Source organism: Malus domestica, chromosome 03 (genome assembly GCF_042453785.1).
Source record: "Malus domestica chromosome 03, GDT2T_hap1".
Classification (NCBI taxonomy): domain Eukaryota; kingdom Viridiplantae; phylum Streptophyta; class Magnoliopsida; order Rosales; family Rosaceae; genus Malus; species Malus domestica.
Window position 1 is genome coordinate 37,193,793 of NC_091663.1, and position 138,687 is coordinate 37,332,479.

The 138,687-nt window shown below is 38.3% G+C and overlaps 18 protein-coding genes, 1 long non-coding RNA gene, 1 other non-coding gene and 2 pseudogenes across 26 annotated transcripts; 12 read left to right on the forward strand and 10 right to left on the reverse strand.

Moving 5' to 3' along the window:
* The first annotated feature begins 892 nt into the window (after positions 1-892).
* Positions 893-3,772, forward strand: LOC103432611 (endoglucanase 17-like). The gene is made up of 8 exons (XM_008370807.4): positions 893-1,367; positions 1,495-1,701; positions 1,801-2,001; positions 2,110-2,202; positions 2,297-2,458; positions 2,586-2,697; positions 2,791-2,954; positions 3,138-3,772. Exons 1-8 carry the CDS (start codon positions 1,110-1,112, stop codon positions 3,468-3,470), a joined length of 1,530 nt encoding a protein of 509 aa, XP_008369029.3. The 5' UTR covers positions 893-1,109; the 3' UTR covers positions 3,471-3,772.
* A 1,935-nt stretch (positions 3,773-5,707) lies between these two features.
* Positions 5,708-8,267, reverse strand: LOC103455722 (sucrose synthase 2-like; annotated as a pseudogene).
* Positions 8,268-9,812: 1,545 nt separating this feature from the next.
* On the forward strand, positions 9,813-12,037 carry LOC103408162 (exopolygalacturonase-like). Of its 2 annotated transcripts, none has more exons than XM_029100440.2 (5): positions 9,813-10,217; positions 10,318-10,635; positions 10,734-11,387; positions 11,485-11,523; positions 11,654-12,037. In XM_029100440.2, the coding sequence occupies exons 1-5, from the start codon at positions 9,870-9,872 to the stop codon at positions 11,912-11,914; spliced, it is 1,620 nt and encodes a 539-aa protein (XP_028956273.2). In that variant the 5' UTR covers positions 9,813-9,869; the 3' UTR covers positions 11,915-12,037. The 2 variants fall into 2 exon arrangements, with proteins under 2 accessions (XP_028956273.2, XP_028956274.2); XM_029100441.2 differs by having other exon boundaries at positions 11,485-11,511.
* Positions 12,038-25,629: 13,592 nt separating this feature from the next.
* LOC103432613 (putative GTP diphosphokinase RSH1, chloroplastic) lies at positions 25,630-33,161 on the forward strand. Its single transcript, XM_008370810.4, has 24 exons — positions 25,630-26,035; positions 26,350-26,540; positions 27,038-27,217; positions 27,328-27,393; positions 27,491-27,583; positions 27,667-27,798; positions 27,930-28,031; positions 28,114-28,191; positions 28,273-28,344; positions 28,772-28,879; positions 29,049-29,146; positions 29,489-29,549; positions 29,658-29,720; positions 29,819-29,875; positions 29,968-30,069; positions 30,209-30,367; positions 30,488-30,619; positions 30,721-30,807; positions 30,908-30,979; positions 31,204-31,290; positions 31,381-31,837; positions 32,398-32,459; positions 32,546-32,614; positions 32,727-33,161. The coding sequence occupies exons 1-24, from the start codon at positions 26,011-26,013 to the stop codon at positions 32,829-32,831; spliced, it is 2,658 nt and encodes an 885-aa protein (XP_008369032.3). The 5' UTR covers positions 25,630-26,010; the 3' UTR covers positions 32,832-33,161.
* Positions 33,162-33,703: 542 nt separating this feature from the next.
* On the reverse strand, positions 33,704-34,696 carry LOC103432675 (protein SEED AND ROOT HAIR PROTECTIVE PROTEIN-like). The gene is made up of 2 exons (XM_008370879.4): positions 34,339-34,696; positions 33,704-34,241 (listed from the first exon to the last, which is right to left on the reverse strand). Exons 1-2 carry the CDS (start codon positions 34,565-34,567, stop codon positions 33,895-33,897), a joined length of 576 nt encoding a protein of 191 aa, XP_008369101.3. The 5' UTR covers positions 34,568-34,696; the 3' UTR covers positions 33,704-33,894.
* Positions 34,697-36,199: 1,503 nt separating this feature from the next.
* LOC103432614 (protein SEED AND ROOT HAIR PROTECTIVE PROTEIN-like) lies at positions 36,200-37,434 on the reverse strand. Its single transcript, XM_008370811.4, has 2 exons — positions 37,100-37,434; positions 36,200-36,811 (listed from the first exon to the last, which is right to left on the reverse strand). The coding sequence occupies exons 1-2, from the start codon at positions 37,365-37,367 to the stop codon at positions 36,474-36,476; spliced, it is 606 nt and encodes a 201-aa protein (XP_008369033.3). The 5' UTR covers positions 37,368-37,434; the 3' UTR covers positions 36,200-36,473.
* A 7,122-nt stretch (positions 37,435-44,556) lies between these two features.
* LOC103408131 (ethylene-responsive transcription factor ERF073-like) lies at positions 44,557-45,843 on the forward strand. The gene is made up of 2 exons (NM_001328756.1): positions 44,557-44,844; positions 44,937-45,843. Exons 1-2 carry the CDS (start codon positions 44,661-44,663, stop codon positions 45,689-45,691), a joined length of 939 nt encoding a protein of 312 aa, NP_001315685.1. The 5' UTR covers positions 44,557-44,660; the 3' UTR covers positions 45,692-45,843.
* A 1,590-nt stretch (positions 45,844-47,433) lies between these two features.
* LOC103408164 (dirigent protein 8-like) lies at positions 47,434-48,124 on the reverse strand (annotated as a pseudogene).
* Positions 48,125-49,526: 1,402 nt separating this feature from the next.
* On the forward strand, positions 49,527-51,466 carry LOC103408132 (large ribosomal subunit protein eL19y). Of its 2 annotated transcripts, XM_008346998.4 has the most exons (5): positions 49,527-49,766; positions 50,412-50,534; positions 50,628-50,941; positions 51,023-51,084; positions 51,191-51,466. In XM_008346998.4, the coding sequence occupies exons 1-5, from the start codon at positions 49,655-49,657 to the stop codon at positions 51,213-51,215; spliced, it is 636 nt and encodes a 211-aa protein (XP_008345220.3). In that variant the 5' UTR covers positions 49,527-49,654; the 3' UTR covers positions 51,216-51,466. The 2 variants fall into 2 exon arrangements, with proteins under 2 accessions (XP_008345220.3, XP_070674640.1); XM_070818539.1 differs by having other exon boundaries at positions 49,555-49,766; positions 50,412-50,941.
* A 216-nt stretch (positions 51,467-51,682) lies between these two features.
* LOC103408133 (probable ethylene response sensor 1) lies at positions 51,683-54,914 on the reverse strand. 2 transcript variants are annotated; one of them, XM_070817969.1, is made up of 6 exons: positions 54,648-54,914; positions 53,485-54,565; positions 52,846-53,214; positions 52,491-52,757; positions 52,251-52,378; positions 51,683-52,124 (listed from the first exon to the last, which is right to left on the reverse strand). In XM_070817969.1, exons 2-6 carry the CDS (start codon positions 54,430-54,432, stop codon positions 51,878-51,880), a joined length of 1,959 nt encoding a protein of 652 aa, XP_070674070.1. In that variant the 5' UTR covers positions 54,433-54,565; positions 54,648-54,914; the 3' UTR covers positions 51,683-51,877.
* Positions 54,915-56,547: 1,633 nt separating this feature from the next.
* Positions 56,548-60,590, reverse strand: LOC103408134 (fumarate hydratase 1, mitochondrial). The gene is made up of 17 exons (XM_008347000.3): positions 60,353-60,590; positions 60,144-60,261; positions 59,920-60,069; positions 59,696-59,806; positions 59,533-59,616; positions 59,330-59,428; positions 59,145-59,195; positions 59,005-59,054; positions 58,575-58,656; positions 58,344-58,438; positions 58,194-58,260; positions 58,018-58,068; positions 57,781-57,876; positions 57,362-57,460; positions 57,237-57,266; positions 57,091-57,156; positions 56,548-56,923 (listed from the first exon to the last, which is right to left on the reverse strand). The coding sequence occupies exons 1-17, from the start codon at positions 60,502-60,504 to the stop codon at positions 56,837-56,839; spliced, it is 1,488 nt and encodes a 495-aa protein (XP_008345222.3). The 5' UTR covers positions 60,505-60,590; the 3' UTR covers positions 56,548-56,836.
* A 4,094-nt stretch (positions 60,591-64,684) lies between these two features.
* LOC103408135 (probable polygalacturonase) lies at positions 64,685-68,444 on the forward strand. Of its 2 annotated transcripts, XM_029100442.2 has the most exons (8): positions 64,685-64,946; positions 65,128-65,210; positions 65,564-65,648; positions 66,110-66,424; positions 66,651-66,771; positions 66,868-67,042; positions 67,155-67,225; positions 67,313-68,444. In XM_029100442.2, exons 3-8 carry the CDS (start codon positions 65,637-65,639, stop codon positions 67,978-67,980), a joined length of 1,362 nt encoding a protein of 453 aa, XP_028956275.2. In that variant the 5' UTR covers positions 64,685-64,946; positions 65,128-65,210; positions 65,564-65,636; the 3' UTR covers positions 67,981-68,444. The 2 variants fall into 2 exon arrangements, with proteins under 2 accessions (XP_028956275.2, XP_008345223.3); XM_008347001.4 differs by lacking the exon at positions 65,564-65,648.
* A 133-nt stretch (positions 68,445-68,577) lies between these two features.
* Positions 68,578-70,831, reverse strand: LOC103408136 (major allergen Pru ar 1-like). Its single transcript, XM_008347003.4, has 2 exons — positions 70,459-70,831; positions 68,578-69,142 (listed from the first exon to the last, which is right to left on the reverse strand). The coding sequence occupies exons 1-2, from the start codon at positions 70,640-70,642 to the stop codon at positions 68,844-68,846; spliced, it is 483 nt and encodes a 160-aa protein (XP_008345225.1). The 5' UTR covers positions 70,643-70,831; the 3' UTR covers positions 68,578-68,843.
* A 1,085-nt stretch (positions 70,832-71,916) lies between these two features.
* On the reverse strand, positions 71,917-78,136 carry LOC103408138 (kinesin-like protein KIN-14I). The gene is made up of 19 exons (XM_008347004.4): positions 77,486-78,136; positions 77,075-77,241; positions 76,827-76,970; positions 76,406-76,648; positions 76,235-76,306; positions 75,902-75,970; positions 75,671-75,748; positions 75,455-75,562; positions 75,290-75,371; positions 75,089-75,184; positions 74,814-74,987; positions 74,595-74,701; positions 74,312-74,490; positions 73,999-74,160; positions 73,622-73,875; positions 73,364-73,527; positions 73,101-73,292; positions 72,424-72,911; positions 71,917-72,330 (listed from the first exon to the last, which is right to left on the reverse strand). The coding sequence occupies exons 1-19, from the start codon at positions 77,610-77,612 to the stop codon at positions 72,213-72,215; spliced, it is 3,024 nt and encodes a 1,007-aa protein (XP_008345226.3). The 5' UTR covers positions 77,613-78,136; the 3' UTR covers positions 71,917-72,212.
* Positions 78,137-100,321: 22,185 nt separating this feature from the next.
* Positions 100,322-104,546, forward strand: LOC103432618 (uncharacterized). 2 transcript variants are annotated; one of them, XM_070818540.1, is made up of 7 exons: positions 100,322-100,933; positions 101,639-102,402; positions 102,819-103,455; positions 103,542-103,642; positions 103,755-103,844; positions 103,942-104,069; positions 104,153-104,546. In XM_070818540.1, exons 2-7 carry the CDS (start codon positions 101,743-101,745, stop codon positions 104,295-104,297), a joined length of 1,761 nt encoding a protein of 586 aa, XP_070674641.1. In that variant the 5' UTR covers positions 100,322-100,933; positions 101,639-101,742; the 3' UTR covers positions 104,298-104,546. The 2 variants fall into 2 exon arrangements, with proteins under 2 accessions (XP_070674641.1, XP_070674642.1); XM_070818541.1 differs by having other exon boundaries at positions 102,822-103,455.
* A 985-nt stretch (positions 104,547-105,531) lies between these two features.
* On the forward strand, positions 105,532-108,605 carry LOC103432617 (ATP-dependent Clp protease proteolytic subunit 5, chloroplastic-like). The gene is made up of 9 exons (XM_008370814.4): positions 105,532-105,852; positions 106,244-106,360; positions 106,466-106,580; positions 106,686-106,778; positions 106,969-107,014; positions 107,116-107,188; positions 107,587-107,621; positions 107,721-107,809; positions 108,152-108,605. The coding sequence occupies exons 1-9, from the start codon at positions 105,719-105,721 to the stop codon at positions 108,389-108,391; spliced, it is 942 nt and encodes a 313-aa protein (XP_008369036.1). The 5' UTR covers positions 105,532-105,718; the 3' UTR covers positions 108,392-108,605.
* Positions 108,606-113,708: 5,103 nt separating this feature from the next.
* LOC103432616 (probable WRKY transcription factor 65) lies at positions 113,709-115,478 on the reverse strand. Its single transcript, XM_029100444.2, has 4 exons — positions 115,443-115,478; positions 115,100-115,256; positions 114,785-114,925; positions 113,709-114,393 (listed from the first exon to the last, which is right to left on the reverse strand). The coding sequence occupies exons 2-4, from the start codon at positions 115,177-115,179 to the stop codon at positions 113,802-113,804; spliced, it is 813 nt and encodes a 270-aa protein (XP_028956277.2). The 5' UTR covers positions 115,180-115,256; positions 115,443-115,478; the 3' UTR covers positions 113,709-113,801.
* Positions 115,479-118,319: 2,841 nt separating this feature from the next.
* On the forward strand, positions 118,320-118,391 carry TRNAD-GUC (transfer RNA aspartic acid (anticodon GUC)). The gene has a single exon. It is a non-coding gene; the product is annotated as a tRNA-Asp (tRNA).
* A 2,849-nt stretch (positions 118,392-121,240) lies between these two features.
* LOC139194862 (uncharacterized) lies at positions 121,241-122,190 on the forward strand. The gene is made up of 2 exons (XM_070819792.1): positions 121,241-121,438; positions 121,513-122,190. Exons 1-2 carry the CDS (start codon positions 121,241-121,243, stop codon positions 122,188-122,190), a joined length of 876 nt encoding a protein of 291 aa, XP_070675893.1.
* Positions 122,191-122,280: 90 nt separating this feature from the next.
* On the forward strand, positions 122,281-122,751 carry LOC139194863 (DELLA protein 1-like). Its single transcript, XM_070819793.1, has one exon. It carries the CDS (start codon positions 122,281-122,283, stop codon positions 122,749-122,751), a length of 471 nt encoding a protein of 156 aa, XP_070675894.1.
* Positions 122,752-130,179: 7,428 nt separating this feature from the next.
* LOC139194598 (uncharacterized) lies at positions 130,180-133,168 on the reverse strand. Its single transcript, XR_011579592.1, has 2 exons — positions 132,859-133,168; positions 130,180-131,621 (listed from the first exon to the last, which is right to left on the reverse strand). It is a non-coding gene; the product is annotated as an uncharacterized lncRNA (long non-coding RNA).
* Positions 133,169-134,225: 1,057 nt separating this feature from the next.
* Positions 134,226-136,456, forward strand: LOC103408139 (uncharacterized). 2 transcript variants are annotated; one of them, XR_011578922.1, is made up of 2 exons: positions 134,226-135,484; positions 135,636-135,756. XR_011578922.1 is itself a non-coding variant. In XM_070818542.1 (2 exons), exon 1 carries the CDS (start codon positions 134,409-134,411, stop codon positions 135,309-135,311), a length of 903 nt encoding a protein of 300 aa, XP_070674643.1. In that variant the 5' UTR covers positions 134,276-134,408; the 3' UTR covers positions 135,312-135,357; positions 136,106-136,456. The 2 variants fall into 2 exon arrangements, 1 of the variants encoding a protein (XP_070674643.1); XM_070818542.1 differs by lacking the exon at positions 135,636-135,756 and adding an exon at positions 136,106-136,456 and having other exon boundaries at positions 134,276-135,357.
* The last annotated feature ends 2,231 nt before the right edge of the window (positions 136,457-138,687 follow it).

The window sequence follows — 138,687 nt, forward strand, 5'->3', positions numbered from 1 at the left end:
GATAGCCACAAGATCCAAATCGGCTTCACCGACCCCTACAACTATATATAATACAAATACATATATATAATACAAATACAATAGCAATTGGACGAGGGGTGAGGCTAAAGGGGTATGTGAAATGCCCTTACTTTGGCTAAAACAGCAGATCTATTGGCCTCGAAGAAGGACTAGAGTCGCAGTGGATGCCGCCAAAACCAAGCAAGAACAAAGGGGGCGGCGGCTGTTGTGCTCTCTAATCTAGGGTTGAAGGGGTGGCGACTTTCATTTTTTTGAGAGAGAAAATGAGTAAAGCGATGAGTTTTCGTACCTAACTGCTGTTTACAGAAGAGACTCCTCACCAAAAAAATTATATGAGCATCAGTGAAAATAAAACCCCACGTGAACATTCTTGTTAATGAATATAAGAAAATCCACAAAATATAAATGAACTTATATATAAAGACTCAAATGATCAGACATTGTTATGTGTTTTAACGTTTTCACATATTAGTGTATAATTGGTTTGTGTGTGCAATTGACGTTGTATTTCAAACTAATAATGCAATATTGTGGAGGAAAGTCAAACCACATGCCATTGCATTATTTGTTTGAGATACATATACAATGGCGTACCTGGTGTAGATAAAATGTTCTTCATGTGACTAATTTTGTTAATAAATATATTGCGTACCCCAAAAAGAGAGAAAAACTTATGGTATAATGTAATGAGTTTGTGACAGTAGTCAATATTGTGCCAAACGTTTTACTTTTTTAACATGACAATGTATTACTAGTTTGTAATACAGTTACGATGACATTTCATTGTACAGAGAAAGGGCACGTTGCACAATGAACCAACACAGTGACAAAAGTGCCTCATTACAAGATAATCCAAGTTAATTAACTCAAAGCAAAAGCCGTTATTGGAGGATGTAGAGCTAGCTATGATTAAGACCTAGCACGGTTAAACAGATGAGGGCAGCAGCTTGCAGCCTTTGCAGTTTATAAATACAAGGGAAGGAGAGAAGGGAGAGGTGTCTGCTTCTTCTCCCTGCGGCTTTTCAGTTTAGCAGTTGGCTTGTTAGTTGGCCTGCATTATTATTTCTTTTACTTTTACTCCTCCCTAAATGGCTTTCTCTTCCACACTTGGGCTCCTCCTCCTCTCTTGCTCCACCACTCTCCTCCTCCTCTGCAATGCCAACCCCATTCCCGGCCGCCACCGCAGCCCAATCAACCGCCACCCTCGCTCCGCCAGCCACAACTACAGAGATGCCCTCACCAAGTCCATCCTCTTTTTCGAAGGCCAGAGGTCCGGAAAGCTCCCTCCTAACCAGAGGGTTTCCTGGAGGAGAGACTCTGGCCTCTCCGACGGTGCCGCCGCACACGTATGTAAAACCTACATATTCTTTCCATTTTTTTTGTCCTTTCCCCTTCTGGGTTTCGAACTTTACCTCAAAATATGCAGTGGGTTTTTACCATTTTGTGATTTCTATGTGATTTTTCGAAATGCAGGTTGATTTGGTTGGAGGGTACTATGATGCAGGGGACAATGTGAAGTTTGGGTTTCCCATGGCTTTCACCACCACCATGCTTTCATGGAGTGTGATTGAGTTCGGCGGGTTGATGAAAGGTGAGCTGCAGAATGCCCGGCAGGCCATCCGGTGGGCCACCGACTACCTCCTTAAAGCTACTGCGCACCCAGGCACCATTTATGTTCAGGTAAATTTACTCTGCCCACCCAAAGCATTCTTCAAATTTCTCTGCCTTTTTCTATAAAAAAAAAAAAAATCTGAGCCATTATTGTGGTGCTTTTGGAAGGTTGGTGATGCTACAAAGGACCATGCTTGTTGGGAGAGACCAGAAGACATGGACACCCCAAGAACTGTGTTGAAGATAGACCAAAACACCCCTGGTTCAGAAGTTGCAGCTGAAACTGCTGCTGCTCTTGCTTCTGCCTCTTTGGTCTTCAGGAGATGTGATCCCACTTACTCCAAGCTTCTGGTCAGGAGGGCCATGAGCGTAAGTTCAAAAAACCGAACTTCAAATTCCAACCAAAGAAAAAAAACAGCAGCGGTTTTTTTTCTAATTTCCTTACAAATTGAGACAATGTTTTGCTTCGGGGTGTAGGTGTTCGCGTTTGCCGATAAGCACAGAGGACCTTACAGCATCGGATTGAAGAAATTTGTGTGCCCCTACTATTGTGATTACTCTGGCTTTCAGGTAAAAGAATTTCACTTCTTTCAAATTTGCCAACTTTTTATTGCTTATTTCTGCAAAATGTGGCTGAAGGTGTTATCTTTTTTAACAATGGCAGGATGAGCTGCTGTGGGGTGCTGCTTGGCTGCACAAGGCCACCAAGAATCCGATGTATCTCAGTTACATTCAGGTTAACGGTCAGATTCTCGGGGCTGCGGAGTTTGACAACACATTCGGATGGGATAACAAGCACGTCGGAGCAAGAATTCTTCTCTCCAAGGTCCCTATTTTCTCAAAATTTTGTATTCGGTATCAGTTTTTGGTATATTCTTGAGGATCCGATTTTATAGTAAATTAGAAGGAAAAAAACTCCCCGACAACTATAACTTGGGGTTTTGCTTTTACAGGCATTCCTCGTCCAAAGGGTGAAATCCCTCCATGACTACAAAGGGCATGCAGATAGTTTCATCTGTTCAATCATTCCAGGAGCCTCTTACTCTTCAGCCCAATACACCCCAGGTACTCTCTCTCTCTCTCTCTCTCTCTCTCTCTAAAAATCAAAAGCAGAGTGATCCTGTTCATAACGGCTAGTTTTGGTGTTTTTGGATGCAGGTGGTCTTCTGTTCAAAATGAATGACAGCAACATGCAGTACGTGACATCCACCTCGTTTCTGATCTTGAGCTATGCCAAGTACTTAACCAGTTCCCGCCAGGTGGTTAACTGCGGCGGCACCGCCATCACCCCGAAGCGGCTCCGAGCAATTGCCAAGAGACAGGTACGTTAATGTCATGATCGAGTTCGGATTGAACAAGGTTACTCGTGTTTTAATCGTGTGTCACGTATTGGCCCTCCCAAATGCCATGATAAAGACATTAATTCCTCTTGTTATAAATTAATGAGAAAAATAGAGCTTAATTAATCTCTTTTTAATCGTGTTTATGTTAATGGCTTCTATCAGGTGGATTATCTACTAGGAGACAACCCAATGAAGATGTCCTACATGGTGGGGTACGGCCCAAGGTACCCGCAGAGGATCCACCACAGGGGCTCATCGCTGCCGTGCATCGCCGCACACCCAACAAAGATCCAATGCTCGTCCGGCTTCAGCGTGATGAGCTCCCAATCCCCTAACCCCAACATCCTGGTGGGGGCAGTTATCGGTGGGCCCGACAAGAACGACAAGTTCCCAGATCAACGGTCAGATTACGAGCAGTCGGAGCCAGCCACTTACATCAACGCACCCCTCGTAGGATCACTGGCTTATCTTGCCCACTCATTTGGCCAGCTTTAAGCTAAAAGCTAAAAGCTGAAAGCTGCTTCTGAGATTCTCCTCCAAGTTATTAGGTGTTTTTAATTTGAATTAATTATTATTAAGCACTGCTTTTTAGTAGTAACTGGATGGAAAGTGCACGTGGTGATAGGGTCGAGAGCAAAGAGCCCCAAACTACGAAGCACAAATGTCAAGGTGTAGTTGGTGTTGTTGGTTCATATGTTAGCGTTCATAATTATAGTATCGATGTCGTAATTTCGTGCCAGAAACAGTGTTTATATGTGAGAGTTTTATGGGCTCTAAGATTGGCCTTTGGGGGGTTACTTGTTGACTCTTACCACCATTCTAATTTGGTAGTTTTGTTTGAGTGATTTTCCTCTAGTAAACAACTAGCAATAGTTTAGCGTGATTTGAAAAGAATTTTTTTAACATATATGATAAAATATTAGAAGATATTGAAAATATGGAAAATAAGTATAAATAAGTGTTCATCTAAATATTCAATAAGTCTATTTATTGAAAAAATAACATAAAAAAAATTATTTATTTTTTGTCTAAGTGAAAGTTGAGACGCATGCGAGCGTTTAGCGGTCTAGGTAAGTCTAGGCGCTCTTTTTTAATTTTCAAACATCTAGGATGAAATCGAAACAATGGTTAGCCACCACTTAGGTGGAGGTCTAGACCACACTGGATGGAGATTTTTTTTTTTTAATAAAAGATTAGATATTATTAAGAATAAGAAATCATGACAAGAGGATAACAGAATAAAAGAGAGTGATCCTTGAAAAGGCCTTGCTGGGTCTACCAATCCGGAATCAAGGAAAGAAGGGGTCACCAAATACATCAAATACTCGAAAGAAAGCTATGTAACACTATCCTCTATCAAGGCATCTACAACTAAATCCCGAAGTTCCTCAAACCAAATCACCTTCTATTGCGATCCAATTCCAGCTCGTGCAATGACTAAAGCAGAAAAGATTAGGGTGTAACCAACTTTCAAAGGATCTCATGTTTTTGTGAGTTACTTTATAGATGGTCAGAAACTCAAGTGCCTTGCTCACATGGTCGAACACCAAAGCTTTTTTACTTTGGCTTCCGATTAACTAAGCTGGAGATCGATGGATCTGTAACTATCAGTGGTATAGTCTAGTGTCATTCTTGTTGTTAAGTAAGATATGTTTAGTCGAGTCATTTTATTAAAATACATATAGGTCCATCAAATGATATATTTTTTTAAAGGAAAACTAATGAAAAAGGCTTGAAAACTTTGAGTTTTAATTATAAGGACAAAATAAAGGGTAAAATGAATAGTACCAGGATTGACTTTTTAGTGTAAAAATATGATTTTTCGTTAAAGTGAAAAGTACCGGGTACTTTTCGTTAAAGTTCCCTTTTTTTAAAGTAATATAGTCGGATGGGATTTTCTACCCAAGGAACTATATAAAAATAAGAATCCAAAGACAAACATTTTGGATTAGATAATTAAAAATTATTATCAAGGATGGTCCCCAAAACAACACAAGAATAAGGCTTCTTTAGATTCAAGGCACATGACTTAACAATTATACCTTATAGTTTAATAAGAAAAAACACAATCAAGAACAAAGAAAACGGGTGAGTGACAGTGGATAATGAAATGGGATATGAATTTTCTCCCCTCTCATTTTCCCTTCTCCTCTCTCTCTTTTTATTTGAACGCTCAAGATTAAGCAACATCATCATTTTGTTCTACTTTTTCAGTAGAGAGATAAAAATGAAAACTGATAAAGAGGAGGAGAAGGAGTGAGAATCCAAATAATGCCTAACCAGGAAGTTATTAAATAAATTATTGTTGGGGAAGTAGTTTAGTGGTTAACGAGTAAATATTTGACCGTTGAAAAAATGAGTGTGGAAAAAGAAAGTGGAAGGAAGATCAAGAAACAAGATTTTGGGCAAAAGCATGTGAAAGTTTGGCGGGAAGGAGTGTGTGGATCGTTTGGTCAAAAAAGCTGCTTGTATATAAGTATGCAGGCTTGTCAGATATGGTCAAGTGTCAGTAAGGGTGTAAAACGCGAGAAAGTGGCTACGGGAAGGACTACTAGTCCTTCTGACAAAGTACACGAGATATGTCACATGCTCTGCAATGCGGACAGCGATCATCTTCGAATCCCTTCAATCAAATCTATCAAATCAAAAAATTTGAATTCTTGAAATTTAATTTAACGATTAAAGTTATTATAATTTTTAAAAAAATTATTTGTTTGTAGTTGGATCAAATTTCAAGGACCCGAATCTCTTGATTTGATAGATTTGGTGAAAGGGATATAGAGATGATCATTTCCCTTGCAATGCTGAGCTTGAGCGGCCAGGTCGAGGTTGAGAAGGACTTTCATGCCACATGACAGTAATACTGTTATCGTGAAGAGATTTTCAGTGTGATCAGCACACGCAGTGATATGTCACGTGTCACTTAATAAACGGTGGGTTAGAAAGTTAATAACTTAAAAAATAAAATTATCCACCATTTACATAAAAACACGTGATATACCACTCGTGTTCACGTCATAATGAAAAATTTCTCGTTATCGTGATGTTTTGAAATTAATAATACAATATTATGTGTAAGTTTTAATTTATATGACAATGCTATTGGTCAAAGTACAAGCTTCTTCACATGACAATGCTCGACTGATTTGAAACGTTAAAGGTATGTACTCGATATAAGTTGATAACTTGTTATTGTCAAGTTGAGAATAGCAGTTAGCAAGTTAGTTGAAAGTCAAAAGGGACTCCCAAGGGACCCAAAAACATTCCAAATGTGGCGTCAGATTGGATTCTAACACGGAAGTATCTGAACTATATAGATCGACTGTGGAGAGAGGATATAGGGATATTATTAACTATTTTGATTAATGGAAAGCAGATCTGAATTCAAGTACAAGAGCACAGCCGCACTGTCCTAACTAATTTTTTTTTTTTTTTTTTTGAAAGGACACTGTCCTAACTAATTAATCCTACACACTTTACTGTGAAATGATTTTTAGAGGGAAGAGCATCATTTCCTAATCTTCTTTGTGGGAATCCTAATGATCCTCACATCTTAATCGTTCATCATACATCATGCGGTCAGTTTTTGTTAAGTACTATGTGTGTTTAATTTTAAATAATAAAATTCAAATAATTTCTAACCGTATGATGTACGATGAATAACTCAAATATGAGAATCCCTAAGATTTTCATAATTTAGATTCGAATGGGATCCAAATTCTTTTTAGAGTATTAAGTACAAAACCCACAGATGACGACCCATGAGATAGTGCATTGGACCAATTAGATGGTGTAGTAAACCGTTGAAATGGTATTACACCGCTCAATCACCATGACGGCCCAACAAGTGGTATTTACAAATAATATGTACTGAGTATGTGTTCGTAATGTAGCCGGCCCAACAAGTGGTATTTACAGATATCGTCGGGTCTCATGCCTTTCAAGCTTTTTGACGCATACTTCCAGAAACCATAAACACCAGCTAATGTCATTAGCCTTTCAGAATAAATCTTCCATGTGTACCTGCAATGTTACAAAAACCCCTCACTTGAGTGACGCATGGCTAATACGAATTATTATTATACAACTGTAGAAGGATACTAACTTTTCATAAATTATTTGGAGGCCTCCATCTGAGATTGTATTCCAGTAGCTAGGATCCTCCTTGCAACGTTGAAAGAAATCTGCCAAAAGTGCAGCAGCCTTCTCGGGATGATAAGGATCGATATGAAATCCTGATACACCGGGAGACTTGTGTTCCTGCAATCTCTTGGTATGTGCTGGTGATTATGAAATCTGCATTATTCATGGCTATAAGATCAGCCGTGAACTGAGTTGAGAAATGGTATTTCTCCTCAAATTTCTTCCAATATATATTGGAATCCGGATATTTTGTTTTCTCCAACGCAAGCGCAATAGTACACTGAACAGATTAGAACTTCTGATAACATTCTCGTTAGATAATATGATGAAATTTACAGCTGCAAAAATATCGAACCTGTGTAACTCCCATTTTATAAGCCAACAAAGATGCAACAAGATTCCCATCACTGTAATTCCCAATAATAAAGTCTGGATATCCCTGTAACTCAGCAGTAACTTCACCTGCAACATCCTGATCACATGAGAAACAATGACTATATCAGATGGCAAAGGCTGAAAGGCATGTAAGGATTAGTTAATCGGAAGAGAATACAATTCTATAGTATTCTGAATATGCAATTAGTGAACAAAGTCATGTGCTACTTTCAAAGTAAAGGGAGGCAGTTGTGGTCATGGCAGCAGTGACATCAGATGGGTAGCAGGCTATGATGGGAATGCACATGGACAGACAAAATCATCCACTTAAGATGGTGAAAGCACAGAAGGCACGAATTGGCAGATTTAGTAGCTGTAGATAATTAGAGTTTACATGTTATCAAAATTTACCTCAACAAAGGTCTCCAAATAAGGCCATACGTCAAACCTTGAATCCACTTACGAAGAATCCCTTTTTCTGATCTAAAAGGAACTCTTAAAATATGGGTGTACTCGGTTCCAGTTATTTTTTCCAGCCTCTGGTTGCATGTAGTTCCTTTCGCATCAGGTATTAGCCTGGTCACCTTGAACCCACCAATGAAAAAATGCATGAACTTTTACATACCAAAAAGCTACCGTAAGGATTCCTACTATAAAGATAAAGACAATTACAATAAGAATTCTTTGAGTGAAATCTAATCCTTGCCTGCGAATTCTTTCGAGCATTTCATTTTCGAGGGCACACATTTGGTCCAGTATATGGACAATCTGCATATAAGTTATGCAAACTTCTCGTTTGTTATGTTGCAATCACGGCTAAACATATGAAAGCTCATTATAGAAGTTTACAATGTACACAAAGTATAGGTAAAAATTGGTAGTGAAACAAGACAAGGTTAACTGATGAGTATCGTAATAATTCAAATTTTTAAACCAAATATGTGGTTGTTTATAATTGGATTATTACTTAAGTGTTGATTACGTGTTTATGTTCTATTTGTGACACGTGATTTGATTTGTAAATTTGGTTTATAAATATGGTCTCCCTAGCATTATCTTTAAAATTTGCCTCTCTAGTATACCCTTTTATAATTGGATGGAAATATCATGGTGATAGTGTGCATATTTAATGCAAATCGTTTTTTAAAATGAGATTTCTCTGCAAATTGAGTTTGTGGCTACTGATAAAAGACCATATTAGTTCGGAAAGTTACAATCATTGTGAATTTGTTTCATATAAATACGGTCGAATAGTTGTTCTTATACACGGCCTCCAATTATGTTAAAGTTTCTCATGGTATAGGCTTTTTGATCCTCAAACTCCATTTGATCCCCCGGGACAAACTTCACGTTTGATTTCTTGTATTAGGTTAGTGATGTATATATCTGTGACAATCGTTAAGGGAGTAACTGACCAACTTATTATTGTCTCGTGTGTGTGTGTGTGTTTTTTTTATTTTTTTTTATTTTTTTATAATACAAAACTATATCTTGTGATTGAATCACTTTGAATTCTCACTCCCTCAAATTTAACAAACAAAAAAAAACTTATTTAACCCATAACCATTAAGTATTCCTACAATGACAATAAGAAAATTAAAGAAATAAAATAAATTCAATTTCCTACAGCAAAGAAAATCTTCCTGTCTTAAATACTTTTGCTTTCACAATTTGAATCCGCCAATTATTAGGATTAATTACTACGTCCAATCCAACTCAAGACAAGCATTATGAAAATGATCAAGTCTTCTAATTCCCAAACCACCAACAGCCTTAGGAGAACAAACATTATTCCAGGCAACTGATTCATTTTACTATCATTATTCCATCACATGTCTTATTTTAAGTGTCTTGATAAGATAAATAGTAAAATAAATTAAAAAACGTGTTTCTAATCATAAAACTTATGAACACAAGTATTTAGAAAAATCTTTTCAAACGGGATTTACTTTGTCTACTCCACGTAGCGCAACTTGTAAATCTTCTGATGTTTTGCCAGACAATGCAAAAGATCATCTTAAACCACAATGTCACATAATTTGGGCCTACTGTGGGCCGGGCCGGTTAAAAACAAGAACCGCTTTAATTTGTGCGTCCCGCTTCCGAGTGATTTGCAAACCGGGAGTGTAGGACTTTGGAACAAGCGGTGTGGTGGTGGGGATCACCAAACAACCAAATAGGTCATCGTTTACTATTTTTGCATGAGTAAACATAGTTCATCGATGAAAACACTAAAATCGCAAATATTTTTTTAGATAATTTTAGGATTGGAGCTTCTTAAAATAGATAGAGATTGATATATAGAGATGCATGCAGCATTGCCCATTCTTGCAATAAATCAAATAAAAAAAAATCTGTACACATAGAAAGACGTCTATGGGATTGAGGTCACCAAATATGGGGGGCGTTGCAAGAAGAACATCAGCCATGGCTGTGTTTCTTCTCGGCTTCGCTTTGCTCTCTTGCGTGGCCCAAGCTGCATCCCGTGGACATCTTTTCAGGGCTGGTGCCCGTCGTAGCGAGACTACCAAGAGGAAAGTGTTTGATGTCACAGCCTTCGGTGCTAAGACCGAAGACCAGATGAATAGAGGAAGCAAGAAGCCTAATGTTGTTGGCAAGTTGAGTACTGGGGAACTGCCCGGTGGAGGTATACCTGGCCTCCCTGGTGGTACTGAGGAGGAGAGTTATGATGATGGCGAGAAAATTGATGATCCTAATGGATTGGTGAGATTACAGAAATCGATAACACAATTTCATTTCAATGCATAACTCGTTCAATAATTTGAATTCACGGTTTGATAACATAAGATTATGTTGTATGCAGGCATTCATCCGGACATGGGTAGCCGCATGCAGAGGAAACTACAAGGGTCCAACTAAGGTTGTGATCCCCAAAGGAACATTCTTGACAGGACCTGTGGTGTTCCAAGGGCCATGCAACAGCTCAACTGAGCCCATCGTCGTTGAAGTTCAAGGATATGTCAAAGCCAGCACCGATCTCAGTCAATACTCCTCGCCCGAGTGGTTTTCATTTGAGTTGGTTGACGGCTTGATCGTCACGGGTGACGGCACTTTTGACGGGCAAGGTACATGGACAACCAGTGGCAGCAAGGACTCCAACAAAGCTGCTCAAGCCCCATCCGTAAGCTCTCTAGCGTAACATCTCCAATTATTCTCCATTTTCGAGTTAAATTTTAAGTGACATACCATTTATTTGATTCAATTGTTGCATGAATGCAGTCATTTAAATTCAACAAAGTGAACAACAGCCTGATCGAAAGGATCACATCCTTAAATAGCAAACTCTTCCACACACACATGTTCGGCTGCAACAACATGACAATGAGGAATGTCCACCTCACTGCTCCTGGAGATAGCCCTAACACAGATGGCGTGTACATCAGCGCTTCGAACCACATCAAGGTGCTTAACAGTGTTATCGCAACCGGGGGTGACTGCGTTTCCATCGGGCAAGGCGCTTACGATGTCACCGTTAAAAACATCACGTGTGGTCCAGGGTATGGCATCAGTATCGGGAGCCTCGGAAAGGACCCTGACGAACTGAGCGTCAGTGAGATTCACGTCAGCAATTGCACATTGAGAAACACCACCTATGGTGCCAGAATCAAGACTTCGGCTGGCAAAAGTGCAGGAGAAGTGACCGGAATCGTCTTCGAAGACATTATCATGGACCAAGTTCAAAACCCTATTATTATAGATCAGTACTACGGTAACACGAAGGTGGTAAAAAAAATCATCGATGGAAATAAAAAGATGGCAGTCCCCGGAAATAAAAAGAGCGTAGGAGCTGGATTAAAAAAGAAGGTAGGAGCTGGATTAAAAAAGAAGGTAGGAGCTGGATCAAAAAAGAAGGTTGGAGTAGGAAAACAGATGGTACGTATGCATGCACTCGTAAATAATTTAATTTATTAATTCTAATTAATTCATTATAGATTATTAATTCATTTTGAAATTTGTTTAATTTATTCAGGAACTGCAAGGTGGAAAGAAAAAGAGCGTAAGTAAGAACGTAAGTATTCAAAGTCATGCAGCTCATGCATATAATTAGTGATTCGATTAATTAATTTTGCACCATTTATAAGTTAATTAATTGTTATCTATTGTAAGTAATTTATAATTTGGGTACTGCATGCATGCAGGATGGAGCTGGGGTACCTTCTAGGCCAGTATCAAAGTGGAAGATCAGTGACGTTCACTTCAGAAACATTAGGGGCACCTCAGCCGGAAAGGTTGCCGTTTCGTTAGCTTGCAGCTCTGTAAACCCATGCGAGGGTGTTAAGTTCACCGACATTAACCTTTCCTACAAGGGCACCAGTAAGAAAAATACGGCGCTTAAATCTGAATGTTTCAACGCCCAGATTACACCAAAGGGCGTACAAAACCCACCACTCTGCCGTTAAATTAGTTTTCGATAAACTCGAGCATCTTTGTGTACAAGATTTTGATTAATTTTGACTCAATGTTAAGAAAACATGTTAGCTGAACATCTGTGTACTTAATGATATCGATTGATTTTTGTTCTTCTTCTCTGTCCTCTACGATTTCTCTCGACCTATGTATATATTATATAGTACTTCATGTAGTAACAATACAAAAAAATTATTTTACCACATATTTGTACCATCATTGTATCATCTTTCTAATAGAGATGAGACTCATATGTGTTGACAGGTTCTATCTCTGTTCTAGAAATGATATAAATGATGATACAAATTAATGTGTTAAGTGTAGCATTACTAGTAATAATACGAATCTGACATCTATATATATGTGTGTGTATGATATTTCCCAATTTTGCTAAAAAAAATTCTGATATTGCCTATAATAGTCTGTAAATTTTTTATGGTCTAGCCTATTTATGTTGGTTCTCGCTATTTAGTTAAAAGATATTGAAAGATGAAAGTCAACCAAAGCAATTAAGGCTAGTAGTGCAAAGTGTAGTGCAGTTGTCTCCTCTAGGGTAGCTGGTTGCATTAGTCAAGGAGTTTATTCTTCATGTCTTGTCATGTCTCCTTATTGACAAGGAATTTAAGGAAGACAAGACTTTTGTGTCTTCAACCTTGCCTTTATATTGTAACCCGATCTCTTGTTCTTCACACAGAAAAATATATACAAAACCTTCAAATTACAACAAAATCAACATGGTATCAGAGCATGAACCATAATCGACCTACTTCTGCATTTTTTGTTGTTTGTGTTGCTTTCTTATCCTGCTAGGGTTTCCAATACATTCTTGATAAAATGGCAGAAGAAAATCCTTCAGTTTTAGATGGAGAAAGCTCATCAGTTCTTTCACCTCCAAACTTATCTGAGGTTGATGTTAATCCCAACCAACGCTTCAGTTTAGTACTACTAAATGAATTCAACTATTTACCTTGGTCAAGAGCGATCACTCTTGCTCTCAGTGGGCGTTCAAAACTTGGCTATATCAATGACAGCATCAAAGCTCATGATGTCTATTCTCCTAACTATGAAGCTTGGTTGTACAAAGAACAGTGGGTTAAGTCATGGCTTCTCAACTCTATGGAAAGAAAAATTGCTGAAATCTTCAACTTCTCAGAGTCCTCTCAGCTTGGCACCTCTCATCTTGGCAGTCTGTCAAGGAAATGTATAGTAATCAAAATAATGTTACTCAAGTGTTCCAGCTAAAAAAGGATTTTGCTTGTCTTCAACAAGACTTAGGTAGCATGAAGAACATGTGGAATGAACTAGAGGTTTATCGTCTACACACCATTGATGCTGCTGTGTTGCTGAAAATAACTGAGGAAGACAAATCTTCCAGCTCTTGTCGAGTCTCAATTCTAAATATGAAAACCTTCGAAGTCATATTTTCATGAACTCAGAGTTACCCTTATTTGCAGTTGTTTATGCAACAATCCATCTAGAGGAAGTTAGCAGGAAAGTCATGAATATGGAAACTAAGGTCAATATCACTGAGGCTAGGGCATATGTGTCCAATCAAAGACAACATGAAGAGAAAGTGTATAGAGGCAAACGACCAGACTTGAAGTGCCTTCATTGCAATAATTTTGGCCATGTGATTGAAAGGTGTTGGATACTGCATCCAGAACTGAAGCCTAAGTTCATGAAGGAGAATACAAGAAGTTCACAGAGAAAGTTCCAAAGTTCCAACTACAAGGCTAATCGCACTACCTTCACACCTACTGGGGGTCTAGCTAATTTCATGGTAAATCCAACTAATCTCATTAATGAGTTTACTACATTTCTTAAAAAAGGCAAGAAGATGTTGAAAGCAAGGGAGAAACCAATCCTAGGGCTGAAAGTTCAACTACAGTACTTGGGAAGTTTGCTAGATTCCTAGCTGAAACTGAGTATCCCTCACAACATAATGTACCAGGTATTTTAAATGCTTTCTTAACTGCCCCGAATATCAGTTATGTGCATGATCTTTGGGTTTTAGATTCAGGTACCACAGATCATATGACAAACAAAGTTACAAAAAATCACCAAACCTTCCAAAGTCTTTGTTGCAAATGGTAAGGGTGCATCTGTTGAACGGAAAGGGAAAATCAAACTAATCTCTGAAAAAATAAAGTCAATGGCCTTGTATGTCCCTTCCTTTCAATTTCAGTTATTTTCAGTTGGGAAACTCACAAATTCCTCAAACCACCTCACAACGTCATTTTTCAGGATTTAATCACCCAGAAGATGATTGGTGAAGGTTTTTACTTGAATGGGCTATATTAGCTGTCAAAGGACTTTCAAATTCCTAAGGGACTACAAGTAGAGTCAAATATTGTTCAAGATCACCACCTATGGCACCAACAGTTGGCTCATCCTTCTTAGCTTGTTTGTCCAAAATTTTCCCTAGTCTAAGGACAAACATGTCTAAAGTGTGACATTTTCCATTTGTCCAAATGTACTAGGTTACCTTTTAACTCTTCCACAACTAGGACTAGTAAGTCTTTTTGAATTAGTTCACTTTAATGTTTGGGGACCCATCCTTGAATCTTTTGATGGCTATAGGTACCTTGTAACCTTTGTTGATGACTTTACTAGAGTCACTTGATTTTATCTTTTGAAATTTAAAAGTGAAGTTATGGAAATGTTCAAAAACTTTCACAATCTTGTCAAAACTCAATTCTCATCTCAAATTCAAACCTTAAGATTTGATAGTGACACTGGATATATGTCCTATGTTATGACACAATACTTAAGTAATCATGGAATCATTTATCAAACCAGTTGTGTTGGCACTCCTCAATAAAATGAGGTGGTCGAGAGGAAAAATAGAGATTTACTTGAGAAAATAAGGGCATTAATGTTTCAAATGAATGTTCCTAAAAGGTTTTGGTCACAAGGTGTTCTCATTGCTACATACCTTATTAATCGATTGCCAAGCAAAATGTTGAAGCTTAAATCTCCTTTGGTAGTACTAAAAAGAAAGCCACTTGACTTGTCACATTTGAGAGTGTTTGGAGCCATTTGTTTTGCTCATGTTCAGTCTATCCACCGTGACAAACTTAATCCAAGAGCTGAAAAATGCATGTTCATTGGATACTTTTCTACCACCAAAGGGTACAAGTGTTATAACCCTAAGTTTAAGAGGGTTATCATGACAAGGGATGTACACTTTGATGAAAGAACTCCATACTACCAAAAGGTTAGAGATGATTCCAGTCAGGGTGTAACGACCCGCCCCCAAATATTACGAAATTTATAGTTTTAAAATGTGAAATTACAAAAATGCCCTTCGAGGCCAATACGTTGACTTTTGTTAATCGCCTTGTTGTGTCACGTAAGATTCGTTTTCTTGGCATATCATAGTAGTACTCGTCGCTATGAATGCGTGGATGCAAGTGGAACCAAATTTGGAGTTACGATGAGCGTTTTACGGAACTATAAAGTTTAGGGGCATTTTAGTAATTTTACCATTTAAGATATTTCCTTGTCATGGACAATTGGGGAGCAGACATGTGGCAGCTTCTTCCCCAATCTTTTGGAACCATTTCCCTCTCTTTTATCTCCCGGATACATCTATCTCCCTCTCAAGCTCTTTATCTCTCTCCCTATTTTCCCTCATCTCTGCAATCACAGAGAACCACCACCCCCACCACCGTGGCTCACTCTCCGATGACCTTCCCACCAAAAACTCAAACCGGCTGGAACACCTTCTTCTCTCTCTCTTTCTAATGCTCAGTGGCACCATCACTATTCCTGAAATTACTCCGGCGAGTTCTCCATCATCTCGGCCAAGGTAAGCCTTGGGAATACTCTAAATGTTATGCATTTGTCTTTGTGGTTCGATTTTGAGCACGCTTGTGTGTTTTGAACTAGTTTAGGACAGAAATGAACTCGGGAAGAAATTCCCAGTTTTCGACAGGAGAACCTGGTACTTGTCAGTCTTTTTCTGACCATTTTTCGACCACAACTTGTCCTCATGATGGTAAAGTCTTATTCTCCTTCTCCTTAGCTTCATTTTGGCATTAGGATTGTTGAAAATGGCTGAAGATCGAGCTCTATCGGAACTTGGGAATTTTCCGGCCGAAATACAGCCTTCTCTCTCGTTGGTTTCGGCGACTCGCAAACCAATTGGGTCAAGCCCAACTTGCAAACCCAAACGAGCCCAACCCAGTTACTAAACCAGACCTAAAACTCAAACTGAAACCTTAGGCCTCTATGATATAAGCCTTAATCCAAGCCCAAATCTACTTTACCTAAGCCCAATTCGTGCACCAAGAGCCCAGCCCAATCTCATTGGCCTTAACCCAAATCCAACCAATACCCGGCCCAAACCGTTGGGCCATGCAACCCAACTAACTGAGCCGAACCATTATTTTGCCCAAATCTATTAACCCATTTGCTAGGCCCAACCCTTGACCCATGTGACCCAAATCTTTAGGGCCCAACCCGTTAACCATAGCCCATTAATCCAATGACCCAGGCCCAAAACCCTTGGCCATTAACCCTAACCGGATCTGACCTGTTGACTTTCGTTGGTCGTTGACCGGGAATGTTGACTTTTGAGTTGACTTTTTTAGGTTTAAACCGGGACCCTTCATAGGTTCGACGTCCTGATTCCAAATCTGCCGTCCATTTTCCCAAATTTTATCGTTTAAGTATAATATTACTAAATGGTCCCTAATTGTGGTTAAGTGCATCAGTTGGGAATGATACCATTCTCGCTAGTTCGAGCGGTTTACGGGCGATGGAATATTGTGAATGGACCCCTTCTAACTTACATATTTTTATAAAATATTAGCCTAGCATGCATTACATATTTCATGATTTGAGTACGTTTTATATTATGCTTTATGAATTTCTATATTTACTGTTTACAAGATATTTATGTTTTATCGAACTTACTTTTTACGAAAGGTTATGAATTATTAGATTTTCCTATATGAAACTCTATGGATTATGAATATGACTTATATTACAGTTTTCAAATATGAGTTATAAATTATGGGATTTTCGTATATGAAATTCTATGGATTCACGAATATGATTTATTTTACGGATTTTATGAATATGTGCTATCATGGATTGATGAGATAAGGCTTTGAGCTTTTGAGCTCTAGATTTATGATATGAGTTTTTGAGATATGTTTTCAGTACTATCTAGTGGGTTATCATACAACACATCCACGCGACACGGGTTATGACGTCTGTGGCCATAGGACATAGTTGATGAGGAGTAAGATAATATATTATGACATACCCCTAGCTTCACTGCCGAAAGCAGTGTCGGACAACTTCACTAGCCACGACTAGTGTCGGTGTGCAATGCATATATTTTCTTCTCCGGCGTAACCCAGAGTCGTACAGCTTCACCTTCAGGTGATGAGGCCTACCATGTTTCTTCATTGGCGTAACCTAGTATCGTACAGCTTTACCTTCGGGCGACTATGATACCCTTAAAAAGAGTACAATATTGAGGAGATTTATGGAGTTGCCTTCAGGCAACGATAGCATCATTACTAAGCATGGTTTTTACGCATACATGTTTTACGAACGATTTCATGGCATGCTAGAGTTTTTAGAAAACTTATTATGTAGTACTATATATATTTTTTCAAAACAGGGGGTTACTATGTTCATAAATAAAATGGTTTTTGTATTATTAGTATTATTTTAAACTTTGGTCTACTCACCTTTTCTGTTTTTGCGCCCCCTCAGGAGTTAGAGTCGAGGCACACAATCCCAGCATCAAGGCACGTCCACATAGGTATATTCGAGTTCTCAATGTATGAATCTTCCCTTCGTTCATACCTTTTTATTATAATTCTTTCATATTATTCTTAATTAGTTGTATGCTCTGAACACGTTTATGCATTAGCATTTTCATTCTAATTACATATTTTATTCGTAGGCATGTTTAAAATGGCTTTGTCACCCTTAGGTGCTGGCCATCACATGTCTACACTGATATTTAGGGATATCAGGGTCGGGGCGTGTCATAGGGAGAGCTATTTCAAGATTTACTTCCCTTACCAAATCCAACTATAGTTGAAGATGACTCAAATAATATTGGTGTTCCACAAGATGAAACCGACAATATGTCCAATCCTAGTCTTGAGGAATCAGAAGATATCACTCATTCAAGTGAAGAGATCATCATCAGCGAGCCTACTAGTTTAGCCCCAGCATACAGGTATCGTACTCATGAGCGTCATCCTCCAAAAATACTGCAAGAATATGTTACTTACACTGCAAGGCATCCAATCGCCAACTCCATTACTTATCACAGAATGTCACCTTCACATTCTGCGTTCCTCAGCACAATTTCCAATCTTTTTGAACTCCAAAACTTCCAGGAAGCCAATCTTCAAGATGTGTGGAGAAAGGCAATGAAGGAAGAGCTGCAAGCCCTTGATGAAAACCAAACTTAGAGCATTGTTGAATTGCTAAAGGGAAAATGGGCTATCAGTAGTAGATGGATTTATAAAACCAAATGCCATTCAGATGGCTCCATTGAAAGATATAGGGCAAGGTTGGTTGCTCATCGCTTCACTCAAACCTTTGGAGTGGATTACAAAGAAACCTTTGCACTGGTTGCAAAGATGAACACAATTAGAGTTTTATTATCCATCGCAGTCAATTCTGGGTGGTCCCTGTACCAAATGGATGTGAAGAATGCTTTTTGTATAGTGAACTAAAGGAAGAAGTCTACATGAAGTTACCTCTAGGTCACCCTCAAGCCTGTCATCCTAATTTGGTATGTGAACTTCATAAAGCAATATATGGATTGAAACAATCCCCTGATGCATGGTATGCTAAGCTCAGTTATGTGCTTGAAGCTGTTCGATTCAAGAAGGGTAATGATGACTCTTCTCTATTTGTTCATAATGGATCATTTGGAAACTTGTTCTTATATATGTTGATGATCTCATCATCACTGGGGATATATGGATAAGAATGCAAGTCTCAAACGTTCATTTCGACAAAAGTTTACCATCAAAGACCTAGGAGTGTTAAAATATTTTCTAGGTATCGAGGTAGCCACTTCCCAAAAGGGATTGTTTCTCAACCAATGCAAATATGTGCTTGATTTGCTGCAAGAGGCTGAAATGAGTTATTCTAAAACCAGTTGTACTCATTTGGACATCAAGCTAAAACTAGACATAACGGGTGAACCTCTCAGTAACATCACTAACTATAAAAGGCTTATAGGTAAGCTCATCTATCTAACCATCACAAGACTTGACATCACCTAAGCATAGTCAGCCAGTTCAGTTCATGCACACACCTACTTTGGCACATTTGAATGTGGTTAAAATGATCCTACGTTACCTTAAATGGTCCATTGGGCGTGGTATTTTCATGAGCAAAAATGGTCACACGCATATTATGGGATACACTGATGCTAATTGGGCTGGTAGTGTTATTGATCGTCGATTTACCACCTATTATTATACCTTCGTTGGAGGCAATCTCGTCACTTGGAAAAGCAAAAACAAAATGTCATTGCTTGCTCTAGCGCTGAAGCAGAATATAGAGCTATGACACCCACTGCATGTAAGCTCATTTGGTTAAAAGGTTTGCTTTCAAACTTAAGGTTTCCCATTCATCAACCCATGTCTTTATTTTGTGACAATCAAGCTGCCATGCATGTCGCCTCTAATCTTATATTCCATGAGAAGACTAAGTAGTAGGGAAGAGTGTATTGGAAGATGAAAGTCAACCAAGGCAATTAAGGCTAAGTAGTAGGGAAAAGTGTAGTGCAACTGTCTCCTCTAGTGTAGCTAGTTGTATTGGTCAAGGAGTTTATTCTCCATATCTTGTCATGTCATGTCTCCTTATTGTCAAGGAGTTTAAGGAAGGCAAGACTTTTATGTCTTCAAGCTTGCCTTGATATTGTAACCCAGCCTCTTGTAGAAAAATATATACAAACCTTCAAATTACAACAAAAATCAACAAAAGAATAAAAAGGAAGCCTCTAACAACACCACTTTGACCCAATCAAATTTTGTTCATATATACATTTTAACACTTGGAAAACGTCATTATGCATTCCAAAATTTTATAATGATAAAGAAGGTCGGTTGCAAAATAAATAAATAAATGCATGATTCGCGTGCCAATAACAACACCACTTTTTCAAACTATACAAATTTGGTATATGACAGTTACGTAGTGTTTAAAATATTGGTAGGTGAAAATACGATATGCAAATTTGTAGAATTATCAAGTAATTATAATATATCAACATGGTTGTTTTTTATGGAAATGATGAAAATTTGCTAAAAATGTGAAAATTTAAAATGAAACTATCATGTGGAAATTTGTTGATATTTAACTGATATGTCAGAAGTTTCAACGAAATTTGTTGATTTTAGCCAAAATTTAAGAGTTTATCCAACATGAGGTGAACTCTTTTCATATTTTTCTGATATTTCCACAGAAAAACCGACCGTTTCAAGAAAATTTCAAACACTAATGCATGTGTACATGTACCGTGTCCATATATAATATATGATAGGTTAATGAAGTTACATTAATATGAATACGTGGGGAATATTGGTGATCAAATTTAGCCCCGGTTTGGGGTTGAGGTGATTTTAAAAAAAGCTCCTATGAAAAAAAGCTGGAAGTGTTTTTGGTGTTTGGTAAACTTAAAAAAAAGGGCTTATTTTGGAAGCTGCTGTGAGAATAAGCTGAAATCAAAAGAAAAAGCTGAAGCTGCAATTTGTAGCTTTGGAAAACTGGCTTTTTTTCAAAGCACACAGAACTACAGTGCTCCTTTAATGAAAAGACCCATTATCAGACTGCTTTTTTTTCCAAAAGCACTTTTACAAAAAAGTTTACCAAACACTCTGCTGATTTATTTCACAGCCGTTTATTCTCACAGCACAGCCGCTTATTCTCACAGCAGCTTTTTTTCAAAGCACAGCAATACCAAACCAGCCCTTAAAAGCAGCCGGGCGGCAACACTTCGTAATATCAAACAAGCGCGAGACAAACTCCTGCAACCATAGGTCCGATCAAGGAATAGTTAACCACGTCTTTGCTTTTAGTTAGGTGGTAATAACCAAAAATCTAACTTGGTTATGTGAAGAAAATAATTATTGAATTCCTAATTAAAGAGTAGATCAAATGATCATTTCCAACGTACAGAAACTGAACATTGCAGTTCAATATGTGTCTTGTACTGAGTGTCGATGAGGACGCCATTTTTGTAATTACTTTCTTACATGTACCGACGATAAAACTCAATAAAAAAACATCTCCGAATTGAGCTCGGGAAGGGATCGAGATCAACATTACAGGAGGAGTAGGAGACGAAAATTAAATAGATCAATAGGAAAGTATGACGTTGGAGGCACATCAAGAGAGTGATCAAAAGGTTCTAGTTGAGGCTTCTCTGCAGAACTACGTACAATAATTTTTCAAGAAGATTTAGTGATCAGCCTGATTTTGTGCTAGGGCTGCCCTTAAAGGTGAGCTGGGAAATGGTTGAAGAGATGACATTTGGGTTTAGGACTAGGATTCTTGCTGATGTGAAGAGTGGCTGTGCGGTTTATGAGGGATTCTGGGAGCCTGTTTATGGATCACAAGTAATGGTGAAGAGATACAACACGACTACTGGTACTAGTACTTCTCCTGGTAATAGTAGGGGCGTTCTTGAAGCCGAAAAGAAAGCGGCCTTGTCTATATCATTCTGACGATGCTATGATTCTCGTATTTCCCTCTGCGAAAAGAGGCTCGTTAGAGTCAAACCTCTATGGTAATTAAGCTTCATCATGATCATGTCAATAGAGAATTGTTATTAGCGGTCCAAAAATGTGAATGACTAGCATAGAGTGTCAATAACAACTACTTAAATATGTTCATGATTTGCTATGTTGTTTGTGTAATTCTCGTATTTCCCTCTGCGAAAAGAGGCTCGTTAGAGTCAAACCTCTATGGTAATTAAGCTTCATCATGATCATGTCAATAGAGAATTGTTATTAGCGGTCCAAAAGTGTGAATGACTAGCATAGAGTGTCAATAACAACTACTTAAATATGTTCATGATTTGCTATGTTGTTTGCATAATTCTCGTATTTCCCTCTGCGAAAAGAGGCTCGTCAGAGTCAAACCTCTATGGTAATTAAGCTTCATCATGATCATGTCAATAGAGAATTGTTATTAGCGGTCCAAAAGTGTGAATGACTAGCATAGAGTGTCAATAACAACTACTTAAATATGTTCATGATTTGCTATGTTGTTTGCGTAATTCTCGTATTTCCCTCTGCGAAAAGAGGCTCGTTAGAGTCAAACCTCTATGGTAATTAAGCTTCATCATGATCATGTCAATAGAGAATTGTTATTAGCGGTCCAAAAGTGTGAATGACTAGCATAGAGTGTCAATAACAACTACTTAAATATGTTCATGATTTGCCATGTTGTTTGCGTAATCAATATATATATATATATATATATATATATATGTTATATTATTGTGACTGCATGCACAGGTTCTATAGGAGAACACTTTGAAATTAACATTTCAATATGGACTGAAATAGCAATAGAAATTGCCCGAGGGGTTCGATATATGCATGAAAATGTCCTCAAGGTCCTGTCATTCACGGCAAATTACTTATCAGCAATATTTTCTGAGACGCCTAGTGAAATCTTGAAATTAATTAGCCTAAAATTTTCATTTGATCTATTTTAACATCATGTATTGAGGATATTTTGTATAATTCTAATCATTTGTGTGCTTGTAATAGATATCTGGTTTCGGCCAAGCTACATGGCTTAATCTGAAGCAACTAGCAAAGCCAATCCCCAATCAAAAGTATGCATAAACCTATACTTAATAGCTTAATTCCTCATGTATATTTTACTCGTTATATACGATCTAATTAAGCATTTCATTTTGGTCTTTATAAGGATTTCTTTCCGGGATCATATAGACCTGGAATCTAAAATCCGATTTCTTCTATGAAGTCTTGCTTTTGAGACTCTTTTACAAAACATCTGGTGCCACAGGCCAACAGAACTTTAATTGAATGGTTTAGTAAATTAACTACTCTTTCCCATATATATACTCGGTTAGTTGGTTGAGACTCGAGAGAAACTAACCTAGAGGTGCATACTTCTGTGTCGATATTTCAAGTCAATCATGCACATATTGTCATGAGCTTTAACTTTCGAGCATGACAATGTGACTGACTTGAAATATCATCATAGTAGCATCCCATTACTTGAAAATTCTTCTGCACTCGGAGATGACTTTGTTCTTACATGTCAGTGCTTAAAAAGTTAATATATATACACACTTATGTGCAGGCCCGTCGTCCATTGTTGATGAGAAGAGCATTCCACGAATTAGATGAAGTGTGGGAGGACGTACACATGCATGAACTCTCTGCATTTCAGTGCACAAAGACAAGTCCAGAATCGCAATCCTGCATGAGCAAGGTATTTAATTAAAATCTCTACATATTATATACTCTCTCTATCGAGGTAATTAATTACTTGCTGATAATATATTCTTTCTCCGTATATTTCAGATTCTATCATATCTTAAAGGGAAAAGTTTTAAAGTAATGCAATCATCGCCTCCATCATCTTACAACATTCCATGAAAGATGGAGGCAGAAGAGTTCTGTTGCAGTGTTAACCCAATCAAGTTGGTTGGCATGTTATTCATGCAATACCTTGACGATGGATGCTATCAAACATCAATAATGCCATTTGTACCATATTTACAATTACCTTTCTAATATAAGTGAATCCTGTATTTGTATTTGAGATTCACCAGTATTAAAGAGGTGATCAACAATGTCGTACAAATATGGGCAAAACATGGAATAAAAAGAGTGGAACTAAAGAGAGTTAGAGAGCTGTATTGCTTATGGCTTGTATTTTCGTCTTTGTATGTCAAAATCGCCTATATACTATCACTTTTTTTTTGTCAAGTTTGTTGAAAGTATGAATTTCACGTCAGGAAAGATGGACTTTGTATGTGCTTATAAGTAAGTGGGTTACTCCTTATATCGCCAATTGGTTTTAGGGTAGAACCCCAACTTTTTTAATATATCAAAACAGGTTAGCATACGTGTGAAATTCAACAGCCACATGTGATCTATGTTACTCGATTTGTGTTGTTCACATGCTAGGCTTGAAATTCATCACACGTAAGGAGACATGTTAAGAGCATGAATCCCATATCAGAAAAAGGAGAGACCTTATATGTGTCTATTAGAAATTGAGCTACTATTTCTCTATCGCTAACTGATTTTATAGCAGAACCCTAACTTTCTTCAAAATTTTCCCGAGCTGTGGCTTCCACACATATATTCAATTTCACTAGGCAACTTAAAGCGCAGTATTGGTTTATTCTTTTGGGGAAAATGGTGGCTTAGTTTCAACACAAACATTATATAATATTTTCCAACATCCATTGGACCAGATATTCCATATTATTCAGCACAAAACAAAAGACATGCAGCAGATGCTAAATCTGGGCAATGGTATATGCTTTCTCTAAAGCAGCCAAATCAACAAAGTTGAAAAAAAAAGATGGAATCATCGAATCTTCTTGTTTTATCTTTGAAAACTTGAACCAGTCAAATGGCTGGTCTTTTTCTTCCATTTCTTAATTTCATCTGCTTGATTATTATATGTGTATACAAAAAACATAGTTAAGCATGCAGCAGAAATTGCGAAGTTTCTCATCTTATAGGACAATTTAAAGTACAAACAACGACATCAAAAGAAATCAGATAGCAGCAAACTTCCCCAGAAGATAATACAAAAATAACGAGCAGAAAAAGTCCTCTTCTGGGTAGCTAGATATCTGCAGTACGCCTGCTAGCTTCCCTCAGGCAGGCCAGCCCTCACTACCATCCAGAGCCAAAAACAAAATAAGTGATATTAGTATATATAGCCCAAGTGCAGATGGGCACTCTAGTTCACGAGAGACTTTTTAGTGTGTCCGAACACGGAGTAGCACCCTACATGTTAGTAAAAATAACTAATCATTCAATTTGAAAAAAAAAACGAAAGAAAGAAAGTAAAACACAAAGTGTAGCATGTTGAAGTAGAAAATCAAATAAATAATTGTAGAGATAAAGACGCATCGAAAGTAAATAACTCTAAAATAAGATTCATCAAAACTTCTCGAAACAGTAAAAAACAACACGAATTCACAAAACATCACAACAAAATTTGTTTCACACAGACAATATGACCAATGACACAATATTTTAGGCGAAAAATAGGTGAGAAAGGGAGGTTTTCCGAATCGAGATTTTTTCTGAATCTTGCAGTGCAGAGCCGACAAATCGAGAAATCCAGACCATTCAATTTAAATTCTACAGCTCCCTTTAGTCGATCCTACTGACACATCTCACACGAATCACAAGTCCAAATCTCCCTCTTCCTCACTTGAATAATCTAAATTTCTCAATCCATCGATTTCGAAATGCGAGATCCGAAGATAATAGAAATTCAAGTTTTCCTATACTTGGGGAAGGAATAGTAAACCTACAAAAGTCAAAGGGTATTAAAACGTGGAATGACCTTTTAATACAGACAAAAACCGGACTTTTCTCCTATGTGTCCATCATGTTGCCATGCTGGCTTAAAAGTCCAAATCTATTCCCTCCGCACACTATAAATCCCGTCTCAAAATAAAAATAATAATAAAAAAAACTCAAAAAATATCTTTATCGAACGAACGGCATTTGTGTGGCCTTGGCTAAAGATCCTCGCTATCCCTCCCTCTCTCTCTCCTCCCCCTCCGCTCTCTCCCTCTCTAAATTATCTGTTGGCCAAATTCTTGGTTTCAGTCCGTCGCTAATTTGTCCGAGACGAACGTTTTGGGGGCACCGCGTACGGCGCTCCGATTCAACGGAACCTCCCCGATTCTCAGCTGCACAGCCACCGTCTCTGTCTTATTAAACGCGCGCTCTCGATTTTCTGGTGGCCTTAATCAGCTGCTGCCAATCCACTTTCTTCATATTCTGCGTGGCGTGCTTCGTCTGGTGTCGTTTAAATGCTCTGTTCGGTTCAATGAGATTGCTCTCTTCCGTTGCAAATGTCTTCCGCTCCTTCTATGTCAGGTGTGTATCTCTGCTCTGCTACTTCGCTGCTAGCTTAGAAAATGTAGGACACTGATGAACTTTCGAATTTTTATTTGTTAATTTAGACTTGGTTTAAGAAAAACCTAGTTAGCTTAGCTTAACTCAGTGTACGGACACTGCCATGGCGGTCTCACCTTCGTTGAGGAAATTCGATTCACTATTTCCACTGGTTTTGATTTGCAAGAACGGGAACTTGAAATTCTTGAATTTTTGTTTCTTCTGGTTTTCTGAGCATCCAAACAGATAATTAGGGAATCTGATTAACTTTTGATTTTGTGTGTCAATTGCTGTAGTTTCTTTAGAATGCGTGAATGTGTGTAAGCTATCGAAAGGGGACGGAAGTGGGAGAAATGACTGTAGCGTGTTCTCTTGTGCGTGGAAAGCTCCAAGAGTCTTGACGGGGTTTCTTGCGAGCACGGCTCATCATCCTCAATGTTCGTGGTTGCCAGATGCACGAAATGGAAGAAGGAACCGGACTAATCATGTAAGTTCTTTGTGTAATGTGGATTTGCTCTCTGCCACCGATTGAAACCCAAGTTCCTTGATTAGATGTCTTAATTTTGGGTGCAAGTTTACTACTTGTTGGCCAGCCTAGCTATTAGGCAGCACTCAAGTTTATCATGTCTCGAAGTAGATAAATTGGTGCAGCATATCTATGTAGGGATCATAATAAGCGTACCTTCGCAAAGTGGTTAAATTTGTTTTTAAACATCTATTGGGTTTGGGGAATAGGGGGGTAAGAGTACATTTTGTTTGTGAAAGAATGAAGGAAAGAAACAATTTAAGCATGGAGCTGTGATTTAGGAGCAAAATTGTTACTTGGTATAGGTGCTTGCTAGTTTTCTTTTCAAAAACCTTACTTTATGCAATTCTCTTTAAAAAATTTAACTGTCTTCACTAGATGTTAGTGGTCTGTTGCCCAAGCAATTATCTTGCATGGTTATTAATCATAGAACCTGTTCTCTATTGTACTCTCTACAGAGATATCAGTCCTCTAGCGTAGGAGGTTGGAATTCTGCTGAAGCTTCAGATTTTGTAGTTCTTGGAAGACTGCTTAAATCAGGTTTTCTTTGTGTTGGTGGTAAGAGATGGCATCTGCGATGTTCTTCATCTTTGTCTTCAGCTGTCTTGGATGATATTTCTTCTGAAACATTGTGGGAGGTAAGGTTTTGTTATTGCCCAAATATGCATCAACGAAAATAATAGTTATTATCATACAAACAGGGAAATTTAATGTTTAAATTACGTTGTCTGTAATCTGATTGTTGCAGGATCTTAAGCCGTCTATCTCATACCTCTCACCCAAAGAACTGGAACTTGTCCATAATGCTCTTAAGGTTAGATATAACCCTAACAACAAAGTTTAGTTCTTGTCTTCAAAATCCTTTGTATCGAATTGGTGAACATATATAACACTAGTTTTTGGTTATATAGCTGGCTTTTGACGCACATGATGGTCAGAAAAGGCGCAGTGGAGAGCCTTTCATCATTCATCCAGTTGAAGTTGCACGAATTTTAGGAGAACTCGTGAGTCTTGCAACATTAAAAATAGCCTGTATTTTAATTTTAATCACAACATTGAATTGATGTGACATTATCCGTTGTTCTAGGAGTTGGATTGGGAATCCATTGCTTCTGGATTACTACATGATACAGTCGAGGATACCAATGTTGTTACTTTCGAAAGGATAGAGGAGGAGTTTGGCGCTACTGTTCGCCATATTGTAGAAGGAGAAACTAAGGTTCTGTTCCTTTATGTGTCTAGTAATAATAACAATTGTGTTTTTTTTTATGTTTTAAATAGCTTCTGTAATGTTTCACAAACCTCCTAAGTAATTGGGCATGCACTATTTCAATGTATCCTTGTGTTTAGGTGTCAAAGCTGGGAAAATTGAAGTGCAAGAGTGAAGAGGATTCTGTACAAGATGTAAAAGCAGATGACCTTCGCCAGATGCTTCTAGCCATGACAGAGGAGGTAGATCTATTTCTTATCGTTCTTTCAAATTTTATGTGTTATAATTGAAACCATTTAGAAACTAAAATACTTGTTGCCCCAGGTCCGAGTTATCATCGTCAAATTAGCTGACAGACTCCATAACATGCGTACCCTTTCACACATGCCACCGCATAAGCAGGTGTTGTGTTGTCTTTTTAAAGTATATTGATATTTGTATTTAGCTGGTGCCTGATATGGTTTGATATTTTGTTGTGTCCAGTCAAGCATTGCACAGGAGACATTGCAGGTCTTTGCTCCTCTAGCAAAGTTGCTTGGGATGTACCAAATCAAGGTATACCATTTTTTTTACTTTCGTTTACAATTTTATTCCCCGTTTATGCTTTTCTATTATCAATATTCCAGTTCTGCAACTGCCAACTGCTGATTTCACCATTGGAACCTAGATTATCATCTCGTGTAGCATAAACCTGTGGACCTGGTTTGTGATCGCTTGTAGCTTAAATAAGTAGTTATTGATAACTAGTCATCAAACTCTAAAGTTTGAATATTTAGAGTTGTGACTTAAAGTTCTGTCCTTAAAATATAGTTTATGCAATACAAGTTTCTTGTCTTGAAGTGAGGTGAGGGTTTCACAACTGAATTTCAAGTTTATGAGTACTGATATGATTATAATGATAAAGTGTTCTATCTTATTTCATTTTCATATATGATGCTTCTGTTAATTTGTATTCTGAATGCCCGCATATTCCATCTTGCAGTCGGAACTTGAAAACCTTTCCTTCATGTACACAAATGCTGAAGATTATGCTAAGATCAAGAGAAGAGTTGCAGGCCTCTACAAAGAGCATGAGAAAGAACTTGTGGAGGTAATGCATTAATTTGTTGAACAACAGGGTCTACGTAATGCTCAGGGGACATTGTTGATTATATGGTTATTGTTTTGGCATGCAAATATAGTAGAGGCTCTCAGTTTTAATTTCTCAACACTGTGTTATTGGTGATGTTTGCTCATCAAACCTTAGTTATTTGTGCTAGGCAAACAAAATTTTGTTGAAGAGGATTCAGGATGATGAGTTCTTAGAACTTATGGAGGTGAAAACTGAAGTTCGTGCCGTGTGTAAGGAACCATACAGGTCAGATCATAAGTCCTACCACCATTTTCTCCTTCTTTTTTTGTGGCCTGTTTTGTATTTTCTAAACTCATTACAAGCATGATTCTCTTTGACTTTATTATATGATTTAAGTACTGCTGTGTTATCTGGTACATGAAATACAAGGACATTGTCCAAAGAGATCTTAAAGTGGCATGGAACATGACCTATCACTCTTGTAATCCTTGTAATGAGATGTTACATTCAAGCTTAGAGTGTCATTCTTTGTCGGAGAATTTATCATTCTGCTTCATATTTCAGCAGCCAGTTTCTTGAGGACTATTTTTGGGTCTAAAATAGACTGTTCTTGATTTTTGCTTGCAGTATCTACAAGGCCGCGCTCAAATGTAAAAGTTCAATTAACGAGATCAATCAAATTGCACAGGTTTGTTCTGATATTTCCTTCAGCTAACTTGAAACTTTTGTTGAGGACATTTCAGGATAATTATTCATATTTCTTCATTGAGTTATAGCTTATGTTCGTTATTACCAGCTTCGAATTATAATCAAACCAAAGCCATCCCTTGGAGCTGGACCTTTGTGCACCCCACAACAGGTATATCCTTGCTCATGCCAAGATAGGGAATTCTTTACTTACTTTGTAGTCTGTACTTAGTATGTCGTTGAGCTTTCCTTCTATTGTTATCTCATCAGATCTGCTACCATGTTCTTGGGCTGGTTCATGGAATCTGGACCCCTATTCCTCGGATGGTGAGTATGTCTTCAATTACTCTTACAAGATTCAATTTAAGCAGTATAAGTTATTTGTGAATTTAAAAATTCGTGTTTATCTGTTCTGACAGATGAAAGACTATATTGCCACCCCAAAACCTAATGGCTATCAGAGTCTCCATACAACTGTAATTCCTTTCTTGTATGAAAGCATGTTGCGGCTAGAAGTGCAGGTACAATCACATCATTTTTTAGCATGCTCATATTTTCTCAAAGTTTATAATAAGGTTTTTACAGAGTTGAATTCTCTCCTGCATGATTGTTAGGTTTTTAGGAGGTATTCATTACATCACTTGCTTTCTGTTTTGGCAGATAAGAACAGAAGAGATGGATCTGATAGCTCAGAGAGGAATTGCTTCTCATTATAGTGGGAGAGGATTTGTTACTGTTTTAATTGGGCGTAGTCTCCCTAATGGTAGAAGTTCAAGAGGGAAGACTGTTTGCCTTAACAATGCAAACATTGCGCTCAGGGTATTGTACCTGTGTGCATTTGTGATTTATGATTTGTTATAAGTCCTCTTTGTCGGGATTTCATGGTAAACTCCTTTCATGTCTACTAATCTCATGAATGAAGTCTCTTGTTTCTTCCAGATTGGCTGGCTCAATGCAATTAGAGAATGGCAAGAAGAATTTGTTGGCAACATGAGCTCTAGAGAATTTGTTGAAACTATCACTAGAGATCTATTAGGTAGTCGTGTGTTTGTGTTTACTCCCAGGGGAGAGGTAAGAAATTGGATTGCTTCATGACTGAGATTGTTAACATAAATTTTCACACACCAATAATTTTGCTTCATTGTATTGATAGATATCGTTACAATATGCAGATAAAAAATCTTCCTAAAGGAGCAACTGTTATTGACTATGCATACATGATACACACTGAAATTGGCAACAAAATGGTAGCAGCAAAGGTAATTTGCTTACATTTGACCGATTTTATATTATTTTTTTATTTTACATTTGTGGCTTCATGTATGGAATTAAAACTAGGATGACTTTTTTTTGGTGCAGGTCAATGGAAATCTTGTTTCTCCTATGCATGTACTTGTAAATGCAGAAGTTGTGGAGATAATCACTTATAACGTCAGTATTTGTCCACCATCATCTTGTATTTCCTTTCTTTAAATGTGTACAATAAAATGTACAAAATCTTAACAAACACACCAGCACACGCATTACATAGTAAAATTCTAATAGCTTGCTCATTTATATGGACATGTAGAGGAGTTTATATGACATGTTCAGCATTCTGTTATCTTATGCTTGTACATTTAGGGATCATAATTTTCTTTTTCTTGTTTCTCCAGTCACTTACCGGAAAATCAGCTTTTCAGAGGCACAAACAGTGGTTGCAACATGCAAAAACACGTAGTGCCAGGCACAAAATTATGAAAGTATGTTTTGTCGGTTGGATGATGATTTATTTTTGTTTGTCCTATTACTTCTGCCTTGCTCTAATGATAAACATTTCATTGTGATTGTAGTTCTTAAGGGAGCAAGCAGCCCTGTCTGTTGCTGAAATAACAGCCGATAAAGTAAATGACTTCATTGCTGATTCTGAAGAAGAGATTGAAGCAGAAGAGCTCCCAAGTACCTTCAAAGGATACAAACCTATATGGGAAAAAATGATGGGGAATGTTGTAGAAGTTTCATTGCCAGAACGAAGTTCTATAGATCCGTTTCAAATCACAAATGGAAGCGCCTTGGCTCCCAAGGTGAATGGGAAGCACAACAAGAATGTTCAGCATGTAAGTTTAAAGGCTGCGGGGGAGTCCTTGTCGCAAGGGAATGGCATTGCCAAAATGTTGCAAGCTAACATTCCAATGTGCAAGGAAGCCTTGCCCAGTTTAGAAAGTTGGCAGGCCAGCAAGGTTGCATCGTGGCATAGTATTGAAGGGCACTCCATACAATGGTTCTGTGTGGTTTGTGTTGATCGAAAAGGTTAGCTTTTTTTACTAAACCATTGATAGATTCCCTTTAGAGGTCGCACTTGGTGCGTTGGCAAGTGCCTTCGCCCATAAGCGGTAGGTCTCGGGTTCGAGACTTGGGAGCAGCCTCTCCATAAATGGGGGTAAGGCTAGCCGACATTCACCTCTCCCAGACCCTGCGTAAAGCGGGAGCCTTGTGCACTGGGTGCGACCTTTTTTTTATTGATAGATTCCCTTTGTTCTACCTTCAAGGTTAAAAACAGTAGTGACGCATTTGCTGCTAGTTGAGATCCAACTTGTGCAAGTCAGCACTCAGTGGGCACTTCTGATTATTTTTCTTTCTTGAGAAGATCAGTGGAGATATCTTGTTTACTACCCTAAACTCTTTTCAACCTACTTGATTTACTTTAGTAATGATTTACAAGGATTCCCGGGACAAATTTTTTTCTTCTAATTTACCTTCATAGATTGAGTCAATCAGTACCATGTGGTCTTATTAGTTTCAGTTGATGGATGTAGACGTCGTCTGCATATCACTCTAGACCTGTTTTAACTTTAAAACAATAATTTCAGGTATGATGGCTGAGGTTACTACAGCATTGGCAGCTGCAGGCATTACAATTTGTTCTTGTGTGGTGAGTGGTTGGAGCTGGCAGTTATTTGCTTTTTATGTTGATGCACTCTCTTTTATTTCTGTAACACCTCTACCATCAATGACCAGGCTGAGATTGACGGGGAAAGGGGAATGGCGGTCATGTTATTTCACGTCGAAGGAAATGTGGAAAGTTTGGTAATATCTCTGACGTCCATCTCTGAACCCTGTATTTTTATCCCATGGTGATTCTTTTTGTGCTAACATGAGAATTTTTCTCCCCTCTCCCTTCGCCCCTCGCCCCTCTCAGGTTATTGCATGCTCAAGCATCGATATAATTCTAGGCGTATTGGGATGGTCTACGGGTTGCAGCGTACCTAGCTCAATGGATAATCTGCAATATCTTGAATGCTGAGCCATTCATGGAGCCACCAACGCTCAATCCGCTCAGCCGTTGCTGGCGTGGTTATCAAGTTTTGCCTAAAGAAATCTGAAATTCCGTCATGTTTTAGAGTTTTGTTGGAGACTCTTGGCCAAATAAGCCGGCAACATAAGAACGAGGGAGGTCTAAATTCAGGGCGGTGTATATAGGAAAGGGTGTGAATACGTAGGCTTAGTGTAATACACTTTGTAAAGAAAATTGTGAGGAGAGAGGACAATGAGAAAAGCTATACACAGCGACAGAGGGTTGTACCAAATTTGCTATTCATATTCTTTTGTATAATTTGTAGTTGAAAGGGAACTACTCCTCCGGCTCTCTCATAAAACTCACGGGAGAAATTTTACTCTCAAGCAGTGTACGACGACATTTTAGGAGTGTCAATAATAGCTTCGACAATATGCTGGATTAATTTAGGATTGCTTGAATGGTAGAGTACAAATTAAGCTTGTCACATTTGTTTATGAAATGCTAATTAACTCTAGGCTTTTTAGGTAAAATAATCTCTAAGATTGGTAAAACTTCTCACTTTGGTCTCTGACAATAAAAGTTGATAAAGGTGATCCTTGAGTTTATCGAGCGTAAATAATTTTGGTCCTTTTGTAAAAAATTTATCAATATTCTCATTAAATTGTCATGTGTACGACCACATGACTAACATTTTAAGGTTATTTTAGTCAAACCAACCCCTCCACTTGACGAGGATTTGATAGATTTTTTACGGAATGACCAAACTAATTTACGGTGGACAAACTTAAGGATCACTTCTATTGATTTTCAATGTCAACAACCAAAGTGAGAGTTATGCCACTGTTATGGACCATTGTGACTAAAAACTCTTAAAACTCTAGCAACCAGAAAAATTAAAACTGATCAATTACAAAGTAAATCATTTGCCTCCCCACATCTTCTCACATCATTTTTCTCTCTTTGCACGCCTCTGATTATTCTGATCTTTGAATTGAATAAACTAAAAAATAATCGACGGACAAAATTCATTTCTCATTATTATCACTCAAATCGTCGAAAGTAGTCTTATTTAGTAGCCATTATTAGGGACTGAGCTCTGGGTTTGTGGTGATGATGTGAAAGTAAAAGGCCCAACAGTATATAGCTTGATGTTCTTGTCATGGAGGAGGCGATATGAAGCTAGCACAGCACCACTGATTCCGCTGTTCGAGTCCGTCGGAATGTTGCAAGTCTCCGACGAAGAGAGTTCAAGAAAGGCTTTGCACTTAGTGAGCTGCTTCTTGTTTTCAATCTCAGAAGGACTTATTGTTGCAAAGAAATAACCCTTTGCGTCAGTTGCATCACCTAAGATGGTGACTGGTGAAGTTTCCAACCCATATTGGTCTACAGCCTCGCACGTTATCCTGGCTGCCGCTCCTGAAATATTAATTGAATGATATTAAGGTTAGAAACTAAGACCGAGCACAAAACTATATTATAAACTACTCTAATTTACAGAGAGAACCAAACTTGCCTTCGAGTGGAAGGACTTCATGGCCGGATTTGCAATAAACAAGGCCTTGAATGCCCAAAATGGCATTGGTTGATAGTAGGTTGTTCTGTTTTTCTGGTTTGGGCTTCTCATACTGATCAGGATTTGTGTTGCCGTAGCCGCCCGCACCAGCCGCGGAAGCCGTCACTGCCACCAGTACCAAGACTAGCAAAAAGGTTGCATGCAAGAAATGGTGATAAAAAACCGCCATTGCGAAGCTTATTTTTTTCCTTCTCGTTTTGGCAAAATTGTAAAGAAATTATATTGAAGTATGCTTAAATTAGAGAGATGGATGGAAAATGAAACCATGTTCTTTTTATAGAGAGGGATAAATCTGTTATTTTTTGTGACATAAAATATATGAATTACAGGAACCAACTTGGTTGCACGACATATAGATATGAGCAACGTGACTGCCAAACTGCAAATTCTTTCTCCACGTCCTTAATTTTTTTATGCAATGTCTCTTGAGGTTATTTTTTATAGTTATTTGGCATCGAAATCAGATTTTGTTTAGATAATGTCTCAAATGATTAGGATTTGGGATATAAAAAAAATCAGACCAACCAGTTGACCTGTCTGCATGCAATCACGAACCTCCCATCGATTGTAGAAAACATTTATGATTCTAAACGCTAGTTTGGAATTAGTTTTAACTAAAAACTTTTTTTTTTAATTTTTTTTAGGTTTCAAAAACACTTGAAACGTTTTTTTTAAGATTTACTTATATTTTTATTAAGAATTGGTTCAAAAAACGTTTTCAAATATTTTAAAAACACTTTCAATTTTCAAGCGAGCCCTGAATGCATAACTAAAAATAGTACCTAGTTGAAAGCAAACAAAACACAAAAAACTAATCATCGTCAAGATTGCAGAGATACAAATTAACGGCTCATTATTTATCACATTTACATTATCTCAAACTTGCATTTTATTACTTGGACAGCGTGACAAGTATTGGTGTTTTATCAGAAAAAGTAATTGTGCAAATTCTTATTATCGAATTCTTATATTCTTTAACAATCAAGATTCAAATATTGTCCATAAATTTGACGTACAAAATTCGAAGGTTTATTAGTTATATATCGAAGAAGGATCGAAAAGTAGAGGTGCAACTCGATTCGGGTTAAAACAGATACCCCAAATCTAACTCAGTTTTAAGCTCTAATGGTAGGGTTAGAAAGGAAGCTATAAACCTGGCCGAACTTGAACAACCCAACCATTTTTGGAATAGGGTTGGGTTGAGTTGAGTCATTGTCCGCTCGAAGCAACTCGAATATGAATTTCACTATATGTGAAGTAGACTATTTACATTCGTTCTTTGTAAAGGACCAATTAGTATCAAGAATGTTAGATATTTATATTAAGAACGTGTTGGAGAATAGAGTCACATCGGACAGATAACAAAATATAATTAATACAACTTATATATATATGAGATATCTCACCTTTAACATCACCGATGCATTTTATGATAAAACTCACACCTAGCGATAAGTGGTTAAGTAGAGACAATATCAGTTATATTAGTGGTGGACTTGCATAGATCTACAATGTTTATTAGAATGTATGTTGATTTGTATTAATAATTGATAACACGTCGTTAAATTTTACCCTTGACATGTTATCTAGCTACCAATGTTGTCGCTAAATTTTGTTGTTGACATGTTATCTAGCTACAAATGTTATTGACACCATATCGACATTCTGTTTTTGAATAAACACGGACATCTGTAAAGAGAAGAAGTGGCATATACATCACACATGCGTTTTAAAACAACTCTATATATTCTTCAACAACATTCCTCTAGTTAGAAATCTGGAAACTCAAAAGTAGTAGATCTTATGAAATAATAAAGATATTATTGCAATAGCAAAACAAATGGAAAAACATTGCATATGGTCCTCTAATAGAGCAAAGCGCAGCTAATTACAAATAATCCCAAATGGTAGAGCACAAAACCTCTTGACATTAATAATGAAATTAATCAAGCAAAACCAACAACAATGAAGAATCAAAATTCCAGCTCCAAATTAGTAAATGGAGAAAATAAATAAAATCAGGCATAACTATAGCGTGATGGCTGACTGGTCAGGACCCGAGTATTATCCTTTAATTAATAGCCACCATTAGGAACTGGTTTAGGTTTTGAGCTGCAGAAGAAAGGCCCAACAGAGTACAGCTTGATGTTCTTGGCACTGAGGGTACGATAAGAAGAAAGCAGATAACCAGTAATTCCTTGGTTAACGTCAGTAGGGACTTTGCAGGTCTCCAATGGAGAATAATCGAGAAACGCCTTGCACTCTGTGAGCTTCCACTTGTCTCCAAGCTGCGACGGCGACAACGTTGAGATGAAGTAACCCTTTGCATCAGTTGCACCACTCAATATGGAGAAAGGAGCAGTCTCGTAACCTTGTTCATCCTCAGCCAAACATGTAATCCTTACCACAGCTCCTACGTTCCAACCCAATAAAACATTGATTAATTAAAAAAATTTATAAACTAGTTGTAAGCCTGTAAATATGTTCAAACTCATGATATTACGCTAGGTCGTGACATATCAACCATGTCCTCCACCTATACTATAACACATGGATTACACGTGAGAGTGCAAACATACCACAATGTAAACCCTAAATTTTGAAAGTTACGTTAAGAGATTCTTCATGATACATAATGTGCCCTTGATTGTCTAAGAACGTAAGATGCATGAAGATGATTTAACATTGAATTAGAGACTACCTTTAATTGGGAAGCTTTGAAGGCCTGATCTGCACAAAACCAGCCCCTGAATATCAATGGTCTGAGGTTTTAGCTTTGTATATACTTCTGGTTTTGGTTTTCCGACATTCGGTAATTTTGGCATATCAACCTTTGGAAGTTTTGGATGCTCATCAACCTTTGGCTTAGGCGCACCGGAGCTATAATCTGTAGCAGAGGCAATGGCTAGCAATGAGAAGAGAAGCATGGAGGAGGAGGTGGCAAAGAGGAAACGGGAGGTGAGAGCCATTGTTTGTCACTCTTGTTGTAAACAATGTATGCACAAGGTGAACTAAAATTGGATGCTTTGTGAGTTGAAGAGTCACTACCGTATCCTTATATAGCAATGGCTTCAAGTGTTTTATTTTTCTTTACTATTTTTAGAATTGTTGGCAGATCAGAATGGTTCAAGTTTTTGATATCCAGAGTCTGATTAATTAATATTGTGTTCGAGAGAGTTTACATGGAAGCACGTTGGTAAAGATAAATATCATAGGTTTGGGGTCAAACACTTCAATTTTTCTTCAAATAATCCGAACTACTCAATATAATCCAAACTACTCAGTAGCACAGAAAATTAACAATCAAGATTAAATTGTGAAAATAATATTTTTGTTTACTTGTCAATCTAATTGATTTAAAGTCCAAATTTTTGGTGAAAAATGTGCTTACTTAGTACTACGGTCTAGTGATATTCCTCTTCAATTGTAAGTGAGAGGCCTTAGGTTCGATTCTCGTCAAAAACGAATTTGAACCATATTATTGCTAGCCCATCGTGAGACTTATGCTACTCCCCTACCCCCTTAATATAAATAATATTGTTTGTTCCAAAAAAAAAAAAAAAGTCCGAATTTTTTATGACTTACTCCAAACACTTATGTTCAATCGATCATATCGTATATAATTAAGCATATTGTAGGCCTAGCACTGCTGCTTTGTAAACACATATCTCCGAAGTGTTTTGCATGAATTAAAAATGCTTTAGGCGTTACAAAAATGTTTTAGGATGGATTTCGTAGAAATTCATAGAAACTATTAAAAATCGTGAGTACTAGCTCACAATTTTTGGTGAAAAATGTGACTATTAGTTTTGCGAAATTTTTTCTGTATGTCACTAAGAATACTTGTGTTCCTGTTTTGGAAAATAAGTTCATTTTTCCACTTGCAAATAATGTATCTTCATCATAGAAATTTCATGATTGAAACCACTCAATTTTCTTAGTCTTCATTTGAAGATCAACCTTACAAAAAGTCATTCAAACCGGAGTTCGTTTAATCATCTAAATATATCAAATAAATAGACAATTCATCATGAATATATTATTTGGCACCTACATCATTGATTTATTCAATACATTTAGATGACTGACCGAACTCTTATTCGAATTATTTTCCATAAAGATGATCTTCACACAATTAAATTTCCTCGACATTAAGAAATATGGTGCAAGTCATTTGAAAGCGCTTATCATTATTGAGTCATATAATTAGGTATTTTTTTATTGAAACTTAAGCCGAAAAATAAAAAAAAGCTAAAAAAATGTACTGGTGAGTCTCACTGAGATGTCTCCAAAATGATCTGAAAGTAAATTTTAGGGTAAAAGACTGTTTACTACCGTCATGTTTCGTGGTTTTCAACATTTAGTACATCATGTTTTTTTCGTCTCAGAGTCATACCTTCTTCTTCTTCCTCCGAATCTGCCCAGATTCAGTTTTTTTTTTTTTTTTTTTCTTCCTCCTTCTTCTCCTTCTTCCTTCCCCTTCTTCGTTCTTCTTCTTCTTCCTCCGAATTTGGGGGAAGATGAAAGTGTTTTTTTTTTTTTTTTTTTTTGAGGAAGAAGAAGAAGAAGAAGGAGGAAGAAGGGGAAGGAAGAGGAGAAGGAGGAAGAAAAAATTGCAGTCGGAGGAAGAAGAAGAAGAAGAAGGAAGAAGGAGGAAGAAGAAGAAAGAAAGAAAAAAAAACAAACTTCCTCAGATTTCGGAGGAAGAAGAAGGAGAATGAGAAGGAAGAAGAAGGAAGAAGGGGAAGAAAGGGAAAGGAATGAGGAAGGAAGGAAGAAGGAGAAGGAAGAAGAAAAAAAAAAAAAAGAAAGTTGCAGTCGGAGGAAGAAGAAGAAGAAGAAGAAAGAAGAAAAGAAAAGAAAAAAAAAACGTGGATGACACATGGCGCCCAGTCAGTGCGCCACGTCACTGTTAACGAAAAACTTAACAGTTTGATTAACGGATGTATGAGACTGTCCCAAAATTTACACTTTAGGTATGACTCTGAGACGAAAAAAACTTGATGTACTAAATGTTGAAAACTACGAAACATTAGGGTAGTAAACAGTCTTTTATCCTAAATTTTATGACAACTTCAATAGAAAATTCCTCGTTGTTTCACTTCGCATTGTCGACAATAAGCAAACATAAAATATAAAATACAATCCACTTGTACCAGAAGTGACAAAAAGTTACATTAAATTAATGTAAATTTGTAACGTCAAATGAGACTCGACGAACACGAAGTGGTGGGGATCAGGATATTTCAAATTTGGCAGTCAATGACTCAGTCGGTTCAAACACAACAACAACAACAGCAAACAAAAATAGCTTTGAAGTCTTCCCTAGTTAGCTGGCTGTTGTTACTTATCCAAGTCAACATGGATGATGGATGCTGGATTATGCCCACCACTTTGAAATTAGAATACACATACGATGTGCTCAGCGGTTTCTAAACATGCTTTGCTTGCATCCACTCTCTCGAGTCTCTCCTTTCATGTTTAATTATATATATTTACGTACCAACTTGATCAACAACTTGAGTTAAAGCGAATGAGGATCCTCTTTATAAGAATTCCGAAGATCCTCTAATTACATTCGTTCATCATATGTAGTGCGTAATTTTCATCAGGTACTGTTTGTATTTAATTTTAAATAAAAAAATTTACAATGATTTCTAATTGCACGATATATGATGAACAAATGTAATTGAAGGATCCTTGAGATCCTCACAAAGAAAATCCAAACAGGATGCTCATTCAGTTACAGCTACTCCACTTCTTTCACGGTAGAACCTTCAACATACCCATTCAAACTTTTACCAACAATCACTATTTTATTTTGGTTATTTGCCCCACCCGATTGCTTTTTAACTGAGAAACTTCCTACAACTAGGATGTCAAATTAGTTGTATCCCAAGACGCTTATGTAATATCGTATCAAGAAGGAAAAAGGTGGGAATTGTCCCATAAAGAACAAAGAAATGAATAGGGCGGAACTTTGGTCCCTCAGCAACTTGGAAAAATCAAGGCACCTTCTTCAGTAATCCTAGCTCCTCGCTCGGAGACTTGGGAATCTCCTCTTATATGCTATTACATTTCGGCACTCGGAAGATTCGTGATTATTAAGTGAGTTGAATTTTTCAAGTCCACAACCGAGAAGCATTATTCACTTGGGAATTTGGGGGAGCATTGTTTGTACCATACTTCACCAATCCTGAAACTACCAAGTACTTGTCAACTTTATACCTTTGAAGACCTACTGAAGGGTTCATGATGAGGCATCCCTGTCAAAGCACATAAGTTCCTCTCCAATTAAGAGACCAAACATAATGTGACACGTGTCAACATTAGAATAAAACTCCTAGGGTTTCATATTGACCACAAACGAAAACATGGGACTATCCTCAACTATAAAAGGAGATCAATTAATCCCTAATGCTATTATTCTACTTAATTCATTAGTAGTGATATTAGAACTCACTAATAATGATTATGCTTAAACCTTTGTATCATGTAAAATCCACATTATTAATGAGAACTCCTCTACTCTTGTGGACTTAGCCCCAACTTAAGGTGAACCACGTACGTCTTGTGTTTGTGTCCTTATCTCTATCTCTATCTCTTTGCATATTACTTACACTTGGTAACCAAAGCAACCTTGCGAAAGTCACACTTTGATATTTTACGTTGTTTCAAAATCAACCCGATTTTGTTCATCAACAAAATGTATCACGCATATAACTTTCTTTCCACCACTGTAAAATTACTAAAATAGTCATAATTGAACTCACCCATAATAAATTAGAAAATAATTGTATAGGGTATACCACCACCAAGAAGGAAAAAAATCGTATGAATTTCAAGTCAATATTTGCAAAGTCGAGTGAGAAAGCTAAAACAAATACCAGAGTGTAATAGATTTAAATTAGGGTTTTTATCACAAATGGTCCCTGAAATTGACCTACTTCATCAAGATGGTCCCTTAAATTGAAAAGCAATCAATGTAATCCCTGAAAACGGATAGCGCAAATCAATGTGTTCCTTCCGTTAGAATTCCATCAATATTTCTGCTATGTGCTGACGTGGCACATAAATAGGTCCCACAAGTCTAATTAAATTTTACCATGTGGATTAAAAATGTTTAAATAATAATTTTTTAAGTTTTATATAATTAAAAATGAAAAAAAAAACAAGAAGATGAAAAGTTCGTCTTCTTCTTCGCCTCCCACTGGAGCAACCACCCCAATCCTCACCCCACCCCGTCGCACATGTAATCGCAACCAAACAAATGGCCCAATGCCTCAAAGAAACCTCCCTCTTCCAACTCTCTAACATCCCCACCCCCATTTCATGCGTCCAAAACTACCAGTCCAAGCTTTCCTCCCTCTCACTCGTTCCTAATATTGTTAACTACTGCTTTGACCCTCTCCAATTTGTCATCACTACAGTTTCATGTGCGACTGGGTGGGGCGAGCGGTTGAGGTTGCTTGAATGGGAGGGGAAGAAGAAGATGAACAGTTCATCTTCTTCTTATTTTTTTTCCTTTTTTATTTTTAAGACTTGAAAATAAAATAAAATTTAAAAAAAGAAGAAGAAGAATAAGATGCTTCCTTTATATGCCTTGCAATCCCACACTGAGTGACAACAAGACGTCGGTCTTGACCCGCAACATCTCCTCTGGCAACGCGTCGTCGAACATCAAAACCAGGTAGGAGTAGAAGCCACTGATGATTTTGGAATTGTTGTCAGTCGCAAATCTCATCTTGCCCTCCTCATCCATCTCAACCTACAGCCATACCCGGGGCGTGCAACCCATGATGTGACATCACATATCGTCCAGGGGAGTGGATCCTCTAAGCCTTATATGTATATTTCATCTCTACCTAACACGAGGCCTTTTGGGAGTTCACTGGCTTCAGGTTCCATCGGAACTCCGAAGTTAAGCGAGTTCGCGCGAGAGCATTCCCAAGATGGTGATCCACTGGGAGGTTCTCGTGTGAGTTCCCAGAAACAAAACCGTGAGGGCGTGGTCGGGGTCCAAACCGAACAATATCATGCTACGATGGAGTCGAGCTTGGGATGTGACAATTTGGTATCAGAGCCAATCCCTGGCTGGAAGTGTGCTAACAAGAACGTCAGGCCCCTAAGGGGGGTGGATTGTGACATCCCACATCGCCCAGGGGAGTGGATCATCTAAGCCTTATATGTATATCCCATCTCTACCTAGTATGAGGCCTTTTGGGAGTTCACTAGTTTCGGGTTCCATTGGAACTCCGAAGTTAAGCGAGTTTGCACGAGAGCATTCCCAAGATGGGTGATCTACTGGGAAGTTCTCGTGTAAGTTCCCAGAAACAAAACCGTGAGGGCATGGTCGATGCCCAAAGCGGACAATATCGTGTTACGATAGAGTCCAACCCAGGATGTGGTAGGGCCTGGGCCGGGATGTGACACATGACCTGCTTCAAATCAACCAGACTCGAATCATCAAACGGCAGAAGAAGAGTTGCATAGTGCAACAGGCGTTTAACCCTGTTGATTGGCTCGGGGAGTTTAACGCAGCCGCTCGAGCCTTTCTTGCACTCGTCGTCACCGTCGTAAATGTAATCACAGCCAAACACAACCCCACCAGGAAGTGCTGAACTTGAAAGAAGCGGAAGGGGAGGAGGAGAAGACTCTAAGCGCCCTGGTTGTTGCAAAGCAAGCATTTTTTATTTTTTATTTTAGTTTTTTATTCAAAAAATAATATTTTATTAAATTTGTGGGATCCATTTAAGTGCCACAACATCAAACAAAGTTTTTGACGGAATGGTAATGGAAGGACCACATTGATTTGTGACATCCATTTTCAGGGACTACATTGATCGATTTTCAATTTTAGGGACCATCTTGATGAGATGGTCAATTTTAAGGACCATTTGTGATAAAAACCCTTTAAAATATTATACAACAACTTCTACATGTACTGTACATGTAATTTTCTTTCCACCGCCGAACTAATAAAAGTAGATTTTCACATAATAAATTAATGGGGTCTTTTGATATGGGTCCAAAGTAACTAAAAATTAGACCTATTTCAAAAATCAAAAGTCACTAAAAATTAGACCTATTTTAAAAGTAGGCTTATAAAATTGGACCTATTTCAAATTTTCCCTAAATTAATTAGAATAACAATAGATAGTACATCACCGAGATGAACATAATGTCATGATGATCGTATCCCAAGCCGGTTTTACAAAGTTACGTTAAAAAGCTAAAACAAATCTTATAGCATGATAGAGTGTATATACAACTAGTGTAAAAGTTTAGATGTACCATGTAATAAACTCTTTAATACAATATGTTTCACTAACTTCACCACCTATTGCAAGGTGTAGAAATTTTCTCAATAAAAACCCTTGGTAAGGTAATATTAAGGATGAAAACTCGCATATTATAAATTTTAGGTATTTCAGCCAAAATGGACCTTGAGATTGGCATATTACTCACTTTGGTCGCTGAGATTTGTAGTCGATGATAGTGGTCTTTGAGTTTGTTCACCATCAATCATTTTGGTCATTTAGTAAAAAATCTCAACTAAATAAAAATAGAATGACAAAAATACTCTCAATTATAGACAAATCATTCTAGACCATTGTTTATTAAATTAATATTATGATTGATGGTAGACAAATTCAATGACTAAAGTGAGAAGTAATCTCAATCTCAGAAACCATTTTAACTAAAAAACCTGAATTTTATAGTATTTTGTTATATTTTCACTGGAAAAGGAAAACTCCAATCTCTAGAATCATGCAGGTGAATTTCTTTCCGCCGCCAAATAATGTCATAATCTCAGCTTACAAAAGCAGATTTTCAACCTTGTTTTACCAGCGTCACGTTGATCGTCACCACGTCCAAATTGGACGTACGCGACTACGCGTATACGAATATCCATTGCTCCGTCATTAAGTCGAGCTGGCCTACTAGAGACTCGAAAGAAAGTCCGATAAGCTTGCCAGCCACGAAAGGCCCAATAAGATTTTAAGGTAGCAAAATTTAATTAAAAGGTAGGTAAATCCGACGAAAGTTCCACAAAAGGACATGTAATTAATGCTAAATCCCAAATAGTGTGGCTTTCTCCTCGTACAAAAGCCCCCTCCTCCCCTCCTCATTTCTCACTCATCCCTTAAACACTTCTCTCTCCTCTCTCTCTTTCTCTCTCTCTTCACATCTTTCTCCTTCAATTTTCAGTTCATCAAATCTCTGAGAGTTATTTAACACAAGTTTGTTCGACTTCGAGAATGTGCGGTGGTGCTATAATCTCCGATTTCATTCCTCGCGACCGTCGCCGTGGTGTCACCGCTTCTGACATATGGCCGGACTCTCCCTTCGCTAAGTCCAATCCCGACACTTTCTTCGGCTGCAATCCCACCCCAACTACTCACACCGACTCAATTCCGCGTAAAAAATCCCAACCCATTTCAGGTACGCTCTTTCTTCATCCGTATGTTGTTTTCTGCGAGTTTAAAAGATGAGAATTTTCGTTCGGATTGTGACTGGGGATTTTTCACAAATAGGTAATGTGCAAGAAGAGAAGCCGGCTAAGAGGCAGAGGAAGAACGTGTACCGAGGCACCAGGCAGCGTCCGTGGGGCAAATGGGCCGCCGAGATTCGTGATCCCAGAAAAGGGGTTCGAGTTTGGCTTGGTACCTTCAACACCGCCGAAGAGGCCGCCCGAGCTTACGACAGGGAGGCTCGCAAAATCCGCGGCAATAAAGCCAAGGTCAATTTCCCAAACGAAGACGACGACCTCTCCGCCCAGACCTATCTGAAAAAACCAAATCCTCCTCTGTTTCAACCCAAAAGCTTTGAATTGGGATTTGGGTATGATCTGAACCAGTTTGCGGCATTTCCCTCCAATTCCAATTCAGATGGGTTTAACTCCATGGCCATTGCGAACACCGACCCAATTGTTATTTCCGGGGAAGAAAACTCTTGGTCTGGTTCAGATGGCGCTTTCTCCTCGAAGGGGTTGCTGGGTTGCAATCAGAACGGGATGGGCGGTTGTCAAGGCGGATCTGAGCTGACAGAAGTGGAGGAAACACAAGAAGGGGAATTGAGCTTGGAGGCGATTGCAAGAATGGAAGATGACGAAGTGCAGAAGCTTTCTGAGGAGCTAATGGCGTACGAGAACATGATGAAATTCTATCAGATTCCTTATCTGGACGGGCAGTTCACGGCGACTCCCCAGAATCCTCCGCCTCAAGAAAGCACCGTCAGTGATGACCTTTGGAGCTTCGTTGACGACGAGAGCGTTCCTGCTTCCGTGTGATTAATGTTGTCTGCTTTTATTAGTTTGTTTTAATTTAAGCGATCGTAAATTGAGTCAGTCGGGCAAAATTGATGATTTTGATCATTAGTTTCTTCCTGATTAATCTGTATTGGAGGCGTTTAATCTTTGATTAGATTGTTAATTACCCACAATTGCACCCGTGTTTAAATTTTTCTTCAGTTTGGCTTGAGTTATAGCAATCATAATCCTAACAAATCTTCTTTATAATTGAAAAAGAAAAAAAAAACAAAATACAAAAAGAAAGTGCATGTAAATTCCAATTTCAATCACGACAATCACGCAGAATAACTTTGGAGACTTAAAAATGCTTTGCGCATTGTGTTGAGACACGAACATGCAACACGTTAAAACGCATACCAGTACATAGTTGGTCGGTTTAGTTTTCGGTGCAAGTAAGTTTCTCGTGTTTAGTTAGATGAGTGCTGAGTCCGTGAGTGTAATTGTTGAGAATCCCATTCCATTTCTCCCAGTTTCCAATTTCGTTCTCTCCTGAGAATTATTATTAAGTTTTGGGTCAAAATTTCAAAGAATTAATAAGAACCGGTAATGTTAATTGAAACGTGATTTATTTTCAATTAGAAGAAATTTTTTATTGTGATCTGAATACGGATAGTATACTGTAGTAAAAAATTTATTTTTTAAGTTATTAATTTTTTAACACACATATCTCACTATTTATATGATGGTAAATAATCTACCATCACGTATTCCGGTAACACTTTAGGTGTGAGCGGTTTTCCAATTCCCAGTGCGCGCCCACAGTTGCCGCCTTTTGCAAACTTGTACGTTCCTATCTCGTACTTGTCGTTTTCTCTCTTGTACAAGTTGTACTACACAACTAAACACCCGATGGCTTGACAAGTTGCGCCCTTTCCTCTAACCGTTGGGCCTGATATCGGATTGAACTGGGCTGGGCTATCGGAGTTTTATTCAGACTGGGGTATAGGCCCGTTGATTTTTTATTTCTTTTTCACCGAAAACTGTTTCATTTTAAAATTAAACAGCAAAAAAATGCTTAGTAAAAATAAAACTCTCACTACAACCACTAATCTTACATCACCGTTGCCATTACTACCCTCGCCACCTTTGCTATTACAACCACCATCACCACAAAAACCACAACCAAAGGTGCCACCACCATCGAGGTCGCTACCATACAACCGTTGTTACCAATGCACCTCAACCACCACATCGCACTATTGGGCCCACCACCATACTCCCAACATTGCTGCTGCCATCCCCATCACCTCCCCCACCACCACTATCGTCATTGTCACCACCCACGACGCAACCACTAGCCTTATACCACCACCACCACCAGCATAATTCCCACAACTACTACCTCTACACCTTAACCACCACACTCTGTCCTAGCCTCACCCACTTGAGACTAGTTCCACTCTGTGTATTCGATGGGATGGTTATGTAAGTCCACTTGTCTGCACCCTATGCCCTTTGTACCTGAGCTCGAACAATCAAGTATGTGTTTTGGGCATGAAAATTGTTATTTGGAATTCGAGGGAGTAATTATTGTCGAATACTATATTACAATCTCATGATATAATTAGTTTACGTGTTACAATAAACACTTACTGATATAACTATACTTTAAATGTCAAAATTATCTATATCATCCATTCATATTTTAACACTCTACTCTTTTATATAATATTAATAATGCAATGTGTTCAAATAGACACAGTAATCTCTCCATGGTAAGATTTTGCCAATTAGCTTAGGCACACAACATGTATATGTTAGATTTTTGTCCCTCCAGTCAAGAAAGAATTTAACATATTACAAAACAAAACCTGTGCTATGCAACATGAGATTTTCATCCCAGAACAGTCTGAGACTGATTGGGAAATCTAAGCTGCAACTTCACATGATAAGTGGCATAATCCACTACATTCCCCGACGACGATTGCTGATCGACGTGACCGTCCTCATCAGTCGTCTTAGCAAAAACAGAAACTCCTCTCGCAAAAGCAAACGACCCCGTTCCCCCCATCACCGTAAGCTCCTCCGTGTCTTGGCGGGAAACATGCTTGGCCTCCACGCTAAGGCTGCCCGAAAACTGAGGCGTGTAGAAGGTCAGATAGATTATATTGAATCCCGATTTTGCAAAGTGCTCCGCGGGGATTATGAAGCTCTGCGCTTTTCCCACCACCCGTGAAGTGTTCTCGGTCCCTCGGTGAGCATCCGGTGGAAGATGAAAGCTCCTCCGCCGCCATCGGGTTGTGGTTGTGCTACCGCGTTATTGGAGCCTGCAATGTTGTTGTTGTTGTTTGGTTGCTGGATGTACAATGAAAGGTCGAGCCCCGGCGGTGACGGCGAGAACAAGGCCAAGAGGATTACTGCCAGCGTCGCCAACAGGACTGCCGTGCAGAAAATGGTCCTGGACAGCATCATTTCTCATGCATGTGAAATTTTTGTTGGCTACTTTTTACTTGGGCAGTTGAGGTCGGATATGTTGAGTTACGAGGCCGGGTTTAATAATATTGTAGACATTGTATGTTTAGGCCAACTAATCCACATTTCGAGCTCCTTAACTAGGCAAACCAATATCAAACACAAGGGGTTTTATGTAATAAGGCAACCTAGCTAAAACACGTAAGTGATTTTCACACACGTTTTTTCTTCTTCTACCCACCTTATGTAATTCTAACAATTAGGTAGAGCGTTGAATTAAAACAGATATATGTGTTTTTCTCAAATTGATCCTTAAGATGAGGCTTGGACCCAAACAACTTAAACAAGATAAGATTAGTTTTGGATATCTCAAATCAATCTTTCAGAACTCAAATTGTCACAACAAGGAAAAGAGCAATTAAAACACAATTTGTATGGATGTATGCCAAACTATCGGTCACAAAATTCTTTCGTACCTAAACATTTCGTATTTAAAACTATAAATAAAGTTCTTGAAAACAAATTTCGACAGACCGAAACAAGAGAACCCAATGGTTGATTATCCACGACCATACTAAAGAAACAATGAGGGCAGAATCCTGTTCTACTAGTAACTTATTAATTTGTAATCTCCTTACTAGTTGCAAGTTCGAAAAAGTTACGTAATCTCCAAGCTAGTTGCAAGTTCGAAAAAGTTCTCCAAGCCAACCATGACCATACTAAAGAAACAACGAGAATGTCTGTTTATTTCTAAATTGGCATTGTTGATGCACAAAATTAGATTAACTTTGGAACAACGTAAAGTGTCAAGATATGAGATTCGCAAGATATGCCCTTAGAATCTTTTAAATTTAAAAAGAAAGGAAATATTAGAGACATTGTTAGAGAGATACATATATAGAGAAAGAGAGAAACATGAGAGAAACGAGAAATAAATTGGGAAGATAAATCAGAGTCATTTTTTCTCATTAGAGTGCCAATTTCTAAGCTTAGAATTTACATAGAAAAATATCCTAACTAACAACACATTATATAGTAACCCAGAAGTGAACAATCACATAATAAATATAATTTGCAGCAGAAATCAATTTTTGTACACCATCCATTCCCAAATTTGAATTATAGGTTTTTAGATAAGACAATGAAAATTAAACCAGTCAAACATATTTAAGCCTAGTCCAATATATTACTTGCTAAGAAATAACCGAATTTATTATTGGACTTGTGAGCAAGGCCCGGGAACGAATTCGCCGCTGTATAACTGAGCGACAATTACTAGCGATTCCAGCTTCATGTAAGGGAGTTGCAGCCTACAATCCAAACAAGCTGGTCCACCCAACTAAAGAACCCACATAAAACAAATATAGAAGAAACAGGCCCATGAAATTATAAGGCCCAGTCGTATGGTGAAACCCTAGGTCGAAACTCCAAAACCGCAAAAGCGAGCGATATATAAAAGCTTGTCATCCACAGAAGCTCAGCCTCTCTGCCCACAGCAGTTGCCGAAAGGAAGGAGGTAAGACACGGACGATGGTTTCGCTCAAGCTCCAGAAGAGGCTCGCCTCCAGCGTCCTCAAGTGCGGTCGCGGCAAGGTCTGGCTCGACCCCAATGAAGTCAGCGAGATCTCCATGGCCAATTCTCGTACGTTCTTCTTCTCCTTTCCGTTCATTTTCCTCCTTGTTTCCTTCTTTTGATCTGCATATCCTGCGCTGTTTTCTCCACTTAATTAATTTTCAATCCATTTCTTTAATCCCGCGTTAATCCGCTGTTTGGCTATCGTGAAAACTTAAACATGTAATTACTCTGTGTTGTACGGAAGGGATTTGTGTACGGTTGCTGAAGTTTTGAGATGTCTGTTAACTGTTTTGAACTGGGTTTATTGAAAGATTATATATTTGTGTTAGATTTAATCTACGATTTGTTTGAAGTATGTGAGCTGTGGTTAATTGATATCGAATTTTGAGTTGAGTGGTAGCTTTTTATTATCTGCAAATCAGTATCAAGTAATTAACGTTGGTTTAATTGTTATAATCTGGATTATGTTTTAATTGAAGTCATTTTGTAGCTGTAGAGCGAAATGTGATGAGATGTTTTCGTGTTGCGATAATGTATGTTTTACTTGTGTTATATTTGAAATTTCCCCGTATTTTCTACCTGTGAAGTTTCGCCAATAATTTGCAATTGTATAAGTAGATGTTTAGACTGACGGTATTCGGATGCCAATTTTTTTGAGCATTTCTGTCTTTTCGTGTATTGTTTGTTCACGTGTTTGATTCTGAATTGCAGGCCAAAACATAAGGAAGTTGGTCAAGGATGGTTTCATCATCAGGAAGCCGACCAAGATTCACTCTCGCTCTCGTGCACGTCGTATGAAGGAGGCTAAGAGAAAGGGACGTCACTCTGGATATGGTATGTTATTGTATGTGTTATCTCGGCTAGTGTTTGCATTTATTCGGACCAGGAGCAAGTCACATTTTAATGAGTGGTTTCTTAAATTTTTAGGTAAGCGCAAGGGTACCAGGGAGGCAAGGCTTCCTACCAAGATCCTATGGATGAGGAGGATGCGGGTGCTCAGGCGGTTGCTTCGCAAGTACCGTGAATCAAAGAAGATTGATAAGCACATGTACCATGACATGTACATGAAGGTTAAGGGTAATGTTTTCAAGAATAAGAGAGTGCTGATGGAGAGCATTCACAAGTCAAAGGCTGAGAAGGCAAGAGAGAAGACTCTGTCTGATCAGTTCGAGGCTAAGCGGGCAAAGAACAAGGCTAGCAGGGAGAGGAAGCATGCCAGGAGAGAGGAACGCTTGGCTCAGGTATTGTCACCGTAATCTGTTTACTGATTATTATGTAATTCATATGAGATTCTCACGTTGCTGATTATTCTCTGCGTTCAGGGACCTCAAGAGAAAGCACCAGCACCAGCACCCGCTGCCCCAGCTGCAGCTCAACCAACACAGTTAGTACCCTGCCTTGAAACCCTATATATATATATATATATATATATTATCTGCTGACCTTGTTGGTGTTGTTTTTTGCTCATTACTTGTCTCTTTTACTTGCAGGGTATCCAAGAAATCAAAGAAGTGAGTGCTCTACGAGAACTGATGGATTGATGACTACTTGTGGTGGTCCATTTATTTCGACTTACTTTGTTAGATTAGTTTTAACGAGCAAGTTTGTTCGTTTATTTTTGGACGTCAGTACTTTATTTTTTAGTTGAAAGAGATTTCAAAATCGGCATACCTTGTATGAAGTTTAGTTTCTTTTATTCTCGATTAACAATTTCTGTGTTCTCCGATGCATTAAAAGTGAACATTATCGGAAATGTTTCGTTAAAATTCTGTTTTTTGATGATTGAAAGTTGTCTACGATATAGGTTTCTTTCAATCCAGTATTCGAATGATTGAAGATAATGGAGTATCGACGGTATAACATGTTTAATTACCTGATTGGCCTCATCTGGACGAGGATTTAACACTTTCTAATTAAAGAAACAAGGGAGTTTTAACAAAAAAACACACTTCTGATACTGTTTATTTCTAATTAAGAAACAATTGCCATAATAAAGATGATGATTAACAGTTATAAACGGCATCGTTCAGTGTTACATTCCAAGTATGTGATTGTGCTAATTGCTAAACTTTGAAACTTACAGATTTCTTCCAACCTTAACAAGCTAAATCAAAATTCCCAGGTTGAGCTAATGTCTCTGTCAAGCAGCAAACATGGATGACTCTGACCACTGGCATTCAAAGACTTCTTTGATAACGTGCGTTCGATGAACTTGAGCCAAATCGATCCCTAAAGGATGGTTTGCATCCAACGAGATCTCCGCTTCCATAATTTGCTTGTCCTTTAGGTGGCATCTGGACCTGGTGCGTTGTTGTATCACTATGATTGTCGCATATCCCCAGTTTGACGATGAATGCAACGATACTCCCTTTGTCGATACCCTCGCTTTCAATCCAAATATGACCTCCCATGGTGTTTACAAACCTAATCCAAGTCATTTTGGAAAATGTGGTGACCAAGTTGGATGAACAGGCAATAAAAAAAAAGCAGGATGCAAATTTTTCAATGCCCTATGGAACTGGTAAAAAATCAGAAAATATTCAAGTCTACCGTTTGCAAATGGCAAGTCCAAGTCCTGCACCCTCGTTTGTTCGATTGGATCCATTTCGGGGCTGAGAAAACTTGGTGAAAACATGAGGAATATCTTCTGGGAGAACACCACAGCCGGAATCCTTAACCTGCAACATCAGGAGTGCCATTAGATCACGTTGCATCGATGTCAGAGTTACCAAGAGATGTCTCAACCTCAGCATACAAAGAAAAACTAATCAAAGATAAATCGCACAAGACCTGAACTCGTAGGTAGAAGTGGCCCTCAGTTGACGCTGGATAAAACTCCGGTGGTTGCCAGTCTCTTGAAGATTCTGGTTTCGCAAGAGACACTATAATTGAAATATAGCCCTGCTTTGTGAACTTCACTGCATTACTGGCAACATTGAGAATGGTTTGCATAAGCCGGTTCTCATCTCCAACAGCGCACACAGGTAAATCTGGGGCTAGAATCAAAGTCATAGACAACTTCTTCACAGATGCGATGGGCTGTACCAAATTCATTACCTACAGTTTGGAAAAGGCTTGCACGTAAGTTTGCCAAAACCAAATTATTCGAAAGTACACATTCAGGCCCCGGGTCTGGAAAATTTACCTCTCTGAAAACTCCATGGAGGTTAAATATTTCATTGTCTAATTCTAGACTGCCATCATCTAGTCTAGAAAGATCTAAAACATCATTAATAAGTGTTTCCAAAAGGTTACTACTCTTTAGAACTGTCTCTAGCATAAGCCTTTGTTCCGGAGTCAGTTCCGTCTCTAACAGAAGAGAAGACAATGCAATGATTGCCTGCATTGGTGTCCTCATTTCATGGTTCATGACAGCAAGGAAATCATTGCGAGCATGGATTGCCATCTCTGCTTCTCTCCGAGCTAAATCTAAAGCGTTGTTCTGCTCCACGAGCTGAGCACGGGCTCGCATAGACTCTTCCATAATAGCAGCATGTGAAAGAGCAACAGCTACCTGAGCACAGCTACACTTGTTATAACCTTTAGTAAGTATATAGGAATCATAAGGAAGGCAAGTGATATATCAGTTGTTTCGGCAAGATCAGGAAACAAATGTGCATAAGAGCTCCCAATAAATACATTACTCTTTCAATTCATGAACTTAAGATGCAAGCAGTAGTTAAACAGTAAGCAAATAAGCATTGTGAAAACAGAAGAAAACGAGTAATGCATCAGGACAGTGAGTCATGCTGTGAAAAGGAAGCAAGTGAACGTGAAAACAGACCTGATCTGCGACAACATCAACGAGCTCCAATTCATGGTCTCGCCATTTTCTGGTGCTATCAGTGGGTAGAATCAATACCATGATTGCGTAGCTTTTGGCAGAGAAATCCGGCCAGTCATTGATTTCAAAATTCGAAAGATTCAATAAGGGTACCCGTAGAGCAACAACCTCAGGCGGCACATATCTTCCCACAAGCGGTCTGATCCTGGCCAGTGGGCAGGTGTATGGTATACGAATTGCTCGAGAACTATTGAAGACTTCATTGACCACAGGAAGGTTTATTGACACAGTAGACCCAACTTGTATCTGGTAGTTCAGAGTGTGATGAAGCTGTAGGTTCATACCAGTTCTGGACGGCATCCATAACGCGCATTCCTCGAGGCCTAAAGTTCTACCCAACTCAACAAGGGTAGTTTTCAATATAGTGTCCCTATCCAATGTGCTTCGAATTTCATGAGTCAGCATTCTAACATGCCTTCCTGTTTCTTCCTGAGTGAGCATGAGCCCCATCTCCCTGTCAAGCTCTTCAGCTCTGTTCTTCAGACGCAGCTCCCGGCTCTTAACGCTTAGCAAATCAGGGATAATGTGAACGAGCATTAGAGCGGTAGCACACGATACAACGGCACACGAAACCTTGGCAACAGTCATAACTATAGCAACGGTCTTGGTGTGCATAGAGAAAGTCCAGACATTTATGAAATGGGTTGCTCCGCAAAGAATAATGAAAGCACCGAATTGCATAAGCACCCATCTGTACGGAAAGAAAGCGGATTTCTGCACAAAATATACGAGCTCCAAGGGAATGGAGAAATAGGCAAGGGCAATGAACACATCAGATATGTACTGATATTTCACCAGCAACTCATCCGGGGGCCATTGTGCATCTACGCAATCACAGGACTCCATTTTTCCAACTGAAGCTTTCAATGAATCTGTGAAAAAAATCATAAAAAAACAATAAAAAATAGAAAAAAGATTGAAGCTTTGGAACTAATCTTTGTTTTCTGGTGATGATCTTGGCAATGCTTAAAGGGTTCAATGAGATTTTCGCTCCAGTATCCAGATATGCTCAAAAACAAGGCTAATCATAAAATAATAATCTCTAATCAACTGATAAACAAAACAAATATGATATTATAAATTTAGTCAAATTTTAGTATTACCAGGCTTGATGCTCGAACTGAGGGTGAGAGATCAACTGGGGAGCTCAGAAGGAGTGATCTGACTCGTCCATTTTGCAGGGGCTGATCCTCTGAAAGTGTGAAGCGTTTTTTTCACGTGGAGGAAGGAGGATTAAAGATAGTAAAGTGGAGGGCGAAAGACAGAGACTCGGAGGGAGGAGGAGGAGAGCCAAAAAGCATCACGGACAAACGAACAACGCCACGGACGAACGAATCCAAGACAAAGGAATAGGAGGGTCTTGCTCGTGCGGAGAGAAGACCCATCTAGAATTTATATATATTTTTTGGGATCTTTACCGAAAAGCACCCGGTACTGTTTATTTTAACGAAAAATCACATTTTTACACTAAAAAGTCAATCCTATTACTATTCATTTTACCCTTTATTTTGTCCTTATCATTAAAACTCAAAGTTTTCAAGCCATTTTCATTAGTTTTTTTTTTTCCTCAGTGAAATTAGAGAAAAGAAAACAAACTACATGTATGTTAGCTGCGTCCCTAGAATTCGATTTTGATTTTATTTTATTTTTAAAATAAGTCGTCATTTTAATCTTTAAAATACAAAATTAGTTTTACATTGTTTTGTTTTTGTTAAACTCGTTACACATCTGTTAAATTTGCTTATGTGGATTAAAAGATGTGCATACGGCAACATGTGTGAATTCGCCACCGCATAAAACTATGCCACACGTTCAGAACAATTAATTATCAATTATCGATTTTTATTTCTTTTTTACTTGAATCGTTGACTTGTTATACGTGCGAGAGGCTCTTGAATAAGACAACCGTATAACTTATAAGACAACTCTCTCACAAGACAAGACCAATCTGAAGTCGAGTGAAAAAGAGTTTTTATTCTTTTTAAAAATTGGTTAAACATAATATGTCATGAGGTGATTCGATAGAAGATTTTCGATCAAAATTTCTTATTAAAAGCCACATTTGAAATGGATAAATTAAATATGATAAATGGAACCAGATTCCCTTCGGAGCAATATAATCTGAGCCTGCTGAGCAGGACATGCAGCCCGTTGAAATTTGATCAAACAGTTATAAACAGAAAATTACTCAGATTATATTACTCTGGAGGGGATCCGGTTCCATGATAAATGTTTATTGGTTCCTTAAAGACAAGTAGCGATAGATTTAGTAGGCCCATGTCCATGTCCATGTCCATGTCAAGGCCCTTTTTTTTATAAAATGGATAGAATTGAAGGTGCATTGTATCTGAACGACTTTAGAGAGAGACGATGCATTGTATTTGGAAGATGGCGATGTTGCAACTATTAAATGAATCTCGAATAATTCGAAAAGTGATTTTCACGTGTTGTATTTTAGGGTTCGTTTAGATATGTCTTTGAAATGATTAAAAGTACTTTTAAAAAAAATGTTTTTCGATTTCAAAAGCACTTAAGGTGTCTTCTGCAAGAAGCACAAATTATATGTTTATTGCAGGAAACATTTAAGTGTTTTTTGAAGATTTGCTTGCATTTTTACTAAGGATTGATTCTAAAAATATTTTTACCAAAAACACTTTTATTCATTTTAAAAACACATCCAAACAAGCTATTAATCTCTTACACACTCGTGTTTAATCCTGATCGTTGGTTCTATTTGATCTATTAAACTTGAGTACCCCGCGCTTGCTTAATTGCTGCTTAGTTAGGTTTATTTATAAGAAAAATTAATGAAAATTGTTTGAAAACTTTGAGTTTTAACAATAAAGACAAAATAAAAGGTAAAGTGAATAGTACAAGGATTAATTTTTTAGTGTAAAAATATGATTTTTCATTAAAGTGAACAATATTGAGAGCTTTTCGTTAAAGTTCTATTTTTTAAGCAATTTGGCCTTGGCTTGTTTGCTTACTGTCATGGAACCTGCAGAACCAAGTAACTTTCTACATTTTATTCTGCTGGGTGGGCGAGTTTCTGTAAGGCTTGTATTCTTACAAACGTTTGGGAGGTTTTCCCCTCAGCGGCCTAATTGACCCAAAGAACAAGGCCTGCCAGCCAGCCATGGAGAAAACCTCGAGAATATTGTTCCTAAACACATTACATATTGCATACTTATCGCTTCTAATTCTCATTTCACCCGTAGGATTTATGCAGAAACACAACGGCAATTGATTCGGCTGAGACCGGGAAATCAATTTTCAACAGCTTCAAAATCTGTCAGTCAGTTGGGCCAATCATCTTCTCTGGCACCACAATAGTATCAAATTCTTCGCTTGATAGCATTCGAAGTTTCAATGCAGCTTCCTGCAGAATGGTTGCATCTTTGTTAGATTCAAATACTTGAGCCTGTGCTCAAACATAATTTGATAATGCCATGTGTCTAACAAGAACGGAAACAGAATTTTCCACTACTCGAATTTAAGCTGAATTAGACATCTAACGGAATAAATTATCTCGAAAGGAATTAATACCTTCAAAGTGGATCCCTCCTTGTGGGCTGTCTTTGCAACTGCTGCGGCATTATCATAACCAATTTTCTGAAATAGAAGCAGAAATATAAGTCTGACAGACCGAAAGTACACAAGAAAAATATATACATGAATGGGTGGAAACTTACACGATTCAAGGATGTGACCAACATAAGTGACTGCAATACAGAAACAACGTAAAATCAATTAGCTCTTAAATCTAAGATATGGAATGCTTAAAAGGTGTACATTCTTCACCAAGAAATAAACAGACCTCATGAAGAAACTTTGAAATTCTTTCCCTATTAGCTTGAATTCCTCTCACGCAGTTCTTTTCAAAGGAAGCAGATGCATCCCCAAGCAATCTCAGAGACTGTCAGTAAAGAATAAAAAATACCAGCTCCGTGAACAATTGCATGTATGTGGCGCTGCAGCACAACAATAGACTCCAAACACAAATCGAGTACATACAGTAATAAAAGGGCATCTCCTTAGGAAGTTCCATCATATGGAGAACTCAAAATATCATAATGCATCCAAGTATGTGAAAATGCTCTATGACATTATTGTACCCACAACTACATTCAAGAAATGAGGGTACTTGATTTCTACAAGTTTTAGGTCTGAAATTTCACTACATACAACATTTTGATTTTGAACTACAAATCATAACAATACTACAACAGAACTTACTTGTAGGAGACCACTAGCAATCATTGGCTTGAACACATTAAGTTCAAAGTGACCATTTGATCCACCTACTGTAATGGCAACATTGTTACCCATAACCTGCACAATATAAAAATACAAATTGGTTACAAGAAAAACTATATAAAAAAGATCACAGTATCCTAATATTAAACCAACATCTAAATAATGACTTCCCAAATGTTTGTATATCTTAATGAAACAAAAAAGGAGACACCTTACTCGAGCACAGACCATTGTGAGAGCCTCACACTGGGTAGGGTTTACCTTCCCCTGAAACACAAATGAAGTCGATCAAAATGACAAGTTTGGTGGGATTAAAATTTTGCACGGAAAGCTAGTTACAGGTATTGGGCCATTTCTTCATAAACATATGTAGGAAATATATGAGAGTTTACAGGCATAATGCTGCTACCAGGCTCGTTTTCAGGGAGAATGAGTTCACCAAGGCCACAACGTGGACCACTGTACATGAAATTCATAATTACAGAAAGGGCACATGGAAAGGGGATGAAGAAAAGACAAAATGATCCAAATAGTACACAAACCTTCCTAAGAAACGTATGTCATTTGCAATCTTCATCAAAGAGGTAGCAACTGTGTTTAGGGCTCCGCTAGTTTCAACAGCAGCATCATGTGCAGCCTGGAATAAAACAATAATGTATAGTATGCAATATAAGTTTGTTGTATACAACGCAAGAATGTTTACCAACTGTTCGATCAAGTTAAATCTTTCATCCATCAAAAGAAGAAGATGGGCATTTAGTGTAGTGACTCACCAAAGCTTCAAACTTGTTTTCTGCAGTGACAAATGGTAACTTTGTTTCCTCAGCTACTGCTGCAGCTATCTTTACATCAAACCTGGACGGAAGACACGAAATAAATGAAAATCCAAAAGGCATAAGAAATTCACTATGAAAGTTATAATATTTAAAAGTTTAGTAAATGTACAAAACATGCATCTCTATATATAAAACCAAGTGAAGTCTACGAAGTACTAAAATAAATGGTGAATAAATTACTTTTCTTAGAAAAATCTTGAGATTCTTGAAATATAAGGGCAGGAAAAAGAAAAAAATAAGAGTTGAAATGAAACCATGACTCCCCCAATTGAAAATACATCAGGATACCAAGGCAGGCAAATGTAGAGAGAGAAAATCAAGGAAAAAGAACACAAAAATATTCTTCAACCCTAAAAGCTATTCATACCCCTTCTTTGTGTTCAATCCAGTCCCAACAGCAGTACCACCCTGTGCAAGCTGCTCAAACAAATTATCAATCAATCAGAAGGTTTAAAAGAAAAAATAAAAGGGGAGGGAAAGCAACTGACAATCATATGAGTTGCCTACCTGATACATACGAGGTAGAGTATGCAAAACTCGTTCAATTCCATACTTAACCTGCAGCCAAAGAAAGAGGCTTTTGATAAGTAGCTCCTCGAACAAGGTACCAATCTTGTCCAAGAGTCAAAGATGTAAAAAGAATAGTATGGCCCAATGATGAACCAAGCTAGGCAAGAGGAACGTAAGCTCACTTGTGTTGAATAGCCGCTGAACTCTTGCCCAAGGGTCAAAGGTGTCGCATCTTGCGTGTGGGTTCGTCCAATTTTAACAATGTCTTTGAATTCTTCAGACTGGTAACATTAAAACATATGGAATCAAGAACAAGTTTCACTGTAGGAGAAAATAATTTTGATTCATAAAATATTCATCTGCTTTCGAATGAAAATAACCAAACCTTTGAATGTAGGGCAGCATGCAAAGTTTGCAAATTTGGTATCAGTCTTGAGTTAATTTCCTTTGCAGATGCAATGTGCATGACCTGGAAATACCACACAACAGTTCAACAAACAGCAACAAAGCAAAAACCAACCTCACTAAAACAAAGGAAAAGGACTTACAGTTGGGAATGTGTCATTGGAAGATTGTGATCTATTAACATGGTCATTCGGGTGCACAAACTTCTCGCCGCGCTGATGGCCAAGTATCTCAGCTGCCCTGTTCGCAATGACCTGGGCACAGTCCAATATTTTGCCCCATTAATTAACAATTTAACATACACAAGAAGCATGACCCAAGAGCATAACTTTCATGGATCAGTGCTAACTAGCTGCTAAGAGCTCACCTCATTGACATTCATGTTGCTTTGGGTTCCACTGCCAGTTTGCCAGATAACAAGAGGAAAGTGTTGGTTGAGCTTTCCCTCGGCGACTTCTTGGGCAGCTTGCATTATTGCTTTCCCAATAGTTGGATCAAGCCCATACTCCATGTTCACCTGCAGTTACTCACCACAAAACTCAGCCAGGCAATACATCAAACACCTTACAGTAACAAATAAAAAGCACAAACCTTTGCAGCGCATTTTTTAAGCACCCCAAAAGCACGAACAATGGGTTCGGGCATTCGCTCCCGCTCGCCGCCGATGTCGAAATTCTGCAGCGATCTCTGAGTCTGCGCCCCCCACAGCCTGAAAATTCACGTTTTGGATAAATAAAATCACTTCAAATGTAGAGACATGAAAAGTGAAGAAGCAGCTTCGAATGGAGAGAAAGACGAACTTGTCTGAGGGAACGTTGATGGGTCCAAAAGTGTCCCTTTCCTCTCTAAACGACGTCGAATAGGCTCTCGAAGATGTAGCGTAGCGGAACGCCGCCAACGGCGTCAACTCTCCGGCTGCCCGCCGTGATACGATGTACATGGCCATTTGCATGAAGAGAAGTATGGAACGGAAGCTGAGTGATTGGGGGAGTCCAAAGAGTCCAATTTATTGGGCGGCGCGCCAGAACGGGGGAAGCTTTTGGACTAAACGCAAACCGATTCGTCGTTTTGAGTTCAGATTTGGGTCGGATGATAGGGCTCATGGGCTGGTGAGTTGGTCTATATGAGTCCACATTAGGCAGTCCAAGATTCATGTTACCCGGTTTAGGCCCACTGCGCAGTAGAATAAATAAAATTAATCAAAGGGAAGAAAAATAAAAAAGAAGAGTAATAGGGAAAGTTTATGCAAGTAGTGAATTGTCCTAGTGTAAATTGTATTTCTCTTCATTTTATTGTGCTCTGGTTCAAATATTTTGTCTTTTCTCAGTTTAATTTAGAGTAGTAACATCGCATGTAATAAAAACAAAAAACACTTTATTTACACTTGTGTGTTGTATTTTTACCCCAATCTTACTCTTCAAATTCATATTTTGAACAACGGCATATTTATTATGGGGATAGAGGAATAAATTAGTCGTAAACTTGTCATTCATAATATATTTACACGGGTTACGTAATGGATTAGCCATGCAATTTCTCAGTTATAATAGATAATATCAAACTTGTCATCAACAAGATTTAAACCTAAAACCTTCCGCTTACATGTGCAGAGAAATACCACTTGCTGTAGTATTACGTGGCACCCAATGCACTTAAACTTCTCTTTACACTAAACTAAATTAATTCATTATTTAAATATTAAAAACAAGCGACTTAGTACTACCTTCTAGTGGTATGCATCTTCACTTGTAAGTGAAAGGTCTTAGGTTCGATTTGAACCACAATATTGCTAGCTCATTGTGAGGCTAAGTCCATCTCTTCCCTCCTTAGTGTAGATAATATCATTTGTTAAAAAAAAAAACAAAATCCTTTGAAGAAATTTTGGAGAAATTTTTTTGGGTGACGACTACATTGTGATAGTGTTGTTAATCTATGTGTTATATTGTGAATAAACAATATGATTAACATACATCATGGATCTAGAATATATTATCATTAACAAATTCATGTGTTATAAGATCGCATACTTGTTAATAATAAGGGGAGAGGGAAGGGTTCGAAACTATTCCAATAATTTTAGGGAGGGGGGATTTTTGAACTCGGGACGCATGGGTAGAAACCCAACACTCTATCCATTGAATATTGTACCACATGCTACTATTGGAGGGTTAGATTTGTTACAGTTTGATACATTAGTCTTAAGCTGATGACATAGCTAGATTAGGATAGCTTATCACTAATATTGTTAAGATGTCCAACTACTGCAGTTCTCCATTGTTAATTAATGGAATTATTTTAAGATTTTTTTTTAAAATGTGACAGGCAGATTGAAAAACTTATGAACTTAAAAAAAAAATTGTCTAGGTTAATAAAATCAAATACAATGATCACCATGTTAAATCTTATTGCAAGTTGCATCGCCTGAAGATAAAATGCTAAAAAAGTTTTTATCATTATGATTTTATGCACGCCTATATAAATGTATGTGTTGCATATGCCTTTCATGCACCCTTAAATGCCTTTCGTTTCTGGCGTGCATGCCGCTCCTGCATGCATGATGCATGCATGATATATATAATATATAACAAAGTGCAGAAACAGTATTGCTCAATCTTTTTCTGACATGTAATACTTAAGGAATTGTTCTCAGATTCAAACCTTAAACAGCATTCGAAGATGGTAGACTTTGCATTGCCTGAAGAAATTAAAAGCTACATTAGCAAGCTGGGAAATGATGTTCCGAAACCGCAGCCCCTCGGTCGATTGTTGTTGTCTCAAAACGCAATAAAAACAAACTTTTTACCGCTACATTTGGATCCAAATATATTCAACGAAATCGAGCACAATGTGTTGAATGGGAGACAAAATTATAGTGTTAAGTTGTAAAAGATAAACCCCCAGCAGATCCATCGGCCTCGGGGGCCTCGGTGCCCACAAGATCCGAGGTTGTTGCGTCTCCTATGGATCTGGTTAAGAACGAAAATTACTATGGTTTAACCAAGAACTGGAGTACTGGTGTTGTCAAAGGGCAAAAGTTTGCTGTCTGACAGGAGAGATTTTTCAGTGTGACCGGCAAATAGGATGGTATACCACGTGTCATTATATAAATGGTAGGATATAAGGTCGTACCCAGTGCACAAGGCTCCCGCTTTACGCAGGGTATGGGAGAGGTGAATGTCGGCTAGCCTTACCCCCATTTATGGAGAGGCTGCTCCCAAGTCTCGAACCCGAGACCTACCGCTCATGGGCGAAGGCACTTGCCATCGCACCAAGTGCGACCTCAATGGTAGGATATGTGTGTTAAAAATTTAATAACTTAAAAAATAAAATTTCTCACCACTTACATAAAAACACGTGGTGTACCGCTCGTGTTTCCGTCGCAATTAAAAATTTCTCGTCTGATAGTTTGTATAATGGAATGGACAACTAGGACATGTGTCATTAGATTAGTGAAGAGATGTCTTAAGATTGTTATAATGGAATGGACAACTGGGATTATGACCTGAGTGTAATTATTACAATTACAGTTAATGAATTAATCAAGCATATATACTTTGAATTAATTTGTAAATGCAATAGTATATATGTTTTTGTTGGTTTGTGCGCAAACTTACAAGTTTAAATTTCTTACTCATGTATTTTGTGTTTTTCATAAGATACGCATATGACAATCCAATCGAGGTGATAATCGGCAATACATTACAAACTCTTCTTCATTTATGTTACAATACGTAGTTATTCCAGTATGATACAGATGTTTCTAATTATTGTGTTAGTCTCCTCTAGTCCTATATATAAAATCAATCTAAAAGACTCTTCTTGATCTTTAATGATGATTTTGATCAATGATAGAACACGATCTTGGATCCTATCATGTCTCGAACTTTGCCCGATTAATTTTGCGCAAAGAAGATTTCATTGCCCAAAATTTTTTACCGACGAATTTATACTTTGTGCGACGTATCATTTTTTGTTGGGCAAACACTTTTATGTAGTTGTGTATGCACCTACTATAATGTCTAATGCGGTAGAGAAAACTTAACTATCTTTAAAAGATACACGACGATGGTATCTCAAGTCACTCACTCATTGTCCCATGTTTAACCGTACATTAGTGACTTCAAATATCGTCATCGTAGCATTCCAGACACATTAAAAGTTATTCTCGTAACAGGGGACCCCTCGACCCCTCTCCTGCAGTTATGATGCCTACTACTGCTGCCCAGTAACACTCATAGTGTTCTACAAGAATTGAGAGACACAAAACTACTACGCTGGGCTCCAATTCACTAATAAAACATAAAAAAAGCAAAGTTACGGTCTTTGAAAATTAACTGTACAAATTATGAAACCAACCAACCCCATGACCCCATGACCCCATGACCCCTCACAGCCTTCACAAACAAAAAAATCCACAAAAACATGAAAAAAGAAGAGGAGAAGAGAAAGAGCTTTAATTAATTGAAATTAGTGTGGAAAATACTAAAGCTTGTTGCTTTATGATACATCTGGCCGTTAGCAGCCAAATGATTGAGATTCTAGGTGGCGGTTGCTAGCTGGTTTTCTTTGTTCCCCTCCTCCACTGCCACCGCCGCGGGTTCTCCAAGTGATTCTCTCCTTTATCCGAGGGTTTTTTTGTCAATATACTCAAAAGCATATGGTTGTCGTCGGCCTTTTTCTAGAACCAGAAGCACTTATCAGCTTCGTTTCTGATAAATAAGCTCTGGCAATTTCATGCCAATCCCTTCTTCTATGGTTTTTGACAAGGTTTGGATATTTATATATAATTTTACAACGCGGTAATACGCCAAATACTTATCATTAGGTATCAAACTTATTTTACACACATATAATTATTGAAGCTATGTGAGTCGAACATGAGACAATATAAAACATCGATTACAACCAAGTATTAAACTCATCATTGATATATTGTATAGGTGAGTCGAACATAAAATAATCGAACCGAAAACCAATACTTTGTAGGCAACGTGGCATGTGATGATGTAACAAAGTAAGTAAATAGTAGGCATTATATGTTGACTAACATATGGCGCAGATTTTGGCAAAACAAGTAACAACGGTAAGTCTTTTGGGAGGAAACAAAGACGCGTTCGTCAGTAGAAGTGTTTGATTTGATGTGAATCCCAGAATTCGAAGTGCGACCGTACGAGGGGGAGGAGGAGTGAGGGGATAAATAGCACTCTGATAAGTAGCAGCACAAGGGCCAGACAATCACTCATAGAGGAGCAGACGAGGGCGGCCCCACACATGACGGCACGAGTGGTTGCAACCTGGCGCTTTGGCAACTTGGGCTGACGCCAGCCTCGCAATATCGACACATCACTGACATTACGGTCCCTCCGCCCCACCCCCGTGCGCAGCACCCAACAGGCAAGTCGAAACGTCACTGAAACGATATCTCGAACCGATTATGCATTGTGAATCCTTGTTACACGTTTCTGTTATTTGAAAATTTTAAAACAGTAAATAATTAATTTGAGATACCTCGCAATATCGATCAAATCCTCGAATTAGTTACAAAGATTTTGACTGTGTTTTTGTGTTTGTGCAGGAGGGTTTTGGGGGCCAAGATTGTGTCGGAAAGACATGATTTGTGTTGGGAATCGTGGAGGTTTAATTCAATTTCTATATTTGGTAAGGAACAAGATTAACTTAATTTCTGAACTTGATTAAGGAACAAGATTACTTTTTTATTGTCGAAGATTTTGTAAAAGATAAAAAAAAACATTATTATTCAGATTTGAACTTTCCAACTTTGATGCGTGGAAAATGCTTTTTATTGTTGTGCAAATTGCAAATTTCAGCTGGCTTTGTCCTTCCTTTTTAGCTGTCGTTTTCTCTCACCACCCGTTTGTTTTTGTTTGGTTTTTTTTGTTTTCATGTACATCATTGGCATTTCATACCCCAAACCCTCCTCTTACTTGTTCCCTTTTTCCTTGTCCTTCTTCTTCTTCCCTTTGTTTCATATTTTTACTGGGTTTTTGCAGAGTTTTTAGACTCTGCTGCTCTCTCAGTTTGGTAATTTGCTAATTTGCTGTTAAGTGGAAGAGCAAACGACTAATGAAGAGCCTAGTAAGTACGTTGATTTTGATTTCTAGTGTTTGATTCATATATATATATATATATGTGTGTGTGTGTGTGTATGTTGGTTTTGAATTTTCATCATCTGGGAATCTGCAAAAGATGATCTTTCTGATCCAATGGTTGTTGGTTTTTACATTGTATATCGGATTTGCGTACGATATTTGTGAAAGCCATCCACAAAAAATGGAAGATTAGTTTTATTTAATGATTCATGATTCTCAGATTAGATTGCTTCTTTGTTTTGCCTACATTGTCGAGATCTTCGGACATTGAATGCTGTATACTTTAGTCTGTTTTACTCTCAATATTTTGCGTTCGCACTTTCTGTATCGTTGATTAAGGTTTCGATTTTAGTGTGTTTTTCTTGGTGTTCTACCAAGTTAGGATTTCTGTAGGCATATCTCTAACTTCCCTTCAACGTTAATTTTCTTTTATTTCGCATTTTTCAGCTGGCCCTGGTTTTGATTCTGGCATTTACTAGTGCCGAGTATGATGGAGAAGGAAAGGACAGAGAATGCGAAGGGAAGAAGCTTTTCGATCCCAGACCTCACAGTGTGTCACTCTTGGAGTTTGGTGCAGTTGGAGACGGGAAAACATTGAACACAGTCGCCTTCCAAAACGCTATCTTCTATGTCAAGTCATTTGCTGACAAGGGTGGTGCTCAGCTGTATGTTCCACCCGGCAGGTGGCTCACCGGGAGTTTTAACCTCACCAGCCACCTCACGCTCTTTTTGGAAGCCGGTGCCATCATTCTTGGATCCCAGGTTCACATATAACACAAGTGAAAATTATTTCTCTACATCGTTCTCTTTCTGCACACTGTTGTTTATTTATGTCTCGATCTTCCTTTGATTTATTCAATCTAAAGGTCGGAAATAAACAGGGGTGTCCGGAAATCACTTTGCTGACAGAAATTTAACTCTGCCTTGTACCAAAAAAAAACTTTCCCACTTCTGTAAAAATTGCTCATTTTTGGCAATGCTTATGCAGGATTATGCTCACTGGGAAATTGTGGAACCCCTGCCTTCTTATGGTCGAGGGATTGACTTTCCGGGTTGGAGATATCGTAGCTTGATCAACGGAGACAATCTAACCGATGTGATGATAACAGGTGAGGATATTCATCCGTAAAATGGTTGTGTGCTGAGATATATCCGAGTTCTGCCTTTCTTATGTAACTAATTCCACATTCAATAAATTTTACCAGGTGATAATGGAACCATTGATGGGCAGGGTTTCGTCTGGTGGGAGCAATTCAGCTATCATGCATTGAATTACAGCCGACCACATCTAGTCGAATTCACCAGATGCGAAAATGTCACTGTATCGAATTTAACCCTCTTGAACTCCCCTGCTTGGCACATTCATCCGACATACTGCAGGTACTGCTCGTAGCTTATGAGGTCAAATGTCACTTTTCTTGTATGCTCAACTCTACCAGATGCATTTCAAGAACTAATATGATGTTAAACTATATGTGTCGAAATAATGCAGGAATGTGCAAGTTCTGAACATAACTCTCCATGCTTCTCCTGCATCTCCATATACTAGCGGTGTAGTCCCAGGTGCGTCAAAAATTCTGTTCACGCTGTTTATCTATCACTGCATCTCCATATACAAAGCCTAAATATATTTCGTTACGTGTAACTCAGATTCTTCCGAACATGTTTGCATTGAGAACTGTAACATTAGTATGGGGCATGACGCAATTGTTCTCAAGAGCGGTTGGGATGAGTATGGAATTGCCTTTGGAAAACCAACCAAAAATGTGCACATCCGTGGCGTTAACCTTCAGTCTTCTTTAGGCTCCGGCCTGGCATTTGGCAGCGAGATGTCTGGAGGCATATCAAATGTTCGTGTAGAGCAGCTTCGTCTACATGACTCATTCATCGGCATTGCACTCAAGACAGCTATGGGAAGAGGAGGTTATATGAAAGACATAGTTATATCCAATGTCGAATTGGAGAACATTCACTTGGCAATTGAGGCTACTGGTCAGATCGGTTTGCATCCTGATGAAAAATATGATCCCGATGAACTACCAGTTGTTAAAGGTATCACCTTTGAGAATATGGTTGGCACTAATGTTACATTAGCTGGAAACTTTTCTGGACTCGAAAAATCGCCTTTCACTTCCATCTGTCTCTCAAATATCTCATTCGCCCTCACTTGGAATTCTTCTACCTCGTGGTTCTGTTCCAATGTGATCGGTTTTTCACAGGAAGTTTCTCCCAAACCGTGTTCAAACCTCCGGGACTCGGCTTTTAACTCTTCCTCAGATTGCTTCTTTCCGTTATATAATTATGCTTCAGTTTTGTGAGATCAACGTCGAAAAGACAAAATCACCGGTTCCTTGCAGTCTGTACATTAGATACCGTTTATACAGGAGAATTTTCCAATAAAGCTCCATCTTCGAATCTTCCATCTCTTTGAATACAAACAGGCATTCTCTGCCTTGCTACGAGATCTTCCCAATCATTGGGGCGTCCTGATAGGCTCACGTAGAGCCTCGTTTCTTCGTGTACAAGGAAATTTTGGTAGTGCAGTACAACTCAGATAGTCATTTGCTTCCATTGTATTTTTAGTTTTTCTTTGAATTTCTTTATATACGATGTAAATTTCGCTTAATGTGGACTGATACCAGTTTAATCACTCATCATGGTCTGGCACCGAGAGGGTTAAGTGACTGATGTGATTGAAATTATGAGTAATTCGAGTTTAATGTACTGGTTAAGTCAAGTTTGGTAATGAATGGACTTGTGCACCCTGCGCTATAGTTGGTTCTGTCGTTGTCCGCATTGTTGGAGGGAAACTTATCTGCACAGATGGTACAGTAATGGTATTTCAAGCCAATCACGCGTTGTCACATATTTAGATGTTTACCGAACTTCATTTCTTACTTTCCCACATGATAATGTTGCAGATGAAAATAACCATCCACTTTTCTAAGCTTCACTGCTAGTTCATATATTTCTCATGTCCAACAAAGACTACAAACCAAAAACCGGATGAAAAGAAATATGCACACCGTGAAGTTGACCGGAAAAGAAGAACGACGGAGAATAAAAAGGGTTTTTCACATATAATCCCGTGACAGAATGACGGAAATTAGAAAGAGGTTTTCACATATAAGCCCGCCCCGCGCGACAACTTTACACGAAAATGCAGCCGAGGCTGCTGCAACTATTCGTAAGCACCGGGACTTTCGAAGAGGTAAGCTTCAACGACTTTGTACATGCCCATTGCTCTTTCTTTGCCACCCCTGATTTCTTCCTCATTGATCTCCAAGTCACCGGCGGCGTGGTACTCACTCATCATCTTACAAGTACATCCGCCGTTAGGGGAAGCTTGAAAGCTTACCTCATAAGAAATGGACTTAATCTTGTCCGCCAGCACATCCCCTTCAATCAGAGTGTACTTGCACACCAAATTCTCCACGTCCAATGCGTCTATTCTGTTCTTCATGTACTTATAACGCGTACCTGCACATCGTTGATCACAAAACACGTGCGAAATTAGACATGAAACAGAGAAATGTGACGCGACAAAGATGATGATTTTTACTTGGGAGTGACCTCCACACTCTCTTTTGGTCCGCTTTCACTCTAGCAATGGAGAGAAACAAAGGGAGGGTACAGATGGAGAAAACGAGAGTGTGAAAATCACTATCCTTTTACTCAATTGACCAAAAGAAAAATCCTTTACTCAGGGTCATCAATCACAAAATACGTGGTTGAAATTAGACATGAAGTAGGAAAATGTGACGTGATGAATATTTAATGGGAAGTTTCCGCACTTCGTGCTTGCACTCTTCCCTTTTATTTTAGCAATGGACATAAATAAAGGAGGAATAGAGATGGCAATGGTTCGATTTTGGGACAGAAATTGCATATCATTCCCATAACTATGAAAATTAATCATATTCATAACCGAAGTTAACTATAGGGTGTTATTTATAACCATATCCATGGGTAACAGATTCCTCATCAGTTAACAGTTATATCCATTTTCGTCCATGCAAAAAAACTATTCATTTAACTGACAATATAATTTAATAGATACTAATTCTGTCATTGAATATCCACATCCAAATCATAAAAAACAATACAATACTTTCTGGAGGTATTCATGATAAGTCAAATGCGATAGCAAACATGAAAAAAAGGAAAAGGATGACAAAACAAATAAAACAACCACTACAGAAAAAGACGGAACAAATTATCAAATAATTTCAGTACTTATGAATGTACATATATATTCATATTATTATAGACGAAATAAATTATCAAATAATTTCAATGCTTGTAAATATACATATATATTCATACGTATTATATCATAATATATGATTTATTAATAGTGGTGGATTTGGGAATGGATATGGACCTCTATAACCATATCCAAACCGTAATTGAATAATATTCACGGTTTTCCCCAATCTCCAAAACATACCCAAATTTTCATCCCCAAATCCACCATCTTCGGACGGTTATCCACAGTTATCGGGTTTAACGGGTTGGATTGTCATGTCCAAGAAAGATGCAGCAGTGGAGAAAACATAAGTGTGAAAACCACTATTTTTAGGATTAGGGTCTTCGAACACAAGATTTGACGTGACGAAGATGATGATTTTAATAGAGAGTGATTTATGCACTCCCTTTTTCTCTGCCTACCCTTTTCCCTTTTGCTTTAGCAACGGACATAAACAAAAGGAGGACGCACAAGTGGAGAAAACAGAAGTGCGAAAATCACTATCCTTGTGATTAGGGTCATCGACACATGGTTTATTTATGATTACCCTCAGCAAAGTTGATCTGCTTGATGCTTCCTGCGCCGCCATCGCCGTGGATGATTTCGATGCTCTTGATGGCCTGAGGCATGAGCTTGGGGATGAGATTGTGGGAGTCTATGATCAAGGCCTTGAACAACCTGTCTGCTGCAACTGGACTTGTAAATTCCTGGCTCAAACTTATGGAACTCATCGTAATTAGCTAACTAATTAGCCTTGCAAATATGAAAAATGATTAGAGTTGAGGGTTGAGAACTGAATTGGCTCAATATTTATAGATTCGAATTTCTAAATTTTATGTAGTTGGCTTTGTTGGACCATATACTACCTGCTATAAATGTAAGCCGTGGAACACAAGATTTGACCTGCAAAAATATTTTGTTGGCTAATACCGTTGTAAGATTATTAATTAATTATGATTAATTGTTTTATTTGCATGTGATGGATATGAAATTTTGTCTAATCAACTAACTTTTCTTGTCCTTAGTAGATTGTTAGAAGCATCTAAATCATTTTTAAGAAAATATAATGCACTAACTTGTTTGGATAACCACCCTTTGGTTGGTGATTAAAAATTTGGACTAATTTTTTTATTGTTGCGTGTCATTCATTTAAATATAAAATAATTAGATGATATTTTTATGTTAAAAATGTAGAGTACATGTATCTCTTAAGGTTGTTAAAGGTTCAAAAACTAAAAAATGACCCAATTGAAGCCCCTCTCCTAGCCTAAACTAATTCAAATTTGACAATTCAAATTTTGGGACCCAGCTCCTCTGCTCCATAAATTGATTCAAATTTGACGATTGGATTTGAAAATTTTCAATGGCCAAGAAGGCAACTGCTAGTTTATGTCAATCAGTCAATCATTAAATTTTTTTTTTTTAAGGAGGACTTTAAAAAAAATTCAAAAAATATATAGTTTTTTCTATAAACATCTATCCCATTTCTCACATCCTCTTCACCGTACCTCATTTTAATTCAATTTTTTACATTCTATTCATCTCAAATATTTTTTTCATGCACACACCTCTCTTACCTCTTCTAATAATCCAAATTTACATTATTTTTTTTCAAATGGCCACTCTTCAACCAAAGGAAAGGTTGAGATTATATAAAGAGAAGAATTTTGGAAGCTTATTCATTTAGCAACACGTGATACACAAAAATCATGTCTAGATAACCTTATTTTATTATGGTAGTTTAATTAAATTAAGCAATAAATTTAAAGAACAAACTTAAAACTAATAAATAATTGAGGGGCTTAAGATGGTATGTGAACATGACATGACACTGTTCATTTAACAATAATGTTTTGCAGGGCTATAAATCTGAACGTGGCTATGTCTAGCCCCTTAGTTTCGAGGTGGCCTTAGAGCCAACCAGCCAACCTAAGAAAGGCTAAGCATATTAACAAATGGAGATACGAACTCAAGACTTCTGGTATATAGAAACACTTGCAACCGCTTAAAAATTGAGCATATCAATTACAAGAAAGTGGAAAAATAGAATTTATAAACAGTATTTGCCATCCACACCAAAGTATGGCAGGATTTGTGTACATAACTCACTCTTAAACATATACAAGCAACTGGATTTATTATTGCTGCACTTGAACTGTATTTATATGAAATTACAAGATTTTTTTTTTTTTTTAAACAAGAAGAATGTAGTAACACCTCTCTCAGTAACAAATAAAAAAAATCATTGAAAAATAAAAGAAGAAACCTCAATCATTCCCTCAACGTATCTAGTTAACACCTCTACTTTCTACTCCCAGCTTTTCGTTTCATCTCAGCTGGAACTGGCTGCCTTGCAGCCCGATGTGGTACCCCGTTCAAAGATTTTCGTGAAGGGCCTAGAGAAGGATTAAAACTTTTCCTGCAAAACCATTAGTAACTTCTTTAGCAAGCAGATTGTATAAAACTCACTAAACTAAATGTACATGCAAACAGAATGCCAAGTTCCAATTACCTTGGTTCTAGGCTTTTCATTGGCTTTCCGTTAGGTTTCTTGGTTTTCGATGCAATGCCATTGCCTATGCTAGTAAGTTTAGTCTGATTGAATTGCCAGAGAAAATCTGGCTCTGAAGAGTCGCTCGTGGCAGCATCAAGATCATCCATTTCATCGGTGCTAGCAACATTGAACTTGTTGCTTCCCACGAACATATTGTAGGATTGGTCTGGATAAACCTTGGAAGAATCCTGGAGATATTTCTGGTAGAAACCATCAGATAAATTCCCATTGTCTGCTCCCCAGGATCCTAAAGGATTTCCAAGCCTCCTTGCTTCTTGCTTGTTCACCATAACCTTATCAACCCACTCGCCCGAGCTCACGTCTCTATCATTCTCCTCATAGTTCTGGATAGGACTATCAACTGGGGGCCAGGGTGATGAATTCCCTAGTAGCTCATCAAGATCAAAGCTTTGTCTTTTTGTCCTCGAAGCAGAATTGTCGTCAAGCTACAAAAGGAAGACATCAAACAAGAGCACTAAGTTCACAATGATTCGAGCATACGAACTGAATACTGTTCAGGCCAGAAACTACAAGGCATGCCAGAAGAATGAGGCATAAAAAATTTGGCGTGACATCCACTGACAGTACTAAAATGACGGTTTCCTTCAGAATCACCATCAAAAGCTTAGACTTACCTCGATTTTGCCTACCATTGGTGTCCTGCAACCATTCAGATCGCCCATCATGTCTGTACCCTGACGGTTAGAATGAAATGGTGACAGCTCGCTAGCTTTCGTCCTGGATTTATCAGAGCTGCCACAGACTTGGCGTTGATTGCGTTCAGCTTCCTCCTCCTTCCTGGCTAGTGATGCCCTAAGACCAGCAATCTGATAACAAAGAAAATTTCAGTATAAGATTGGAACGATACAAGTCAGAGTGTGACAGAGAATGTAAAAACCTGTTCTTTGAGAGCTTTGACATCTGTGCTATCTTTGTTTACTTGGGCTGCACCAAGTTCAACTGTGGCTACTCGCTCTGCAAATTTGAGCGTGCTTATTGTTTCACCAACAGCATCTGGCTCAGGGCTTATGTGAACAAACATAAGTGTCTTGGCCTGTCCACCTGAAATATGATTACAAATAGAGAACCATTAACAAAAGTTTCTTGACAATCTGGGCTAAAATCTCTCGAGAAGGCATGAGTTAGTTAACCGTACCAAGTGAATCTTGGAGCAGCTGTGTTAGTTTACTATTTCTATATGGAACATGTGGATTCTTTTGGGCAAGGGAAGCGATCACATCTCCTAAAGCTGAGAGGGATTTGTTAATATGTTGAGCTTCTTTTAGTCTATCTCCGGTCACCTCAGATTTGTCCACCCTCTCACTTCCCGCAAGATCAACCAGATGCATACAGCCACGAAGAATAGCTCCTGATGTCAAATCCCTTCCTTGAACATGAACAGTCAAGCAACTGCAGATTGATAAAAGTTAGAATTGGCGAATTGCAGCTTATGTATTTACACCCATTCAACCCTCTCCCTCTCCCTCCCGCTCACACACACACACACACACAAAGAGAAGTTTAGATTCTCACCTGTGAGAACGACTACTACGGTCATTCAGGGCAGTTGCACCCACAACACGATTCCTATGTCCAAGGTTCATCAGATCAATAACAGCAGATGTTGATGACACAGGAACAAGATTTGCATCTGGCACATTCAGACCTGTCTGAGAACTATTACGAATTTCTAATGTACGAATAGTTAAGGAAAGCCTGGAATATGTGAAAGACAACATAAGTTTTTGGATTATCACAAGTGTTTGACAAGTAGCTTGACTAAAGCCAAATTTCATGAACTATTGGAGAAAAAAAAGTATAAAAGCAGTAAACTAGTAAAGGATATCTTTTGTTACTCCCGTCAGTAACAAGGAGATCTCGTACTTGCTCGTTATAGATCTCAATCATTTGAACAGAAACATCATAAAAGAAAGTGTCCTTTCTTTGATCTGCTATAACAAACAAATCTCCCAATGCCCTAAAATTTACACCTTGGCTTTTCTCCGTAAGCTCTCTGGGTCCACTCTAATCAATTAAACAACAAAAGTTAGTGATAGTATGTTAATCAATCAAGCAATCTACAGTTCACATAAAATAACATGTGTACAGTGATAGACAGCTTATGTTACCATAGTGTAAGTTTTGCCCGATCCAGTTTGGCCGTATGCAAATATGCAAACATTGTAACCATCAAGGACCGACCGAATCAATGGGTGCATGTCAGAGAAAACATCAGCTGCGATGCAGTAGAAAATAACATTGTGACAAATATAATCAAATGTGTAGATTATTTAAACTCCGAAGACTATTTCCATCTTAGTAAACCTTCTTAAGAGAAGCTTACCAACCTTGGGTTGCAGATGGCCCGAATACTTTGTTGAAACTGAAGGACTTGCGTCCGTTCCCATGCCTTGCTGGGGTGTTAATAGTGATATTTCCATCTTCTATATGATCCACAGTACTTAAGCAGTTTGATACTCCAGATAAGAAGGGTCTCACTCGACAATAAACCCTGATACTTCCTAATCAACACACCATACAACTAATTAGACATTTTGAGGACTAGCATTATGAAGGCAGACACAAAACTTAGAGATTAGGCAGCCACCAATTATTCTATTACCTTTGAGGTCTTGGACTTGATTGTAAAGCTTTCGATTTTCTTCAAGAACTCTGTGATATCCACTCGCTGCATGAGCTAGGCCGTGAATGTGCAAACCTATGGAAGCAGAAAATTGAATGAGTATAAAGATTTCTACTCACCACCCTCAAAAGGATAAATGTCAACAAAAAACACCAAATGTATTTCTTTCATAATTTATACCAATATTGTGGAACTCCTCATGGAACTTCATTTTCATAAACTGAATACCAGATTTGGTAGTGTGAAGAGTTTGCTTTAGTTCCTGCAAATTTGATATACGGCATAAGTATGCTAACCAAAAACACAAAATGTAATAATAAATAATAGATCACGGCTGAGACCTACCTGAACATCTCTTTGTTGTTGATTAAAGATCATTTGCTGTTTAAGGAGCCGACTTTTTGATTCCTCGTCAGATATGTAATTTTTATTGACAAGTGTTTTGTCTTCCATCTAATTATTATCACAAAAGGCAAAGATATTTGAGTTTCAATCAGTTATAGACTTCGACATTAAAATATGAATTTCACTAGCTGATCAGAAACTAAAGCACAACAATACCTTTTTATCACCAGAAGCGAATTTCATCGGAAATTTGTTTCCGTGTGAAACAGCCACATCTTTTTGACTTGGTTTTGTCTGTAAGATTAATTTGTAAGTACGTGAATGTATGAAAAAGAAACAAAGAGATAACTCTAATCATGTTGAATAGGTGAAAGCAGTTATCCCTGCCACAAATTTTCCTGATAATGTTTGAGGGCTAAGAATTTTGAAGGTGAAAAACAAACATACCAATTCATATTGGCTGGACATACGTTGCTCAAATTCCTCCACGAGCTTGCTTAGCACAGACTCTACCAACTGTTGCACATTCGAATAAAATAATCCAATTACGCAGCAGCAGCAATGTCACAATATATCACCGAGAGTGAATCAATAGTACTTTATAGGTAGTTGTATCAAAAAATCAAACAATGCCTTTTTTCTCACAAGTTAAAAACACAATTCGCTTGGTTAAATGCAGACCAGTTAGACAATATTAAGTAGCAGATATAGGTCGTACAAAATGAGAGAATGTTTCCGCCACTAAATCAGAAATAGGTCAGAGACTGCATTAAAACTTACCATCGGAACTTCTTCAGGCTTCTTATCTAATAAAACTGCGCGAACAAGCATACTCAAGGACTGAGAATTAGGCTGCAATAACGCAAAACAAGAAAGGAGAACTTATAGTTACTACTCAAGAATGCAACAATACACAAAACAAAATTGATAATATAAGGTTAGGTTACCAACCATCTTGTTAGAATTAAGATCAGAGGACAGAGCACTCAAAGATTTGTCATTCATTGAGGAAGTCCTTGACAGCGAATTCGTGAATGGCTCCGAATTTTTTCTTACAAAAGGCTTGGCAGAAGTAGTAGGTTTTATGTTTGCACCAAATTTCGAGCCATTTGGCCCATTTCCCCCGGTTTGTTTCCCCTCACTGTAAGATTTAAGCGCCAGAACCGTATTCACAACCCTTGCAGATTTCCCTCCCTGAAGGATAAGAAAATAAAATGTATAGATGTTAAAGAAGTACTCATCTTAGAAAATCTAATTCTGAAAACTATAGTTGCCGGTTACAAGTGCCAGTATTTCAGCGCGCATAGAAACCTATCCAAAATAAATTTCTATGCAAAAAATGAAGAATACCCTTTTGTGTAAAAATACGTACTTGTTCCAAATCAGATGCCTCAAACGTGGGAAGTCCCATCCCCTGAATAGCAACAAGGAAGTTCCTCACATTCTCGAAGTACTGAAATGCAGACAAAGCCGCCCCATCGGGAATCAATGCTGAATCACATGGACTTTCTACCACCTGAGAAAATTAAACAATGTAAACAACTGCCCAATATTTACAAATTGAAATTGAAATCGAAAAGAAAGCCGGAAATTAGGATAGGATTATAGGATCAGGGTCACCTTGGGCACAACTCCAGCTTGAACTTTATTGATAGCATTGCAGAGGATAATCCCACTTCTCAATGCAAGCCTGAACTCTTCCTCCGAAGGCTCTGCCGGCATATCTTTAGCCGCAACAACGCCGATCATCTTTCGAAGCCACCCGGCCGCCTCATTTCTCCTCGATGCTACAGAACAAAGGTTAGCTCAATGAGCTCAAAGAATGAAACGAAACCCAATTTTCAAGTATTCAATTATTTCAAACTTAATAATTAAAGTAGATTAAAATGTTTTTGAAGTATCAATTGGTAAAGTTAAACAAAACAAAGGAAAGATAGCTACTTTCTGTTTGGTTGCTGAGAAAAAATTCAATCTTGAATACAATCGAGAGATTTTGGATGGAAAAAAAAAAAAAAAAAAAGAATTGAGTACCTGCTTCCTCAGCTTTTCGAGACTCCAACTTAAGATCGCCGAGGCGAGTGCCGTGCTGTTGAAGCACGTCCTCCACCACGGACGCAACCGAAAACGACAATGCCGTTCCCCCTCCTGCCACCGCCATTTTTTGCTCCTTCTTTCTTGCTTGCTTCTCCACCACTAACCAAGCAACCACTAACAATTTATCACTCCGACCCGAAACTCGAAACCAAACACTCTCACAATGCAGCCATCAATCAATCAAATCCCTCTCAACTTCTCAAAAAGAATCCACACGAAATCAATGCAATTTCAGCTATGCTTCTGTGTTGGCGCCAGGAGAGAGAGAGAGAGAGAGAGAGAGAGAGAGAGAGAGAGAGAGTATCTGTGCCGTTGTTTTGAGGTGGTGTTTGAATTGATGTAAAGGTTTCTTTGTTTTCCAATTTAGACTTTCTCTTTCTCTTCAACAGTTGGTGAGAACTTTTGCTTTTCTCTCTCTTTTCATTTCTCTCTCTCTCTCTCTCTCTCTCTGACTCCCCTTTTTCTCCGAGCCTACTCTCCCCCTCCCAAACCTGTCTGCGAGCCTTCCCGTGTTTATCCCAAATTACCAAACTACCCTCTTTTCTTTTGAAAAAAAATAATTAATATTGATGTTATACATGGACTCTGACTCTCAGGTCCCAACTATTAAAAAATGGCAATATCTTCCGCCAACAATTCTTAGGTCTTCCACATTAGTTTGAGTGAATATGAAACTTTATATAAGAATCATGCAGCTTGAATTTGATACATTTTCATACCACGACTACATTAGTGTGGTTCAATAACTATATGAGTCATATTTTCTTATATACTGTAGAAGTGTGATTCTTATACGAGTTCAATATATTAGATGACATATATTCTGTCATTTTAAGTTAATCCTTTATATGAAAAACTATTTAAGATGAGAAACACAATAAATATCCACCGGGGGTGTCGGTTACAACGCTATATTTGTGAATAGTTGGAAAACAATGAATAATATTAATAAATCAATAACTTATTATGACATAAGTAATTTAATAATAATATTAATACGTGAAATTTTGATAAACTATTTTGCGTGTATGGAACACAATTCATTTGTCACAATAACCATTTTTGTGTTCGAGGTATGATTGTAGGTATGAAAATCTTTGCCCGACGATTTGGACAGTGAATGGCGGTCCAAATTAGTTTAAGGTTTTAAAACTAATTAAGATTCATGAAACCTACCATGCACTATATGCTTCAAATCCAAAATCTCTTTTAATCCTTGATCATCACGCGTGTTTTTTTTTTTTTTTAATCAAAGTCGTGTTTGCTAATTTGATAATGATGGCTAGTGTTTGTTTGTGCCACTATTGCCTTAATTAAACGACAAAACTCCTCCATTTATGGATTCAAAAAATATTAAAAGCTATATATATGTCATTCAAATATTATCAGAAGTCGGTATGTTTGTCCATTTCGTTATATTTTTTTTATAAACGATAACGTTGGTAAGTTACACATTGTTGGGGGAAGAAGGGAATTCGAACCGCACTAGAGTCACACTTTTGGTCACAATTTGTTATTCAACTAGTTTCTAGCTACCAGCTTGACTATTTTTCTTGATTCAAATGTTCAACCACCTTTCTGACGAAACTAGGAGGGAGCGAATTTTAAAATTTTCTAGTGCATGTCAGTGTATATATATATTTGTCGTTTTCAATCCATTTGACAAACCTCTAGCTCTGAAGCCATATATACAATTTGTTTAAGAGTTTGAAATTCAAATATCATATATGGGATTGTGGTTAAGTTGTTTCAAATCAACGGAAACATGTGGAAAGTTAGAAGACCTTGACACAAACTTGGGCAAGTGAAAACTTTGAAAGCAAGATGAAAGAAATCGACATTATCCAATTATCCAATCATCCAATACATCCAAGATACTATATGTAATGAAGGGTAGTGGGCGACTAACTGGTTGGTCGTGTGTTTCTATCAGGTAGCAGAAACGGTTGCTGAAAACAGTAGTAACCAACCGCTAACGGGGGTAGGTTGAGTTAGTAAGGCGTAAGGATTCTTCTTTTTGCTAAATTGAGGCATATAGGTTTGAGTTTTGATGCCGATAATCTCTTTTGGTAGGCGATCTGTAAAAACTAAGAAAGAGCTAAGATCCCTTTGTAAGTTCTCAAAGAAACTTATGGTATGTTGACTTGGAGGTGGGGTACCCTCTCCTCCCATTAAACTTCTAAAAAAACAATAGTAACCGACGGACCTTTGAGTTATCTTATTAGGTCGTGTGATCATGGGATTAACCACTATTCAATAACCGTACGTACCCCAAGTATCTAGAGACTATTGCCTTGATCTCTAATTAGGTCATGTGATCATGGGATTAACCACTAATTAGCTTGGAACTGTTTAGGTCAAAATATTGGAACGAACCCTAATATGCTAAGAGATCAACTTAAATGGCAATGGTACACCATCTATATGGCATCTCGTGTCAATCACACAACGTTATGTACGTGGAAGAAAAGTTAAATATAACGTTGTATTATTGACACTATGATTGGTAGTTGGGTTCCTATAAGTACTCTTGTATTAAAGCATAAAAACTTTCTTTCTGTGATACTATATGATAACATGGGCAAATGTGCTATAATATCATTAACAAAATTAAGGTTTCACTCTAAAAGTCATGTGTAATGCTATTTAGACACACAAAGTTGATCACATTACTGATACATACTCTAATATGTCATGCACGCAATGTGATCAATTTTACGAGTTTAAATACCATAACAATGGAGGAATAACTCAACTCTTTATAAGCTTTTGAAAAAGTTTGTTTTTAAATACAAGACAACTCCTCACGTTCTTGATTACAATCATTACTTGACACAACCTCTCAAATATATATATATATATATATATGTGTGTGTGTGTGTGTATATATATATGATGAAATGGCATTCAATTACTTGACCTCTCATACGTAGGGTTTCGCTTTATTTATTACGAATCTCTGGCAAGATTTTGTGACAATGTGACTAGGAAGAGAACAAACTATTCGAGCAAGGTAAGAGTAATAGTATGCGTTTTGGCCAGAAAATGTTATGTGATGTGACTAGGAAGAGAACAAACTATTCGAGCAAGGTAAGAGTAATAGTATGCGTTTTGGCCAGAAAATGTTATGCGCACATGATTTGAAAAAAAAACAAGTATTCTGCCTAACAACCAATGGAAGCAAACAAACAAATGGGACATGATGGGAAGCATGGGGCATGCATCCGCATTGCAGATCGATGGCTTCAACGTTCGAAAAAATTCAAATCGTAGCTTCGGTGCCGAACCTCCAGCTGTGGATAAAGTTGAGGCCCCACTTAGAGCTTCTTGACCGGTCCTACTCGCGACCGCTCGGCGGGAATCTAATGTATGAAAATCCTTCTAAATTTGAGTACTTCTTTAAAAATAAAAAGAAATTAACATAATTAGTGAGATTCATCAAAACATAGAATTCCAAGTTAATAGTAAAAGTATTATTCCAAAAGCAATCCAATTAAAAGGCACCAGAGAGTTGCTAATCATTATTAATTTTTTTTAAATAAAAAAATGGACCTGTTGGTGGTTTCATCATTGCAGACCATCATTCCGAGGGTTGAGAAGACTCACAGAAACATGTCAGTCTCCCTTGGCACCATCATATGATTCACCAACACTAAGAATCGAATTCAGTACGTGTTGTTTAAAATACGGATATAAAATTCGTATCCAACCACTAGATCATCCCATAGTGGTACTAATTATTATTAATTGTACAGTCCGTTTTTCTCACCCCCTAATCCAAGATAATCGTTACTTTTCTTATGGATTTGCGCCACGTATTCTGGAAGGGATGTAACAATTACCTTGGGTTAGGAAAGTGAGCAAATGCGGACTCATTAGTTATAATAAAAGGTTGTCAATAGTTGGATTATAATTGCAATTACCAATTTCAGAAAGATTATATGTCATAATAGCCACATGGTCATCATGCCATATGGGTGAAAAACAGAAATTGATCGCGATCACATGTTGAGAGGTGGCCAGCTAAGGTGATACTTCCCATGAATGCCTTTGTAGGTTCTCCATCCCTTTTTGCAACGGCATTGCGCGGGTTTATGCACACAAGATGGAGAGCATGTGGCATGTGGCACGTGGCACGACGAGAAAATAGTCGGATAATCTCTTCCATCATCGATAAAAGCATATATCTATTTCGTAATGTGACATAGTGACGTCTTATACCATGATGGCGTCGTATGTCAATGAAATAAATATGAGTGTGAGTTTTTGTGCAATGTATTAATTGTTATATTGATATAAGACATCAAGTGATAATGTACTCGTGCCATGTAAGTTGTCCTATATACTAAATTATATTGTTATATAATGAAAACATTACACTACATCATACATGGGGGGTTTTTTTTTCTCTTACGAAAAAGAAAGTTGGTCCTCAATTGAAGCAAAAGTATCATATAAGCAAGCATATTAGTAGGCGATAAAAAGAGACCAAAACATACTTTATAAACAGAAACCTCGTCCACATAGATGCAGTTTTTTATTAAGTTAGTTTAGGAAAAGTGAAAGTAGTTCACAAGTTTTAGAAATAGACTTTTTAACAACTTTGGATCATACAATCTAATCAACCTCTACTGTACTCATGATTTTCGCATCTAATTAATCTTTGCTCTTTCCGTTTCCCAATTTGGGCAGAGTCCAAAGAAATTTTACAAAGTCAAGAAACCCCTAAACCGTAATCCCTCAATTACAGGTATTATGTTGTGTTTAAATTTTCCTACATAACCATATTTGACTAACTTAAAGTCGTTGTGACATCACATACAAGTGTAGGTAAGTTCCTTTCGTCTTTTAGCAATGACCCGGAAAATGCATAAAAAGATAGCCACTTCCCACTAGCTTGATGCCTTTATATAATTACAAAGACTTTTTTTGGTTCCAATGAATAATTACAACGACTCTTTAGCGATATATGCTACATAGAGAAGGAATATATATATATATTGCCATGTCACATTACAAGGCTAAGCACTCATCCTCATCGTCATCATTATCATGACCATAATTAATTATGATTATAGTTTTTGATTGGCCAGAGTGTAAAAAGGAGTCTTTGGTGGCAAATATATGGATCATAGGCGGTCCCCCATGGAAAGCCAACACCAGCCGCTTCCACCCAGAAATGCATGCAGTTATGAATTTCAGAACAAATCTATGAACCAAGTGGTATATGTTATATTTTCATATATATATATATATATATATTATATAAACGATGAAAAAGTCAAGCCTTTTCTTTGAAGACACCAATTTGTTAAACTTGCCAGTGGGTGGTTCATAGTTCCTTGTGAGGTTGTAAATGCTTCTTGTTATAACTAATTAGAAGGTTGGGTTTAATACATAAATAAATATGCATGTAGCTGATAATTGTGAGGATGTGAAGAAACTGTCTTCCGCTAAAAATTTAGTAAACTTTGCATGTTTTTATGAAGAATTAACTACTTCTCATATTGTCAATTGGTTTTATAGTGTAATCTTAACTTTTTTTCATGGTATCATAGTAGCTTGGCCCGCGTGTAAAGCTCAACAGTCACACGTGCTTTGCGTCACGCAATTTGTTTTGTTTATGTGTTAGACTTAAAAGCCCTTCACACGTGAGGAGTATGTGAGGATGTGAAGAAATGTGTCAAATCGAAAGTTTATCAAACTTTGCTTGTGTTTATAAAGAATTGAATTGCTCTTTAAAATTGCTTTTTGATTTTACGGTGTAACCTCAACTTTATTTCATAATAGGAAAAGGAATATGGATATAATAAAAGTGATGATAAAGTTTTGTTGTGTTTTAGTATTATGTAGGTGGGACAACATGCATCATATGTATTCCCTGTAAATCATGAAAGCATTGCACTCCTGCATCTTTTGGTGTATTTTTTGAGCCGACCAGCTGGCTATGATGAGGGCTCAGACCCTCAGAGAGATCAAGGGCATTACACCAGTCCTTTTTCTCCTCACATTCCCCTTAATCATCCTATGTACTTGCATTGATGGCTAGCTGTTGCACCATTTTGTTTCTAATAATATTCCAACTCATGTACTAAACCCATGTACCAAAAAAGAAGAACAATTTAAGGATAAAGATTTAAAGACATATTTCCTTTTCGTTGTCGATCGAGCAAGGATATATAGATATTGGTTTGTGCTGTGAGTCTGGACACTCGTGTGAAATAGCTAAGTGTTGTCCTTGATTTCCACGACTATGTCTTTATGCGAAACGTTATTAAATGTTTTCCGTGACGTTTTTCAAATCTCAAAAATTTACTTTGTGGTGTAGTGCCTTGCAAATGCAATTTATACACCGTTAGAAATAATTTGTTTGATGGCTTGCAGATAGAGTTCAATGCGGTTGTTTGAGGTTTTGCTTAGGCAAGGGGATTAATATGCCTCCATGGATGGCTTTGCAATCACGTTCGATTAGGTTGGTTGGTTCCAATTTATAAATACGAAACTAAACCTAAGCATACGTACGTAGCAAGATCAATGAGATTGAGATTTCTTCAACCGAAGCTTTGGTTTATGGGCCTTAAGTCTTGATCGACTGGAAACAAATAACAAGTTATCAACATGATAATTTGGATATTGATGGGATTTCTTCAGGTCAATGGGTTGAAAGGGCTTTAAATTTTGTATGCTTTTGTCCCAAAACTTACATAGGAGGATAAGATGATATTGAGAGGTGCTTTATTTCAAAAAACAAAAAACAAGAGAGGACAAGATGATAAGATGGTATTTTTTTTTTTTTGGTAATCAAAAGTTTAGAGGGAAGGGGAGACTACCCTATCTTGAGCCATGACATACCACAAACGTTTTTTAGGACTTAGAGAGGAAGTCTTATCCTTCTTTTGGTTTTTATATATATACCGCTCACCAAAATGAATTGTCGGCAACAGAACTTGAACATATACCTTAATCTAACAAAGAAAACGATTATTACTAATTCAACCTTACGGACAATAAGATATAGCTTACCCTTTTATTTTAGGTCCACTTGACAAAAAAACAGCCAACAAGAAGAAGGTAGATGAGGAACGGAAAGGCCATCCCCGGCCCAAACGGGTGCATGGCGACGTGGAGTATTTACTTTCCTGTTTCCTTCTTCTAGTTGCAGATGGTAATTAATTAATTAAAGCGATCAGCAGGCTAAGGCATCCGCATATATATACGTGAAATACTTTGGATGGAGTTCTTAGTCTCTAACATTCTTTGATTAAAACTTTAATGGTATTCAAAGTTTGATCAAAATCTTTTGTCATTGTACACCTCATTAATTATATTACTATTAATATTTATATTTATATTTTTTTATATAGTTTTGACATTAATTGTTTGATATTTTATGAGATTTATAATCCTATGAATTTAAAATCCCTCATTATAATACTATTAGAAACCGTTATAATAAAAAAATTCAAACATTTTAATTGAATGAATGAATAAAACTATGTAACAATAAGAAATAATAAATGGCAAAAGAATGTATCCATAATGTTAAAAAAATTGGTACATTTCACATATAACAAAGTGGTACATTAATAAAGAAGAATGAGTACAGTATAAATAAATTAGGGTACAAATAAAAGATTAAAAAATTATGAGTACAAATGAAATTTTAAAAAATATGGGCGCAAAAAGAAATTAATACATGAGTACAAATTAAAACTAAAAATAAAATACAAACAAATTTAAAAAAAAGGTTGCAAATTAAAAGTGGGTACAAACTAAAAATATAAATGTACCATCCCACAACACCTAGGGGAGTGGATCCTCTAAGCCTTATATGTATATTTTCATCTCTACCTAGCACGAGGTCTTTTGGGAGCTCACTGGCTTCGGGTTCCATCTTAACTCCGAAGTTAAGCGAGTTCGCGCGAGAGCAATTCCATGATGGGTGACCCACTGGGAAGTTCTCGTGTGAGTTCCCAGAAACAAAATTGTGAGGGCTTGATCGGAACCCAAAGCGGACAATATCGTGTTACGTTGGAGTCGAGCCGGGGATGTGACAATAAATATATGATACAAAGTTTAGCCATAAAACATAAATATACCATATGTAATTTTTCTATTATTGATTAATTATACAATGTCACGTGACGGTAAACACATAGGCACAAATACAAATAAAACTTTAAAAAATATGGGCACAAAAATAAATTAATATATGGGTACAAAATAAAACTGTAGACATCGAAATTTCGGTAAATAAATGTTGACCGATAAATCAAAGTGTCAACGCTCATGTATTACATAAATTTTACACGTAGCGTGTGACTCAACGAAAATTGAAATGAGTTGGAAAAGTCATCAAATAGGACACGTGTCAACACCTGGCAGAAACGACTTATTTCATCTGGAATATTATATTCAAAATTAGGCCTTGGAAAATTCTATAAATACAAGCCCAATTTCATTCATTTGAGGAGGGAACCAATTGATATTACACCTTGAAGCTCTGAAGCTCTGAAACTCCGAAGCTCTCAAGCATCCAGGTTCCCGAAGAATCAAGAAAGTGTTCTTCGTTCTTTGTTCATCACTCTTTCAAGATCAAGCCCCGACGGCCCTTGAAGAAAGCACCATCGTTCATCATCCGTTCATCCAAGATCAAGCCCCAACGGCCTTTTGGATCAACAAACGTCGACAAATCCACACATCCAACCGTTCTTCAAGATCAAGCCCAAAAGCCCTTGAAGATCCGTTCATCACTGTTCTTCAAAGATCAAGCCCAAACGCCCTTGAAGATCCGCTCATCACCGTTATTCAAGATCAAGCCTCAAACAGCCCTTGAAGAAACATTCATCCTCAAGATCAAGCCCCAACGACTCCTTGAAGATCCGCTCAAATCCAACTTCAAAGATCAAGCCCACGGCCCTTTGAAGAAACTTCCAACTGTTCATCCAAGATCAAGCCTTGACGGCCCTTGGATCAACAAAATACCCATAAATCAACACCTTACGGAGATCGAATCAGAGGATCAAATTTGAGAGAGATTGTAACCCAAAATCATCAAATACTTAATATTTGTTTGTGCGCGTTTGTTCTTGTCTCTTTCGTTTCGGGAATTTTCCGTGTTTACAAATTGGCACGCCCGGTGGGACCATCTCTACCTCTCATCTCTTTCTCCGTTCAAGGAATCCAAGCACACCTCAAAGTCAATGGCATCAAGCAAAGGACAAGCCATTCTCGCAACCACTGAGGGAAGGATCCTAAGCACTTCTGCCGCAAACAGACAATCCATTGGCGCCACAACCGTTCCTCAACATGCTACTTCAAAATTGGTGCCGCTAAAAGAGCAAGGGGAGCATCCAAGGTGCGAGTCTGTCATCAACCTGACCTCGCTGGGGGCACCGAAGCATGATGCTGAGGCACATAAGATGACATCCCAAAGCAGCCAACGACGTTCTTCATCAGCATCCTGGATGTATAAAGGAAAGTCACGTCTATTGGTCGCACAAGTCATGACTATCGGCGTTACCTCCGTTGAAGAACAACTGGCTCAGATGAATGAAGCAATCGCAAGGCTAACCCGAACTGTGGAAGAAAAAGACTTGCAAATCGCTGCACTCGTCAGCCGACTGGAGCCACAGGACGACGAGAACCCTAACCTAGAAGATGAGCCTCAGGTGGAGAAAAACGATGCGAAGCCCGAGCCAGACCAAGCAGCGGCACTCATGGGATCTCTTTCTATCCAGCAGCTGCAAGAGATGATCACCAACACCATCAAGGCACAGTACGAAGGGAGCTCAAATACCTCCGGGTTGTACTCAAAGCCGTATTCAAAGAAGATCGACACCTTAAGGATGCTGAGGGGTTATCAACCACCAAAGTTCATGCAATTTGATGGAAAGGGAAACTCGAAACAACACGTTGCCCACTTCGTTGAAACTTGCAACAACGCAGGAACCAAAGGGGATTACCTCGCCAAGCAGTTTGTGCGCTCGCTGAAAGGAAACGCCTTTGAGTGGTACACGGATCTAGAGCCTGAGTCCATCAACAGTTGGGAGCAATTAGAGCGGGAATTCCTCAACCACTTCTATAGTACCCGCCGCACTGTGAGTATGCTAGAGCTAACGAGCACAAAACAGTGGAAGGACGAACCAGTCATTGACTACATCAACAGATGGCGCACTCTAAGCCTCGACTGTAAAGACAGGCTCTCGGAAACCTCTTCAATCGAGATGTGCATCCAAGGCATGCAATGGGGTTTGCAATACATCCTTCAAGGCATTAAACCGCGGACCTTTGAGGAATTGGCCACTCGCGCCCATGACATGGAGTTGAGCATCGCCCATCATGGGAAGAAAGAACTGATCGCCGACTACAAGAACGACAAAGTTCTTGGGACAAAGGTGGAAAAGGCTGCATGGAAACCCACCAAGGAAGCGATGACGGTCAACACATCTCCCGTCAAAATATCCACACGAGGCAAGGCGATTCAAACCGAAGCTTTTCGTGATCAAGAGATGCGTAGACGCACTTTGAAGGAGCTTGAGGAGAAGACTTATCCATTCCCCGACTCTGATGTGGTTGCCATGCTAGATGACCTGTTGGACAAGAAGGTGATCAGTTTGCCTGAGTGCAGACGGCCGGAAGAGATGAATTGTACCGACAGTCCAAGATACTATAAATTCCACCGCTTCATCAGTCATCCAACGGAAAAGTGCTTCGTACTGAAAGATCTCATCCTGAAGCTAGCACAGCAAGGGGAAATCGAGCTTGACCTCGAAGACACGGTGGCGGCACACACTACTACTATCGTGTTTGAATCACTCGATCCTGTGCATCTCCGAAGCATGCATGATCATTCCCGTCAATGTTCAAGTCATATGGCACCGGGGGCAAGCAACCAAGATGCATCTACTGGTGATAAGAAATGGCGGACATCGGTGACCTACAAAAAAACGAGGAAGCCAAGACCACAAGCCACAAGGCCAAAAGAGGAGCCTAAACCCGCCCCTCGAACTTCAGTCTTCGAAAGACTGAATTATTCAAAACCTAGAATTGCAGCACTTGATCGCGTCAGTGGTCGAGACCAAACTTCTGTCTTCAAAAGGCTTGAGACGCCAACACCGCAAAGATCAGTCTTTGAAAGGTTATCAAAACCCAAGAAACAAAGCGGCACAGCTAGATCTCTTCCGCAACGGTCGGCTTTGGACAGACTTGAAGAAACTAAGAAGCCTTCTAGAAACAGGAAGACAACGCCAAAGGGAGAGAAGCTCGACAGTCTAGCAGGAAAAGACGATGTTCAAAGCTTGATTCCTTCAAGGATGAAACGCCAAGCAACTTTGGAAGTCGACACAAAAGGACCATTGAAGGTAAGGAGGCGCACCATCATCTACACCGGCCAATCTTCACGGCAACAAACCCAAGAGGACCGCACTGAAGAGAAGGCCCAAGAAGACAAAGAAGACGAAATCCTGGAAAAAGACGTCACTTCCGGCTCTGTCAACTCAAAATTTTCACCTCAATCGCTGGGGGCATGCTCCAAAAACATGCCAGTCAAGCCGAGTGAAGTCGAAGGATGGACTCATGTCACTCCGAAGAAATTGCACAAGAAGCATATGTCTTCTCCACAAGCTCACCAATGGGAAAGGGGGCAAAACAACTCCTGTTCACCTCTAGAACAATGTGAAAGTGTTGGAGATAATGAAACTTTGACACGAAGATCATCCATCCCCATCACGATGCGTGACATCTTCCCAGAAGACTTCTTCAACTACTCAGTCAAGGCTCCTTGCTATGAAGATTGAGAGGAACGACTCTCTCATATCGCTTGACGAACCAAGCTCCTCGTCTGTAAGAGCCTAAACTGCAAGACACAACGCTCCTGGCCCGCAAGAGCATAAACTGCATACGGCACCAAAAAAAAAAAAAAATGTGTATTTTGAACTACGTTTTGACTTGATCTCTTTCTTTGAAAGGGTACGTAGGCAGCTGAAATATTTAATTTCGAGTTCAGTCATATCAAAATAAAAAATAAAAAAATGTTTTATTAAAGAAAAAAAAATATACATATGTTTTATGTATTTACAAAAAAATATATTTATTTACATCTTCAAAAAATAAAAAAATAATAAAAAAATAATAAAAAATAAAAAATGTCAGCAAAAGACCCCAAATGCTAGGCCTATCCCTTCGCCAAAATGTCTGCTTCTTCTTCTTCCAGGCCCAGGCCTCCCTCCATTTCACAGGCCCGGATGCCAAGAGCCCAACTCTCGTGGCCCGCCCGAGCAGCAGCTAAAAGAGCACCAACCGACAATGGCATCGCACGACGTCCCATACACTGGCGGTGATGTGAAGAAATCTGGAGGGCACATGCTTACCCTGACCGGAAAAGATACCAAGCCCTCAGGCTCGCACCCTTACATCTCCCAGAGAAATCAAAGAAAAGAAAAGCCAGCTAGTTTCGCAGAGAGAAACCCAAAGGGCAAGGATTTGAGCGATGACTAAGTATCGTTGACGGAGCAGAAGTTCACGCTCTTCGACATTGACAACGGCTCGTGGAGCATTTTCCGGGTCGATTTCCATTTTCCCAAGGGTCTGGAGTCATCTTCTGAGTTCCCGATCACTCCCACTCGAGTCACTCCATCGGGGCTCCACCGGCGACCCTTCGACGGCCGGCGGCTCCAGAGATCGGTGCCCAACGCCCACATGAGGCTCTATGACGATCTCCTCGCCAACGGGTACTACACGACGCGGCTGTGGATTGGGACGCCACCGCAGCAATTCGCGCTGATTGTGGATACGGGAAGTACGGTGACTTATGTGCCTTGCTTTGACTGTGAGCAGTGAACTTTTCATCTGTGTTTTTTTCCAATTTGTCTAATTTCTGAGATCTGCTGGAGAATTGGATCGATTTGGGTTTATTTTCAATTGGGTTTCCTGGATTTGAAGAATTGGCGATAAAGATCGGTTCTTTTGATCTTAAGATCTTGGGATTTTGGAGTGGAAAAAGTTACTGCGATCTTAGACATGCATAGATCTTGTTGAGATTGAACAAGAATTTTGAGCCATTGTACACATCTGAGCAAAGGAGAAGGTTCCTGAGAGTGAGAAGACTGATCAGCTATTGGCTTTGCTCGTAGCAGAGGCATCTCGGGTTGAAGGAACTGGCCATCCCTTTCCCTTAAACGATTGTGTTTGTTGAAAGGAAGACGAGATGTGACGAAGTTGCTGAAGCTTTGGTAACACAAGGGTTGCATGCAGTTGCTCTTCATGGTGGTCGTACACAAACTGAAAGAGAGGCTGCTCTACGTGATTTTAGAAAAGGCACTACCAGTATTTTGGTTGCCACTGATGTTGCGTCTCGCGGTTTGGATGTCTCAGGAGTTGCACATGTTATCAATTTGGATCTTCCAAAGAGCATGGAAGATTATGTACACCGGATTGGAAGGACGGGAAGAGCAGGATCAATGGGACAATCTACGTCCTTTTACACAGATCGTGATATGTTCCTCGTGGCAAATATAAAGAAAGCGATATCAGATGCTGGATCTGGGAATGCTGTGGCTTTCGCAACTGGGAAGACTGCAAGAAGGAAAGAAAAAGAAGCAGCAGCTACTGAAAAGCAAGCCAGGGTTGCTTCCAGAAGCTCAATAGCAGGACCAACATCAGTAAACATTGAGGACAAGTATCGGTTCATGTTTGCGGATTCGAACAATAAAAAAGAAGGGGCATCAGATAGTGCTTGGGACGATTGATGAAGTCTACCCTCGGTGGGTTTTAAAAAAAACAAGCAAAGATTCGCTCTTGGGGATTCGAGATTGACGCTGGTAAGTAGTTTTGTGGAAGCTAGAATAGAAGTGCCCCGACTCTCTCTACCCCTCCTTCGTTCCCTCGCAGTCTCCTTTTTTGCCCATCCACACCTCGTGGCCTCTGTCGACCGGAAACATGCCTGTGCTGCTTTACGCATGCTTGTCTTGCCACCTCTGTAAAATGATAGAGGCATGTTGCTTCTGACTTGAGGCTCGGACTACAAAGGTGTTGAATACGAGCAGTTCCTTGTACGTGCCTGCGTTTCAGCTCTGTCGTTTTACATTGTTTGTGTACCCAGTATCTGTACCAAGGATGAACGATTCGACAATTTTAGAGATCGTAGGGTTGGCTCATAGGTTTTGCATTGTATAATCTTAAACATGATGTTTACCTGAGACGTCTGTAGCAGAATCAAATTTACAATGTCACGGTTTCGGTCCCATCATTGTCTGCCGCAAAAGGAGCTCCATTTCGTCAAAACCTCGACGGCTGCTTCTAGCTTTGGTCAGACTCTCAAAGGAGATGAGAAGAAGAAAGCAGCAGCTCCGGCAAAGCCTAAAGTTGCAGCGAAGGAACAAGTGTTAAGGCTATGAACACTTGGTGGTTTTCGTTGGCGGCGGTGACGTCCTCCTCTGTTCTCCTCACCACTGCGCCGCTGCCTACAACTCCAGCTCTGCCACGACCGGCAACCATCGTCACAACAACTGCGGTAGTCGCGAGCAGGACTCTTCATCACCATATCTGCAGCTCTCCCCTTCTGCCCATCAGTTCCAAGCAGCAACGGCGACGGCAAAGTCTCCGACATCAAGGCTGCACCGCTCATCTCTTGCACCCTCCTCCGTCTCTTGCCTCGCAGCTGCCAACAACTTCAAAGACCGCTGTCAAACGACTAGCCGGCCGAGAAGCGCTTCCTCAAACTCCAGCTCTCCGTCCGTCTTCGTCCGCTCCCTGTAAATTCCTCTACCCACCACCCAAATTTATACAGAAAGAAATACAAAAAAAAAAAAAAAAAAAAAAGGGTGGTGGTGCATCTGGCACCACGTGAAAAAAGAAGAATGGTGGATCAAAGATGGGGTACAGCCCCATGGCAGATTAAAAGTTTCTGATGGTGCATGGGTACCATGTGCAGAAGAAAAAAAAATTGTAAAAAAATAAAATTAATTAAATTAAATTAAAAAAATAATAATAAAAAAAATGATGGAACTTGGTGCATCCAGCTAAAAAAAAAAAAAAAAAAAAAAACCGCATAGAGAGAAATAGAAGGTCCATTTTATTTATTTTTTTTGGAAATTTTACATAAATTTGCATTATACATAATTTAAAAAAAAAAATCAAATCAAATCAAATCAATTTTACAACAGGGGATATTCAAGGACGATCAGATGCCGCATCACCACTCGGCGGAACTCCAGGAAGAAGAGGAGCCAAAGGTTGATCATTCGGAGCTTCACTACGCGGTACAGTCCCAGAAGACGAAGGCAAATGTTGTTGGAATAAGCCCACAAACCTCCGATGATCAAGTAAAATCTGACCATCAGATTCCTGCATCTGGTCAATTTTCCTCTTCATATTTGTGGCATAGTTGTGTGCGAGCTTGTGCAACTGTTTATTCTCATGCTTAAGCCCTCTAATCTCCTGTTTGAGACTCATCACTTCAGCCGCTAACGATTCAACTTGACGGGTTCGAGCAAATAGGCGTTGGGCCATGTTGGACACAGAACCCGCACACTGCATACTAAGAGCCAGAGACTCCTTAACAGCCAACTCATCAGATCGCCTGGAAAGTAGTCTGTTATCTTTGGGAGTGACAAGGTTCCGGGCCACCACCGCAGCGGTCATATCATTCTTCACCACCGAATCCCCAACGGTAAGAGGACCAGTAGGGGATATGAATGATGGGCGCCATATGTTATCTGGAGAAGGCGGGACTGCCTCTTCACCAAGATTCAAGTCAAAACGACGGTCAGAGGGTCCAGACATTTTCAAAGTGTTGAAGAAAGAAGAGATCGGACAAATCAAGATCTTAGAAGTGTAAGAAGGGAGTTTTCACAAGCGAAAATTCAAATGTGCTTTGAAACGAACTGCGTGCCTCTATAAAAAATCAGCACTCGACGGGATTTCAGAGATCGAAGAGGCGAGCTCAGAATTCGAAGAGGCCAATTCAAAAATCGAAGAGGTGCTAGCTTTCTCAAAAGCTGGGCTCGCTCGGAAACCACGGGCCAATCTTCTTTTCCAGACTTGTCCGCACTTGTCACATGCAACCTCTACACTTGACGAAGCTCAGAAATCAGATAGGCATCTTGCTTTTCCAGACGCGTTAGCACCCGTCACACGCAAACTCAGCTTTGCGGAAATCACGGGCAATTTGTTAAAGCGCCAATCCCAGATATCGAAGAGGTGCCAGTCTTTTCAGCCTCGTCAGCACCCGTCACGCGCAAACTCAGCTTTGCGGAAATCACGGGCAATTTGTCGAAGCGCCGATCCCAGATATTGAAGAGGCGCCCGTCTTTTTCAGCCTCGTCAACACCTATCACATACACACTCAGCTTGACGAAAATTACAGACAATTTGTCGAAGATTTCTGATAAAGAAGAAAGCACGTGAAGCCATACTGATCAATCACGCATTGGTTGCCGACACGAGTGAAAGAATAGTACCTCTACAGGTATAAGGGACCTCCTATAACTGTCTACCTTCACCTTCCATAGCAAGACAGACATACAGAGCCTTTCTTCATCTCAAAAAATGCTTTCCCAACGAATCCTCTCGAGTCATTCAGTGTTCCTTATTCCTTGGGGTACCTCTGCAAGCCAATGACTCCAAAGCAAAAGCATCTCATATCACCAGGGTAGAAAGCAAGAGTATCTCATATCATGCACTCTCCCTGTCATTTCCTTTGTCCTTGTTCCTACCTACAAAGACAAGGATAAAGAAAACAATATGCCGGAACTTCCACTCAAACTCGGGTAAGGAACTGACTGCTTGGAACCCTTCCCTGATTGCCTACCTAGCACTGCTCTCGAGTACTCGCCTTCCACTGCTGCTGTACTTTCAAAGAAGCTGCCACATCTGCCTGGAGGACAGATAAGGCAAGTGAAAATGATACCTTGCAGCATGTGGAGACAAGGTGCAGAAGGAACAAGCAGAGAAAAATGCGGTCTGCACGGTTAACTCAGCAGAATGAGTCCGAACTGAGGAACTCGAAAAGCTGCCACATCTGTCTGAAGAAACAAGCAGAGAAGAATGCAGCATGCACAGTCAACTTAGCAGAAAGAGTCTGAGATGAAGAACTCGAGAAGATGCCGCATCTGCCTGAGGACGGTGAACTCGTTTTGACCCTCAAATTCTTGGGTCGACTTACTAGGCGTTGTGGGCTGCACGTGCCGATTCACCACCCTTGAATCAAGTCCTTAAAGACCAAGTCACCAACTGGAAGAAGAGCCCATCAATCTTGAAGATCATACCGTTGACCAAACTGCTCAGGTGTGAATTAGAAAGATTGAACAAAGCAACAAGTCGTCACCTTCACCTCGTGCCTGCTTGCCATGTGTTCGAGTCAACCTTCAAGAATCAAGCCTCGACGGCCCTTGAAGAAGTTTCCAACCAAATTCAAGATCAAGCCTCGACGGCCATCGAGGAAATCACAAGTCCGATTCAAGATCAAGTGTCTACCACCCTTGAATCAAAACCTAGTTCAAGAATAAGCTATGGAAAATCAACAATTGGAGGAATCCAGAAAATCCTCCAACCCAGTTCAAGATCAAAGCTGTGGAAAGTCAACAAGCGCAACAAAATACGTGCCGATTCACCCACTACCAAAGCCAAAGATCATCTACCACATGAAGCTCCTTGTGGTCCAATTTCAACCTTCAAGATCAAGCCTCGACGACCCTTGAAGAAATCTCAAGCCCAATTCAAGATCAAGCCTCAACGGCCCTTGAAGAAATCTCCAGCCCAATTCAAGATCAAGCCTCGACGGCCCTTGGATCGACATCTACATTAAGGGACTTCAAAACGCATCTCCTACACGTGACAAGCACATGTATACGACGCGCCTTGAAGTGGGGGCATTTGTAGACATCGAAATTTCGGTAAATAAATGTTGACCGATAAATCAAAGTGTCAACGCTCATGTATTACATAAATTTTACACGTAGCGTGTGACTCAACGAAAATTGAAATGAGTTGGAAAAGTCATCAAATAGGACACGTGTCAACACCTGGCAGAAACGACTTATTTCATCTGGAATATTATATTCAAAATTAGGCCTTGGAAAATTCTATAAATACAAGCCCAATTTCATTCATTTGAGGAGGGAACCAATTGATATTACACCTTGAAGCTCTGAAGCTCTGAAACTCCGAAGCTCTCAAGCATCCAGGTTCCCGAAGAATCAAGAAAGTGTTCTTCGTTCTTCGTTCATCACTCTTTCAAGATCAAGCCCCGACGGCCCTTGAAGAAAGCACCATCGTTCATCATCCGTTCATCCAAGATCAAGCCCCAACGGCCTTTTGGATCAACAAACGTCGACAAATCCACACATCCAACCGTTCTTCAAGATCAAGCCCAAAAGCCCTTGAAGATCCGTTCATCACTGTTCTTCAAAGATCAAGCCCAAACGCCCTTGAAGATCCGCTCATCACCGTTATTCAAGATCAAGCCTCAAACAGCCCTTGAAGAAACATTCATCCTCAAGATCAAGCCCCAACGGCTCCTTGAAGATCCGCTCAAATCCAACTTCAAAGATCAAGCCCACGGCCCTTTGAAGAAACTTCCAACTGTTCATCCAAGATCAAGCCTTGACGGCCCTTGGATCAACAAAATACCCATAAATCAACACCTTACGGAGATCGAATCAGAGGATCAAATTTGAGAGAGATTGTAACCCAAAATCATCAAATACTTAATATTTGTTTGTGCGCGTTTGTTCTTGTCTCTTTCGTTTCGGGAATTTTCCTTGTTTACAAAAACTAAAAAGAAAATTGGTACAAATTAAGAATGGTTTGCAAATTAAAAATGGGTACAAACTAAAAATAAAAATATATGATAAAAAATTTAGCCATAAATATAAATATACTAATTGTAACATTTTTAACACTAAATGAATATTTTTAGGTAAAAATATTTTATTATTAAAATAATTAATGATGTTATTAATATCCAAGTACCTTGGGCAAAAATTGAAAATGAATAATGTGTAGCTTAATTTCTCCTATATACATCCATCACATCAGGTGAACCATCACACGTAGTTAATAAATTTGAAACCCTAGCTAACTAATCTTCCATTCTCTCTCTTTCCCAATCACAATTCCGAAAAAAGAAAAGCATCAAACTTGCTCGACAAGTTAACAATGGCCGGTTACGATGATGACGTGGATTTTAGGTTCAAGCGAGCGGATCAAGAACGCATCAACTTCTTCCTCTACCGGAAGGTTGTTCTCCGACAGCCACTACTGCCGCGACATGTTGGCTTCGTGCATGAGATTGATTTCTTAGGAGACCACCAGCCCTGGGAGATTTGGGATGCCTGCGGAGGACCTCACCCCTACGGCAAAGAAATCTACTTCTTCTGCAAGCTCAAGAAATTATCAAAATCCGGCGTACGCCTGCGTCCGGAGAATTTTGGAACGGCAAATAACAGTTTATCATCATGATGAAAACCCTAATAATAAGCGGATTATCGGTCGAAAAAAAAAAGTTTATGTCCATGAAGGGTCGGAGCACCATCACGATTGGTATTTGGAAACGTACACTCTTGCTAGCATTCCTGATGATGATCAACCAGTAGCAGCGATTTGCCGACTTAGAAAGCATTACCACAAGAGAAAACGTTATACACCCCGAAAGAAATCGAAAGAGAATCAGCGGCTGAAAAGAAAGAGATCGAGGGAGAATCAACGGACAATTGATGCAAACAGAAGGGTAAAATTATCTACACAATTAGAAATGTGACAACAACCAGAACTAGGGCAAACATTAGAATTAGGGCAACCAGAGCAACAAAGCTGCTCAAGTAATTTAACTACTGATGAGAAGTTGAACATAAACGACGGGGTTGCAACTATTGGTTATGATCAATGTCATAGTTTTTGTGTCCCGACGACGTGTGAGATTAATGCTTCTTATTATAATTATGATCACTATGGGGCTACTAATAGCAATTGGAAAGAGTACTCAATTTATACACGAGCCGCGGGGGCCGCCGGTGGACGTCAACGTGGATGAGTATTTAATGAGAAGCCTAGATGCCGAAAACCAAATGCTGCCGCAGCTGCCGCCTGAGATCGCTGAATATAATTATGAAAACCAAATACCGCCGCTGGCGTTGCCAACTTCTGGGATGGATTATGGTGATCATGGACTCGTGGGAGCTAGTAATCCAAGTCCTTTTGGGATTTGGTCCGAATCGTTGGATGAGCTATTCATGAGCCAACATCGATTATCATCACATCATTATTTACATATCCAATAGCTAATTATATTACTAATTAAGATTTGGATGCAGTGCAGAAGTTGGCAGTTTAATCAATGTTTGTTTACTTCCTTGACTATTCTTTAATTTCTAGTTAGTTGATGATTGCAAATTCCTCGGGGATTTACTCTTGGACCATCTTTGATTGCACTGATACATGAGTCGCAATGTATCAATAAGAAACAAGTATTTTAATGGACACTTAATTAATAATCCAATCATCTACAACCATATCATTTGGTTTGCAAATTTAGTTTAAAAAATTTGATATCCCTAACATTATCCATTATTTAACGATCCATGCAATTACAAATTTAATAATATTTGTTCAATTTCCAATGAAGTGTCAATGTTGTGGCCTATAGACTAACCAAGTTTGGGCTCTAGTTCAAGAATCTGATTTTGTTTTGGTTCGATCATCCTCCGGATATTATCCGAGATGCTCAAATTGTAATATCGCCTCAAAAAATTATTTGTTGAATCTATGAGGAGGTGATTCGGGCAGTATGGCTGTTTTTAAGGATAAAACACAATGTTTATTATATGGTCCATATGATCTGCCTCTGGCCATGTAGAGTAGGGCAGTTCATGTAGAATAAAACACAACGTAGTAGCACATTCTGTTTGACCCGGGAGCCAATAATATGATGTTGCCTCATGTGGTACTAGAGTTGCATAGTAACGAGAATTAGTTTGACATCAAAGTATGGCGGGATGCTCATATATGTATTTACTTACACATATGAAATAAAATTAATATGCATCCTACATTACAATTCATAAACTAATACATAAAAGATCATTAATTATATTGATTAGGGAGTAGTTCATCACACATCCTATTCACGTACGTTCTCTATATAATTCAGTATCTCCAATTTGGAATTTCACTAGTTTCAAGTAAGAGCATTTTTAATGGGCTCCCTATATGAGCTCCTAACTAGAATTTAGGGAGGATAAAAAAAAATCAACTTGAATCATAACCTATCAACCTCTTAAAGTAGGGATTAATCTGGGAGCTCCTAAATATAAGGAGAGAGATGTGAGTTCCTAGCGACTTTTTATAATTAATGCTAACTGTTTTAATATTTTTTTAAATAGATAATTAGTTCTTATTTGTTGATTATTGATCATAGACATTACGAGTTTTTAAAGTAGAAAGTAATAGTATGGTTGGGCATGAGCTTATTTTTTGTTGCGATGATCCCTCTTCTCCCCCTGGACCCTCCCTATTGACAACGTTGATGGTTTTTGGAAGGGCTCTGTTTCAGGAGTAGGAGTTATTATCTGCAATCCAAGAGGGTCCTTAATTTGTGGCCAGACTCTTGACTTGTCCGACGCTGAAAGAAGTGGAGGCAAAGATTATTTTAACTGGTATGAAATTAGCTTTGGAGCCAAATTTGGAACATATTGTTATAGAGGATGACTCTAAGGTGATGATTGATGCTATCAAATATAGAGGAATTAAGAGGTCTTGGAGAATTTTTCTCATTGCTATCGTTATTTGTCAGAAGGTGAGTCTGTGTCATTCAATCACTTGGAAGTGGTTTTTGAGATCTTTCAATCGAGCAGCCCATGCCGCTGTAGCCTTAGCCAATTCGAGGGTGCGCTTTATGAGTTGAGCAACTATGCCTCCTCCCTCGCTGGTGATGGTCCTCTCTCATGATGGACTACTACTCTGTTCTCCAATTTTGTAATTTTTTAGGAGAGATGTTTCCTTTTCTTCTCTCATTTTTTTGGTATGCCTATTTTTGGTGGCATTTGCCTCTTCTTTCTAGGTTATTTTTTAGGAACTTTAACAAAAACTCCTGGTACTGTTTACTTTAACAAAAAATCATATTTTTACATTAAAAAGTCAATCTTAGTACTATTCAATTTACCATTTATTTTATCATTTTCGTTAAAACTCAAAGTTTTCAAACTATTTTCATTATTTTTCTTTCTTCTTTTTAGGTAGCACTTTTCCCCTTCGTTGCGTGGGGCTGAGAGTCGTAGTGCGACTTCTGCTTGTATTTCTGTTTACTGGTTTCAATATATTAACTATCTTTCCCAAAAAATAAAAAAAAGCAGATCATAAAAGTACAAGTTTTGGATTTATATTAGAGTAATAATGCTATTTATACCATATTTTTATATCATATTTTCATATCATCCTAAATGGCATTTGATGTGGACAACCACATCATTTGAATTAATCAGATTTTTAAATTTAATTCATTATTTAATAAACTAATAATTAAGAAAAACTAGTTAATTAAATGATGATTGTGATATACGAGATGTATTTTTAATTCATTTCCTTGGGTTTTGTAAAATTTTCAAATGATGTAGCTATCTACGTAAGATCAGATGATATCTAAAGTAGTATAAAAATATAATAAAAAAATATGGTATGAATAACACTACTCTTTAAATACTAGAAAAAGGAAAAGGTCAACGTCTAAGTCCTCGCGTGAGTAAATAATATAATAGAAAATGACTCTCACTAACACAAGCCGACAGTGCGCAGGATAGTAAACCTGCGCATAGACTTGCAGCACAAGAGGGAGGGAGGGAAAATAAGAAGAGGAAAGAAGGAGGATTGAGTTGGAAGCGAGCGAGTCAAGCGAGTCGGCCGATTCGGAGACGAAACAAGAAAATAAAAAGGTCACAGGCAGAGGGGAATTTCGGGGAAAAAAAAAACTTGGGCTTTTGGGTCGTGGAATTAGCAAAATGGTGAACACGAAGATAATTAGGCAACCAAGCCAGCCCCCCCCTTCTCTCCTCTCTTCTCCTTTACCTCTCTCTCCACCACCCTCCTTCCTCTCTCTTCTTTCTCTCTCCTCATCACATTACCCTAAAATCTCCAGCTCTCACTCTATCACTTTGTTCCCTTTCTCTAACCCTAGCTCCTCCACCGCGTCTCTCTCTATCCGAACCAGACACCCACCGCATTCTTTTTCTACTCTCCCCACCCCAATTCGTCATTCTCTCCCTGCTTCTCTCTTCCTCTATTTCTCTATTCTCTCTGCTGTGTCTACTTGGGTTGTTATTCTCTGCGGCGGGTTTCAATTGTTTTCGCTGCGGCGGCTTTGGGCGGTACCCCAATTGGGTTCGATTTGCGAAGGTATTGGATTGGTGTATCGGTTGTGTTTACGTTGATTTTGTTAGGTTTTTCTAACTGGGTATTTCGACTTCAATCTGTTATATGTGGGTTTTTGGGTGAGTGTTTGTTTATGGTGTTCAATTTATTTCTGATGAGTGATGAGTGTGTGCCATTGTTCTTGTCTTGATTGTGTTCTGAATTGGTGTATTTTTTAGGTTTGGAGGTATGCAATTTTGGTTGGGTTGCTTTTAATTTCGTAAATTCGTGGACTTTATTTCATATTGCTTCTAAATTCTGCTACTTTCTGTGAATGGTTGGTTGATTTGGGGTTTTCGTTCTAGCATCTTAATGGAATTAGTTGAGTTTTTGCTATATCCCACTCTGTTTTTTTTTTTTTTAGGTTGTAGTTTTTGTAATGCTCGTTATATCGTGTGTGAATGTCATCGGTTTGATTGCTATTGTTTTTGTTGGTTATCTGTTAACTACTCGGATTCTGGGTTTTCACCTGCGCATATGATCAGCTACCAATGCCAATTTGTGTTGTTGTCAACCTTAGTCACTTTCCGTTCCTAATTGAATGTCATGGTTTAACTCTCTGTTTGTAGTTGTTCTCCCTGGTGTCATATTATGAGTGCTTTACACCCTTCTCCTTTGTGCTGTTGTGTTACTGATGGCATATGATTTTCTTGTTTGCAATTAAATATGTTTCCTTTTGTTTTTGGGTAGGATTTTTGGCTTCGCTGGAGTACCTCGTTGGCGTTTTATTTTTCTTATTTCATGTTTTGATAAGTAGTGCCATCAGAAGAACTGAGTTGTAACAAGATTGTCTCATGGAAGACTGGGGCAATAATCATAGATTGGACAGTATAAGCAGTGCTGTAAGAAAGAAGAGAAGTCAAACGTTTCGTCGACCTCGACCTGATTCATATACTGAACTCCATGATGAGTCACCGTTGTCATCAACTACACCTTCGGATGATCAGAGCAAGGTCTCTAGTGATGAGAATGCAGGTTGTGATGCCAATTCAAAGAGAAAAGAATTAAGTCTTAATGAATGTATGGCCAGGGGTTCTTCTGCAGCAGGTAATGGCGAAAAACCTCACAAAATGGATAGTAAGGGTGGAGGATGTAATTCGTTTTACAAGAATGAGCCAGGACGGAATGAGAGCAATAACAAGCGTTCTAGCGAAGGTTGCCTTGCCCCTGCTAATTGGAAGAGCTCAAGCTTAATGAAAGATGATTTGATAACGGAGTCAATAAGTGCTGGTGCATTTAATGGGAGGAATGGTGAAAGTCCAAGTACTAGGTTGTCAGGGTTAGATGGATTTGGAAATGAGAACAAGGTTAAAAAGGTTAAGCTCAAGGTTGGTGGTGTCACACGTACAATTCAGGCCAACTCTACATTGAATGGTACAACGGAGGGTGGGTCTACCACAAAGACTGCTCGATTGTCAGATGTGTCTAGACCACGGCAAAAGCAAAATCTTATGGTAATAAACTATTGCTCTTCTTAGCTTGAATCAAGGACTCAGTATATCCCCCAATTATACCAAGAGGATCTTAAAGTTTTTAGATCTTGCTTCATATTACTCGATTTATGCTTAATTGCTTATGCATTTGTGTTATGGGCCCTTGATGTCTTAGTTTGTTAAAAAAATTTAAACTTTGAGTATACTTATTAAAAAGAATGTCAATTTGTGTTTAACATTTGTGGTAATCAACTTGCTTGTTTATTTGATCGAGAGCAGACAGTCTGCTAGTTACCACACAGATCGTGTTAATTAGATAAATGGAAATTTGGAATCTTTTTATGTATGGAAATTAATCTTTTGCATTTATGTTTGCATATGAACATAATAAATGGTTAGTCTATTACGATCTTTTCATTAAACAAATTTTTTCATAGCAGGAAAATTCGGATGATAATCATTCTCCTTCGGATAAGAAGCAAGGGTTAAAAGGAATTCCATGGAAGGATTTCTCAAGAAGTGGTATTAGTCTCGGGAGGGATAATTGTTCAATGGGCAGGACAGCGGGAAAGAATACCTATGGTAAGGAAGGCGATAGATCTGAACCAGTTCGTAAGAGCAAGCGAGTGCCTAAGAGGCGCATTCTTGATGGAGATTTTGGAGATGAAGAAGAGGATGATGAGATTCGGTATCTGGAGAAACTCAAAATATCAAAGGTTGCTGCAGTGTATGGAGACGACGACGATGAATCAAGCAGGAAGCACAGAAAACTTTCTGCAGTTTCCAACATTGATAATGCCAGTGCATCAAGGTTGGATAAAGACCTTAAAAGGAAGTCGAGAGCTGATAGAGTATCTGGCGACACTGATTATGAGGAAGAACAAGGTTCATTATCTGATGGCGAGCTTGAAGGTAAAAAGAAACAGAAGAAGGAAGCTTTTGACTCTTCGGTGGATGGTAAGAAAGAAGTGATTCTCACAACTCGTCAAAGGACCCTTCAGTCAAGCAAAGATGCCACCCCTGGTTCATGCTTAATTGAGTTTCCAAACGGATTACCACCTGCACCATCTAGAAGTGAGCTTTTCCGCCATAATTTCGTACACTTTGAATTACTGTAGTTAATTGTAATATTTACAAGTTATTGTTTTGGTTGACCACAGAGCAAAAGGAGAAACTTACAGATGTGGAGCAGCAACTGAAGAAAGCTGAGGCTGCTCAGAGACGAAGAATGCAGGTTGAGAAGGCTACTAGGGAATCAGAGGTATGTTTGTTATTTGCCTTTTATTTTCATCATGTCCATTAGTTTCTTCGGAGCTCTAGAACTGGAAATCGGACTTATTTATTTAGTTATTTATTGTTATTGAATTATGTAGGCTGAGGCTATTAGAAAAATTCTCGGTCAAGATTCCAGCAGGAAGAAGCGTGAAGACAAGATAAAGAAGCGACAAGAAGAAATTGCACAGGTATTGAAATCTATGAGATGATCTCCCTCCCTTCCTCTTTCTCTGTTTCCGTAAAATGCTAGCAGTTCGGGCTTAGCACTCATTGTACTTTATGCAGGAGAGGGCTGCTAACGCCTTGACACTTCCGCGAAACACCATCAGAACAGTGATGGGCCCAGCGGGTACTGTAGTTACATTCTCTAACGATATGGGTCTCCCCAGTTTGTTTGACCCAAAACCCTGCAGGTAGTTACTTTTCTTGCAAATTTTACCCTGTATCTATGGTTGTTTCCTGATAGTGTCTAACATCTTGTGGTATGGAAATTCAGCTATCCAACTCAGCGTGAGAATTGCGCGGGTCCCTCGTGTATCAATCCATACAAGTATAGGGATTCTAAGTCACAGCTTCCTCTTTGCAGTCTTAAGTGCTACAAGGCAATCCAGGAAAAGACAGCGGTGGGAACTACGTGCTAACGTCTGGAAACAATCTTGGACTTGCCTTGAAGCCGCGTCTAGCAGAGCGAAGCAACATTCCATTCTTTTCAACGGCATCTTTTCGCATTGGCGGGGATGCTGATGATTCTACACACAGTAGTTGATAACTAATAAGTACGTATTTAGGAGATTTGTGGGAGAACATTTTGAAGTCAAGAGTAGAGATGTTTATACAAGTGCAGATTGTTTATCCGTCGCAATATATAAAATAATCCCCTTCCATCTCAATGGTATTTCCACTTGAGCATTTTGGTGCGCTTTGGGAAAGTTACATTTACGTACTCTAGCTGGTTTCAAACAATCCTTGCAATCTTCGAATCTTCCAATCCAGGCCATAGCAAATTGACTGCAGACCGCGTCTTGAGCAATATTTCAAGAAGGTTTTCTGAGATGCAATTTAAAGGTTTCTGGACTTGCTCGTAACTACATTTGACTGCAAATTTTAAAAATGCTTATGCGTCGTATAAGCACTTTCTGGAGGAGAATCTGTTTATGTGCTTCGGAAAGACTTCCAAGTACTTTTCTTAGCAATTGGAAGTTTATAAAGGAGGAGAGTTCTGTGTCTTCCTATTTCTCTCCTCTCTCATCCTCTCCTGTTTGTTGTGTAATGCATGCGAGGATTGTTGAACAAATTGATGAGAAGGACGATGTAATTCAAGAATCACTCCAAGCTCTGAGATCTTCGAGATAGCTGTCAAGTTCTGCTACGACGTCAAGATCAACCTGAGGGGCCAACCATGAATGACGTGTAGGAAGAGGGTAAATGGTGGTGTGGACATGAGTGGAGAAGACGAAGACCTTTTGAAAAAAATCAATAAAAAATAAATAAAATGAAGCTTACTAAATATGTGGCACAACTTTAAACTATCAAATTTCTTTTGTACGATCTAGATTAAAAGGAGGAGATGTGAGGGAAGAGAAATAGAAGGGGCGAGAATCCAAGTTCTTTAATAAAATATAGATGTTTATAAAATCATAATAAAAGCACTTCAAACATAAGTGATTATGAGTAGCTCTTAATTAAACTAGTTTAAAATATGAAAAAAGTTGGACCAATTTCAAACATAAAATCTTAAAATGCTTTTGTGCCCAAGTTGCAGCATTTTCGTCGTGGAATTCCAAAGTCCAAACTATGAGTATGAGCTCTACATCTAAATGGGCCCATGATATTTGGGCTTTGAAGGAGAAGTAGGCCCAACAAAATGAAAGAATCGGGTGGAAGATAATTACAGAATGGAAGGTGGTAAGGGGTTGCTTGCTCCAACACTCCAGACTCCTCCACTCCTTGTGCAGACTGCCGCCGTGTGAGCTTCATTTTCTTTATTTTTAGCAGATAAGGCGCCAAACAATTCAACTTCTTCGTTTCTTCCCCAATAATTTACACTCCGAGCAGCACACAAATGGCGCAGACCTCCGTTTCCACCTCCGCCTCTGCCTCCGCTCTCAGATTCAACTCCCTCGTCTTCGCCCCAAACCCTAGCTCTTCTCCCCAACCGCAGACCCTTTCTCTCCCCTTCCACCGCTTTGCTTCAAGGTCATTTATGTTCAAATTTACTCTCTCTATTTCAATATTTTTTTTTTTTTTTACCTTGGTAGAACTACTTGGATTGGCTAAGGTAATAAATTACATGTTCTGTAATTCGAAAAAATAAAGGAAGGAAAACCCAGAAATCTTTAGCTAATTGGTGAGAATTTGATGGGGATAATTGGAAGTAATCCTACGATTTGTATTTGTGTGTGACTTGTTCAGGTTAGGCTCGCTGGATGGTTCATGCATAGAATTAGCAAACATATGGGATTCAAAGATTTGAATTTCTGCTAAACCCATTTCTTTATAATTCTCTGCTTGGTTCGCAGAAATTAATTTGGAAATTTTGGCGAATGTTACCGTAAAGGAAGGCTTTTTCCATTTGGAAATTTTGCAGGAATTTGAAAAATTTAGTTGGGAGCAGCAAAAGGAGTTCTCCAGTGAAAGCTATCTACTCTGGTGAATTTTGGACACCGGCGGAAAGGAATTCCCGTCAAGGAATTTGGTCCATAAGGTGGGTTCAGTGTTGATTAGTGCCTGCGTGAATAATATTTACTCGGACACTAAATCTTTTGCATATTTTTCAGTTGTTTACGTCACTATGAATTTGATGTTGTAGGGAGGATGTCCAAGTTCCATCTTCGCCATACTTCCCTGCATATGCACAGGGACAGGGCCCACCCCCCATGGTGCAAGAACGCTTTCAAAGCGTTATTAGTCAGCTTTTCCAATATGTAAGGAGTAGCTATTTGTGTTTTTCTTCCTGTTAAATTTGGTGAGTTTTGCATCGCTTTTTAGTTTCTTATAATTAATGCTTTTCTTGTTTATATGACTGTCAGAGAATAATACGTTGTGGGGGAGCTGTTGATGATGATATGGCAAACATAATTGTTGCTCAACTTCTTTACCTTGATGCTGTTGATCCTCAGAAGGTCTGTACTATTCTATTTCTGCTCCTCGTTTATAGACTTATAGTTCCTCTCTCTCTCTCTCTCTCTCTCTCTCTCTTCTCTCTCTCACTCTCTCTCTCTCTCTCTATTGCATGTTTCTTGCAGTGATTTTTGGAATTGTAAAGTATTTTTCAATTGATTGATCAGTTAGTCTCTTCTGATTTCTGAACAGGATATTGTCATGTATGTAAATTCACCAGGAGGATCTGTTACTGCTGGTACGATCTATCTTACGAACTTGTCTGCCTCTGTTTACAGTTTTTTGTTCATAAGGCAATTGTTAAATGTTACTTGAATAACTAGCTCTTTATCTGCTTAGGTATGGCCATTTTTGACACAATGAGGCATATCCGACCTGATGTCTCCACTGTTTGCGTTGGACTTGCTGCTAGGTAGATGCCTCTATAATATACTCTTCTCTTCCCCATTTACTACTTATGAATCTTTTAAGTGAGTGTCAGTACGGGTCTAGTGTTAGCTTATATTGATACAGATAGTAGCTTTGGGGATGAAATTCTAAACACAAATGAGGGGTGTTTTATTCATTATTCTTCTGGGTGTATGAGTTGAGATGCTGAGGCATATTTAAGCTTTAGTTTGTGAAAAGATATCATTTGTTAATGCTTATAAGTACGTAATTTCTTAATATCAGCTACGTATTCAGAATTTGAGCGGTTTATTGATGGCAAGATTTCTTACTTGTTGGTTGTTGCTAATGTTAGCATCCAAAAGAAAATGTCTGTTACCAAGCACCAGCAATTGATATATGTATTTGCTTTTAAATAAACAGTATGGGAGCTTTCCTGCTTAGCGCTGGTACCAAGGGTAAGCAATTCCTGTAGACCTGTGGTTTGTATAATTTGTGGTTTTGTGTCCTAAAGTTTGCTAAATATTTTTCCTTTTTGCTGCATTAATTCACTGAAGGAAAAAGATACAGCTTGCCAAATTCGAGGATAATGATCCATCAGCCTCTTGGTGGAGCTCAAGGTGGGCAAACTGACATCGATATTCAGGTATGTTATTTGTTTCCCGTTTTGAAACCTCTCTCTGTGTCAACCGAACGCCAAAAAGGACAAACCTCTGTCCTTATATTATCGTGGGACCTCATGTTACTTTAGCAATCACATCTTGGTTAATGTTTTATTACTTGTCATCATGCCTGTCTATTTTTGTACTAAAACCTTTATATATTAAAGTAGAACTCTCGATGTCTTGAAAATTTTAACCCGCCATTAGGAAAGATTAGATTTTAAAGATTTCTTGAAGGCTTTTGGTCTGCTATTTTCTTGATGGGGTTGGTGCACCTTGTTTTAAACCCACGATTAAATCTCTAAATAGTTGACATTACTGTGCAGGCAAATGAGATGCTACACCATAAGGCAAACTTGAATGGCTATCTCTCGTACCACACTGGTCAAAGTCTTGAAAAGATCAACCAAGACACAGATCGCGATTTCTTCATGAGTGCGAAGGAAGCCGAAGAATACGGGCTTATAGATGGTGTTATATCGAATCCTCTCAAAGCTTTCCAACCTTTGGCAGCCGCAACAGCGAGTGGAGATGAACCTGCTGAGCAGACTGTTGCGGAGAGTTAAAGGGGAATCTAGAGTCCGAACTTGTTGGTTTGTTGCGAGTAACGACATGGATATGTTGTAGAGTTGGATGGCGAGGAGAGTGATCTTTACTGGGGTTCATTTTTAATGCTGAATGATGTTAATATCCGTCAATCAGCGTAGAGAAACATTAGTATTGCTGTTGATTTTCTCTGAACTAATCATTGAATCGTGAAAGAATAGAAATTTCGATTAATTTGGGTTTTCATAGTCATACTCGTACATTGTCAATTTGAACTTCCTCATTACATCTCCAGAAATTCTTGTACTAGGATCGGGTGGACTAAGCTCACCATGAAATGAGCCCTACCACTAGGCCTCATGGGATACAAACCCCAGAGCAAGGGTTTCACTCCTTTGTTTGTGCGTTTGATAGTCTCTCTAGCTTCGACTCTCGGATACAAGAATTCTTCCTATCTTGTTTTACGATGGTGGTGAACTTGGTTAACGTTGGTAAATTTGAGTGGTAAAAAAACAAAGATACTGATTGATGATATTTAGAAACGCCAAATGGATATTTTTTGGTCGAATAAAAACACCTAATGATGATTGGCATCTTGAAAGCTTGAATGACAAACACGGCACGTGACTTGCATGCATGGTCCAGAGGCGGATACTTGTTCTTATAGTTTGGTCTTCGGCTTTTTGTAAAAGGGGTCTGCAACCATATCACACCAGAAAACAAATAAAACATTAATTTAAAAAAAAAATATTATTATTAAAAAGAAAATTCGAAACTATTATATTAACCAAATTAACGACGCACAACTCTCTGAAAAGAATCTGGATCTTCGTCGGATCCTTTTTGTGAGGATCCTAGATATTCGTCAATCTTGTTCGTTTATCATACATCGTACGGTTAGAAGTTATTTTAAATATTTTTATTTAAAATTAAACACAAACAGTACTTGACAAAAAATAACTGCACGATGTACAATGAACGGACACGATTCACGAATTTTCAGAATCATCACCAAAGATCCAAAGAGGATCATGTTGGCTCTGAAAAAGCAGGACGGACAGAAAAGAGAAACACCCAACACCACGTCATCCCCAAAAGATGTCGGATGAACACTTGTGCTGTTGTGCACCTCGTGCCACCTTCGATTAACTTATAAATAGCCCGTTAATGTGTAGAGAAAGAAATTTAACTATACCAACACAATCACGTATTGTTATGTGTTTTGATTTATCTGCATGAAGTGTGTGATTGACTTAGATAACAATCGTCACGGGATGCATTCCAGGTAATTGTCATGATGGCGGTTTCCATGTTGATTAAGTAGCGTCATGTGTTTTATTTTTTTGCATGAGACTGTGTAATTGAATGAGATATCGTTATTATGGCAATCCAGTACCGTGAAAGCCATTTTCTAACTAATGACGATATGCATGTGTTTCGACTTTCACACAAGACAATGTGTAAGTGATTGAAATATCATTTCACCGTGACACTCCAAATGCATGCAAATTCTTTTGGCCAAATTGGATTAATCATCCTCGTGGTCATAGGATACTTGCGTGATGACCCCTGTGGTAAAAAAAAATTATGAATTAAACCCCTGTGGTCAACACCGTTAGCAAATTTAGCCCATAAATAAAGTTTATGTTAAAGATCTGTTAAATGTTGGATAGAATTGTATTTTCATGTCCACTAACAAAAAAACTATCCTAGCATTGCTGATAAACTACACCCCTACATCTTTTATCGATCAACAACGTGAACTCTAGTACCATCGATGGTCGCCGCTTCTCTCAATCTTTTCCTCTTCTCTCTCTCTTTCTCCTGTGTCTCCTTGGTTCCCTCTCTCATCTTTCTCATCTTACTCATGGCACAATCCCTGAATACAAATCAACATTCAATTTTGCAAACAAATTAACTCTTTCGATCTCCTTTCTACTGTTTTTGCAATGAACACTTTGTGAACTTTGTTGTAGTTCTATGCGGAGGATTTGATTTTTCCCAAAATTTGACTGATTAAAATTTGTAGTATTTCTAATGCTTCTGCACATTTGGTAGGATAATGCTCAAAATGCTTGCAATCAAAATAATCAAAAACCACAAACCCAAAAAGCACCAAAGGTATAAAAGGTAAGGACTAAGAAGGAACAAAAACTCCCGCTGCCAAGTTGATGAAGAAGTCTCCATGGAAGAGATTAAGAACTCTACTGAGCTCCCATATAAGGAGGGAGACGGAGAGGTTAGACCAAATCCAACGTCGATAGAGAACCAAACTCTGAGAATGCGGCAATGGGTTTTGTTGAAATGGAAGTGGGATTGATTGAAATCCTAGAACTTGAAGTCCTAGTAGCAACAAGATTTGGGAATTTTGTTCGTGCTTTGGAATTGGGAACGTCATGAGGGTTTTAGCTAAGCTATTAGCATGCTACCAACTATGAAATGACCATCTTATCCTCACATATGAGACTCACGTGCATGCTACTAACGGAGGAATGACGAAAGTTTTAATTTTGGGTATAAATCCTAATAGACTTAGACCACAGGTTTAAATCCAATTTTTTTATTTATCATAAGGGCTATTTTCTGAATACCTTATGATCACGTGGACCATTTATCCGATTAGGCCAATTCTTTTCGACTGTGTATGTGTGTATTAGAATGATAGTGTTGAAGAACCTACCACCACCCACTCTTCACCCCCATTCATTAACTTTCTGCTCATTAGTCATGAGCAAGGAAGAAAATATCGGTAATATCGGAAATATCGGTAGTCCGAAAACATGGAAATATCGATGGAAATATCGGGATAATATCGATATCGATAAAAATTACATGGAAACCACGGAAATTGTAAGAAAAACTTGGAAATTTTTATTGAAACTTTGCAGGATGTTTATTTAGTCAATTATCTATTAGTTTATCATAAAAAATTGGAAGGAAATGCATTGCATGATGGATTTAACATTATCAAGTTGATTATATATCGAGCTGGCAAACATTGTGAGTGTAGAAAATATGTAGTAATTAATGAAAAAAGTTTAAACACACCATAATTATTTATATATAATGAATTAGTACAATATTTTACACTTTATACATTGTACCATTCCTAAAAGATGTAAAAGTTGAATTATTTACCATGCTTTTCTTTTCTCACACCGTCACACACCACCTACACACACACGCCACCGACACACACACACGCACACACAGGGATCACACACGCCACCACACACGCACACACGACTTGTCTCTGGATCCTTCTCTCTTCTCCCTTTCCCTTCTCCCACAAACACACACAGAGATCGACAGATCTCTCGAATTCTCGATCCTTCTCTCTTCTCCCTTCTCCCATACACACGCACAGAGACCTTTCTCGATCCTTCTTCCACATGGCATTCTCCTCCTCCCTCGACTTCCTCCTCGTTCGCGTATTCCGCCTCGTTGGCGAACCCAGGAACTCTGAGTTCTCTTGATCCTTCTCCGCCTTCCTCATCGATCCCACCGATAACAACCCCACCTCTGTCGTTGACTCCAGCGACGACCACCATGACCCCCAATCGCCCCCAAACCCCAACCTCAACCTCCACAACAACCACCCATTCTCCTCATCCCCCCGAAGATTGCCCCGCCGGCGCCGCGCTCGCCTTCGTCTCTGTTCCACGTCTGCTTCAACCCAAGACCACGCCTGCTTCGCCGTGGGGACAAACCACGAGTTGTGGATCTACAACTGCGAGCTCGATCCGTTCTGGAGTTGTGGATCTACGCCTGCTTCAACCCAAGAGCTGCTTCAATCCGTTCTGCGAGCTTTTTCGCCGCGACTTCGACAACGGCGGGGGAATCGGCGTCGTTGAGGCGCAGATCTTGGGTTTGAGCATGGATTGCAGAGAGATCTGGGCAGCTAGGGGGACGACGCAGCCGAGGCTGCCTTTCCGACGACGGATCCACGACGACTTTTTCGATAATATTGAAAATATCGCGATATTATCGATAATATCGCGATATTTTGACGATAATGAGACGGATATGTGGAAAAATATCGGAGCCTCTGAAAAATGATAATATCGGCAAAATATCGCCGATATTATCGATATTTAATACCATGGGTCCAACTGATTAGGACTATTATTATTTTTTTAAATATATTTTAATAAAAAAGAAAAAAATGTTAGGGGTGGTTTGGGAGTGAGGTGCCTAAAAAAAAGCACCTATGAAAAAAAAGCTATAAGGGTTTTAGGTGTTTGGTAAACTGAAAAAAAAGGGCTTATTTTGGAAGCTGTTGTGAGAATAAGCTAAAATCAAAGGAAAAAGCTGAAGCTGATATTTGCAGCTTTGGAAAACTGGTTTTTTTCAAAGAACACAGAGGTACAGTGCTCATTTAATGAAAAGACCCACTATCAGACTGCTTTTTTTTTTTTTTTTTTTTTTTTTCCAAAAGCACTTTTACAAAAAAGTTTACCAAACACTCTGCTGATTTATTTCACAGCCGCTTATTCTCACAGCAGCTTTTTTTCAAAGCACAGCAATACCAAACCAGCCCTTAAGCTGTTATAATAGAGAAAGGATCCTCTCCATATCCTTTTTGTGAGGATCTCGAGAATCTTCTAATCACATTCGTTCATTATACATCATGTGATCAATTTTTATTAGGTATTATTTATATTTAATTTTAAATAAAAAAAATTTACAATAATTTCTGACTGCACGATGTATGATGAACGGATGTGATTGGAGGATTCCCAAAATCCTCACAAAGAGGATCCAGCGAGGATCCTCTCTCGTTATAATAGGGTTCAACTTCAAGTGGGAAATTTGGGTCTTTCTTAATACCAAAATGATGAGTTTGATTTATCTGAAAAATTCTTTGTGATACAAACTTTTTTATAATGAATTTACAAATAGAGATTTAAAAGAATAAATATATTATCAACATTTTTATCGAAAAAGGTGTAAAAATACGACAATCGGTAAGTTTAGTAGCACTTTTTTCTTTTTTGAGAAACCTCAATCTTACTAGAGATATTTTATTGATAATGGAAAAAATATTACACCGTAGACAGACTTTATCCTTCATAACACAAAGACAATAAAAAGCAACACTCATTATTATAACTTGATAAAGATTTTACCAATTGGATTCTTGGGGGATACATTCTTGGGGTTTTGGGACCGCTTCAGACCGTATCACATTCACTGGTGTTATTACAAACAGGTAAACCCATCATGAGTGATGACAAGGTGATCCAACTTTCTCATTTTGTGAACCCAAAAATATATGTAAAAAAATTTGTAAAAGATGCCAACAAGAAACAACCGCTGGTAGTGGGCTGTGTGGGATGGACAAGAACTAGAAGGTGACATATATTACATATATTTTAGGTACATTGTTCTAAAAACACTAAAACCAAACACTTCGAATTTTCACATGGATCAAGAAGGGACAGAGGGAATCCTTTCAAGTCCAAAGGAAAGATTGTTAGTCCTCCTCATGAAGCTTGGGAAGGATGAAAATGTGGGTAGTTCTTCAAGCTCATCAAAGAAGTCATTGTTTTCTTCTGATAATTTGGGTGTTGAGAAGCTCATCATCTGAGAATATGATAGTGATAGTGGCTCTTGTTTTTCATCCAACAGGAACTCAAAACTCGTGTCGTGAGCAATAAAAATGTGTTCTTCTTCTTGCGAAAATCTGATTGGGGACTCGATGTAGTGGAAGTGTTCTTCCAATTTTCGATGTTCTTGTTCTTGTTCTTGCTTTTGATCTTGCTTTTGATCCTGTTCTTGTTCTTGTTCTTGTTCTTGTTCCTGTTCCTGTTCCTGTTCTTGTTCCTGTTCCTGTTCTTGTTCATGTTCCTGCTTTTGATCATGTTCTTGTTGGGTGGTGGAGATCACATTCAAATCAGGAGGACCTGAATGATTGTGGCTACAAGTGTAGGTGATTATAAGTACTGAAGCATCAGTTTTGCTTCTCTCTACTTGTTTTTTTGCCAAGCAACCTTTCGATGTACTGCAACGGTAGTATCCCCTGCATCATCGGGTGGTTGCTCGGTCAGTCATGAAGCAACCATCAACAAAAATACCAACAAATCTGAAACATTGTACGAACTTTGAAATCCCACCATATGCCAACCAAAGCTTGCAAATTCTTGATAAAATATGATCATAGATGGCAACATGCATGAGTACAAATAATCAAGGGTAGTGGTCTTTAAACCCCGTTTTCTCCTTTTGCACTCCTCCTCTCATTTTTGGTCATTGATCTTCCTCTGATGCGTCGGCAAAATAACAGGGGAGTTTGAAATAACTTCCTATATAATAAATTCACTTTTCCTATGGGGACTTCAAATTTAACTAAAGAAATTAAAAAATAAAATGTGAGAACAATTGATCATGAGCCAAAGAGAAAAATATAAAACCTTGGATAAGGAGATCCTTTGATGGGTTTTTGGCCATATTTCCTCCATGACCAAAGATCAAAAGGCGGCCCTTCATTCTTTAGCTTCCCAGCATTAGCTCCTATCTTCACTGTCACAACAGTCTTCTCATGAGCCACCTTCCTACAACAATACAAGAACATACATGTGTTTAAAACAAAAATAATAAAAGTACCTGTACAAGTTTTAGATGAAATTTAAAGCCAGTGATTTTCACGCTCCTAGTTTCTCCTTCCGCACTTCTCCCCTTGTTTCAGTACATCGTTTCTTGTTTGATTTAGGTAGATATGTATATACCTCCTTTTGGATGACTGAGTTTCTGGCCTTAGCTCCTTTGAAACATCTGAGTCGGGTTCTGGAGAGAGGGTTTCATCCATGCTCCCACCCTTGGTGATGTTCTATCTTCTTCTTTTTTCTGGGGAGGGAGGGAAGGAAGTTGCAGAAGCAAATGACACTAAAAAAGAAGGAAGAAATGGACCAAGATGAGACAGAGGAGTTGTCCAGTTGGTTAAGAGAGAGAAAGAGAAGAGAGAGAGGAAAGCAAAGGAGGAGGAGGATAAGCTCAGAGATGACAAAAACCCCTCCAAGTTGCTTTCTCTCTTTCTTTTCACTCATTTAATATAAAGTTATGAACACTTACTATATGCACTGCACGTATCACCAGCCCCCCCCCCTCTTTCTCTCCCTTTCTTTCTATTAGTAGCCCCACCCCACCACACATCCAATATTTTATAGCCCCACCCATTAGAGCCATGCAAAAGGATATTTTCCATAGCCAGCATGAACATGTTGGCCCCATGCACCTTTTAATGCTGTAGAAATACAGCGGATGGATTTGGAAATTATATGTAACAAGTAATCTAACATCCAATATCCACGGAGAATTCAAAAATGTGTATTAGGTTAATTGACAGTGACTTAAACCAAGTTCTAACTTCTCCCTCTTAAATAAGAGTAGCTCGTAAAACATATTGGGCCTAACAAATTGAGAAATTGTAGAGGCAATTGTATGTAACCATTTTTTTATGGAGGTATTGGTATTATCCCCTCTGAAACTCTTTTATTGGTGTAATGGATCATTGACATTATCTCGTTTCAAAGAGTTAAGGTTTGAGAGGCATGCAAAATAAGGTGCATATTTTCGGATTTTGTTTTAGATGTTGAGGGCAAATTCTCTCTTCTAACTCTGCACACTCAAGCAACCCAAAGTTGATATACACTAGAGAGACAAAAGATGTACCAAGATGAAAATCCAAAATTCCTTTCTTAGCTACAAATCCATCCAACCAAGCTGAAACAACTTATTGCATTCCGAGTGCAACAATCAATTTCTATGTTTTGCACACAAAAGTTCGAAAATATGTGCTATACCCAGGAGACTATCACGATTCACGACAAAATATTAAGACATGCACTACCAAATGAGAGGTGAATAAAAATTAGACAAGCTAAGAACAAGTCTCTGCTACTGACAAAAATAATTAAGGTATAGTCAAATTAGAATTTGATAGGATTTTAATAGACTTTAAAATCCGGGTGTAATCATTTAGATTTTAAAAAAGGATTTTAAAGGACTTTAAAATCATAATGTAGTCAAATTAGGATTAAAAGGATTTTGAAGAAGACGTCAAAATCCAGGAGTAGTCAATTACAATTTTAAAGAATACATCTAAATTCAAGTGTAGTGAAAATGTCAAGGATTTATTAGGATTTTAATAAGTGAAGGATTTAGATGAATTTGAAAGTGGATGGTATATATACCAAAGGGCATCAAGAATCCAACCCTCCCCCTCAGATTTCTTTTCACGCGACCACATAAGATGAACATTCATCTTCCCTGTCCCTCCCTTCCCTACCATCGCCTTCAACCTCACTGTTCAAACTATAAACAAACAAAATCCAAGATGATAGATTGCAATACAGAGTAGGCCAAGGTGATTGCAAAGAAGAAGATGTAGAGGAAGAATTTTGTGGCAGCCCTTTGGATCCATTCACTAAAAAATCATCAAAATTGACCAAGCCAATATCACAACCCATATTCCAATTCCAAAACCCACTTCATAGAAACCAACTAAAACCTCCATTTTCCCAAACGCCCAGTTTCCAACTTGCCCAACATTTCTAAGAAATTCAATACTCACTTAAAGTATCATAGAAAATAACTTAAAAAATAGCTTCACCTTTTCGTGCCAAAGCTAGGGCTTTATGTATAGAACTTTCTTCGGTACTATCGGCTTTTGGTGCTTCAGCCATTGTAAGGCACTCTCTTTGGAAGCCATTGAAAGAGGCACGCAAGAGAGGTAAAAGGCAGCGGAAGAAAGAGATTTCTTGAATTTTTGTTAATTGAAGGGATGGAATCACTCTTTTTATTTAATATTTTTGACATAAAAAATTATTTTCTTTCTAAAAATCCTAAGAAATCCATGGAAGACCGTCCATACAAATCCATAAAAATCTATATATATAGAAATCCATATAAATCTGCCAAAATTCATGTAGAATTGTAGAGTCTATTAAAATCCTTTCAAATCTGTCACTTAAAAAAAATCTATTAAAATCCCTTGAAATCCAAAATGACTACAACCCCTATTAGAGTCGCCACAAAAATAAAACGATTCATAACATAGATCAATAAGCCTAATTATATTTTGCTTTGTGTATCTAATTTGTTATGCATCAGCCAACTTAGAGCGCCATTGAAAAACACGATCCGAGTCAAATGCATTGAAAAACCATTCCAAGACATGCCTTGAATGCTTTTCCATGAGTTGGATTTTAGGCTATGAACACTGACTTCATAAACACAACCTGAACTATTACCCAAAAACTCTACAGTTCTCAGGATTTTATTGTCATCGTTAACTGAATCCTACCCGAATCCATAGTGATGTTTCATTGTGAATTTTGATGACGGCGGCTGTGGGAGAGAGGAAGCATCTTGAACTTTTGAATGGACGGGTTCCACAAAGCAAATACGCATAGCGTCATAGTTATAAATGCAAACTAGACCATTGGCATAGCCCAATATCAAAGTACACCATTCTGGATTTTTCAGAGGGTGCTCAATTTTCACGTCTTTACTGTTGGTGGTATCGTTGTCGTAAAATGGCGATGAGTAAATAATCAACGGGTTTTTTCGTCCAACCAAATTCCGTGAATAAAAAAGTGCGAGAAGAGTTGGTTTCAATGGAGCGTTGAAGATGGGATTTGATGAAGTGCTGGTCATGAATGATAGCAGTCCAAGCCTTGGAGACGCACAAACATCGTAGCAAATCCTCAGGGGAAGCCGTAAAAGGATTTCAAAGATTAATTCCAGTGGGAAGCCTGACATGGCTGGAAATTGGAAGCCTCTCAGTTTAGGGTTTTTAGGGTTAATAAGTCACTCGTGCATTTAGGGTTTAAGGTCAAGTGCACACGACGGCCCAGTTTTGGACGTAGTAGCCAAATATCCGAAAGCCAAAACGTTAAAATAGCTTAACAGAAATAATAATAAAAAAGTGGGCGAAGTAGCAACAAAGTCGTTGTAGTATAGTGGTAAGTATTCCCGCCTGTCACGCGGGTGACCCGGGTTCGATCCCCGGCAACGGCGATACTTTTGTTTCGTTTTTTGTTTTCACAATGTTATAGCAGCAGCATGTTTTTGAGCTTAAATTTTTATATATCAACTTGAAAATGTTGTTGGTTGACTGACTGTTGAGGCAAAGATTACTATTACTTGATCATCATTGTGACCATCAATCAGGGGGCAGTAGTACTTCTTACACACACACACACATACATATATATATATATATAGAGAGAGAGAGAGAGAGAGAGAGAGAGAGAGAGAGAGAGAGAGAGAGAGAGATTGTAGATTTGCAGTTTCATCAAATTATTCAAGAGTACTCACTATCCGTCTCCTAGCTTTAGTAAATCACCAAACGTCACATGTTACGCCATAATCCTAGACAGTGACATGCAATGTAAAGAATCAGCATGCACGACTGCTATAACTAATTAAGATCACCAATATTAATTAAAACTTGATTAGAAAAGAGAGACCAATTGATCATAATTTTAATCCTCCAAATTAACAAGGATAAATACACAAGCAAGTATTTTCTATTGCAAAAGTCGGCTTGGTCGTAAATGGATGATCATTGATACATAAAGAAGGCATCTTCTACCACCATAATTAAAAATAAAATTTTGTTATTCTTAATTAGCATATATATGGCAATAAACTAGCCACACTGGAAGTTCATTGGTGTACGGTTGTGGTGAAGCCGGTGGTGGATGACAGGGTTTTAGGTGGCGCTAGAGAGGAAAAGTGGGTTGAGAGGGTGGCAATAGCTGCCAGCTAGGGTTGTTTGTGATGAAATTGAGATTCCACCATAAAACCAATTGACAATATAAAGAGTAGTCCAAAATCATATAAGCACATCGCAAACCTTGTCCCTCACTGATGTGGCACAACTCTGAATACGCCCCCGCACGTGTGACGGATTTTCAAGCCTACACGTGGACAATAACTGGGTGACGTGGAGCGCGTGTAGCCGTTAGGCTTCACAAGTGGACAACCTTGCTCTGATACCATGATGAAATTGTGGTTCCACCATAAAACCAATTAGCAATATAAGGAGTAGTCTAGGATCATATAAGCATATATCAAATCTTGTCTCTCACCGATGTGAGACAACTCTCAACAGTTTGTGGGGGTGGAGGTTGAGGGATGACGTTGAGTCTTTGGTTGTTGTGGCTAAAGCCAAAAGAGAGCTGGCAATGGGCTCAGAAAGTGGCTGACTTCGATGTTTGGTGGCTGTATTACCTCACTGTGACTATTGGTATTGTTAGGACAGCAAAGGGTCTTGTGTGGCTTTCCATGGTTTTGTTATGTAGAAGGACAGAAGCCAAACTTTGTAACGATGTGTAGAGAAGATCATGATCGTCAAGACGAAAAGGTTTAAATCTTATAACCTCATCCGATTAATTGATTATTGAACACAAAACTTTAGGTTCAAAAATAAATGTTCTAAACCATATGAGCTATAGATCCCTTATCTTATTCGTTTCATACTTTATTTTGTATTGTTGGGTAGCTGTTCCAAAATTTAATTCCATTTTTCTTTTCTTTGGATGAACTTGTACTCTATTTTTAAAGCCAACGTACAACAAGTGTATCATAATTATTTAATTGTATTATTCTTGCCAAGATGTGCATTTATATATTATCAAATCAGCTGATAATGAAGATCAACATTGTTGGTAACTTTGTATTGGTTCTTTTACAATGTAAAAACAAAAAATTGGTGCATTAAGTTGAGAATATGAGAAGTGCTATGATCAAGTAAAACGGTATCTTCTTAAGTACAAATACAGCGACATATTGATATATATACACCAATCTTAACACAGCTCATTGCAAGGTGGTGTCTTTGATTTCACAGATCATAACTTGAGCAAGAAGTATTGTACAGTATTAACCAAAGAGTTAAAATTCTTCAGTTGTGGAACTTACCCGGCTGGCACGAAATATCTCATCCCACTTCTCACGTAAGTTATATCACATGAACAGTGAGATAACACAATGGATACAACCCTGCGCTAGTAGGTGTTTTTCTATCATTACTGATCTTCTTTTGTAAATATATATAATCAATCACAGCTACTGCAAGGTTAATTGACTTTTTTTTTTTTGTATAATCGATATTATCTACACTATAAGGGGAGGAGAGTGGGTTTAGCCTCACAATGGGCTAGCAATAATATGGTTCAAAATCGTCTTTGACCAAAATCAAACCTAAGACTTCTCACTTAGCAGTGAAGATGAAGACCACTATTAATTGACCTAATCGGAGTTAAAAAGTTTTCTTCCGAATTTCCAATTCCATGATATTACCGAAAATGCTGGATTAAAAAGGATCAAAGTCTATAGTAATCTTCTCCAACTGAAAAAACTACAGACAGTAATCTAATAATACGTTACTGCTTTTAGTTTTTTACTTTCCTATCCAACCCTTTTATTTGTCATATTTCTGAGTTTTGTCTTTCAACTCTCCGTACCCATCCAAGCGAGTCCACATCTTCTTCCTTTAATTAAGTCCCTTCGTTTAACAACCTTGTAATCTTGCAAAAAATATTTTGATTCAATATGGTGATAGACAGTGACAGTTGTTTAACTTTTAGCTCAAATTGAGGGTTAAATACAAGTTTTTGGCATTTCATGGCTGCTGCCTTTGTTGAATATATCGGAATTATGTTACTATCATGGTTGCATTCCTCGCCTGAAAATGTGCTTTAGTACCCATGCCTGTGATCGTTGTTATCAACCAAACATACAAATTGATATAGATATATTCATCGGCACATATCCGAATAATACTATTGTCAGGTTCTCTTAAGCTCTGAGAATATATTTGGTGAATTTGTTTGGGCATATACCCTTATCCGACATGGCGAATGCATTCTTCTCCTTCACAGCCTTTGATTTTTGGAGTCCTCGGCAGCGGTGGTGGTTTGACTCCCCAGCTTGAAGAATATGAGAAGGAAGATCAGGAGTTCAAAGGGAAGCCAGACCATTTGGTTGGGATACAAGAATTAGGGTTGGGAGAGAGGGAAAATTTATCTCATTTGTCCAAAGATCAACAACATTTCAAGGCAAGTTATTTGATGACGGATAATTTCAGTTTCGATACAGTTTGTTCCGAACATGATCTCCAACGATCCAACAGCAAGTCAAAGAAAGGACGAGCTCATGCAAAGATCACGGCCAATACCAACAACAAAACCAACATTACCAACAACAATCCAAGTCAAATTACTTTGATTTGGATAATTTCATCTTTGACCCTTCCTTCCCATCCACTCAAACGATCCAGGATGCGGGGAATCAGCTCATGTACAGCCAAATCGGAGGATCAGACATTGCGGAAACCAACAAGCAAATGCCCCATCAGTCTTCCTTAGCTGCGTTGGACCTCCTGAACAACTACGGCAGTGCGTTCAAGAAGCTGAGGGGAGACAGATTAAGCAACAGATGCAATGAAGCTGAAGCCTCCTCGTATTCGATCCAACAAAAACTGTCAACTGAGGAGATCATGAGGGTTGCCGGAGCAAGGTATGTGCAAATCTCTGATCAAGGATATGGCGATTTTTTCATGCCTTTGCACCCCTTTGGGTACTCGCTTTCAGGTCTATCTGAAGAAGAAACGAAAGATGTGGAGCTTGCTCACATCCTTTTAGCTGCAGCAGAGAAGGTAGGCTACCAACAATTTGAGCGCGCAAACCGCCTGCTTCTTCATTGCGAAGTTGATGCCTCCTTCAAGGTCAACGGTGTTCAGAGGGTTGTTTTCTATTTCACCGAGGCGCTTCGCGAGAGAATAAAACAGGAAACGGGGAACAGCATGTAAAAGGGGAATCAGATGTCTACGTATAGTCTTGGACTAGGCACAAACCTTTCATTTCTTGCATGCTGCCAAGATATCCCTTTTATTCCAGTAATGCAGTTCCCAGCAATCCAAGTAATACTTGAAAACGTTGCCTTGGAAAGCAAGGTTCATTTGATTGATCTCGAAATCAGAAGCGGAGTGCAATGGACAGGGCTGATGGAAGTGCTTGCAGAGCGTGAGGAGTGCCACATTGAGCTCCTTACAATAACCGCAGTGGGAGTGACAGGCAAGCAGAAGATCGAGGAGACAGGAAGGAGGCTGGCAAGCGTCGCAAAGGCCTTGAACTTACCCTTTCAATTCAAGGCAGTGATTGTGGCAGACATGGAAGATGTCAAGGGCCAGTTGTTTGATATTGAGGGTGACGAAGCTGTGGTGGTTTACGCGCCTTTAATACTGAGGACAATGATTTCGAGGCCAAGTTGCTTGGAAAATCTGATGAGGGTGATGAGAACTCTCAGCCCTTGTGTAATGGTGGTGATTGAGGTGGAGGCCAACCACAATTCACCGTCATTTGTGAACTGATTCATCGATGAGCTGTTTTATTACAGTGCATTTTTCGACAGCCTTGAGCCTTGAGACTTCCATGAAGGAATACGAAACATTGTGGTGGCGGAGGGAAGTGAAAGGGTTGAAAGAAGCTTGAAGATGGAGGTGTGGAGAGCCTTCTTTGCAAGGTTTAGAATGGTGGAAATCAACTTAAGTAATGCAGCTTTGTTCAAAGCTAGTTTGGTGTCTAAAAAGTATGGAAGCCCTGCTTGCACGCTTGATAGGAATGGGAATTGTCTTACTGTTGGGTGGAAGGGAACCCCAATTCATTCGCTTTCCGCTTGGAAATTCAGTTGAGGAGAAAAACTTATAGGATAAAGTACAAAAAATTACCTAAACTATTGGTCCCACGACACTTTCATACCTTATCTTTTTAAAATGACAATGTCATACCTCATCTTACGAAATTGTGCCATGTCATACCTCCGTCAGTTTTTCTGTTAGTTTTTCTGTTAAGTGTTGACATGGCTTGGCTTAAATAGTGATATGGCTTAAATAAATTAATAAAATATTAAAAAATTAATTAAATATTAAAAACTAAAAAATTAAAATCATTTAATTTTTTTTTACATGGGGACCCACCCTCTTTCCCCCCTCCATCTTCCCCAAATCCGATCCACCCCCTTTATTCCCCATCCACCCCTTTTCTCCCTTCTCTCATCAGCAACCCCACCCATCTTTCTCTTATCTGCAACTCGCACTCACCCTCCCTTCTCTCCTCTTCATCGTCGACTCCATCCACCAACGACCATCACCTTCTTCCCCATTCTAACTAACGACATCGAAGTCGCCGATCTCCGGCGCACCAACCTCACCCCTCTCCGGGTACCCACTCCCTCCATTGATCTCCTCCCCTTCCTTACCAAACTACCCATATGGGTTCGAATACTTCTGTGAATCCTTGACAGCCTTGTCGCCCCACAATTACCAAGTAATTGACTTCGTCATCGGGTTTGCAGAAGTTGAGAACCGCCTCTGCCACCTCCCTCTGCTCCCGCAGCCCAGCACCATCTTCAAGCCCAGCAAAACACAGCAGCAATCTCGCGCCCACCACTGCTGCCGAGTCTCTTGTGAATACAACTTGGTTTTTTTTTTTTTTTGGGAAAAATTGAATGGTTTTGCTTTGTTTGGTTGCTTGGAAAATGTTGGAGAAAGGAAATGAATTTTTTTGACATTCTGAAGGTTCCACTTCCTTAGAAAAGTGAGGTAAACTAGAAGATGGATTTTTGAACTTTTGTTAATGGTGTGTTCTCAGGATTGGTGGGTGCTTTGTTTTTTATGCATGCTTGTAGGTTAGAAATAGAGAGAGCGGCGGAGGAAGAGAAGAGAGGCACCTGGTGGGAATAGGAGTGGCTGGTTTAGGGTGGGATCTGGGTTTGGGTTAGGGGAAGACGGCAACCTCGTTAGCCCTGACCTTGACAGCTCTCCCTTTCTCCCTTTCTCCTTGATAACTTCGGAGACAGCAACGACGACAGATCGATGGTGGGCAATGTAGTGGGAGAGGGAAGCGGGTCGGAGCTTGCAGGTAGATTCGAGAAAGGAGGGCGGATGAAAAAATCCAGGTGGGTTTGGGGGGTTCTGGGCACGGCAAGAAAGAGAACTGGGGAAGAAGGAGACTACGGTGGAAAGGAGAGGGAGATGCGAGAGAGAGAGGGGAGAGAGAGGATGGTGGATGAAGGTTGGGGGGGGGACATGTGGGAAGGGGTTTTGGGGATGCAGAGAAGAGAGAGAGAGAGGAGAGAGAAAGGAGAGAGAGAGATTTAATATATATTTTTTATTTTTTAATTATTAAAAAATATATTTAATTATATTTTAAGCCAGTTGGATTAGTGAGTGACCCCGTATCTAGCCACGTCAACACTTAACAGAGAAACTAACAGAAAAACCGACGGAGGTATAACATTGCCACAAATTCGTAAGATGAAGTATGACATTGTCATTTAAAAAGGATGAGGTATGAAAGTGTCGTGAGACTAATAGTTGATGTAATTTTTTGTACTTTACCCAAACTTATATATATCTGCGTATGCTAGAAAAGTCTTCAAGTTTGAACTGGTCGATCGAACTATATATTGTATAGACTAATTAGCATATATATGGCAGAAAGGTCCTCAAGTTTGAACTGGTCCAACGAACTATACATTGTATATAGACTAATTTGCATATATATGGCAATAAATTTTCTCTAAGATATATATATATTATAATATATATGAGAAATGCTAAGAAGACATTCTCAAAAGTGGAACTCTCCATGAACTTTATGTCATTTTATGTTTTTTACACAATATATTTTAATATTGACACGGAAACTAATGTTTAACGGTAAGTAGGCCTGGCAATTCCTGACACGACCCGATAACCCGACACGACACGACACGAAATTAACAGGTGTTTGGGTCGACACGATAACGAAACGGGTCGTTATCGGGTAACCCGATAAGCACCTGTTAAGATAACGGGTTTGTTCGGGTATACACGTGGGTAACACGATACACGATAAGCAGAATATTAATTTAATAATTTATAACCCTAAAAAAATACTATAATAATTATATATATATTAATTTAACAATTTTACACCCCTAAAAACTATAATAATTATATATATATATATGTATATATATTAAATTAACTATAATAATTATAATAATTATATATACTATAATAATTATACCCAAAATATTAACTATAATAATTATATATATATATATATATTAAATTTTATACCCCTAAAAACTATAATAATTATACATACAAAATAAATAGATTTAAATCTATTTAATAAATAAATATATATATATATATATATACAAACACACACCATTGAACTTCATGGGATACGAATTATACGAAACTAATTTCAACGATCCAACCGTCAAATATGTTTGTATATACTTCGAGATCGCATACGCCAAAAATTGCAAAAAAAAAACATTCAAAGAGCAAGTAATGAGACAAAACTTTTTGACGGTTATAAACGAAAAATAACGATTTAACGGTCATTTTAACTCCGATTTTGATGCTTTTTTACAACCACACTCCTTGACCCTATATGAATACAATGATTGAATTCGATCTTCATTTTAAAATATTTACACTAGTGGATACCACAAAATCTTATGTTATACTTAATAAAAGTATGAATAAACTCTTAAGTATTAGTGAATCTATTGTTTTGATGGGATACTCATTCTACAAAACTAGTTTCAATGATCCAACCGTCAAACATGTTTGTATATACTTCGAGATCGCATACGCCAAAAATTGCAAAAAACAAACATTCAGAGAGCAAGTAATGGGACAAAAGTTTTCGACGGTTATAAACAAAAAATCACGATTTAACGGTTATTTTAACTCCGATTTTGATGATTTTTTACAACTACACTCCTTGACCCTATATGAATACAAGTAATGAATTCGATCTTCAATTTAAAATATTTACACTAGTGGATACCACAAAATCTTATGTTATACTTAATAAAAGTATGAATAAACTATTAAGTATTAGTGAATCTATTGTTTTGATGGGATACTCATTCTACAAAACTAGTTTCAAAGATCCAACCGTCAAACATGTTTGTATATACTTCGAGATCGCATACGTCAAAAAGTACAAAAAACAAACATTCAGAGATCAATTAACGGGACAAAACTTTTCGACGGTTATAAAAAGAAAAATCACGATTTAACGGTTATTTTAACTCCGATTTTGATGATTTTTTACAACTACACTCCTTGACCCTATATGAATACAAGTAATGAATTCGATCTTCAATTTAAAATATTTACACTAGTGGATACCACAAAATCTTATGTTATACTTAATAAAAGTATGAATAAACTATTAAGTATTAGTGAATCTATTGTTTTGATGGGATACTCATTCTACAAAACTAGTTTCAAAGATCCAACCGTCAAACATGTTTGTATATACTTCGAGATCGCATACGTCAAAAAGTACAAAAAACAAACATTCAGAGATCAATTAACGGGACAAAACTTTTCGACGGTTATAAAAAGAAAAATCACGATTTAACGGTCATTTTAACTCTGATTTTGATGATTTTTTGCAGCTACACTCCTTGACCTTATATAAATACAATGATTGAATTCGATCTTCAATTTAAAATATTTACACTAGTGGATACCACAAAATCTTATGTTATACTTAATAAAAGTATGAATAAACTCTTAAGTATTAGTGAATCTATTGTTTTGATGGGATACTCATTCTACAAAACTAGTTTCAATGATCCAACCGTCAAACATGTTTTTATATATTTCGAGATCGCATACGCCAAAAATTGCAAAAAACAAACATTCAGAGAGCAAGTAACGGGACAAAACTTTTCGACGGTTATAAACGAAAAATCACGATTTAACGGTTAATTTAACTCTGATTTTGATGATTTTTTACAACTACACTCCTTGACCTTATATGAATACAATGATTGAATTCGATCTTCAATTTAAAATATTTACACTAGTGGATACCACAAAATCTTATGTTATACTTAATAAAAGTATGAATAAACTCTTAAGTATTAGTGAATCTATTGTTTTAATGGGATACTCATTCTACGAAACTAGTTTCAATGATCCAACCGTCAAACATGTTTGTATATATTTCAAGATCGCATACGCCAAAAATTGCAAAAAAAAAAAAACATTCAGAGAGCAAGTAATGGGACAAAAGTTTTCGACGGTTATAAACGAAAAATCACGATTTAACGGTTAATTTAACTCCGATTTTGATGATTTTTTACAACTACATTCCTTGACCTTATATGAATACAATGATTGAATTCGATCTTCAATTTAAAATATTTACACTAGTGGATACCACAAAATCTTATGTTATACTTAATAAAAGTATGAATAAACTATTAAGTATTAGTGAATCTATTGTTTTGATGGGATACTCATTCTACGAAACTAGTTTCAAAGATCCAACCGTCAAACATGTTTGTATATACTTCGAGATCCCATACATCAAAAATTACAAAAAACAAACATTCAGAGATCAATTAACGGGACAAAACTTTTCGACGGTTATAAAAAGAAAAATCACGATTTAACGGTCATTTTAACTCTGATTTTGATGATTTTTTGTAGCTACACTCCTTGACCTTATATGAATACAATGATTGAATTCGATCTTCAATTTAAAATATTTACACTAGTGGATACCACAAAATCTTATGTTATACTTAATAAAAGTATGAATAAACTATTAAGTATTAGTGAATCTATTGTTTTGATGGGATACTCATTCTACGAAACTAGTTTCAAAGATCCAACCGTCAAACATGTTTGTATATACTTCGAGATCCCATACTTAAAAAATTACAAAAAACAAACATTCAGAGATCAATTAACGGGACAAAACTTTTCGACGGTTATAAAAAGAAAAATCACGATTTAACGGTCATTTTAACTCTGATTTTGATGATTTTTTGCAGCTACACTCCTTGACCTTATATGAATACAATGATTGAATTCGATCTTCAATTTAAAATATTTACACTAGTGGAAACCACAAAATCTTATATTATACTTAATAAAAGTATGAATAAACTATTACGTATTAGTGAATCTATTGTTTTGATGGGATACTCATTCTACGAAACTAGTTTCAAAGATCCAACCGTCAAACATGTTTGTATATACTTCAAGATCGCATACGTCAAAAATTACAAAAAACAAACATTCAGAGATGAAGTAACGGGACAAAACTTTTCGACGGTTATAAACGAAAAATCACGATTTAACGGTCATTTTAACTCCGATTTTGATGTTTTTTTACAACCACACTCCTTGACCCTATATGAATACAATGATTGAATTCGATCTTCAATTTAAAATATTTACACTAGTGGATACCACAAAATCTTATACTATACTTAATAAAAGTATGAATAAACTATTAAGTATTAGTGAATCAATTGTTTTGATGGGATACTCATTCTACGAAACTAGTTTCAATGATCCAACCGTCAAACATGTTTATATATACTTTGAGATTGCATACGCCAAAAATTGCAAAAAACAAACATTCAGAGATCAAGTAACGGGACAAAACTTTTCGACGGTTATAAAAGAAAAATCACGATTTAACGGTCATTTTAACTCCGATTTTGATGATTTTTTATAACTACACTCCTTGACCCTATATGAATACAATGATTGAATTCGATCTTCAATTTAAAATATTTACACTAGTGGAAACCACAAAATCTTATGTTATACTTAATAAAAGTATGAACAAACTCTTAAGTATTAGTCAATCTATTGTTTTGATGGGATACTTATTCTACGAAACTAGTTTCAATGATCCAACCGTCAAACATGTTTGTATATATTTCGAGATCGCATACGCCAAAAATTGCAAAAAACAAACATTCAGAGAGCACGTAACGGGACAAAAGTTTTCGACGGTTATAAACGAAAAATCACGATTTAACGGTTAATTTAACTCTGATTTTGATGATTTTTTACAACTACACTCCTTGACCTTATATGAATACAATGATTGAATTCGATCTTCAATTTAAAATATTTACACTAGTGGATACCACAAAATCTTATGTTTATACTTAATAAAAGTATGGTATAGTACTATTGTTTTATTTTTTTTCATAATTATTTTGGTAAACTTCTCATAATTTGAATGATTTTTAATGTTTGGTTTTTCTATGCTTAGTTTATGCAGAAGATAGTTATGACGTGGAAAACCTTACTGAAAACATCATCAACATAACTCTTGAAGGCAATAGATCAAGCCAAAGTTCTAATGCAATTTCATGATGATCGATGTAAATCGAGGATTTTGTAAATTGAGGTTTAAACTTTTGAGAAAGATTTCACAACTTTGAAAACAAAAACTGTTTCATTTTGCATATCCTTGCACATTTAAAATTTGTAATAGATTAGTAGTGTATGTATTATTTTTTTATTAGGCTCTTATTTTCGAGTGTAGATGTAGTACTTAAACGACAAATGTGTTTTAATGTTTTGAAGTAATATTTATGTGGCAATGTGTGGTATGTGCAAATTTAAGAAAAAAAATATATTTTTCTGAACGGGTCATAACGGGTCATAACGGGTCGGGTCACTTTACCCGTTGGGTAAAGTGACACGACCTGTTAAGGACCCGTTAAGATAACGGGTGTGACACGACACGACCCGTTAAGATAACAGGTGTTACACGAAAACGACACGAACACGACTGACACGACCCGTTTGCCAGGCCTAACGGTAAGATGACAAATAATTCTTGAAGAGTCTCACTTTAAAAGTCTTCTTAATTAACATTAATGATATATATATATAGGACCATGACTAGAAGTCAACTCTACTTGGGCGTCGCGACCACTATATATTCTTGTTGGCAACTAATAATTGTGATCAATTTATCTTCTATTTTTTGGTAAAGCAGGACTTCATTAACAAGGAGTAAAACAGAGGAGCCACAAATGCAAAAGCTTCACTCCCAGCAGGGAGATGAAAAGTACAACCTTAGCATACAGGGAATACAAGAAACCCAGACAGAAAAGGAGGTACTGCCAAAAGCCATAAAAGGCAACCAAAAGGAGAGTGGAGGATCTCCACCGGCCTCAATCATCCGTAATAGGAGGGCACGGTAAGCCGTAGAGTGAAAGAACCATCAACAAAGAGGGAGGGGGCGTTGCCGCCATCTACAAGTGCTCACCCTCAAGTTGGTCAGTTTAGCAGCAAAATGCGCTGCTTGATTCGAGGACCGTGAAGTCCACGTCCATCGGATATTGGAGAAGTGAGTAGCTAAGCGGCGAATGGCGGCAATTATCGGGAAAATGCGCCATGATCCTTTGTAATGACGATTAATGATAACATTGAAAACTGACTTTGAGTCGCTTTCAATAATGACTTCTTGTAGTTGATGTTCCCGAGCCAACAACATTCTTGCCAAAACAGCCTCCGCTTCAATCTCTTCGACAGTAGAACGTAATAAAAATTTTGCTTCTCCTCCCACCATCGAACCCATTGAATCACGAAGGAAAGAAGTGGTCCAAGCCCCGTCCACATTCACTTTATAAAAACGAGATGCGGGAGCGGGCCAACTGAGGGAAGGTTGTGGTGATTCAAATGAGGAGGCATGGCGTAGGAAAGACACCCTTGCAGAAATATCACCAAACAAAAGCTTGCTTTTGGTAATCACACTAATAGGATTTGGACTGGTGTGGTTGAAGCAAGCATGGCTCCTCTCTTTCCAAATCTCCCAGCAAATAACTCCAATTTGTACCAGTAAGCATGTCTTATGTGAAGATGTAGCATATTGCCTCTGATCCATAGTCTGTAACCATTGATCGAAAGTAGTGATAGCTTGTCCATTGGGACAATAACCAACATTAGAGCCAAACCAAACATACTGAACCCAAGGGCAAAGAAGCAAACTGTGTTCAATGGACTCCTCATATTCTTGGCAAAAGGGGCATATTGGATTCGGAATAATGTGGCGACGAAATAAATTCAGCTTTGTAGGAATACAATTTGAGACAGCTCTCTAGAGTAGGGATGGGTTCGGTTTGGTTTTCTGTCAGGTTGTGTTCAGTTCGGTTTGTATTCGATTCGATTTTTCTAGGTTCAATTTCGGCCTGGTTCGGTTTTTTTTTTCCTCCAAATAGCAAAAAGAAGTTTCAAAGAAAACAACCTGCAGCCATTTTGTAATACATCTTCCAAAGGAGTATAAATAAAATCAAAGTCCCATTTCACCATAAAATGAAAACAACTTGCAGCCATTTTGATCTCATTGAGTTTGAACTTGAGCTTAAGGCCATTGAGACCTTTGAAGCCTTTGACTTCATCTAATTCACACAAATGAATAAGAGGATAGTAGTTAGTACTACAAACATATACAAAAGTAAATGTTAATTAAAATCCGGAAGGCCAATGATACAAAATAAAGACAAAATCTGGAAGACAAAATCAAGTCTATTTCCTAGCTCATACAGCGTGCATTGAACTATACATAAACAAATGCAGCATAACCCATTATACATAAACAACAAATGCAGCACCCTCAACTTACAAGAGGGACTCATCAGATCAGGACCTCACAACAGTGATTTAATATAGGGTAAACCATAATTGCTTCCCCCTTCAAAGATAAAAACAGAGAAAAAATATAAATACTTCTCGTTAATACTGACCGAAAGCCAACCAGAAATACTAAACAAAAAGAAAACGTATAGCTACCATTTTATCAGGCAAGGCATAGAGTACTCGCCACTTTGATTACCTACCAATCAAACAGACACCATCCTAAGCAACCTCTCACTCTTAGTCCTCCATGGCTCAGATCAGTCCATGTACTTTTCAGTCTCCAGCTTAAACATATACACTTAAACCTCTAAAACTGTATTACACGTGAGAGTGTGAGTGTTAAACATATCAAATTTTGCTGTGATTGAGACTGTATTAAAGGTGTTTGACAAGAAAACATATCAATTGCATAGAATTCCAACTCACACTGGCCAAGCAAATATAACAAAAAGGAAGACGATCGGAGATTTCAGAATTCAAAATAATGGTATTCCGAAAAGAATCTAGGATTACTGGATTAGTCAATAAGCTTAAGAAACAGTCTACAACCTCCCCGACTAATGTAATGTCGAAAAGAGCCCCATACGTCTCCGAAAGGAGTCATATCACACTGAACAACTTCCAACTATAATTCTCCACAGATTTTCAGATTTCTTGGATCGTGAATAAACCCTCCAACTCACATTAAGAAATTGAAAGGCTTGACAAGCCCCAATTTTCACAACAAAGAATGAACACATATCACTTTGTTAATCATAGAATTAATTTTTCTGCACATTTTGATCCCAACAGGTATTTAGCCATTCACAAACAAACAAAAAAAGATCAAATTTTTAAATATATTGGGTAATATTAACCAAAATTCAATACAATCATATATAAAACAATGGAAGAAAAACCCTAATTTTAAACAAATTGAATGAAGAAATGAATTGGGGGAAACACATGTGTTTAAATCGAAGTTTTCGAACAAGAAATAACAGAGAATTTTTTAAGCACCTGAGTCACTTCCGACTGACGCCGATTGCCGATGAAAGAAGTAATAACTCGCCCAATGCTCTAACTTTGTTTAAGACTCGGGCTATAGAGGTTTGGTTTGAATGTAGAACAGAAAATTAAACGTGAGAGTGTGAGTGAGACTAAACTTTTGCTGTGATTGAGAGAGTGAGAATGGCCGCCGCTGGGAATGAGAGATAGAGTTTGAGAGAGTGATTGAATTGAAGACCGAGAGAGAGAGGAGGCTGCGCGAACTGGGAAGTGAGAAAACAGGAGAGACCGAGAGAGGAGGAAGACCTAGGTTTAGGTTACACTCAGGGTAAAACGGTGGTGTTTTAGAATTAGGATTATTAATTAATAAAATATCATAAAACGACGTCGTTTTGGTTCGATTTTGTTTTTCAGTTTGGTTTTTTCGGCCTCGGTTCAGTTTTCGGTTTTTCCAACCCACCCTACTCCAGGGGAAGTTGTTAATGGGAAATTTTATTTAAACCCATTAATCCTCTTTTCACACCCAACTTCGAAATTTTGTCCCACAAACTTACCATTTTACCCTCAAATACAAAATTTACAAACTTGAAAAAATTACACAACCAGACTTGATTCTGGTTGTCATTCCAGAAACTGTCGCCACTGACCAGCTCTTTATCTCGTCGTCGATCAATTATTCATGCCCAATTCCATAGGGCTGGATTTTGGTCTGACTATTATATCCTTAAACCTTAATGAACTAATTAAAAAAACCCAGCAAATTGTAGCTCAAAAGATCGGTGCAGTCTTGCAATTCCTGGAATTAAGATGAAGTTCCATATGTGGACAAGTTAAAAAGCTTTATATGCTTTCAAGGATGACAAAGCTCGTAGTCATTTGAAATTGGGTGAAGAGAGAATTGATGAGAACCCAAAATTTGAGAGAGAGAGTGGTCAATTTCAATATCACAGCCCCTATATTTCTTCAATGAACCCAACCCAGCTTTGGCAACACATTCTCCTGATGTCGTCGAAGAGCACAACCGCCCTCCACTATATTTTTGTTGTTCTTCTCCACCCTTCGGCAATCCCTTTTCCGATTTCCGGCAACCCACCTGGCAGCCAATTGTGGCTTTCAAGGCCATTTCGACCCACCCATTCGCCAGTTGATAATATCTTTCTACACCCATCTTTTCTTTAGGGCATAATTGGAATATAAAACTTAACAAAAAATTAATGGGTGTAGAAATAAGTTTATTGGGTCCAAATAAAATTTCCCGTTGTTAATTATTGGGACCATCTTGAGCTTCCAAATTAGCTTCCAGACCATTAGGTCAATCTGGTGAGAAGTGTGGGATGAAGAGGTGATATCAAGCATATTATCATCCATAGCCCACCAATAACCACTCTTAACAGAGTAGCCCCCATCTTTATTCCAAGGCCACACAAGCCTATTTTATTCCAAGGCCACACAGCCCTTATCAGGTATATAGCTTAACCCTATGCCTTTCACATTATATTGATCATTTTCTAGACAAGAAAAAAGATCCATCGATCGCTTTAATTTAGGGTTTACAACAAAAAATGGGTCGGCAGTACAATTCGGAACAAAGTGCTAAGAAGCTCTTGACCAATTCAACTATCTTCCTAAAACAACCTTTCCATATTCTCACACTCACCCTCCTCAGTTTATTGCTTCCCCTCTCATTCCTCCTCCTATCCAGGCTATCTTGCGCCAACTGTCTCTTAAGCTTAAGCTTCCCCACTCTCATCATTCCTCCTCCTGAGCCCTCCAACTACGATTCATCATGCATCTTCTATATCTTCCTCAATGCTGCTACCCCTTTTCTCTATCTTCTTGTTTCCATCATCACCATAGCCGCCTTTATCCACTGCATAACAAGAAAAATCATCATCATAACCGAGTTGAGTCCCATTTTCCGTCCCCGTTTGAACACTGCTTGGATATTCCTGTGCACATTGCAAGTCTGCGTCGGTTTGGGAATCAAAGGTAGCATCGACGCTGAGGTAGATGGGTGCGCTACTTTTGGCGGTGTTGTTGATGGCAAAATATGTTTGTCGAGCAGAAAAATATTTTTCCTAGGGTTGCATGAGACAATGCTTCATTGGTGTAGGGTTGTGGTGAAGCCGGTGATGGATGACACGATTTTCGGTGGCGCTAGAGAGGAAAGGTGGGTTGAGAGGGTGGCAATAGCTGCCGGCTTTGGTTGTTTGTGGTGGTGGAGGTTGAGGGACGAGGTTGAGTCTTTGGTTGTTGTGGCTATAGCTAAAAGAGAGCTGGCAATGGGCTTAGGAATGGCTGACTTTGTTGGTTGGTGGCTATATTACCTCACTGTGGCTATTGGTATGGTTAGGGTGGTAAAGGGTCTTATGTGGTTTTCCATGGTTTTGTTATGTAGAAGGACAGAAGCCAAACTTTGTAACGATTGCGGAGAAGATCATGGTCGCCAAGACAACAAGGTCTAAATCTCAGTCTCATCTGATTAATTGACTATCGAACACAAAACCTCAGGTGCATGAATAAATTTTCTGAACCATTTGAGCTATAGATCCCTTCTCTTCGTTTCATACTTAATTTTGTATTGTTGGATAGTTGTTCCAAAATTGTAATTTCATTTTTCTTTTCTTTGGATGAACTTGTACCCTATTTTTATGGGAACTTTAACGAAAAGCACCCGGTACTGTTCACTTTAACGAAAAACCACATTTTTACACTAAAAAGTCAATCATGGTACTATTCATTTTACCCTTTATTATGATAACTCAAAATTTTCAAGCAATTTTCATTAGTTTTCCTATTTTTATAGCCATCGTACAACAACTGTATCTTAATTATTTAATTGCATTATTCTTGGCAAGACGTGCATTATATATTATATCAATCAAATAATGAAGATCAACATAGTTGGTATCTTGTTACTGCTCCCTTTATAATGTTAAAAAAATAAATAATAATAATAATAATAATAATAATAATAAATAAAAAAATAAAAAAATTTGGTGCATTAAGTTGAGACTACGAGAAGCACCGTATATATGGTCAAGCTAAATGGTATCTTCTCAAGTTAAATGGTATATATCTTCATGTGTCTGAGTTTGTCTTTTAACTCTCTGTACTCATCCAAGCCAGTCCACATCTTCTTCCTTTAATTAATCCTTTAATTTTGTGCAGAATATTTTGATTAAATATGGTAATTAGCAGTGACGTTTGTTTAATTTTTAGCTCAAATAGAGGATTAAATGGTTTTTATTTGGACAAGTTTTTGGCGTTTCATGGCTGCTGGCTTTGTTGACAATATCGGAATTATGTCACTATCGTGGTTGCATTCCTTGCCTTAAACTGTGCTTTATTATTCATGCGTGTGATCGTTGTTATCAACCAAACATACAAACTGATATAGATTTATATGAATCCGAATAATCCTACTGTCTCACTTGAGGTTCACTTGAACTCTGAGAAAATATTTGGTGAATTTGTTTGTTCATATATAATCCGGCATGGCGAATGCATTCTTCTCCTTCACACCCTTTGATATTGGAGTCCTCGGCGGCGGCAGTGGTTTGTAGCTATTATCAAAGTACATCTTTCTGGATTTTTCAGAGGTGCTCAATTTTCACGCCTCTCTTGTCGGTGGTATCGTTGTCGTAAAATTGCGATGAGTAAATAATCAACGGGTTTTTTCGTCCAACCAATTTCCATGAATAAAAGAGGGCGAGAAGAGTTGGTTTCAATGGAGCGTTGTGTTAGAATAACTCAAAGACATCAAAACCTAGATCAGTCTCTTCCTATGAACCGAATTGAATCAAGTGATCAAATCACAACATTAACAAGGATGAAAACAAAATATCGACAGAACATAAAAGAATACTAACCTGCAGACATGCTGCTTGATGAAGAAGCCATCGCAGCACTTACACAACCCTTCTCCTCTCTGCAAATCTCAATGCTTTCCCAAGAATAGGTTATTGGTGCAAAGATGAGAGCGTTAATTTGTGAGAGCAGTGGCTTATGTATATATACTAAGCATATCGATTGCCCTATTACAATCCAATAAGGACTATGAGTTCTATCCATGTGCAAATACAAGAGTTCTCAATATCCTAATCACAATAGGATTACTCCAGCCAACATGACTAAGACTTCATTTATGATAATGTTAATTATCCCAAAATATGTAAGAATCATACTCATACTCTAACATTCTCCCACTTGAGTATGATTCTTCACAACAGATAATTATCTCAAATGTATCAAAAAGGTGATCACACAAGTCTTTTATCAATTACACTAGTGCACAGTACATCCAGCTTACACAAACCAAAACAATGAATTTGTAATCTCCTTTGTAACACAGAATACAAAATCATCTTACAAATCACAATGTCCAATTTATGCTTATAGCAATGCATCTCAATACAGGAGTAAACCTAAAACGTATACTCCCACTCACATAGCCCAAAATCAATATCAAAATATCATTCAGTGAACTGTTAACTCAAAATCATTCACTAAAGAGTGAACAACACAGTTATGACACATTCAATAGCTTTATCAGTACCAAAAATGATTCATAAGCTTTTATTGAATCGAAAAACTATTCTCTAGAACAATTAATCACATAAATATCTGGAAAAATTGCGCTGAATATAAACATAACAAACTGCAAACAAAACAAACAAGAAAACTAACTAAAACACTTAGCTTCCAGAAAACTTTTGCAGAAAACCTCCCCTTTGAAAAGCATTCTACTGTTATGACACATTCAATAGCTTTATCAGTACCAAAAATGATTCATAAGCTTTTATTGAATCGAAAAACTATTCTCTAGAACAATTAATCACAGAAATATCTGGAAAAATTGCGCTGAATAAAAACATAACAAACTGTAAACAAAACAAACAAGAAAACTAACTAAAACACTTAGCTTCCAGAAAACTTTTGCAGAAACGCTCCCCTTTGAAAAGCATTCTACTGTCATTTTCCAATAGCTCTAACATATTGTTGAATACAACAACAATTACTCCCACTTTTCAAAAGCTTCCAATACTCCCATCCGAGTTACATGAGTCTTGAAAATTCCATTTGGCAATGCCTTTGTTAAAGGATCGGCAATCATCAAATCAGTAGTTAAAAGTTCCACCACTATTGCACCTTGCTTAACTTTCTCTCTGACTTTCAAGAATTTCACATCCATTAACCTCGAGGTTGAAGTCCTTTTGTTGTTCTTTGAGAAGAACACTGCAGAATTATTGTCACAGAACATCTTCACTGGTCTCTGTATTGAGTCTACAATCTTCAACTCACTGACAAAATTCTTAAGCCAGATTGCCTGTTTCATGCCTTCAAAGCATGCCACAAACTCTGCTTCCATAGTAGAGGTAGAGATCATAGTTTGCTTGACACTTCTCCATGAAATAGCACCTTCATTAAACATGAAAACATAGCCACCAGTTGATTTTCTTTCATCCAGATCACCAGCCAAATCATAATCGGTATAACCAACTACTTCCAGTTCATTTGCTCCACCATAAACTAACATGAAGCTTTTTGTTCTCTGTAAATACCTTAATGCCTTCTTAGCAGCCATCCAATGTGATTCACCTGAATTAGATTGAAATCTGCCCAGCAAGCCAACAATGAAAGCAAGATCCGGCCTAGTACATATGTTGGCATACATTAAACTGCCCACCAGAGAAGCATACGGTTTTGAACTCATTTTTCTCTTCTCCAACTCGGATTTAGGACATTGATCTCGAGTGAATTTGTTTCCTTTATTCACAGGTACATCAGCACCGTTACAATCTTCCATATTGAACCGAATCAAAACTCTCTCAATATATC

Coding starts and splice junctions, on each gene's coding strand:
- LOC103432611 (XM_008370807.4), top strand. CDS start 1,110: ATGGCTTTCTCTTCCACACTTGGGCTCCTCCTCCTCTCTTGCTCCACC. Junction 1,368..1,494: donor CCGACGGTGCCGCCGCACAC/GTATGTAAAACC, acceptor TTCGAAATGCAG/GTTGATTTGGTTGGAGGGTA. Junction 2,002..2,109: donor TGGTCAGGAGGGCCATGAGC/GTAAGTTCAAAA, acceptor TTCGGGGTGTAG/GTGTTCGCGTTTGCCGATAA.
- LOC103408162 (XM_029100440.2), top strand. CDS start 9,870: ATGGGATTGAGGTCACCAAATATGGGGGGCGTTGCAAGAAGAACATCA. Junction 10,218..10,317: donor TTGATGATCCTAATGGATTG/GTGAGATTACAG, acceptor TGTTGTATGCAG/GCATTCATCCGGACATGGGT. Junction 10,636..10,733: donor AAGCTGCTCAAGCCCCATCC/GTAAGCTCTCTA, acceptor GCATGAATGCAG/TCATTTAAATTCAACAAAGT.
- LOC103432613 (XM_008370810.4), top strand. CDS start 26,011: ATGTCTTCCGCTCCTTCTATGTCAG. Junction 27,218..27,327: donor CTTCTGAAACATTGTGGGAG/GTAAGGTTTTGT, acceptor TGATTGTTGCAG/GATCTTAAGCCGTCTATCTC. Junction 32,615..32,726: donor AAGGAAATGTGGAAAGTTTG/GTAATATCTCTG, acceptor CGCCCCTCTCAG/GTTATTGCATGCTCAAGCAT.
- LOC103432675 (XM_008370879.4), bottom strand. CDS start 34,567: ATGGCGGTTTTTTATCACCATTTCTTGCATGCAACCTTTTTGCTAGTC. Junction 34,242..34,338: donor TGAAGTCCTTCCACTCGAAG/GCAAGTTTGGTT, acceptor TTAATATTTCAG/GAGCGGCAGCCAGGATAACG.
- LOC103432614 (XM_008370811.4), bottom strand. CDS start 37,367: ATGGCTCTCACCTCCCGTTTCCTCTTTGCCACCTCCTCCTCCATGCTT. Junction 36,812..37,099: donor TCAAAGCTTCCCAATTAAAG/GTAGTCTCTAAT, acceptor GTTGGAACGTAG/GAGCTGTGGTAAGGATTACA.
- LOC103408131 (NM_001328756.1), top strand. CDS start 44,661: ATGTGCGGTGGTGCTATAATCTCCGATTTCATTCCTCGCGACCGTCGC. Junction 44,845..44,936: donor AAAATCCCAACCCATTTCAG/GTACGCTCTTTC, acceptor TTTCACAAATAG/GTAATGTGCAAGAAGAGAAG.
- LOC103408132 (XM_070818539.1), top strand. CDS start 49,655: ATGGTTTCGCTCAAGCTCCAGAAGAGGCTCGCCTCCAGCGTCCTCAAG. Junction 49,767..50,411: donor GATCTCCATGGCCAATTCTC/GTACGTTCTTCT, acceptor TCTGAATTGCAG/GCCAAAACATAAGGAAGTTG. Junction 50,942..51,022: donor GAGAGGAACGCTTGGCTCAG/GTATTGTCACCG, acceptor CTCTGCGTTCAG/GGACCTCAAGAGAAAGCACC.
- LOC103408133 (XM_070817969.1), bottom strand. CDS start 54,432: ATGATTTTTTTCACAGATTCATTGAAAGCTTCAGTTGGAAAAATGGAG. Junction 53,215..53,484: donor TTGATGTTGTCGCAGATCAG/GTCTGTTTTCAC, acceptor AGCTGTGCTCAG/GTAGCTGTTGCTCTTTCACA. Junction 52,379..52,490: donor ACTTCTACCTACGAGTTCAG/GTCTTGTGCGAT, acceptor CTGATGTTGCAG/GTTAAGGATTCCGGCTGTGG.
- LOC103408134 (XM_008347000.3), bottom strand. CDS start 60,504: ATGCAAATGGCCATGTACATCGTATCACGGCGGGCAGCCGGAGAGTTG. Junction 58,439..58,574: donor AAAACAAGTTTGAAGCTTTG/GTGAGTCACTAC, acceptor GTTTTATTCCAG/GCTGCACATGATGCTGCTGT. Junction 58,069..58,193: donor CTGGTAGCAGCATTATGCCT/GTAAACTCTCAT, acceptor TTTGTGTTTCAG/GGGAAGGTAAACCCTACCCA.
- LOC103408135 (XM_008347001.4), top strand. CDS start 65,163: ATGATTTGTGTTGGGAATCGTGGAGGTTTAATTCAATTTCTATATTTG. Junction 67,043..67,154: donor ATTCATCCGACATACTGCAG/GTACTGCTCGTA, acceptor GAAATAATGCAG/GAATGTGCAAGTTCTGAACA. Junction 67,226..67,312: donor TACTAGCGGTGTAGTCCCAG/GTGCGTCAAAAA, acceptor CGTGTAACTCAG/ATTCTTCCGAACATGTTTGC.
- LOC103408136 (XM_008347003.4), bottom strand. CDS start 70,642: ATGAGTTCCATAAGTTTGAGCCAGGAATTTACAAGTCCAGTTGCAGCA. Junction 69,143..70,458: donor GCAGATCAACTTTGCTGAGG/GTAATCATAAAT, acceptor AACGATGTGCAG/GTACGCGTTATAAGTACATG.
- LOC103408138 (XM_008347004.4), bottom strand. CDS start 77,612: ATGGCGGTGGCAGGAGGGGGAACGGCATTGTCGTTTTCGGTTGCGTCC. Junction 75,749..75,901: donor TGTCCAGCCAATATGAATTG/GTATGTTTGTTT, acceptor TTAATCTTACAG/ACAAAACCAAGTCAAAAAGA. Junction 73,293..73,363: donor TCAAAGCTCTCAAAGAACAG/GTTTTTACATTC, acceptor CTTTGTTATCAG/ATTGCTGGTCTTAGGGCATC.
- LOC103432618 (XM_070818540.1), top strand. CDS start 101,743: ATGGAAGACTGGGGCAATAATCATAGATTGGACAGTATAAGCAGTGCT. Junction 103,456..103,541: donor ACCACCTGCACCATCTAGAA/GTGAGCTTTTCC, acceptor GGTTGACCACAG/AGCAAAAGGAGAAACTTACA. Junction 103,643..103,754: donor AGGCTACTAGGGAATCAGAG/GTATGTTTGTTA, acceptor TGAATTATGTAG/GCTGAGGCTATTAGAAAAAT.
- LOC103432617 (XM_008370814.4), top strand. CDS start 105,719: ATGGCGCAGACCTCCGTTTCCACCTCCGCCTCTGCCTCCGCTCTCAGA. Junction 106,361..106,465: donor CAAGGAATTTGGTCCATAAG/GTGGGTTCAGTG, acceptor TTGATGTTGTAG/GGAGGATGTCCAAGTTCCAT. Junction 107,015..107,115: donor AGGAGGATCTGTTACTGCTG/GTACGATCTATC, acceptor TTATCTGCTTAG/GTATGGCCATTTTTGACACA.
- LOC103432616 (XM_029100444.2), bottom strand. CDS start 115,179: ATGGATGAAACCCTCTCTCCAGAACCCGACTCAGATGTTTCAAAGGAG. Junction 114,926..115,099: donor ACTCAGTCATCCAAAAGGAG/GTATATACATAT, acceptor GTATTGTTGTAG/GAAGGTGGCTCATGAGAAGA. Junction 114,394..114,784: donor AAAGGATCTCCTTATCCAAG/GTTTTATATTTT, acceptor CCGATGATGCAG/GGGATACTACCGTTGCAGTA.
- LOC139194862 (XM_070819792.1), top strand. CDS start 121,241: ATGCATTCTTCTCCTTCACAGCCTTTGATTTTTGGAGTCCTCGGCAGC. Junction 121,439..121,512: donor AAGATCAACAACATTTCAAG/GCAAGTTATTTG, acceptor ACGATCCAACAG/CAAGTCAAAGAAAGGACGAG.
- LOC139194863 (XM_070819793.1), top strand. CDS start 122,281: ATGCAGTTCCCAGCAATCCAAGTAATACTTGAAAACGTTGCCTTGGAA.
- LOC103408139 (XM_070818542.1), top strand. CDS start 134,409: ATGGGTCGGCAGTACAATTCGGAACAAAGTGCTAAGAAGCTCTTGACC.